Source organism: Cyrtonyx montezumae, unplaced genomic scaffold, assembly GCF_038088225.1.
Source record: "Cyrtonyx montezumae isolate F1298 unplaced genomic scaffold, pur_monq_1.0 scaffold_18, whole genome shotgun sequence".
NCBI lineage: Eukaryota > Metazoa > Chordata > Aves > Galliformes > Odontophoridae > Cyrtonyx > Cyrtonyx montezumae.
In genome coordinates, this window is record NW_027071914.1 from 1256796 (window position 1) to 1399051 (window position 142256).

General features: G+C 50.1%; 3 protein-coding genes and 8 pseudogenes across 3 annotated transcripts; all 11 read left to right on the forward strand.

Annotated features, from left to right (window-relative positions):
• Positions 1-11564: 11564 nt before the first annotated feature.
• LOC136047656 (protocadherin beta-15-like) lies at positions 11565-15101 on the forward strand (annotated as a pseudogene).
• Positions 15102-24350: 9249 nt separating this feature from the next.
• LOC136047747 (protocadherin beta-15-like) lies at positions 24351-27175 on the forward strand (annotated as a pseudogene).
• A 12066-nt stretch (positions 27176-39241) lies between these two features.
• On the forward strand, positions 39242-86617 carry LOC136047748 (protocadherin beta-15-like). The gene is made up of 3 exons (XM_065735042.1): positions 39242-42010; positions 43257-43342; positions 86187-86617. The coding sequence occupies exons 1-3, from the start codon at positions 39242-39244 to the stop codon at positions 86218-86220; spliced, it is 2889 nt and encodes a 962-aa protein (XP_065591114.1). The 3' UTR covers positions 86221-86617.
• LOC136047657 (protocadherin beta-15-like) lies at positions 54710-58191 on the forward strand (annotated as a pseudogene).
• On the forward strand, positions 67470-72267 carry LOC136047366 (protocadherin beta-15-like; annotated as a pseudogene).
• Positions 82033-86194, forward strand: LOC136047367 (protocadherin beta-15-like; annotated as a pseudogene).
• A 9051-nt stretch (positions 86618-95668) lies between the features above and the next one.
• On the forward strand, positions 95669-99242 carry LOC136047658 (protocadherin beta-15-like; annotated as a pseudogene).
• A 10858-nt stretch (positions 99243-110100) lies between these two features.
• On the forward strand, positions 110101-113813 carry LOC136047371 (protocadherin beta-15-like; annotated as a pseudogene).
• A 6941-nt stretch (positions 113814-120754) lies between these two features.
• Positions 120755-125035, forward strand: LOC136047372 (protocadherin beta-15-like; annotated as a pseudogene).
• A 6655-nt stretch (positions 125036-131690) lies between these two features.
• Positions 131691-134265, forward strand: LOC136047659 (protocadherin beta-15-like). Its single transcript, XM_065734951.1, has one exon. The coding sequence runs from the start codon at positions 131706-131708 to the stop codon at positions 134136-134138; it is 2433 nt and encodes an 810-aa protein (XP_065591023.1). The 5' UTR covers positions 131691-131705; the 3' UTR covers positions 134139-134265.
• Positions 134266-139151: 4886 nt separating this feature from the next.
• Positions 139152-141599, forward strand: LOC136047660 (protocadherin beta-15-like). The gene has a single exon (XM_065734952.1). The coding sequence runs from the start codon at positions 139167-139169 to the stop codon at positions 141597-141599; it is 2433 nt and encodes an 810-aa protein (XP_065591024.1). The 5' UTR covers positions 139152-139166.
• Positions 141600-142256: the final 657 nt, after the last annotated feature.

Genomic DNA, 142256 nt, shown 5'->3' on the forward strand with positions numbered 1-142256 from the left:
TCTTTTATGTCGTCAAGTGGACTCTGTAATAATGTTTAAATTTTCTGTCATCTCTTCAATTCCAGCTATTAATCAAATCTGAGTATAGCAGTCAAAGGAATTTCTTAATAACAAGTAGATGCTGCTTTCTTAGAAATGGCCTACACTGTTGCAGTGCACATTTGACCAGGAGTTCCCTGCTTCTGCATGCTGTAAAGAGTGCTCTTTGAGAACTGTATTCCTTTGTGTTTTGTTTCATTTTATTTTCTTGCCTAGCATAAAGTCTAAATGAAATGTTCTAGATCATTTCAAGGTTATCCTGTATGAGGCAGAAGAGCGTTCAAAGCAATGTGATATTTTCTGTCACTCATATACGTCCATGAGTTGAATGCCTGATGACACAAACCAATAAAATCTACTGGGAAATCTGAAAGAATATGCATTTCAATGTAAGGGCAGCATGTAAAGATACCATTCCAGCTAGGAGCACCATTAAGGATCACTATTCTTGCTGTAGCCTTCTTCTGATGCTGAAGGACTACATCACCCTGTGAACTGAGGGGACTCAGTGAGGGTGTCTGCAGAAGCTCTGTCAGCTTGGATCTGCTGCTGGATGTAATGGCACTGTGGATGAGGTTACAGTAAAGGCAGATTACAAATTCACCTACAAATTCACCGGGAACGGCCGGTGGAGGTGGGGACGTGGTGTGGGAGGTAGTGATGCAGAGAGCCTGGGAGTGACCGGCCCGAGTGCTTTTCAGTGCTGTAGGGAGTATCCGAGAGGCCATGGGTGTGGTGGCGGAGGGGTCCCTTGGGCGGGACAAGAGGGCGGAGTCCGTCCTGGAGCCGCCGCTGGGTTCACGGCTTCTCCCCGTGTGCGGGCTACCCGCGCCTCTGCCTCTGGCTCTGTGCCCGGAGGTGTTGCTGAGGATGACATCCGTGGTGTCCTCCCGAGTGTTGCGGCTGAAGCGTGGGCAGAAGCGAAGGGGGAGGGCGGATGGGTAAGCCACACAGTGGGACCTGCCCCCGCGCTCTACAGAACCCATTGGGGCCGGGCTGCAAGCTGCCTGATCCCGGAGATTGCAGCTGTCGTGTTGTTTCTGCAGAGCAGTAGGGTCAGCTAAGTTGATATCACCTTAGTGTTTTTGTCCCCTCCATTACTGTCTGAATTCCCACATCCATTGCTCAGTTCTTACCATTTGATTGTTAGAAACGGTCTAAGTCAAGAATTTCGGGTTAGGCAAAGGTCTCAGTGATGAAAGGTCTCAGAAATGAATCAACGTTATTCATTATTGTGATAATGGTCACACACCCCCTCCTGACAAGGGAGAAATTGCACAACTTGTCAATGAAATCCATTCCGTTATATACCCTGGGTCCGACGCAGGTAAACCTGTCCTGGAACTCTTTGGCTGTGCATCTCAGGCTTACAATCTTCAGACACGGTTGCTACATTATATTCCCGTACAATGTCTGTTACCAATCCCCCCCATATTCAGATGAGTTCTGTACGTTTTACAATGGTAGGAGGACAATATGTTCCCTAATTATTCTCCAGTCCTGTCCTGTAGCACTCTTTCACCTAACCTATCTAATTACCTTTCCTTAATGCCCACGCCAATTTTACGTAGGTCAGAATGCTGCAGTCTCATTTTTACTGTTTGGCAACTTACCCATGCTACATACTGAAGTGCTGGGAATTTCCAGTGCAAAAACTTATTATACTTCTCACAGCATTAAAACATGTAATTTGGTAGTTACGAAAGTATTTGGGGTTCGTTCCTGCTCCGTGTTTCATAATAAAAATAATTTTTTGAGGTCTTAATAGTTCTATAAGGCTCTCAATAGGGATTTAACGTTGTCTTGATCTGGTCAGAATGCTAAGTCCCTGCCCTCCTCTTTCTGTGAGTCTGTTTAGGGAATAGTTGTCTCACAGTCGCATTGTTTCAGATGTCCCTTCTCAGTTTCTCACTGATACAAGCTTCCCATTACTTCCCCAGTGTCAGCCCTCCACTCTGTTCTTTCTAGGGCCCAGCTCCCCACTCTGAAGACAAGGCTCGCAGGGCAGCAGAGGAAAGGGCCACTTTGGATCAAAATCCCTGGCTCAGCCATCAGTAAGGGAGGAGAAGGAGAAGCAGTCCTCATGGGCTGATATATTCATAGGTAAATGAAAGACTGAATATGTATCAAATTAGTGAGAGAGTGGTGCAAGAGTTTTCTGTGAGAGGAAGAATTCATACCTCTTAAACAATACTTTATCCATGACTTCATTCTGAAAGCTAGTTCACTTGGGAGCTGGGTGTATGCCGGCAACACTGAGATTTGATATCTGATTGTGATAGTGCTCATGCTCATAAGTATTCAGTGAAAAATGGGAAAAAATATGCTAACCTTCAACATAATATTTTCACAGATCAGCTTTTATGCGTTGATTGTTGTTGTCAGGTGGGCTCTCTACTAATGTCATCTATTCCTTGCCAGGCTGTGTATCTGTTAATCAAAGCTGAATGTAGGCAGGAATGGTACTCTTCACAGTCACACAGAAGCAGACTACCATAGAAGTGTCTCATGTTCACACAGAGCATATTACACCAGGAGTTCTCTAATTCTGCATGCTGCGAAGAGAGCTCTTTCAGTATTTTATTCTTTTTGTTGTGTTCTCATTCTTAGTGTAAAGTCTAAATGAGAGGTTCTAGTGTATTTCAGGAAAACCAAGAATAAATCTGTTAGGGACATTCAAAGCAATGTGATATTCCTGATATTTTACATTGCCCATGTATTTCCATGAGTTGAATGCCTTGTGACAAAACCCAATAAAATCTACTGAGAAATTTGAATGAGTCTGTGCTTCAGTGTGAGGGCAGCATCTTTTGATATGCAGCAATGCCATTCTAGCTCAGCAGTCTGTTAAGGATCACTGTTCACTTTCTACCCTTGTGTTTCTGAAGTTGACGGGCTACATCTCCCATGAAGTGAGGACAGTCAGAGCAGGAAGTGTCTGTGGAAGCTCTTCTCAGCCTGGATCTGTTCCTAACTGTAGTGGTACCATAGATGATGTTACAGTAAGGTATGGTTACAGGTTCACCTTGGGAAATTCAGCAGCAGAGGTTAGAACAAAATTAAATAGATAGCAATCATCACTGCTATTTCATTCATGGAAAGAGCGAGGAGCCATATTCCCATCCTAATCTACTGATGTAGTTTTCCTATAGCTGGCTTTTATTCCAAATTTCTGTGTTGCTGATGGTCGTGGTTTCATGTGCAATAAGGCTGGTTTTCTTTCCGGTGCCTCCTATGGTGCCATGTTTTGCCTGTATGAGGAAAACATTGAGAACGCAGTGATGTTTGAGTTGTTGCTGTGCAGTGCTGCACAGAGCCAGGGACACTTCAGCTTTCTGTGCTTTCCTGTCAATTAGAGGGTCAAAGGTGCACATGAAGCTGAAGAAGACAGACCCAGGACAGCTACCCAAAACTGGCCAAAGGGATTCTCAATATCGTATGACAACATGCAAAGCTATGCAGCTGGGGCAGTTGGCTGGAACTGGGGGAAGCCACTGTGCAGGGACTGGGTATTGCTCAGCTGGCGGTGAGCAATTGCGATGTTCATCTCTTGTTTTCTATGTGTCTATTTCTCCATTCATTATTGTCAGGACTTTTCCCTTCCTTTTTCTTGCCATTATTAATAGTTTTTATCTTCATCCACAAGTTCCACTTTCTTTAAATTCGTCTCAGTCTGTCCCCCATCACACAGGGAGTGGGCAATGTAGGAATGGCCATGCTGTGCTGAGCTGCTGCCAGGTTATAGCACAGCATTGCTTTGTGATGCCCAGCATGGGACCCAAAGTGTTGAGATAACTACAGATTTAAGGAGATTGTTGCAAAACACCATTGATATCAGTGTTAATGTAGTTGAATGGTTTGTGACCACACTGTACATTTAAAAAATATTTTTGAAATCTTTTGATGGCATTTCTCAGAACTGCTTACTTTATCTCCTTGCTTACTCTAGGTCTTCTCAGTTTTGCTCTTTGCCATCTTTGGCGGATGGGGTAAGATGATAGTTTTGCTTTTAAGGGTGACACTAACTTATGATAAGATAAAGATGCTGCTCAGAAGACTCAGGTGTAGTTTGTACTCCAGAGTGACATCATGTTTCTTCTAAGAAAACCATTTGTCATGTTTTTGTATTTTTTGTTGTATTGTGGATATTCCACATCATGACAACGTGTGATGTATTGGGAATTGAAGTGGTAATGCTTCAGCTCTGTGATGCTTTGTATTTTACGTGTTTCCACTGAGAGGGAAAGATAAAAACTTTCTGCAGTCACGGGACCGCCTCTCTTCCCTTCAGGATTAAGCTTGGTAGTGGGTGTTTGTTGCAGCCGTCTGCCTTCAGTGTTAGTGGAAGGCCTTCGGTTTATTGGATACTCTCTCTCTCTTGCACATTTTATTTTATTCATTAGCTTCAATTCCAATGAAATTGTATTATATTGTGTTATTTTTGCTTTTTGATATCTAATTTAGTAAATTAGCTTTTCTCCTCAGATCATTGCCAATGTTTTGTTCCGAGGCCCATCTCCCTTCTCTTTTTTCACTTCCCCCTTCCCCTTCCCCAGGGTGTGGGCCCGTGGGTCCCCTGCCTCAGTACTCATGGTACCGGGTCAAACTGTCCCACAAACTGTTGACACCAACTCAGAAATTATAATGAATTACACTTTGTGTCCTTATCGATCCATAATATGGGAGCATGAACAGGCCATGTTTTCCACAATTTCCTCCCGCTCTTTTTCTCCTTCACCTACCCCTTCTTCTCTAGGTTAGGTGCAATACCTCTTGATAATGTTTTTAATATCCTTGGGATGTTCAAATCAGCATGATTCTACTGCTGTGTTTCCTGAATATGTTTTTGGTATTGTCTAGGTCTAACCAAATCTTTATTCCTACAGCCCAGAGATTAGCGCTGACACAGGAATTTCTGAATGTCAGGCTGTGTGGGGAGGATATCATCAGGCCCCTACAAGAGCGGGCACCCTCACTGCTTCAGAACTTTACCCCAGAGCAAGGGCAGGATCCAGAGAACCTGAGAAAATGTTAACAGCAGATATGCCATCACTCTGGCAGTTGTAGAGAGACAGAAATGACTGCGATGTGCTGCGGCCTGGCCTATGCCTACTGCACCCTGATCAACTCTATTCAGCACTCTGAAGGGGAAGGTGTTTCCAACTCTGATGACAATGTGACAAGGCCTGTGGCAGCTGCAACTTCTGTGATTGGCCCTGCAGTTTCTTCAGCCCACACTACCGTTCCTGTGATTGTGCTGAGCCCTGTGACAGTTTCTGAGGTGGCTCCAAGCCCTGTCTATGTTCTCTGTGGCTACTCCAACTACCATGACAACTACCATGGCAACTACCTGTACTTACTGCAGCCCCCACTACATGCACTAGAGTTTCTCCAGCTCCTCCATCACAGCCTGTGGTTGCTTCACATCCCGTGGCAGGCCCTGTAGTTTCACCAGGCCTGAAACGAGGCCATGGAATCATTCCATTGCTTGTTCTGAGCTATGCTGTTTCTTCAACTCCCATGATAAGCCTTGTGCTTGCTCAAACCCATGCAACAGGCCCTGATTTTTTCCTCTTTTCTTGAAACAGGCTCTTTGTTTTTTGCCATTCTCGTTAAATGCCATATGGCTTCACCAAATCTCACAGATGCTCTGTGATTTCTTCAACTCTTGAGACGAGCCCTGTGGTTTTTCCAACCCACTGAACACACTTTGTCATTGCTCCAAGTCCCATGACAAGCGCTACAGTTGCTCCAAATCCTGCATGAGGTCTTGAATTTTTCCCAACCTTCAAAACAGGTTCTGCGGTATCTCCAGTCCTTGTACCAGCCCTTCTATCTAAACCAGGGAACCATCTGTTTCAGTATCAGATGCTCCGATATATAAGATGTCATGAACTATAAAGGACAGAATAACCACGTGACTCCTGAACATACACCTGCATGTAGTAGAGTATGGAATCATTGATAGCAATTTGCTGAAGTCACTGAGATGTCAAATCATTCAGTGTGCAACATTCAGAACCATGCAGCTCTCTGTCATTTTTGCATGGCAGAACTGAAGAGATGCATTCCCAATGTTGTTTACTGGAGCACTTGGTCCATGAGTAAATTTTACGAGAAATTTCTGTGTCACTGGTATCAGTAGTAATTTGAGAGATGGTCACAGTCCCAAGTGGATGGATGGATGGATGAATAGATTGCATACATGGACAGAAGGAAGAGAGGAAGGATGGGAAAATTAGAAAATTGAATTAATCTCTGATACTATTGAACCCATTCTCTATACTATTTAGCTTACTCTGCCCTTGTGAGGCCTCACTGGAATATTGTGTCCTCAGTACAAAAAGGACCCCTGGAAAGAGTCCAGGTGAGGGCTACAAAGATGATAAAGGGCCTGGAGCACCTCTCCTACGATGAAAGGCTGAGAAGCCTGAGTCTGTTTAGCTTGAGAAGACTCATATGGGATCTGGTCAATGTCTGTAAGTAACTAAGGTGCAGGAGGCAAAGGGATGAGGCCAGAATATTTTCAGCATAGTTCAGCAATAGGACAAGAGAAAATAGCCTCAAATTGAAGCACAGGAAGTTCTGCAGAGATGTAAGAACTTCCTCACAGTACTGGTGATCAAGCACTGGAACAGGCTGCTCAGAGGGGTTGTGGAGTCTCCTCTGCAGACCTGCTTGAACACCTACCCCTGCAACCTGGTCTAGGGAGCTGCTTTGGCAGTGGGGGTTGAACTCGATGATCTCCATAGGTCCCTTCCAGATCCTACAGTTCTGTGATTCTGGGTGATTTTTTCATGCATCCAAGCCAAAGTAGTGTAAGAGGAAATCATAACAATGGCTTCTTCTGTGTGAAGCTTGGGGCCTGCTTTTGCAGTACTGAGAAGAGGCACCGTTATTTATACTTCAAAACGTTCTGTGAATTCCTTTGGATTGATGCTTATGGGATTGGGAGCAGGGGTAGTGTTCTCCACCCCCAAAGTTATTTGAAAGGAATTAGGGGAGGAATCTTCAGGAAGGTAACAGAAGCGCAAAGCCCATCTGGATTTCCATTACCCCAATGTAGGTAACCTGAGAAATCAAGAGCTAGAAACTGCAAACTTAAGAATTTGAAAACCATCATCTATTTATTTTCAAGGAAATGTGATGAGAAGAATCACGTAACTGGATCACTGTAATGAAGAGCCATGAGCTGTTTATAAGAGTTAGGCAGGGAAGAATGGACAAGGGTCTTTTCTACCAGGAGGAATTAGGAAATTACAGATCCATGAGCAATGTGTCTGTGCTGGGGCGATGACCGACTAGTTTCTCCTGGAAGCTGTGTTAAGACACAGGGAAGACAAAGAGGTGATCTGACACAGCTAGTCTTGCTTGACCGAGGCCTGATCATGACTGACCCTTCTCTCCATGGTGATGTAACAGCATCATTGGACAAAGGAGGAGTAATTGATGTCATCCACATGGACATATGCAGGTTATTTGACATGATCCCTCAGAATATCTTTTTCTGCAAGTTGGAGACGTATGTATTTATATTGTGGACTACACAGTGGATAAGTAATTTTTTGGATGGTCACAGCCATAGGATTGTGGTCAAGAGTTCTATGTCCAAGGGGAGCCAGTGATGAGTGGCATTACCCAGGCAGCTATGCTGGGACCAGTGCTCTTCTAAATCCTTAGCAATGCATCAAGGCAGTGGGATCAAATTCACCCACAGCGTGTTTGCTCATAATACAGTAGAAGGAAGGGATGCTGTCTAAATGGACCTGGACAAGCTTGCAAAGTTGGCAGGCCTATGTGAACTGACTGAGGTTCAACAAGTTTAAGTGCAAGGTGTTGCACTTGGGTCAGGTCATTCCCAGTTTGAATGACGTCTGTGAGAAGAATTGTCTGAGAGCAGCCTTGTCAGAAAGGAGTTGGAGATTCTGGTGGACAAGGAGCTTGACACAAGCTATACATGAGTGCACACTTGCAGCCCTGATGGCCAAACATATCCTAGACTCAGTCAAAAGGTGGACTTAGAACTGTTCAAGACACTTGCAAGCAGAGCCTCTTGGAATTTGTTGTTGAAGGGTAAAGGGGTTCAGGAAAGCTGGTCACTGCTAAAGAGGGAAGTCTTAGAGGTGCAGTAGCAAGTCATCCCCGAGCTGCAAGATGAGCAGTCAGGGAAGGAGACCCGCATGAATGAACAGGGAGATTTTCCTGAGTATCCCGGAGGAAAAAAGAATTGTCCTCCTTTGTAAGAAAAGACAGACAACTCAAGGAGAGTACAAAGAAATTGTTAGGATGTGCAGGGAGAAAAGTAAGGAAAACTCAGCTTGAACTCAACCTGTCCATTGATGAAAGGGGTAACAGAAAGATTTTACAAATTCTTTAACAGTACAAGGAGGGCCAAGGAGGTTCCCTATCCTTTACTGGATATGTTGGGGAATGTGATCACTGTGAATAAGGAATATGCTGAGGTTCTCAGTTCCTTCTTTATATCTGTCTTTAAAAGTCAGAGCTGTTATCCTTGGGGTACCCTATCCTTTGACCTGGAAATCTAAGATGGGTAGGAAGAAGAAGCCTACTACGATTCAGGTAGAAAATGTTAGAGACCTACTATTTCATCTGTTAGAGACATGTACTACTTCCCCATGTCAATGGGGCTGGATGGGATCCACCCAAAGGTGCTGAGATAGCTCGCAGAGGTGATAACCAAATTATTTCCCATTATGTACCAGCATTTTTGGTCCATTGGAGAGATCCCAGCTGATTGGTAGCTGGACGATGTGACTCCCACCTACAAGAAGATTTGTAAGGATGATCCAGGGAACTAGAGGCCTCTCAGACAGATCTTGGTGCCAGGGATGGTTTTGAAGTAGAAATGCAGGTCCTGCTTGACCAACATCAACTCCTTCTATGAACAAGTGACCCAGCAGGTGGATGAGGGAAAGACTGTGAATGTAGCATACCTTGACTTCAGCACCGCCTTTAACACTGTTTTTCACAGTATTCTCCTGCAGAAGCTGACAGCTTGTGGCTCAGACAAATACAGTATTTGCTGAGTAAGCAATTGGCTGGATGGGATTGATGATCAGAGTGAGTGTGAATAGTGTTACAACCAGCTGATGACCGGTCATGAGAGGTGTTCTTCAGGAGCCAGTATTGGGGCCTGTCCTGTTCAATATCTTTACAGATGATCTGGATGAGGGCATTGTGTGTGCCCTCAATAAGTTTGCAGATGACACCAAATTGGCAGGAAGTGTAGACCTGCCTCAGGGTAAGAAGGCCCTAAACTAAGATCAGAAGAGGCTGGATAGCTATGTTGATGCCAGTGGGATGAAGTTCAACAAGACCATGTTCTGGGTCTTGCACTTTGGCCACAACAACTCCAGGTAATGCTACAGGCTTGAAACAGTGGCTGGGACACTGTGTAGAGGAAGTGAACTGGGGGTATTGAACAGGAGACAGCAGTGTGCCCAGGTGGCCAAGAAAGCCAATGGCATCCCGTCCTGTGTCAGAAATAGGGCAGCAAGCAAGAGCAGGGAAATAATTGTTCATCCTAACACAGCCCTGGTGAGGCCACACTTTGAGTTCTTGTTCAGTTTTGCCCCGCTCACTACAAGAAAGACCTCAAAACAATGGAGCATGTTCAGAAAAGGACAGTGAAGCTGGTGAGGGTTCTGGATCACTAGTGTTATGAGGAGCAGCTGAGGGAGTTGGGATTGTATATTCTGGCAAAAGGAGGCTCAGACCTTATCGCTCTTTGCAGCTACCGGAAGGGAGGTTGTGATGAGGTGGGAGTTGGCCTCTTCTCCCATGTAAATAGCAGTAGGACTAGAGGGAATGGCCTCAGGCTGTACCTGGTGAAATTCACAATGGACAGTATGAAATATGTCTTCTCCAAGTGAGTGTGGAATTCACTACCCAATTAGGTGGTAGTCACCATCCCTGAAGGTGTTCAAGAGAGCATTATATCTCATACTGACAGACATGGTTTAGTGGGAACTATTGGTGATAAGTGGGTGGTTGGACTGGATCATCTTAGAGGTCTTTTCCAACCTTGGTGATTTTATGATCTAAGATCATGGAACAGATCATCCTGTAAGCAAAGATCACATGCAATACGAGTAACTAATCCAAGTCAACACGCAGGGTTTCACCAAGGACAGATAATGTCTGAGCAGTCTATTGGCCTTCTATGAAGGAAGGAATGTATGAGCAATCTAGTGGCCTTCTATGAAGGAAGGACAGCATCAGTTGAGAAAAGAACAGCAGATGATGTTCATACTTGGACTTTTGCTAGGTCTTTGACACAGTTCCTCAATGCATACTTTCCTCCAAGTAGAAGGACTATGGGCAGACTACTCAGTAGATAATAAATTGATTGTATGGTCACAGCCAGAGGGTTGTGCTCAAGAGCTTGATATCCAAGTGGAGACCAGTCACAAATGATTTCCCCAAGGAGTATGTCTTGGAAGGAGAGCATCTTTATCAATGACTCAGATAGTGAATCATTTCACGCTCTCCTTACCTCCCCTTCCCTCTGCTGCATTCACATGAGATCCCACTTGGAGTAATGCATCCAGGCCTGCGGTGAACAGCACAGATATGGAGCTGTTGGAGCAGATGCAGAGGAGGCCACAAAAATTATCAGAAAGCTGGAGCACCTCTCCTATGACCAAATGCTGAGGCAGCTGGAATAGTTGACCCAGAGAAGAGAAGGCTCTGGAGAGACTTCGTTGCTGCTTTCCAGTTCTAAAAGGGATCTAGTAAAGGAGTGACCCTTTCCAAAGCCTGATAATGATTGTTCAAGGGGGTGAGTGTTATTAACGAGGGGAGATTAAAGTTTAGGTGACAGGATTGTTTTTACTTAGACAATGATGAAGCAATGCAACAGGCTTCCACAAGAATTTGGAGATGGCCCGTCCTTGGAGTCATTTATGGACAATTTTTGTATGGTCCTAGGCAGAATGGTTGCAGGCAATCCTGACTCTGCAGAGGAGTCAGAAAGTGATGAAATTTAAGTTCCATAGATGACAGAAACGAGTGGCAATTAAAGATATTTCTGCCAGTACACAAAGAAAGATGCATTTCACACAGAAAATCATCAGAGAGCTGTGTTCTGCACACTGTGTGTGGGCAGTAAGCAAATTATTTTTACCATTCCCTGTAAGTAGTATTGCACCACAACTCCTATTCAATAATGCTATGCGTCTTCCTTATGAATTATGATTTGCAGACTAAAAATGTGAGAAAATGAGGAAAATGCAACTATGCACATAAAAGGAAACGACATAAAACTTGAAAACTTTGAAACAGGACGAAGGAAAAGAGTTCGTGGAGGAGACCCGGGAAGCGATACCCAGAGCATCAGTGCGTGTGAGGGCAGTATTCCTGCAGCCAAACTTGGCGAGGGTTTGCATTTCACTTTTAGGCTCGTGTGTGCGGGAGGAGAGGAGATTCGAAGAGCAAAGTTCAACTCGGCAGAGCTGCTCGGAAGGCGAAGAAGGAGCTGTTCCCGGTTTGGACGCTGGGTGGGGATGTTGTCCAAGGAGCGGCAGCTGCCTGCGCCCGCAGCGCGCTTTCAGCTACAGACGCCCAGAAGAGCCTTGCGAGCCGCTCGGGAAGGGCGGCTGTGGGGGCACGGAGTCGGGCGCTCGGAGTCTTTGTAGCCGAGCTGATCGGGCCGCGGTCTCGGGGCCGCCGAGCGAGGCAGAGAGCCATGGAGGTTCCTCGGAAAGGCCGGCTGCGGCAGAGAGGGACGGCGAGCGGGAGCCGGAGCGGCGGCGGCAGCGGCGGCGGCGGCGGCGGAGAGAGGCGAGTGCTCTTGTGGCTCGTGTGCGTTTTCGTGTGTGAGAGCGGCGCCGAAACGCTGCGCTATTCTGTGGCGGAGGAAATGGCCAGGGACTCGGTGGTGGGCAACGTGGCCCAGGACCTGGGGCTTTCTCCGAGCCAGCTCGCGGCTCGCAAGGCGCGCGTTGTGTCCGAGGGGAGCGAGCAGCGTTTCCGCCTCGATCCGCGCAGCGGCGTCCTGACGCTCACGGAGACTCTGGACCGAGAGCGCATCTGTCCGCACAGCGAGAGCTGCACGCTCTTCTTTCAGCTTTTCCTGGAGAATCCGGTGCAGCTGATCCGCGCGGAGGTGGATGTTGGGGACGTGAATGACAACTCCCCCGTATTCCCACAGAAGGAGATGGTTTTGGAGATCCTTGAAACAGCATCTCTAAGGTCTCGTTTCCATCTTGAAAGCGCGCAGGACAAGGACGTGGGCCTGAACAGTGTGCAGAATTACAGCCTCTCGCCGAACTCGTATTTCTCCCTAAATCAAGAAAAAGTGAAAGATGGATACAGATACGCGGAGCTCGTCCTGCAGAGGCAGCTGGATCGTGAGGAGCAGCAGGAGCTGCGTTTGGTGCTGACAGCCACGGACGGGGGCTCGCCGCCCAGGTCGGGCACGGCTGAGGTGCGTGTCGTGGTGCTGGATGCCAACGACAACATGCCGGTGTTCTCGCGGGAGGTGTACGAGGTGCGCGTGGCCGAGAACAGCCCCCCGGGGCAGCTGCTGGTGCGGGTCACGGCCGCGGATCCCGACGACGGCTCCTACGGCAAAGTGCGATACACTTTCACTGCGGAAGGCTCTCATGACCTCTTCGATCTGGACCCTGACATCGGGGACATAAGGGTTACTGGCAACCTGGACTATGAGGAAATGAAAACCCATAAATTGGTGGTGAGAGCAACGGACGGTGGGGGTCTGTCAGCGCACTGCAAGGTGCACGTGGAGGTGCTGGACGTGAATGACAACGCGCCCGAGATCACGCTGAGCTCCGTGAGCGCGTCCGTCCCCGAGGACGCGCCGCCCCGCACCGTGGTGGCCGTGTTGAGCGTGCGGGACCGCGACTCGGGCGACAACGGGCGGACGGAGTGCGCCGTCGCCGGCGACGTGCCGTTCATCCTGACGGCCGCGTTCGCCGAGCACTACGAGCTGCGCACGAGCGCGGCCCTGGACAGGGAGACGACGGCGGAGTACAACGTGAGCGTGGTGGCGACGGACTGGGGCAGGGTGCGGCTGAGCGCTCGCGAAAGCGTGTTGGTGCGGATCGGCGACGTGAACGACAACGCGCCGCGCTTCACGCAGGCGCTGTACAGCATGTGGGTGAGCGAGAACGACGCGGCGTCGGTGCGGATCGGCAGCGTGAAGGCGACGGACTTGGACGCGGGCGCGAACGGGCGCGTGAGGTACGCGCTGTTGCGGGAGGAGGGCGAGGAGCGGCCCGCCGTGTCGGTGGACGCCGAGAGCGGGGCCGTGTCCGTGGTGCGGGCGCTGGACTACGAGGAGGTGCGCGCCGTGGAGGTGACGGTGTCGGCCGCCGACGGGGGCTCGCCGCCGCGGAGCGCCACGGCGCTGCTGCGGGTGCTGGTGCGGGACGAGAACGACAACGCGCCCGTGGTGCTGCACCCGCCGTCCGACGGCAGCGCGGCGCTGGGCGAGCTGGTGCCGCGGCGGGCGCGGGCGGGCTACCTGGTGGCCAAGGTGGTGGCGGTGGACGCGGACGCGGGGCAGAACGCGTGGCTGTGCTACGAGCTGGCCAAGGCGACGGAGCCGGGGCTGTTCCGCGTGGGGCTGCACAGCGGCGAGGTGCGCACGGCGCGGGCCGTGGGCGAGCGCGACGCGGCCCGGCACAGGCTGGTGGTGCTGGTGCGGGACCGCGGGCGGCCGCCGCGCTCCGCCAGCGCCACCCTCGCCGTCGCCCTGGCCGACGGCTTCTCCGAAGGCCACCTGCGGGCGAGCGAAGAGGCGCCGGCCGCCGAGCCCGACGGGCGGCTCACCCTGTACCTCAGCGTCTGCTTGGCCTGCGTGTCCGCGCTCTTCGTGGCCAGCGCGGCGGCCGCCGTGGCCGCCAAGGTGCGGCGGGCCCGGCGGGGCGAGCCGGGGACCTTGCCCACCTTCCCGCAGTCCGCCGCCGACAGCGGCGCCGGCTCCCTGTCCCGCAGCTACGTCTACGACGTCCGCCTCGCCGCCGGCACCGTGGACAGCGAGTTTCGCTTCCTCGGCCCGCTCTTCCCCTGCTTCCCCGCCGGGCTGCCGCAGGGCGCGGCCGACCAGCGGAGCTCGCTCTGCTCGGCCGGCCTCGGACAACAAGAAGGCGACTGGGCTGCGCAGGTGAGGAGCTGCGCGGGACCGGGGGAGCACGGGGGTAACGGCCGGGGGGTGTGGGGACGTGGTGTGGGAGCTAGGGATGCAGTGAGTTCGGAGGGCTTGGCCCGAGTGCTTTGCGGTGCTGCAGGGAGTATCCGAGAGGCCGTGAGGTGTGGTGCTGGAGTGGCCCCCGGTGCGGAAAAGGAAGGCAGAGGTGGTTCCGGAGTCGCCGCCTCTGCGTCTCGCTCCGTGCCCAGAAGAGACGTCCACGGTCTCAACCCGAGGGGTACAGTTGGTACGTGGGCAGATGCGAAGCTGGAGGGCAGATGGGTAAGGCACACAGCGGGTCCTGCCCCCGCGCTCTATAGTAATCAAAGAGGGTGGGGCAACGAAGTCCCCTCTATTACTGTCCGAATCCCCACATCCATTGCCCTCTTGATACCATTGGCATTAGAACGTAATTTGATTGTTATGAAACTGTTTGTTATTCTTCCCTGCTCCATGTTCCATGATGATTATGATTTTCTTGAGTGCTTTAATAAGACTGTAAAACTCGCTATAGGGATTGAACGTTGTCTTGATCAGGTCAGAGAGCGATGTCCCCATCCTATTCTTTCTGTGAATCCGTTCAGGGAATAGTTGTCTCACAGTCACATTTTTTCATATGTCCCTTCTCAGTTTCTTATTGACAGCTACTTCCTGTTAATGCCCCTACGTTAGCCCTCCACTCTGTTCTTTGCAGGGCCCAGCTCCCCTCTCTGAAGGCACAGCTCCAAGAGCAGCAGAGGAAAAGACCACTTTGGATCAAAGCCCCTGGCTCAGCCATCAGTAAGGGAGGAGAAGGAGAAGGATCTCTGTCCTCATAGGTCGATATCTTCAAAGGGAAATGAAAGATTGAACATGTATAAAAAAAAGTGAGAGGGTGGTGCAAGAGTTTTCTGTGAGAGGAAGGATTCATACCTCTTAAACAGTACTTTATCCATGACTTCATTCTGAAAGCTAGTTCACTTGGGAGCTGGGTGTATGCCGGCAACACTGAGATTTGATATCTGATCGTGATAGTGCTATTACTCCTAAGTATTCAGTGAAGAATGGGAAAAAATATGCTAACCTTCAACATAATATTTTCACAAATGAGCTTTTATGCATTGATTGTTGTTGTCAGGTGGGCTCTCTACTAATGTCACCTATTCCTTGCCAGGCTGTGTATCTGTTAATCTAAACTGAATGTTTCCAGGAATGGTACTCTTCACAGTCACACAGAAGCAGACTACCATAGAAGTGTCTCATGTTCACACAGAGCATATTACACCAGGAGTTCCCTGACTCTGCATGCTGTGAAGAGTGCTCATTCAGTATTTTATTCTTCTTCTTGTGTTCTCTTTCTTAGTGCAAAGTCTAAATGCAGGGTTCTAGTGTATTTCAGGAACACCAAGAATAAATCTGTTAGGGACATTCAAAGCAATGTGATATTCCTGATATTTTACGTTGCCCATGTATTTCCATGAGTTGAATGCCTTGTGACAAAACCCAATAAAATCTACTGAGAAATTTGAATGAATCTGTGCTTCAGTGTGAGGGCAGCATCTTTTGATGTGCAGCAATACCATTCTAGCTCAGCAGTCTGTTAAGGATCGCTGTTCACTTTCTACCCTTGTGTTTCTGAAGTTGACGGGCTACATCTCCCATGAAGTGAGGGCAGTCAGAGCAGGAAGGGTCTGTGGAAGCTCTTCTCAGCCTGGATCTGTTCCTAACTGTAGTGGTACAATAGATGATGTTACAGTAAGATATGGTTGCAGATTCACCTTGGGAAATTCAGCAGCAGAGGTTAAAACAAAATTAAATAGATAGCAATCATCACTGCTATTCTTTCATGGAAAGAATGAGGAGCCATATTCCCATCCTAATCTACTGATGTAGTTTTCCTATAGCTGGCTTTTATTCCAAATTTCTGTGTTGCTGATGGTCGTGGTTTCTTGTGCAATAGGACTGGTTTCCTTTCTGGTGCCTCATATGGTGCCGTGTTTTGCCTTCTGGAGGAAAACTTTATTGAGCTGTGATGTTTGAGTCGTTGCTGTGCAGTTCTGCACCGAGCCGGGGACACATCAGCTTTTTGTGCTGTCCTGTCAGTTAGAGTGTCTGGGTGCACATGAAGCTGAAGGGGACAGACCCAGGACAGCTACCCTAAACTGACCAAAGGGATACTCAATGTCATATGAGAACATGCAAAGCGATGCAGCTGGGGCAGTTGGCTGGAATTGGTTGCAGCCACTGCTCAGGGACTGGGCATTGCTCAGCTGGCGGTGAGCAATTGCGATGTTCATCTCTTGTTTTCTATGTATCTATTTCTCCATTCCTTATTGTCAGGACTGTTACTTTTCCTTTCATTTATCTTGTCTTAATGAATATCTTTCATCTAATCCCACAAGATACACTTTCTTTTAATTCTTCTCCGTCCATCCCCAGTCACACTGGGAGTGGGCAGTGTAGGAATGGCCATGCTGTGCTGAGCTGCTGCCAGGTGTGCCAGCACAGCAGTGTTTTGTGATGCCCAGCATGGGACCCAAAGTGTTGAGATAACTACAGATTTAAGGAGATTGTTGCAAAACACCATTGATATCAGTGTTAATATAGTTGAATGGTATGTGACCACACTGTACATTTTAAAAATATTTTTGAAATCTTTTGGTGGCATTTCTCAGAACTGCTTACTTTATCTCCTTGCTTACTCTAGGTCTTCTCAGTTTTGCTCTTTGCCATCTCTGGCGGTTTCTTCTAAGAAAACCATTTGTCATGTTCTTGTATTTTTTGTTGTATTGTGGATATTCCACATCATGACAACATGTGATGTGTTGGGAATCAAAGTGGTAATGCTTCAGCTCTGTGGTGCTTTGTATTTTACGTGTTTCCACTGAGAGGGAAAGATAAAAACTTTCTGCAGTCACGGGACCGCCTCTCTTCCCGTCAGGATTGAGCTTGGTAGTGGGTGTTTGCTGCAGCCGTCTGCCTTCAGTGTTAGTGGAAGGCCTTCGGTTTATTGGACACTCTCTCTCTCTTGCACATTTTATTTTATTCATTAGCTTCAATTCCAATTAAATTGTATTACATTGTATTTTTGCTTTTTGATATCTAATTTATTAAATTAGCTTTTCTCCTCAGATCATTGCCGATGTTTTGTTCTGAGGCCCATCTCCCTTCTCTTTTTTCACTTCCCCCTTCCCCTTCCCCAGGGTGTGGGCCCGTGGGTCCCCTGCCTCAATACTCATGGTACTGGGTCAAACTGTCCCACAAACTGTTGACACCAACTCAGAAATTATAATGAATTACACTTTGTGTCCTTATCGATCCATAATATGGGAGCATGAACAGGCCATGTTTTCCACCATTTCCTCCCGCTCCTTTTCTCCTTCACCTACCCCTTCTTCTCTAGGTTGGGTGCAATAGCTCTCGATAATGTTAAATATCCTCGGTATGTTCAAACCAGCATGATTCTACTGCTGTGTTTCCTGAATATGTTTTTGGTATTGTCTAGGTCTAACCAAATCTTTATTCCTACAGCCCAGAGATTAGCGCTGACACAGGAATTTCTGAATGTCAGGCTGTGTGGGGAGGATATCATTAGGCCCCTACAAGAGCAGGCACCCTCACTGCTTCAGAACTTTACCCCAGAACAAGGGCAGGATCCAGAGAACCTGCAGATATGCCATCACTCTGGCAGTTGTAGAGACGGAAATGACTGCGATGTGCTGCGGCCTGGCCTATGCCTACTGCACCCTGATCAACTCTATTCAGTACGCTCAAGGGGAAGGTGTTACCAACTCTGATGACAATGTGACAAGGCCTGTGGCGGCTGCAACTTCTGTGATTGGCCCTGCAGTTTCTTCAGCCCACACTACCGTTCCTGTGATTGTGCTAAGCCCTGTGACAGTTTCTGAAGTGGATCCAAGCCCTGTCTGTGTGCTCTGTGGCTGCTCCAACTACCATGGCAACTACCATGGCAACTACCTGTACTTACTGCAGCCCCCACTACATGCACTAGAGTTTCTCCAGCTCCTCCATCACAGCCTGTGGTTGCTTCACATCCTGTGGCAGGCCCTGTAGTTTCACCAGGCCTGAAGAGAGGCCATGGAATCATTCCATTGCTTGTTCTGAGCTATGCTGTTTCTTCAACTCCCATGAGAGGCCTTGTGCTTCCTCAAACCCATGCAATAGGCCCTGTGTTTGTCTCATTTCTTGAAACAGGCTCTTTGTTTTTTGCCATTCTCGTTAAATGCCATATGGCTTCACCAAATCTCACAGATGCTCTGTGATTTCTTCAACTCTTGAGACGAGCCCTGTGGTTTTTCCAACCCACGGAACACACTTTGTCATTGCTCCAAGTCCCATGACAAGCGCTACAGTTGCTCCAACTCCTGCATGAGGTCTTGAATTTTTCCCAACCTTCAAAACAGGCTCTGTGGTATCTCCAGTCCTTGTACCAGCTCTTCTATCCAAACCAGGGAACCATCTGTTTCAGTATTAGATGCTCCGATATATAAGATGTCATGAACTATAAAGGACAGAATAACCACGTGACTCCTGAACATATAGCTGCATGTAGTAGAGTATGGAATCATTGATAGCAATTTGCAGAAGTCACTGAGATGTCAAATTATTCAATGTGCAATATTCAGAGCCATGCAGCTCTCTGTCATTTTTGCATGGCAGAACTGAAGAGATGCGTTCCCAATTTTGTTTACTGAAGCACTTGGTCCATGAGTAAATTTTACGAGAAATTTCTGTGTCACTGGTATCAGGAGTAATTTGAGAGATGGTCACAGTCCCAAGTGGATGGATGGATGGATGAATAGATTGCATACATGGACAGAAGGAAGAGAGGAAGGATGGGAAAATTAGAAAATTGAATTAATCTCTGATACTATTGAACCCATTCTCTATACTATTTAGCTTACTCTGCCCTTGTGAGGCCTCACTGGAATATTGTGTCCTCAGTACAAAAAGGACTCCTGGAAAGAGTCCAGGTGAGGGCTACAAAGATGATAAAGGGCCTGGAGCACCTCTCCTACGATGAAAGGCTGAGAAGCCTGAGTCTGTTTAGCTTGAGAAGACTCATATGGGATCTGGTCAATGTCTGTAAGTATCTAAGGTGCAGGAGGCAAAGGGATGAGGCCAGAATATTTTCAGCATAGTTCAGCAATAGGACAAGAGAAAATAGCCTCAAATTGAAGCACAGGAAGTTCTGCAGAGATGTAAGAACTTCCTCACAGTACTGGTGATCAAGCACTGGAACAGGCTGCTCAGAGGGGTTGTGGAGTCTCCTCTGCAGACCTGCTTGAACACCTACCCCTGCAACCTGGTCTAGGGAGCTGCTTTGGCAGCGGGGGTTGAACTCGATGATCTCCATAGGTCCCTTCCAGATCCTACAGTTCTGTGATTCTGGGTGATTTTTTCATGCATCCAAGCCAAAGTAGTGTAAGAGGAAATCATAACAATGGCTTCTTCTGTGTGAAGCTTGGAGCTTGCTTTTGCAATACTGAGAATAAGCTCCCTTATTTATACTTCAAAACATCCCGTGAATTCATATCCATTGGATAGACACTGGAGAGATTTTGAGCAGGGGTAGTGCTCTATTCCCTCAAAGTTATTTGAAAGGAATTAGCGGAGGAATCTCCAGGAAGGTAACTCAGCTCAAAGACCATCTGCAATTTCTCTGCCCCAGTGAAGATATCATGGGAAAACAGGAAGAGCTGGAAACCACAAATTCAAAACTTAGCAAACTATCATCATCATTGTCATGGAAATGTGATGAGAAGAATCACATAACTGGATGACTATAACCAAGAGCCATGAGCTGTTTGTAAGAGTTAGGCAGGGAAGGATGGACAAGGGGGTTGTTTACCAGGAAGAATTAGGAAATTACAGATCCATGCACAGTGTGTCTGTGCTGGGGCGATGACCGACCAAATTCCTCTGGAAGCTGTGTTAAGACACAGGGAAGATGAAGAGGTGATCTGACACAGCCAGCTTTGCTTCACTGAGGCCAGATCATGACTGACCCTTCTCTCCATGGTGATGTAACAGCATCATTGGACAAAGGAAGAGTAAGTGATGTCATCCACATGGATATGTGCAAGGCATTTGACATGATCCCACAGAATATCTTTACCTGCAAGCTGGAGATGTATGAATTTGAATTGTGGGCTACGGAGTGGATAAGGAATTGTTTGGATGGTCACAGCCATAGGATTGTGGTCAAGAGTTCTATGTCCAAGGGGAGCCAGTGAAGAGTGGCATCCCCCAAGCAGCTATGCTGGGACCAGCACTCCTCAAAATCCCTAGCAATGCATCTAGACAGTGGGATCAATTTCACACACAGCGTGTTTGCTTGCAGTGTTAGAAGGATGGGATGCTGTCGAAATGGACTTGGAAAAACTTGAAAAGTGGACAGGCCTGTGTGAACTGACTGAGATTCAACAAGTTGAAGTGCAAGGTGTTGCACTTGGGTCAGGTCATTCCCAGTTTGAATGACGTCTGTGAGAAGAATTGTCTGAGAGCAACCTTGTCAGAAAGGAGTTGGAGTTTCTGGTGGACAAGAAGCTTGACACAAGCCATACTTATAAGTGCACACTTGCAGCCCTGAAGGCCAAACATATCCTGGACTCAGTCAAAAGGCGGACTTAGAATTGTTCAAGATACTTGCAAGGAGAGCCTCCTGGGATTTGTTGCTGAAGCGTAAAGGGGCCCAAGAAGGCTGGCCACTACTCAAGAAGGAAGTATGAAATGTGCAGGAGCAGGCCATCCTCATGCTGCAAGATGAGCTGTCAGGGAAGAAGGCCAGCATGGACGAACAGGGAGCTTTTCCTGCGGCTCCAAGGGAAAAAGAGAATTGTCCTCCTAAGGAAGAAAGGATGGACAATGCAGGGAGAGTACAAAGAAGTAGTTAGGTTGTGTAGGGAGAAAATTAAGGAAAATCCAGCTTCAACTCAACCTGTCCATTGATGTAAGTGGTAACAGAAAGATTTTACAAATCCATTAACAGTACAAGCAGGGCTTAGGAGAATCTTTGTCCTTTACTGGATGTGTTGGGGAATGTGATCACTGCGAATAAGGAAAAGGCTGAGGTTCTCAGTGCCTTCTTTAGGTTTGTCTTTTAAAGTCAGAGCAGTTATACTTGGGGTATTCTACCCCCTGTCCTGGATATCTGAGTTGGGGAGCAACGGAATATACCTATGGCAATTCTGGTGGAAAAAGTTATAGACCTACTGTTTCATCTGTTAGAGACATGTACTACTTCCCCATGTCAATGGGGCTGGATGGGATCCACCCAAGGGTGCTGAGGGAGCTGGTGGAGGCGATAGCCAAATCAGTTGCCAACACATACCAGCGTTTTTGCTCAATTGGAGAGATCCCAGTGGATTGGAAGCTAGATGGTGTGGCTACCATCTACAAGAAGATCTAGAAGTATGATCCAGGGAACTAGAGACCTATCAGCCTGACCTTGGTGCCAGGGAAGTTTCTGGAGTAGACAGGGAGGTCCTGCTTGACCAACATGAACTCCTTCTATGATCAAGTGACCCAGGAGGTGGATGAGGGAAAGACTGTTGAGGTAGATCACCTTGACTTCAGCACCGCCTTTAACACCGTCTCTTACAGTATTCTTTTGCAGAAGTTGTCAGCCTGTGGCTCAGACAAATACAGTCTTTGCTGAGTAAGGAACTGGATGGATGGCAAGACACTGAAAGAGGTTGTGAATGCGGTTATAACCAGCTGATGACCGGTCATGAGAGGTGTTCTTCAGGAGCCAGTATTGGGGCCTGTCCTGTTCAATATCTTTACAGATGATCTGGATGAGGGCAATGAGTGCACCCTCAATAAGTCTGCAGATGACACCAAATTGGCAGGAAGTGTAGATCTGCCTCAGTTTAAGAAGGACCTAAACTAAGATCAGAAGAGGCTGGATAGCTATGCTGATGCCAGTGGGATGAAGTTCAACAAGTCCATGTTCTGGGTCTTGCACATTGACCACAACAACTCCAGGTAATGCTACAGGCTTGGAACAGAGTTGCTGGGACACTGTGTAGAGGAAGCGAACTGGGGGTATTGAACAGGAGACAGCAGTGTGCCCAGGTGGCCAAGAAAGCCAATGGCATCCCGTCCTGTGTCAGAAATAGGGCAGCAAGCAAGAGCAGGGAAATAATTGTTCATCCTAACACAGCCCTGGTGAGGCCACACTTTGAGTTCTTGTTCAGTTTTGCCCCGCCCACTACAAGAAAGACATCAAAACAATGGAGCATGTTCAGAAAAGGACAGTGAAGCTGTTGAGGGATCTAGATCATTAGTCTTACGAGGACCAGATGTGGGAGATGGGATTGTTTATTCTGGAGAAAAGGAGGCCCAGACCTTATCGTTCTTTGCAGCTACCGGAAAGGGAGGTTGTGATGACGTGAGAGTTGGCCTCTTCTCCCATGTAAATAGCAGTAGGACTAGAGGGAATGGCCTCAGGTTGCACCTGGTGAAATTCACAATGGACAGTATGAAATATGTCTTCTCCAAGTGAGTGTGGAATTCACTACCCAATTAGGTGGTAGTCATCATCCCTGAAGGTGTTCAAGAAACCATTATATGTCATACTGAGAGACACAGTTTAGTGGGAGCTATTGGTGATAAGTGGGTGGTTGGACTGGATCATCTTAGAGGTCTTTTCCACCCTTGGTGATTCTATGATTCTAAGATCATGGAACAGATCATCCTGAAAGCAAGAATCACATGCGATATGAGGAATTGAACTAAGTCTGCCAGCAGGGCTTCACCAAGAATAGATCATATCTGACCAGTCTTGTGGCCTCCTATGAAGGAGAAAGGAATAGCAGATGATGCTGATACTTGGACATTGGCAAGTTCTTTGACACAGTCCCACATTACTCACTTTCCTCTTAGTGGTAGGGGTATGGATTTGAAGGGCAGACTTCTCAGTGGATAATAAATTAGTTGGATGGTCACAGCCAGAGGGTTGTGCTCAAGAGATTGATATCCAGGTGGAGATCCATCACAGGTGATTTCCCCCAGGGGTATGTCTTGGAAGGAGTGCTTTTAACCATCTTTATCAATGACATAGACTGTGAGAATCATTTCACACTCCCATTCCCTCCCCTCCCCTCTGCTGCATTCACATGAGATCCCACTTGGAGTAATTCATCCAGGCCTGTGGTGAACAGCACAGATATGGAGCTGTTGGAGCAGATGCAGAGGAGGCCACAAAAATTATCAGAAAGCTGGAGCACCTCTCCTATGACCAAATGCTGAGGTAGCAGGAATTGTCTATACAGAGAAGAGAAGGTTCTGGAGAGACATCATTGCAGCTTTCCATTTCTGTAAGGGATCTAGTAGAAAAGATGAGAGTGACTCTTTCTTTCCAAAGTGATAGTTTCAGTTTCAAAGTGATTTCCAAAGGTAGTGATAGTTCAAGGGGGTGAGTTTTGTTAGTGAGGGGAGATTAAAGTTTAGGTGACAAGATTTTTTTTGTTTAGGCAATGGTGAAGTAATGCAACAGGCTTCCACAAGAAGTTACAGATGCCTCATCCTTGGAGGCATTTATGGACAATTTTTGTATGGTCCAACGCAGAATGGTTGTAGGCAATCTTGACACTGCAGAGGAGACAGAAACAGATGGCACTGAAGTTTCATAGATGATAGAACTGGATGGCTTTTTAAAGATATTTCAGCCAGTACACAAAGAGATGCATTTCACACAGAAAATCATCATAGCGCCGTGTTCTGCACTCTGTTTGTGGGCAGTAAGCAAATTACTTTTGCAATTCCCTGTAAACAGTCTGACACCAGAACTCCTATTCCATACTGCTATGCGTCTGTCTTCTGAATTATGCTTTGCTGAACGAAAATGAGAGAAAAGGAAGATAATGCAACAATACCCAAAAGGAAATGACAGAAAACTTGGCCAATTCGGCAAAGCATGGATTAAAATAGTTCACGATGTAGATCCGGGAAGCGATACTAAAGCAGCACTGCGTGTGAGAGCGCTAATCCTGCTGCCAAACTTGGCGGGGATTTGCATTTCACTTTTAGGCTCGTGTGTGCAGGAGAGGAAATTCGAAGAGGAAAGTTCAACTCGGCAGAGCTGCTCGGAAGGCGAAGAAGGAGCTGTTCCCGGTTTGGACGCTGGGTGGGGATGTTGTCCAAGGAGCGGCAGCTGCCTGCGCCCGCAGCGCGCTTTCAGCTACAGACGCCCAGAAGAGCCTTGCGAGCCGCTCGGGAAGGGCGGCTGTGGGGGCACGGAGCCGGGCGCTCGGAGTCTTTGTAGCCGAGCTGCTCGGGCCGCGGTCTCGGGGCGGCCGAGCGAGGCTGCGAGCCATGGAGGCTGCTCGGAAAGGCCGGCTGCGGCGGAGAGGGACGGCGAGCGGTAGCCGGAGCGGAGGCGGCGGCGGCGGCGGCGGCGGCGGCGGCGAGAGGCGAGTGCTCTTGTGGCTCGTGTGCGTTTTCGTGTGTGAGAGCGGCGCCGAAACGCTGCGCTATTCTGTGGCGGAGGAAATGACCAGGGACTCGGTGGTGGGCAACGTGGCCCAGGACCTGGGGCTTTCTCCGAGCCAGCTCGCGGCTCGCAAGGCGCGCGTTGTGTCCGAGGGGAGCGAGCAGCGTTTCCGCCTCGATCCGCGCAGCGGCGTCCTGACGCTCACGGAGACGCTGGACCGAGAGCGCATCTGTCCGCACAGCGAGAGCTGCACGCTCATCTTTCAGCTTTTCTTGGAGAACCCTGTGCAGCTGATCCGCGCGGAGGTGGAAGTTTGGGACGTGAATGACAACTCCCCCGTGTTCCCGCAGAAGGAGATGTTTTTGGAGACATCGGAAACGGCAGCTCTCGGGTCTCGCTTCCTCCTGGAAAGAGCAAGGGATAAAGACATGGGGATTAACGGCGTGCAGAATTACAGCCTCTCGCCGAACGCTTATTTTTCCATAGCTGAAACTAGAGAATACGGAGCCAAATATGCGGAGTTAGTCCTACAGAGGAAGCTGGACCGCGAAGAGCAGCAGGAGCTACGTTTGGTGTTGACGGCCACGGACGGGGGCTCTCCGCCCAGGTCGGGCACGGCTGAGGTGCGTGTCGTGGTGCTGGATGCCAACGACAACATGCCGGTGTTCTCGCGGGAGGTGTACGAGGTGCGCGTGGCCGAGAACAGCCCCCCGGGGCAGCTGCTGGTGCGGGTCACGGCCGCGGATCCTGACGACGGCTCCTACGGCAAAGTGAGATACGCCTTCACTGAGATAACAGACGACTCCACCCAACTCTTCGACCTGGATGCTGCGACCGGGGAGATTCGAGTATCGGGTATGCTGGATTTTGAAGAAGCGAAAGCCCACAAACTGATGGTGAGAGCCACGGATGGTGGAGGTTTGTCTGCACACAGCAGTGTGGTCGTGGAGGTGCTGGACGTGAACGACAACGCGCCCGAGATCACGCTGAGCTTCGTGAGCGCGTCCGTCCCCGAGGACGCGCCGCCCCGCACCGTGGTGGCCGTGTTGAGCGTGCGGGACCGCGACTCGGGCGACAACGGGCGGACGGAGTGCGCCGTCGCCGGCGACGTGCCGTTCATCCTGACGGCCGCGTTCGCCGAGCACTACGAGCTGCGCACGAGCGCGGCCCTGGACAGGGAGACGACGGCGGAGTACAACGTGAGCGTGGTGGCGACGGACTGGGGCAGGGTGCGGCTGAGCGCTCGCGAAAGCGTGTTGGTGCGGATCGGCGACGTGAACGACAACGCGCCGCGCTTCACGCAGGCGCTGTACAGCATGTGGGTGAGCGAGAACGACGCGGCGTCGGTGCGGATCGGCAGCGTGAAGGCGACGGACTTGGACGCGGGCGCGAACGGGCGCGTGAGGTACGCGCTGTTGCGGGAGGAGGGCGAGGAGCGGCCCGCCGTGTCGGTGGACGCCGAGAGCGGGGCCGTGTCCGTGGTGCGGGCGCTGGACTACGAGGAGGTGCGCGCCGTGGAGGTGACGGTGTCGGCCGCCGACGGGGGCTCGCCGCCGCGGAGCGCCACGGCGCTGCTGCGGGTGCTGGTGCGGGACGAGAACGACAACGCGCCCGTGGTGCTGCACCCGCCGTCCGACGGCAGCGCGGCGCTGGGCGAGCTGGTGCCGCGGCGGGCGCGGGCGGGCTACCTGGTGGCCAAGGTGGTGGCGGTGGACGCGGACGCGGGGCAGAACGCGTGGCTGTGCTACGAGCTGGCCAAGGCGACGGAGCCGGGGCTGTTCCGCGTGGGGCTGCACAGCGGCGAGGTGCGCACGGCGCGGGCCGTGGGCGAGCGCGACGCGGCCCGGCACAGGCTGGTGGTGCTGGTGCGGGACCGCGGGCGGCCGCCGCGCTCCGCCAGCGCCACCCTCGCCGTCGCCCTGGCCGACGGCTTCTCCGAAGGCCACCTGCGGGCGAGCGAAGAGGCGCCGGCCGCCGAGCCCGACGGGCGGCTCACCCTGTACCTCAGCGTCTGCTTGGCCTGCGTGTCCGCGCTCTTCGTGGCCAGCGCGGCGGCCGCCGTGGCCGCCAAGGTGCGGCGGGCCCGGCGGGGCGAGCCGGGGACCTTGCCCACCTTCCCGCAGTCCGCCGCCGACAGCGGCGCCGGCTCCCTGTCCCGCAGCTACGTCTACGACGTCCGCCTCGCCGCCGGCACCGTGGACAGCGAGTTTCGCTTCCTCGGCCCTCTCTTCCCCTGCTTCCCCGCCGGGCTGCCGCAGGGCGCTGCCGACCAGCGGAGCTCGCTCTGCTCGGCCGGCCTCGGACAACAAGAAGGCGACTGGGCTGCGCAGGTGAGGAGCTGCGCGGAACCGGGGGAGCACGGGCGGAGCGCCCTCGGGGGTATTGGGGGGGATGGTTTGGGAGGGAGTTGGGGAGGGATCGCGTCTGAGCACGGCTGCGGGGCGGCAGTGATTATCCGAGAGGCTGTGGGGGAGGTAGGGGACGAGTCCCCGTACCGGGGGTGGAGCTCTGAAGTGTGGGTGTGAGGACGTGCTGTTGGAGGTATGTATGAAATTAGATGGGGAGGGATCGGCTCGAGTGCTTTGCGCAGCAGCGGGGAGAACCCGAGAGGCAATGGGGCTGGTGGCGTAGGGATTCCCGGAGACGGACGAGAGGATGGAGTGAATCTGCTGAATCGCTGCTGGGGTTCTGGGGTGCTCGCCGGGTGCGGGTTGCCTGCGCCTTAGCGTTTTGCTCCATGTCTGGAGTAGTTTCCGCGGGTGAATCCTGCGGTGTCCCCCCGAGGAGCACAGCTGGAGTGTGGGCAGATGTGAAGCAGGAGCGCATATGGGTAAGGCATACAGGGAGTTCTGTCTCCACGCTCTACAGCATCCTTTGGAGTGGAGCAGCAAGCTCCCAGCTTCGAGAATGGTCAGCTATCATATTGCTTCTGCAGAGCACGAAGGAAAGTGTAGTTGATATCACCTCAATATCTGTGTTCCATCCATTACTGTCCGAATTCCCACATCCATTGCCCAGTTCTTACCATTGGCATTAGATTGGCAGGTGAGGAGCTGCGCGGAACCGAGGGAGCACGGGGGGAACGTCCGGGGGGTGTGGGGACGGGGTGTGGGAGGTAGTGATGCAGGGAGCCTGGGAGTGATAGGCCCGAGTGCTTTGCGGGGTTGCAGGGAGTATCCGAGTGGCCGTGGGTGTGGTGGCGTTGTGTTCCCTTGGGCGGGACAAGAGGGCGGAATTGGTCCCGTATCCGCCGCTGGGTTCACAGCTTCTCCCCGGGTGCGTGCTGCCCGTCTTCTGCCTCTGGCTCTGGGTCCGGAGGTGTTGCTGCGGGTGATATCCGTGGTGTCCTCCCGAGGATTGCGGCTGGAGCGTGGGCAGATGCGAAAGGGGAGGACAGATGGGTAAGGCACACAGCAGTTCCTGCCCCAGCCTGTCCTGCCCTCTATATAACCCACTGGGATGCGGCATCATGGTCATTATTCCTCTAGGCATCAGCAATAGTTCCTTTTGTTCCTGCACAGCCTTAGTTTCTGCAGGGCTGATATCACCTCTGTGTTTGTGTTCCTTCTCTGCAGGGCTGATATCACCTCTGTGTTTGTGTTCCTTCTATTACTGTCCAAATTCCCACATCCATTGCCCACTTCATTCCGTTGGCTTTAAACATGTAATTTAGTTGTTACAAAAGTGTTTGGGTTTCTTCCCTGCTCCCTGATTCAGGATGATAATATTTGAGGGCTTAATATGTCTATAAATCTCACTATAGGGTTTTAACTTTGTGTTGTTTAGATTAGACATTTATGTCCTTGCCCTGCTCTTTCTTTGTCTCTACATTTTGAGGAGTGGTGTCCCAGTCACATTCATTCTAGATGAGCCTTGTCAGCTTCTCATTGGCACCTACTTCCCATTACAGCCCCAGTGTCTGCCCCCCACATTGTTCTTTGCAGGGCCCAGCTCCCTTCTCTGACGCGGCAGAGGAAAAGACCACTTTGGATCAAAGCCCCTGGTTCAGCAGTCAGTAAGGGCGGGGAAGGAGAAACATCTCTGTCCTCATGGGCTGACATCTTCGAAGGGAAATGAAAGGGAGAATGAACATGCACCTGAAATATGCCCAGGGAAGTGGAAATCTTCTGTGTGTGAATGGAGGGACAGTCCTCTGAAGCAGTATTTTATTCTTGTAGTCATTTTGAAAGTCTGATGCATTTGCAGGTTGTTGCATGCTAGGGACACTCAGATGCGATATTTAATTGTGATAATGCTATTGCTCCTATGTGTTAAGTGGAAAATGGAAAACGAAAAGATTCTGATCTTCTAGTTAACATTTTTGCTCGTCAGCTTTTGTGCATCCCTTGTTGTTGTCAAGTGGTCACTGTAAGAGTGTAATTTATTCCATGCCAGGCTGTGTAGCTGTTAATCAAAGTTAAATGTTGACAACAGGAGTATTGTTTAATACCACTGAGAAGCTAGCTGCCATGGAGATGGCTGACAGTGCACATTCATCCAGGAGTTCCCTATTTCTGCATGATGTAAAGAGGGCTCATTCAGAATTGTATTCCTGTTTGTTTTGTTGCATTTTCTTTCCCAACACAAAGTGGAAAGGAATGGTTTAAAGTAATGGTTTAAAGGAATGGTCTAAAGGAATTTCAAGAAATGTGCTATTTATCCTTTCTCACATATTTCGAAGAGCTGTAATGCCTGGTGACAGGTATTCATAAAATTTGCTTGGAAATCAAATAGAATATGAACTTCAGTGAGTTAAGAGGTGCATTAAGGATCACTGTTGTTGTTCCCTCCTTCTACAGCTGAAGCTGAAGGATAACATGTGAAGGCAATCACTGTGGGAAGTGTCTGGGGAAAATGTTCTCAGCCCAAATTTATTCCCTGCCATAGTGTTGCCAGCAATCAGGTTACAATAAAACAAGTGGACGGGTCCACCTTCCTCTGTCTGAGGTCCCAGGGGTGAATCAGGAGCAGTGGTAGGAGCACAAGGAAACAGATAGCAGCTGGTACTGTCACTGTTGTGTGGCATGAATGAGGAGCTGCATTCCCAACTGTATGTGCCAGTGGTGGCCTACACCTGAGTTTTGTAACAAGTTTCTGTGTTGCTCATTGTCCTGTATTCCTCTGGAAATGAGCTTGTTTCATTGTAATGGCTGGTATGATGGTTTGTTTTCCCATGAAGAGGAAAAGCACGTTTAGAACAGTGACGATTTAGTCATTGATGAGCAGTGCTGCACAGGGCCAGGTACATTTCAGCTTCTTGTAGTGTCCTGTGACTGAATGGGCTGGTGGTGCACAAGCAGGTTGGAGGGGGCAGAGCCATGGTAGCTGCCCTACACTGTCCAAAGAGGTATTGTCATCCACGTAACATCAGCCAGAGCTATGAAAGTGGGGAGATGTCAGGGGTGGGTGTCAGCTGCTGCTCGTGAATTGGCTGGGCATGTCAGCAGGTGCTGAGGAATTGCACTGTGCATCTCTTGTTCTCTTTTTCTCTTTCTCTCTCTCGTCTCTATCTCAGCCTCTGTATTTCTTGTATGTATCTCACTGTCTCAATTTCTCCCACTATCGGTTTCTCAATATTTCTCCCTCTATCTGGAACTCTGTATCAGTACCTCAACCCTCACCTGTTTTTATTTTGTCTCAGGAGTTCTACTTTGGTTTTGTTTTCTCACTCTCCCTCATCCCACTGGAAGACTATGGTGCCTAATGCATACATGGTGCTGAGCTGCTGCCAGGTTAAACAACAACAGTTCCTGTTGGAATCTAATTTGCTGCCCAAAGGGCTGACATAACCACAGATCTTATCAGAGTGCATTACAAAAGAACTGTTATGTGAGTTATAGTAGTTGAGTAGCCTCGAGCAAAAACTTAGATTTTTAGTAATTTTCATAAGCCTTTCAGAGTCAGAGTGTTTTCTAAGAACTATTTTATTTCACACTTTACTTGCTCTATATATTCCTTGCTGTGCTGTTTACCATCTCTGAGGGATGGAAGAAGATAACAGTTCTGCTTTTAGCAGTAACACTGGGTTATGATATATTAGAGATACTGCTCAGGAGAGTCAGCTGGTGTTTGTAATCCACAGTGTCAACATCTTTGTACTTAGGGAACCATCTGTAAGAAACTATCAATAATTAGACATTTTCCTTCGTGTCCTTTGGGAGCCAGACTACGGGAGCCTGAACGGGCCATGTTTTCCACCACTTCCTCACTCTCCCTTTCTCCTTCACCTACCCCTTTTTCTCTTGGTTAGTTTCTCCTGACAATGTGAAATATCCTTGATATGTTCGAACCAGCATGATCCTACTGCTGTGTCTCCTGAACACGTTTCTGGTATTGTCTTTGATAATACAGCCCTGAGATCTGCCCTGACAGTAATTTCTGAGTGTCAGGCTGTGTGGGAGGATATCAGCTGACCCCTACGAGATTGGGCACCCTCGGTATTTTGGAACTGCACCCCATAAAAAGTGTGGGATCCAGAGAATCTGACAAAATATTTGCAACAGATATGCCATCACTCTTGAAGTTGTAGAGAGGCATCAATTAGTGCAACACTGTCATGGTTTTACCATTTTTGTTACTGGTATTCTACATCATAACAAAATGGCATGCATTGGGAGTTAAAAAGTTAAAGCTCCAGCTCCGTGGGTCATCCATAGTTCTGGGTGTAGCTGTCTCAGAAGAGAATAAGAACTGCGTACCCCAGAGGACTTTGTGTTGCTTTGCATTTTTTCCGTTTTCCGCTCAGAAGAAAAGATTAAAACTATTTCCGTGTCACAAGAGGCAGGCTCTTCCTTTTCAAATTGACCCAGCATCGGGTACTCACTAGCCATCTCACCTTCAGTGTTTAGTGTAAAACATTTGTTGTTGTTGTTTTTTTTGGACACACACTCTCATTTTATTTGATTTATTAGCTTCAATTCCAATTATATTGTATTATATTGTGTAGTTTTGCATTTTGATATCTTAGTTAGTAAATTAGCTTTCCACCCCAGATCGTTCCTGTTGGCTTTTCTTTAGGCCAGTCTCCCTTTTCCGTTTCCCCTTCTTTTTCCCAGAGCATGGGTCCATGGGTCCCTTGCCCCACTCATCATGGAACCGAGCCGAACCAGCCCATAAACAGCTGAGAAAAGTGCTGGGGCCTGGCCTATGCCTACTGCACCCTGATCAGTGCTATTCAGCACACTCGAGGGAAGAGAAGTTCTCCAACTCTGATGACAATGTGACAGGCCCTGTGGCTGCTGCAGCTTCTGTGATAGGCCCTGCAGTTTCTTCAGCCCTCATTGCAGTTCCTATGGTTGCTTTGAGGCCTGTGACAGTTACCGTGGTGGGTCAAGCCCTGTTACATGTTCTGTGGCTGTTCCAACTACCATATCAGTTCTGTACTTACTGCAAACTATGCTATGGTCACTCCAAGTCTTATATTCTCGCCCGTGGTTGCTTCACATTCTGTGGCAGGCCCTGTAATTTCACCAGGTCTCACTACAGTCCATGTAAATGCTCCGTATCTAGTGACAAGTGCTGCTATTTTTTCAACTGCCGTGAGAGGCCTTGCAGTTGCTCCAACCCATGCAACAGGCCCTGCAGTTTCCCAATCTCTTGATACTATCTCTGTGTTTGCTGCAACTCTATATGCCCTATGGTTTCACCAACCCCCACAGAGGGACTATAGCTCTTCAAACTAATTTGACAGATGTGAGGTTCCACCTTCCCCTGCAATTGGCCCTGTAGATGCTCCAACCCATTCAACACACTTTGTGGTTGCTCCAAATCCCACAGAAAGCCCTACAAATGCTCCAACTCCTGCAGCAGGCCTTGAAGGTGTTCCAATCTTCAAGACAGACTCTGCTCTTTCTGTTCAGAGAAGGGCAACAAAACTGGTGAGGGATCTGGAGCACAAGTCTTATGAGGAGTGGCTGAGGGAGCTGGGATTGTTTAGTCTGGAGAAAAGGAGGCTCAGAGGAGACCTTATCGCACTCTACCACTTCCTGAAGGGGGGTTGTGGCAAGGAGGGGGTGGGCCACTTCTCCCTGATAAATAATGACAGGATGAGAGGGAATGGCCACAAGTTGCACCGGGGAAGATATAGATTAGACCTGAGGAAACATTTTTTTTCTGAAAGAGTGGTCAGGCACTGGAATGGCCTGCCTAGGGAGGTGGGTGAGGCACCATCCCTAGCGCTGTTCAAGAAGCATTTAGATGAGGTGCTAAGGGATTTGATTTAGTAGTTCAGTGGGTAGGGATGGTGATAGGAAGCTGGTTGGACTAGATGATCTTGTAGGTCCTTTCCAATCTAATGAACCTATGACTCCTGACTGTGCAGGAGCATTTATTCGAGTATGGAGTTGTTCATTACAAGTTGCAGAAAACACTGAAGAAGAGGAGTAATGGAGTCAGTGTGCAGAAATAAAGGCTATCCCGCTGGCTTTGGACATTGCTGAATGAGAAAAGTGGTGGGCGTTCTGACTCTACACTCACTCATGAATGATGGAAAATTCTCCCTGGGAGTGGCTACTACCACACAAGCAGAGAAACCAGTAGCACAGAGGTTATCCCCTCATGTTTGCTGCCCATTTTGAGAAGATGATTACAACATGATAGATGATCATCTGTCAGTGTTCCTGGTCAACTGCATAGGTCCCAGAGGACTGGAAGCTTGCCGATATGAGTCCAATCTACAAGAAGGGTAGTAAGGAAGATCAAGGGAACTGCAGGCCTGTCAGTCTGACCTCAGTGCCAGGAAAGGTTACAAAGCATGTGTTGAACACGTGGGGGATGAGGTCTAGCAAGCATGGGTTCATGAAAGGGAGGTCCTGCTTGACCAACCTGATCTCCTTCTATGATCAATTGACCCGCCTGGTGGATGAGGGAAAGATTGGATTCAGTCTACTTGGAGTTCAGCAAAGCCTGCAACACTGACTTCCACCGTACTGTCTAGCAGAAGCTGGCAGCTCTGTGGCTTGGACAGGTACACACAGCCGGGTAAAAAACTGGCTGGAGGGCTGGGCCTAGAGATTAGAGGTGAATGGAGTTACATGCAGCAGATGAGTGGTCATGAGTGGTATTCTGCAGGGGGCGGTTTTGGGGCCTGTTCTTTTCAATATCCTTAGTGATATCTGGATGAGGGCATTGGGTGCACTCTCAGTAAGTTTGAAGATGACACCAAGTTGGCAGGAAGTGTAGATCTACTAGACCATAGGCAGGCTCTACAGAGCACTCTGGTCAGGATGGATCACTGGTCAGAGACCAACTGGATGAAGTTCAACAAATCCAGCTACTGGGTCCTGTACTTTGGACACGACAAACTTGGACAGTGTTACAGACTTGGGGCAGAGTGGCTGAAAGTCTGTGTAGATGAAATGGACCTGGAGTATTGGTCAGTGCTTGGCTGAACATGACCTAGCAGTGTGTTCAGGTGTCCCAGAAAGTCAAAGGCATCCAGGCTTTTGTCAGAAATAGTGTTGCAAGCCGGTGTAGGGAGTGATTGACCCTATATACTCAGCCCTGGTGAGAACATAGCTTGATTGCTGTGTTCAGTTTTGGGTCTCTCACTACAGGAAAGACATTGAGAACCTGGAGTGTGTTTAGAATAGGACAGTAAAGCTGGTGATGGGTCTGAGGCACAAGTCTTATGCATAGCAGCTGAGAGAGCTGTGATTGTTTATTCAGGAGAAGAGGCTCAGGAGTGATCTTATCACTAGAGGTGATATGACCTCTATGCTAGAGCTCCCTTCCAACCCCTACAATTCTGTGATTCTGTGATCACTCTCTGTAACTACCTGAAGGGAGGCTCTGGTGAGGTGGGAGTCAGCCTCTTCTCTCAAGTATCTATCAGGAAGAGTAGAGGGAATGGGCTTTGGCTTTGAATCTGGGAAGATTCAAAGTGGACATTAGGAAACAATTCTCTGAGGGACTGATCAGGAACTGGAATTCACCAGGGAGGTGGTGGAATCAAAATCCCTGGCACTGTTCAAGAAATATACAGATATTATATTCAGGGATGTGGTTTAGTTGAACTGTTGCTGATGGGTGGATGGTTGGACTGGATGATTTTAGAGGCAATTCCTAGTCTTAGAGATTCTGTGATTCCATGAGAATTACATAATGTAAAATTCTCACATTCTCAGGAGCTGTGCCCCTGACTAACATCCAAACAATCAGCAGATGGATAAGCTGCAGGACTGAAATGGTTCAGGTAGCTGTGGGCAGGCAACATACAGGTGTGTTATTTACTGCCCAATGGGCCTGCTTTTCCTTTCACACAATTCTAGACCTGAAGGAGAAGAGCAACATGTCATTTGTGAACTGAGGGCAGTCAGAGTTGGAAGTGTCTTCAGAAGTTCTTCTCTGCCTGGATCTGTTCCCAGTTATACAAGCACCAAAGACAAAGTTGCAGTAAGCAAAGTTATGGGTCCACCCTCCTCTCCCTGAGGTGAGAATGGCCAGTCAAGAGCATAAGCAAATGGATCCCAGGTGTCACTCTCACTTTTGCATGACAGGAATGGGGAACTGCGTATAGCAGAAGAAAACAATGATAGTATCTTCTAACAGGATACAAGCACAATGAAACAATAACAGGTATAAAAAAAAAGAAGGAAAATTATCTCATTCTCTTAACGAGAGGTGACAACTCAAAAGGATTCCAGCCTCTGTCCAGAGAGATGCCACTCCCTCATCTGTTGACCATTAAATGAGGTGTGGAGATGTGGATCCAGGCTCCACTCCTTTCAGTCACTGAGATACACCTTGTGCTCAAGAATTGGTTCAGTCTGTGACCTGGCAATTCCACTGCAAGCTGCATTCCCAACTTTGTCGACTGAAGCTCTCGGCCCATGGCTGCTCGTAGTAGAAATGTTGTTGTTCCTGATTACAACTGTAATTTCAGAGATAGTAATTATTACAAATAGATGGATGGATAGATGGATGCACTGCATGAAGGAAGACTTACGAAAGACTTCATTTTCTTGCTGACTTTCCCCTTAACTTGCTGCAGGTTAAAAATCAGTCAGCTCTCTGATTTGGTATTGCAGGCATGGTGGAGGAGCCATGAGACACATCTGAGCTTCATGCTGTGGGAGGCAGAACTGGTATTACCATGCTGACAGCTGGGGCTGTGCAAGGGCTGGTGCAGGCAGCCCCATGCCCTGTTGGAAAAGTAGATGCTCTGGGGTGGAAGTTTTGAAGGATGTTAGGTTCATAGGTTCATGGGTTCATAGGGTTTTGAGGAAATATTTTTTATCTGAAAGAGTGGTCAGGCACTGGAATGGCCTGCCTAGGGAGGTGGTTGAGGCGCCATCCCTAATGCTGTTCAAGAAGCGTTTAGATGAGGTGCTAAGGGATTTGATTTAGTAGTTCAGTGAGTAGGGATGGTGATAGGAGGATGGTTGGACTAGATGATCTTGTAGGTCCTTTCCAACCTAATGAACCTATGAAGGAGGGAAGGAGAGAAGAAAGGATAGAAAACGGAGTTTTTCCAGTGCTATTTTGCCTGTCATGCTTCTGAGACAAAAGAATGTAAGAGCAAAGCACTACAGTGGCTGCATCTGAGTGAAGCTGGGGGGCCTGCCTTTACACTAACAAGAAGAAACTCCTACAGCTGGTTAAGCTAGAGAACTACTCTGCGTTGCTTTTTCAAGTAGAGTCAATGAATTTGCAACGAGGGGACTACAAAACATCAAGAGAATTCATATCTTTTGGAATGATGCTGAAGGGATTGGAAGCACAGGTAGTGTTCTACTTCCCCAAAGTTGTTTATAAGGAGAGAGAACCTCTAAGAAAGTATCACAGCTTAAAACCCATCTTAGTTTCTTCTATTCTAATGCATACATCGTGGGAAATAAGCAGAAGCTGGAAGCCACAACTTTGAAAATTAGTGAACTATTACCTATTTGGTATCACAGAAATGTGGTGTGAAAATTTACTTACACAACTGGAGCACTGCAATCAAGAGCCACAGACTCTTTACAATAGTTAGGCAGGGAAGGATGGGCAAGAGTGTTACTGGCTAGGAAGGCTGGGGAAACTATAGAGCCTTGAGCTTCATGTCTGTGCTGGGGAAGATCCTCCCAGAAACCACTTTAAGACACATGCAAGAAAAGAAACTGATCTGAGACAGCCAGCATTGCTTCATCAATTGCAAGTTATGTCCAACCAATCTGGTGTAATTCTATGGTGGTGCAACAGCATCAGTGGACAAAGGAAAAGTAAATGATGTCATCCACATGGACATTGCAAGGCCTTTGACGTGTTCCCACACATCATCTTTACCTGTAAGTTTGAGGGGTATGGATCTGAAGGATGGACTGTTCAGTGGATGAGTAATTGAATTATTTGGATGGTCGCAGCAATAGGATTGTGGTTAAATGAGTTATGTTCAAGTAGAAACTGGTGATGAGTGGAGTCCCCTAGAGGTCTGTCCTGCGACCAGTGCTCTTCAACATCTCTCTCTATCAATGACTTACACAGTGGCATGAAATGCACCCTCAGAAAGTTTGCAGATGACACTGATCTGAGTGGCCCAGTTGATGCAATAGGTGCTAGGTTTGTTATCCTAAGGCCTTGGAGAAGCTTGAGAAGTGAGATGTGAATGAGATGATGTTCAACGTGTACATGTGATAGACTTGGACTTGGATCAGGCAGTGTCCAGGTTTGTGTACATTGTGGGAGAAGAGCTAACTGAGGGCATCCCTGTGGAGGACTCAGAGTTTCAGGTGCATGAAGAGCTTGACATGAGCCATAAATGCATGCTTGCAGACCAGATGACCAACTGTGTTGTGGTCTTCATCAAAAGAGTGGTGGCTAGCAGAGTGAGGGAGCTGACTGTCCCCCTCTGTTTCGCTCTGATGAGGACCTACCTGGAATGTTCTGTCAAGGTTTATGGCCACCAGCACTGACATGGAACAAATGGAGCAAAACCAGTGGAATCCATGAAGATGTAATGCTCTGCAATGAAGGAAAGCTGAGGCAGACTGACTTGTTCAGCCTAGAGAAGAACCACACTGTGGCTTTCCAATAGTTCTGACTTAGCTTACAAAAAGGAAGGAAATTGATTTTTTACATCCCTTCTATTCTGCACATGTCTATGACTCTGGAGGTCCTAAATGCTATTAAAAATACCACAGTAGGGTTCAGAGTGCCTAAACATGGACACATGTGAGTGCTAAGTCTCAGTGATCAGGCACTTCCCATGTGGGCTACATGTATCTTGCTGCAGAGGGATGCTCTCCTTGGCACCAGTCACACTCTTCTGGAGCCTACCACCAGAGGCTTTGGGAAGGAGCAGTGTAACACTATAACCATATAACCCTGACCAGTTCTGTACGAAAAGCCATAGTATGTGGGAGCATCTCTAGTTGTCTCAACACACTTGACCACTCACTGGTGGCACCATGGGGGCTGGTAGAGTCACCATCCCTGGAAGGCTGCAATAAAGGGATAGATTTGACATTGAGTGATATCATTTAGTGGACCTGTGGGGTGGGCTGATGTTGGACTTGGTGATCCTGGTGGTCCTTTCTCTCCCCTGCTCAGGATGCTTTTCTGAGGAGACCGTTGCTTCCAGACAAGGTTTAGGCAAGTGAATTACTGATGCCAAGGTTACAGCAATTCGCACAGCCTCTTCCATGTCCCAGGAGAAGTTCATCTCCATTTGGCAGGATCTTTTTGAAAAAGTGAGGTTTTGTTTGAGGAATTTCACCATTACCAGCTTTTCTAGAGCCATCACCTACAGAAGGAAGCTGAAATGAAATTACCCGTGTTGAGCAGTTTACCATATTTTGGCATGTCTGACCAACATAATATAATCCATATAGCAGATATGCTTTTTACTTAACCAGTTATTGATCCAAAGTTCCGTGTAGCTCCTTTTATCTCCATTCCTTAGCTACAGTACAACATGGAAAGTGCAGGAAATTAAAACACTTTATTACAAAAAAGCAAATTTGATAAGGTAAAAAAACACAGCAGAAGAAATACAGGCCACCTTGACATGCTTTCAGTATTTGGGTAATTTTGGAGGTAGATGGGTTGTTGTATTAGATTATCTTAGGGGGGTTTCCCAGCCTTGATGAGTCCTCCTGACTCTTCCCTTTCACGGTATCTTTTCAGGTACTCAAAAAATGTTGTATTTCCAAACTCTCTAAGAAGGGAGAATATGTTTGCCACGACAGGGAAGAAAGGTGTTCTTCACACAGGAAAGTGTTAGAGACCTAGGTACGTTGGGTTAGGTGTGATAGTTTGTAAACAAAAGAATATCAGCTTTCTGTTTTAGAACTACTGTTACTTTATTATAATGGCATGCTGGAATGATGGTGAAGCATTTCCTTACAGCACCTTTCCTTGTAACATCTCTGGCATCAGATTTCCTATTCAGTACTGGTGTGTGGCTGTGCTGCACCTCCAGTTAATTACCATTTGCAAAGGAAAAAGAAGAGAAAACGAGAAAAATGCGACTATGCACTCCAAAGGAAGTGACAAAACAGTTTACAAGTACCACACAGCACAAAGGAAAAGAGTTCTCGGTGGAGTTCCAGAAAATGATACCGAGAGAAACACTGTGTGTGCGGGCAGTATTCCTGCTGCCAAACTTGGCGAGGATGGACAGTGAGTTTTGGACTCGTGTGTGCAGGAGGAGAGGAGATTCGAACAGCAAAGTGCAGATCGGCAGAGCTTCACGGAAGGCGGAGAAGGAGGTGTTCCAGGTTTGGACGCTGGGTGGGGATGTTGTCCACGGAGCGGCAGCTGCCTGTGCCCGCAGCGCGCTTTCAGCCGCAGAGGCCCAGAAGAGCCGTGTGAGCCGCTCGGGAAGGGCGGCTGTGGGGCCACGGAGCCGGGAGCTAGGGGTCTTTGTGGCCGAGCTTCTCTGGCCGCGGTCGCCGAGCGGCAGCGCCGCGTCTCGGGGCCGCCGAGCGAGGCTGCGAGCCATGGAGGCTGATCGGAAAGGCCGGCTGCGGCGGAGAGGGACGGCGAGCGGGAGCCGGAGCGGCGGCGGCGGCGGCGGCGGCGGCGAGAGGCGAGTGCTCTTGTGGCTCGTGTGCGTTTTCGTGTGTGAGAGCGGCGCCGAAACGCTGCGCTATTCTGTGGCGGAGGAAATGGCCAGGGACTCGGTGGTGGGCAACGTGGCCCAGGACCTGGGGCTTTCTCCGAGCCAGCTCGCGGCTCGCAAGGCGCGCGTTGTGTCCGAGGGGAGCGAGCAGCGTTTCCGCCTCGATCCGAGCAGCGGCGTCCTGACGCTCACGGAGACGCTGGACCGAGAGCGCATCTGTCCGCACAGCGAGAGCTGCACGCTTATCTTTCAGCTTTTCTTGGAGAACCCCTTGCAGCTGATCCACGGGGAGGTGGATGTTCGGGACGTGAACGACAACTCGCCCGTGTTCCCTCAGAAGGAGGTGGTTTTGGAGATTTCCGAAACTGCATCCACCGGGTCACGGCTGCCCCTAGAAGTAGCTCGTGATATGGACGTGGGGCTGAACGGTGTGCAAAATTACACCCTCTCCCCAAACTCTCATTTTTCCCTAGCTCTTGAAAAAGGAAAAGGCGGTGCCAAATACCCGAAGCTCGTTCTGCAGAAGCAGTTGGACCGCGAAGAGCAGCGGGAGCTACGTTTGGTGCTGACGGCCACGGACGGAGGCTCTCCGCCCAGGTCGGGCACGGCTGAGGTGCGTGTCGTGGTGCTGGATGCCAACGACAACATGCCGGTGTTCTCGCGGGAGGTGTACGAGGTGCGCGTGGCCGAGAACAGCCCCCCGGGGCAGCTGCTGGTGCGGGTCACGGCCGCGGATCCCGACGACGGCTCCTACGGCAAAGTGCGATACGCCTTCACTCAGGAATCGCATACGTCACAAGAGCTATATAGTCTGAATGCAGAGACCGGAGAAATTCGTGTCTCTGGAAACCTGGACTTTGAGGAAGCAGAATTCTACGAAATTGAAGTGAAAGCAACGGACGGAGGTGGTCTCTATGCTTACTGCAAAGTGCACGTGGAAGTGCTGGACGTGAACGACAACGCGCCCGAGATCACGCTGAGCTCCGTGAGCGCGTCCGTCCCCGAGGACGCGCCGCCCCGCACCGTGGTGGCCGTGTTGAGCGTGCGGGACCGCGACTCGGGCGACAACGGGCGGACGGAGTGCGCCGTCGCCGGCGACGTGCCGTTCATCCTGACGGCCGCGTTCGCCGAGCACTACGAGCTGCGCACGAGCGCGGCCCTGGACAGGGAGACGACGGCGGAGTACAACGTGAGCGTGGTGGCGACGGACTGGGGCAGGGTGCGGCTGAGCGCTCGCGAAAGCGTGTTGGTGCGGATCGGCGACGTGAACGACAACGCGCCGCGCTTCACGCAGGCGCTGTACAGCATGTGGGTGAGCGAGAACGACGCGGCGTCGGTGCGGATCGGCAGCGTGAAGGCGACGGACTTGGACGCGGGCGCGAACGGGCGCGTGAGGTACGCGCTGTTGCGGGAGGAGGGCGAGGAGCGGCCCGCCGTGTCGGTGGACGCCGAGAGCGGGGCCGTGTCCGTGGTGCGGGCGCTGGACTACGAGGAGGTGCGCGCCGTGGAGGTGACGGTGTCGGCCGCCGACGGGGGCTCGCCGCCGCGGAGCGCCACGGCGCTGCTGCGGGTGCTGGTGCGGGACGAGAACGACAACGCGCCCGTGGTGCTGCACCCGCCGTCCGACGGCAGCGCGGCGCTGGGCGAGCTGGTGCCGCGGCGGGCGCGGGCGGGCTACCTGGTGGCCAAGGTGGTGGCGGTGGACGCGGACGCGGGGCAGAACGCGTGGCTGTGCTACGAGCTGGCCAAGGCGACGGAGCCGGGGCTGTTCCGCGTGGGGCTGCACAGCGGCGAGGTGCGCACGGCGCGGGCCGTGGGCGAGCGCGACGCGGCCCGGCACAGGCTGGTGGTGCTGGTGCGGGACCGCGGGCGGCCGCCGCGCTCCGCCAGCGCCACCCTCGCCGTCGCCCTGGCCGACGGCTTCTCCGAAGGCCACCTGCGGGCGAGCGAAGAGGCGCCGGCCGCCGAGCCCGACGGGCGGCTCACCCTGTACCTCAGCGTCTGCTTGGCCTGCGTGTCCGCGCTCTTCGTGGCCAGCGCGGCGGCCGCCGTGGCCGCCAAGGTGCGGCGGGCCCGGCGGGGCGAGCCGGGGACCTTGCCCACCTTCCCGCAGTCCGCCGCCGACAGCGGCGCCGGCTCCCTGTCCCGCAGCTACGTCTACGACGTCCGCCTCGCCGCCGGCACCGTGGACAGCGAGTTTCGCTTCCTCGGCCCTCTCTTCCCCTGCTTCCCCGCCGGGCTGCCGCAGGGCGCTGCCGACCAGCGGAGCTCGCTCTGCTCGGCCGGCCTCGGACAACAAGAAGGCGACTGGGCTGCGCAGGTGAGGAGCTGCGCGGGACCGGGGGAGCACGGGCGGAGCGCCCTCGGGGGTATTGGGGGGGATGCTTTGGGAGGGAGTTGGGAGGGATCGCGTCTGAGCACGGCTGCGGGGCGGCAGTGATTATCCGAGAGGCTGTGGGGGAGGTAGCGGACGAGTCCCCGTACCGGGGGTGGAGCTCGGAAGGGTGGGTGTGGGGACGTGCTGTTGGAGGTATGGATGCAATTAAATGGGGAGGGATCGGCTCGAGTGCTTTGTGCAGCAGCGAGGAGAACCCGAGAGGCCGTAGGTCTTGTGGCGTAGGGATTCCCGGAGACGGACGAGAGAATGGAATGAATCTGCTGAATCGCTGCTGGGGTTCTGGGGTGCTCGCTGGGTGCGGGCTGCCAGCGTTTTGCTCCATGTCTGGAGTAGGTGAGGAGCTGCGCGGAACTGGGGGAGGTGGGTACGTGCTGTGGGAGCTAGGGATGCAGAGAGTTCGGAGTGATCGGCCCGACTGCTTTGCGGGGCGACAGGGAGTATCCGAGAAACCGTGGGGGTGTGGTGGCGGAGGTGTCCCCGGGGCGGGAGAAAGCTCCGGAGTCGGTCCCGGAACCGCCGCTGGCTTCTGGGCTTCTCGGGTGCGGGTTACCCGCGTTACGCTCTGCCTCTGGCTCCGTGCTGGAGGATATTCTGCGGTTGACGTCCGTGATGTCACCCCGTCGGGTGCGGGTGGAGCGTGGGCAGATGCGAAGCTGGAGAGCGGATGGGTAAGGCACACAGTGCGTCCTGTCCCCGCACTCTATACTATCCAACTGATTGGTGTGGGTGGCGACACGAAGGCCACTGCAGCTATAAGCAATAGGTTCCATTTGTTCCTGCACCCTTAGTTTCTGCAGTACTGGTAACACCTCAGTGTTTGTTTCCCCTCTGTCCAAATTCCCATATCCATTGACCACTTCATTACATTGGCTTTAAAAGATGTAATACGTTTGTTACAAAAGTGTTTGGGTTTCTACCCTTCTCTGTGATCCAGGATGATAATTTTTGAGAGCTTAATAGGTTTATAAATCTCACTATAGGGTTTTAACATTTTCTTGTTTAGATCAGAGACATATATCCCCATCCTGCTCTTTCTTTGTCTCTATTTATTTATTTATTTTTGAATAATTTCCTATTCACATTGTTTTAGATGAGCCTTCTCAGCTTCTCATTGACACCTGCTTCCCATTACTTTCCCAGTGTCAGCTCTCCACTGTGTTCTTTGCAGGGCCCAGCTCCCCTCTCTGAAGCCAGGGCTCCCAGGGCAGCAGAGGAAAAGGCCACTTTGGATCAAAGCCCCTGGCTCAGCCATCAGTAAGGGAGGAGAAGGAGAAGCATCTCGGTCCTCATGGGCTGACATCTTTTAAGTGAAATGAAACAGAGACTGAGCACGCACCAAAGGAGTGACAGGGTGGTGCAAGTGTTTTCCTTGAAAGGGCACAGATACTTTTGTCTTATGCATGGGTCTATTCATGGAGATATTTTCTAGTTCTCTAAGTATTGAGGAGGGTGTTGCATGCCTGGAAACCCTTATGTTTTATGTATATTTGTGCTACTGCTATTTGCAAGGAAATAAGATATTTTTTGCTATTTTATCCTCTATCAGCTTTCATGCTTTCTTTTATGTCGTCAAGTGGACTCTGTAATAATGTTTAAATTTTCTGTCATCTCTTCAATTCCAGCTATTAATCAAATCTGAGTATAGCAGTCAAAGGAATTTCTTAATAACAAGTAGATGCTGCTTTCTTAGAAATGGCCTACACTGTTGCAGTGCACATTTGACCAGGAGTTCCCTGCTTCTGCATGCTGTAAAGAGTGCTCTTTGAGAACTGTATTCCTTTGTGTTTTGTTTCATTTTATTTTCTTGCCTAGCATAAAGTCTAAATGAAATGTTCTAGATCATTTCAAGGTTATCCTGTATGAGGCAGAAGAGCGTTCAAAGCAATGTGATATTTTCTGTCACTCATATACGTCCATGAGTTGAATGCCTGATGACACAAACCAATAAAATCTACTGGGAAATCTGAAAGAATATGCATTTAAATGTAAGGGCAGCATGTAAAGATACCATTCCATCTAGGAGCACCATTAAGGATCACTATTCTTGCTGTAGCCTTCTTCTGATGCTGAAGGACTACATCACCCTGTGAACTGAGGGGACTCAGTGAGGGTGTCTGCAGAAGCTCTGTCAGCTTGGATCTGCTGCTGGATGTAATGGCACTGTGGATGAGGTTACAGTAAAGGCAGATTACAAATTCACCTACAAATTCACCGGGAACGGCCGGTGGAGGTGGGGACGTGGTGTGGGAGGTAGTGATGCAGAGAGCCTGGGAGTGACCGGCCCGAGTGCTTTTCAGTGCTGTAGGGAGTATCCGAGAGGCCATGGGTGTGGTGGCGGGAGGGGTCCCTTGGGCGGGACAAGAGGGCGGAGTCCGTCCTGGAGCCGCCGCTGGGTTCACGGCTTCTCCCCGTGTGCGGGCTACCCGCGCCTCTGCCTCTGGCTCTGTGCCCGGAGGTGTTGCTGAGGATGACATCCGTGGTGTCCTCCCGAGTGTTGCGGCTGGAGCGTGGGCAGAAGCGAAGGGGGAGGGCGGATGGGTAAGCCACACAGTGGGACCTGCCCCCGCGCTCTACAGAACCCATTGGGGCCGGGCTGCAAGCTGCCTGATCCCGGAGATTGCAGCTGTCGTGTTGTTTCTGCAGAGCAGTAGGGTCAGCTAAGTTGATATCACCTTAGTGTTTTTGTCCCCTCCATTACTGTCTGAATTCCCACATCCATTGCTCAGTTCTTACCATTTGATTGTTAGAAACGGTCTAAGTCAAGAATTTCGGGTTAGGCAAAGGTCTCAGTGATAGCAACGTTATTCATTATTGTGATAATGGTCACACACCCCCTCCTGACAAGGGAGAAATTGCACAACTTGTCAATGAAATCCATTCCGTTATATACCCTGGGTCCGACGCAGGTAAACCTGTCCTGGAACTCTTTGGCTGTGCATCTCAGGCTTACAATCTTCAGACACGGTTGCTACATTATATTCCCATACAATGTCTGTTACCAATCCCCCCCATATTCAGATGAGTTCTGTACGTTTTACAATGGTAGGAGGACAATATGTTCCCTAATTATTCTCCAGTCCTGTCCTGTAGCACTCTTTCACCTAACCTATCTAATTACCTTTCCTTAATGCCCACGCCAATTTTACGTAGGTCAGAATGCTGCAGTCTCATTTTTACTGTTTGGCAACTTACCCATGCTACATACTGAAGTGCTGGGAATTTCCAGTGCAAAAACTTATTATACTTCTCACAGCATTAAAACATATAATTTGGTAGTTACGAAAGTATTTGGGGTTCGTTCCTGCTCCGTGTTTCATAATAAAAATAATTTATTGAGGTCTTAATAGTTCTATAAGGCTCTCAATAGGGATTTAACGTTGTCTTGATCTGGTCAGAATGCTAAGTCCCTGCCCTCCTCTTTCTGTGAGTCTGTTTAGGGAATAGTTGTCTCACAGTCGCATTGTTTCAGATGTCCCTTCTCAGTTTCTCACTGATACAAGCTTCCCATTACTTCCCCAGTGTCAGCCCTCCACTCTGTTCTTTCTAGGGCCCAGCTCCCCACTCTGAAGACAAGGCTCGCAGGGCAGCAGAGGAAAGGGCCACTTTGGATCAAAATCCCTGGCTCAGCCATCAGTAAGGGAGGAGAAGGAGAAGCAGTCCTCATGGGCTGATATATTCATAGGTAAATGAAAGACTGAATATGTATCAAATTAGTGAGAGGGTGGTGCAAGAGTTTTCTGTGAGAGGAAGGATTCATACCTCTTAAACAATACTTTATCCATGACTTAATTCTGAAAGCTAGTTCACTTGGGAGCTGGGTGTATGCCGGCAACACTGAGATTTGATATCTGATTGTGATAGTGCTCATGCTCATAAGTATTCAGTGAAAAATGGGAAAAAATATGCTAACCTTCAACATAATATTTTCACAAATGAGCTTTTATGCATTGATTTTTATTGTCAGGTGGGCTCTCAACTAATGTCATCTATTCCTTGCCAGGCTGTGTATCTGTTAATCAAAGCTGAATGTAGGCAGGAATGGTACTCTTCACAGTCACACAGAAGCAGACTACCATAGAAGTGTCTCATGTTCACACAGAGCATATTACACTAGGAGTTCCCTGACTCTGCATGCTGCGGAGAGCTCTTTCAGTATTGTATTCTTCTTGTTGTGTTCTCTTTCTTAGTGTAAAGTCTAAATGAGGGGTTTCAGTGTATTTCAGGAACATCAAAAATAAATCTTTTATGGACTTTCAAAGTGATGTGATATTTTACGTTGCCCATGTATTTCCATGAGTTGAATGCCTTGTGACAAAACCCAATAAAATCTACTGAGAAATTTGAATGAGTCTGTGCTTCAGTGTGAGGGCAGCATCTTTTGATGTGCAGCATTGCCATTCTAGCTCAGCAGTCTGTTGAGGATCGCTGTTCACTTTCTACCCTTGTGTTTCTGAAGTTGACGGGCTACATCTCCCATGAAGTGAGGACAGTCAGAGCAGGAAGGGTCTGTGGAAGCTCTTCTCAGCCTGGATCTGTTCCTAACTGTAGTGGTACCATAGATGATGTTACAGTAAGGTATGGTTACAGGTTCACCTTGGGAAATTCAGCAGCAGTGAGAACAAAATTAAACAGATAGCAATCATCGCTGCTATTCTTTCATGGAAAGAATGAGGAGCCATATTCCCATCCTAATCTACTGATGTAGTTTTCCTATAGCTGGCTTTTATTCCAAATTTCTGTGTTGCTGATGGTCGTGGTTTCTTGTGCAATAGGACTGGTTTTCTTTCTGGTGCCTCCTATGGTGCCATGTTTTGCCTTCTGGAGGAAAACTTTATTGAGCTGTGATGTTTGAGTCGTTGCTGTGCAGTTCTGCACCGAGCCGGCGACACATCAGCTTTCTGTGCTTTCCTGTCAGTTAGAGGGTCATGCATGCACATGAAACTGGAGGGGACAGACCCAGGACAGCTACCCTAAAATGGCCAGAGGGATACTTAATGTCATATGACAAACTGCAAAGCGATGCAGTTGTGCAGTTGGCTGGAACTGGGGGCAGCCACTGCACAGGGATTGGCTCAGCTGGCATTGAGCAATTGCGATGTTCATCTCTTTTTTTCTATGTATCTGTTTCCCCATTCATTATTATCAGGACTGTTACTTTTCCTTTCCTTTTTCTTGTCTTAATATTGAAATTTTTTTGTCTTCTATCACAAGTTCCACTTGCTATTTTTTTTTTCCATAAATCTGTCCCCCATCACTCAGGGTGTGGGCACTGTAGGAATGGCCATGTTGTGCTGAGCTGCTGCCAGGTAATATCACAGCAGTGTTTTGTGGTGCCCAGCATGGGACCCAAAGTGTTGAGATAAGCACAAATCTAAGGAGATTTTCACAAAATACAATTGATACAAGTGTTACTGTAGTTGAATGGTTTGTGACCACACTGTACTTTTTTTTTTTTTTAATTTTTGAAATCTTTTGGTGTTCTTTCTCAGAACTACTTAAAGTAAGTAGTTTATTTACTCAGAAATTTATTTTCTCAGAACTACTACTTAATCCTTGCTTGCACTATGTATTCTCTGTTTTGGTGTTTGCCATCTCTGGCGGATGAAGTAATATGATAGTTTTGCTTTTAAGGGTGACACCAACATATGATAAGATAAAGTTACTGCTCAGAAGACTCAGGCGTACTTTGTTCTCCATAGTGTCATCATCTTTGTACTAAGGAAACCATCTCCGAAATTATTATGAATTACAGATTGTGTTCTTATTGAACCAGACTATGGGAGCATGAACAGGCCATGTTCTCCACCATTTCCTCCCGCTCCTTTTCAACCTTCACATACCCCTTCTTCTCTAGGTTTGGTGGAATAGCTCTCGATAATGTTAAATATCCTTGGGATGTTCAAACCAGCATGATTCTACTGCTGGGTTTCCTGAATATGTTTTTGGTATTGTCTAGGTCTAACCAAATCTTTACTAAAACAGCCCAGAGATTAGCGCTGACACAGGAATTTCTGAATTTCAGGCTGCATGGGGAGGATATCATCAGGCCCCTACAAGAGCGGGCACCCTCACTGCTTCAGAACTTCATTCCAAAGCAAGGGCAGGATCCAGAGAATCTGAGAAAATGTTTGCAGCAGATATGCCATCACTCTGGCAGTTGTAGAGACGGAAATGACTGCAATGTGCTGCGGCCTGGCCTATGCCTACTGCACCCTGATCAACTCTATTCAGTACACTCAAGGGGAAGGGGTTACCAACTCTGATGACAATGTGACAAGGACTGTGGCGGCTGCAACTTCTGTGATTGGCCCTGCAGTTTCTTCAGCCCACACTACCGTTCCTGTGATTGTGCTAAGCCCTGTGACAGTTTCTGAAGTGGATCCAAGCCCTGTCTGTGTGCTCTGTGGCTGCTCCAACTGCCACTACAACTACCATGGCAACTACCTGTACTTACTGCAGCCCCCACTACATGCACTAGAGTTTCTCCAGCTCCTCCATCACAGCCTGTGGTTGCTTCACATCCTGTGGCAGGCCCTGTAGTTTCACCAGGCCTGAAGAGAGGCCATGGAATCATTCCATTGCTAGTTCTGAGCTATGCTGTTTCTTCAACTCCCATGAGAGGCCTTGTGCTTCCTCAAACCCATGCAACAGGCCCTGTGTTTGTCTCATTTCTTGAAACAGGCTCTTTGTTTTTTGCCATTCTCGTTAAATGCCATATGGCTTCACCAACCCTCACAAATGTTCTGTGATTGCTCCAACTCTTGTGACGAGCCCTGTGGTTTTTCCAACCCACTGAACACACTTTGTCATTGCTCCAAGTCCCATGACAAGCGCTACAGTTGCTCCATCTCCTGCATGAGGTCTTGAATTTTTCCCAACCTTCAAAACAGGCTCTGCGGTATCTCCAGTCCTTGTACCAGCTCTTCTATCCAAACCAGGGAACCATCTGTTTCAGTATTAGATGCTCCGATATATAAGATGTCATGAACTATAAAGGACAGAATAACCACGTGACTCCTGAACATACACCTGCATGTAGTAGAGTATGGAATCATTGATAGCAATTTGCTGAAGTCACTGAGATGTCAAATTATTCAATGTGCAATATTCAGAGCCATGCAGCTCTCTGTCATTTTTGCATGGCAGAACTGAAGAGATGCATTCCCAATTTTGTTTACTGGAGCACTTGGTCCATGAGTAAATTTTACGAGAAATTTCTGTGTCACTGGTATCAGGAGTAATTTGAGAGATGGTCACAGTCTCAAATGGATGGATGGATGAATGAATACATTGCATACATGGACAGAAGGAAGAGAGGAAGGATGGGAAAAATAGAAAATTGAATTAATCTCTGATACTATTGAACCCATTCTCTATACTATTTAGCTTACTCTGCCCTTGTGAGGCCTCACTGGAATATTGTCTCCTCAGTACAAAAAGAACTCCTGGAAGGAGTCCAGGTGAGGGCTACAAAGATGATAAAGGGCCTGGAGCACCTCTCCTACGATGAAAGGCTGAGAAGCCTGAGTCTGTTTAGCTTGAGAAGACTCATATGGGATCTGGTCAATGTCTGTAAGTATCTAAGGTGCAGGAGGCAAAGGGATGAGGCCAGAATATTTTCAGCATAGTTCAGCAATAGGACAAGAGAAAATAGCCTCAAACTGAAGCACACAAAGTTCTGCACAGATGTAAGGACATCCTCACAGTACTGGTGATCAAGCACTGGAACAGGCTGCTCAGAGGGGTTGTGGAGTCTCCTCTGCAGACCTGCTTGAACACCTACCCCTGCAACCTGGTCTAGGGAGCTGCTTTGGCAGCGGGGGTTGAACTCGATGATCTCCATAGGTCCCTTCCAGATCCTACAGTTCAGTGATTCTGGGTGATTTTTTCATGCATCCAAGCCAAAGTAGTGTAAGAGGAAATCATAACAATGGCTTCTTCTGTGTGAAGCTTGGGGCTTGCTTTTGCAATACTGAGAATAAGCTCCCTTATTTATACTTCAAAACATCCTGTGAATTCATATCCATTGGATAGACACTGGAGAGATTTTGAGCAGGGGTAGTGCTCTATTCCCTCAAAGTTATTTGAAAGGAATTAGCGGAGGAATCTCCAGGAAGGTAACTCAGCTCAAAGACCATCTGCAATTCCTCTGCCCCAGTGAAGATATCATGGGAAAACAGTAAGAGCTGGAAACCACAAATTCAAAACTTAGCAAACTATCATCATCATTGTCATGGAAATGTGATGAGAAGAATCACATAACTGGATGACTATAACCAAGAGCCATGAGCTGTTTGTAAGAGTTAGGCAGGGAAGGATGGACAAGTGTGTTGTTTACCAGGAAGAATTAGGAAATTGCAGATCCATGCACTGTGTGTCTGTGCTGGGGCGATGACCGACCAAATTCCTCTGGAAGCTGTGTTAAGACACAGGGAAGATGAAGAGGTGATCTGACACAGCCAGCTTTGCTTCACTGAGGCCAGATCATGACTGACCCTTCTCTCCATGGTGATGTAACAGCATCATTGAACAAAGGAAGAGTAATTGATGTCATCCACATGGACATGTGCAGGTCATTTGACATGATCCCACAGAATATCTTTTTCTGCAAGTTGGAGACATATGTATTTATATTGTGGACTACACAGTGGATAAGTAATTTTTTGGATGGTCACAGCCATAGGATTGTGGTCAAGAGTTCTATGTCCAAGGGGAGCCAGTGATGAGTGGCATCACCCAGGCAGCTATGCTGGGACCAGTGCTCTTCTAAATCCTTATCAGTGCATCAAGGCAGTGGGATCAAATTCACCCACAGCGTGTTTGTTCATAATACAGTAGAAGGAAGGGATGCTGTCTAAATGGACCTGGACAAGCTTGCAAAGTTGGCAGGCCTATGTGAACTGACTGAGGTTCAACAAGTTGAAGTGCAAGGTGTTGCACTTGGGTCAGGTCATTCCCAGTTTGAATGACGTCTGTGAGAAGAATTGTCTGAGAGCAGCCTTGTCAGAAAGGAGTTGGAGATTCTGGTGGACAAGGAGCTTGACACAAGCTATACATGAGTGCACACTTGCAGCCCTGATGGCCAAACATATCCTAGACTCAGTCAAAAGGTGGACTTAGAACTGTTCAAGACACTTGCAAGCAGAGCCTCTTGGAATTTGTTGTTGAAGGGTAAAGGGGTTCAGGAAGGCTGGTCACTGCTAAAGAGGGAAGTCTTAGAGGTGCAGTAGCAGGTCATCCCCGAGCTGCAAGATGAGCAGTCAGGGAAGGAGACCCGCATGGATGAACAGGGAGCTTTTCCTGAGTATCCTGGAGGAAAAAAGAATTGTCCTCATTTGTAAGAAAAGACAGACATCTCAAGGAGAGTACAAAGAAATTGTTAGGATGTGCAGGGAGAAAAGTAAGGAAAACTCAGCTTGAACTCAACCTGTCCATTGATGAAAGGGGTAACAGAAAGATTTTACAAATTCTTTAACAGTACAAGGAGGGCCAAGGAGGTTCCCTATCCTTTACTGGATATGTTGGGGAATGTGATCACTGTGAATAAGGAATATGCTGAGGTTCTCAGTTCCTTCTTTATATCTGTATTTAAAAGTCAGAGCTGTTATCCTCGGGGTACCCTATCCTTTGACCTGGAAATCTAAGATGGGTAGGAAGAAGAAGCCTACTACGATTCAGGTAGAATATGTTAGAGACCTACTATTTCATCTGTTAGAGACATGTGCTACTTCCCCATGTCAATGGGGCTGGATGGGATCCACCCAAAGGTGCTGAGAGAGCTCGCAGAGGTGATAACCAAATTATTTCCCATTATGTACCAGTATTTTTGGTCCATTGGAGAGATCCCAGCTGATTGGTAGCTGGACGATGTGACTCCCACCTACAAGAAGATTTGTAAGGATGATCCAGGGAACTAGAGGCCTCTCAGACAGATCTTGGTGCCAGGGATGGTTTTGAAGTAGAAATGCAGGTCCTGCTTGACCAACATCAACTCCTTCTATGAACAAGTGACCCAGCAGGTGGATGAGGGAAAGACTGTGAATGTAGCATACCTTGACTTCAGCACCGCCTTTAACACTGTTTTTCACAGTATTCTCCTGCAGAAGCTGACAGCTTGTGGCTCAGACAAATACAGTATTTGCTGAGTAAGCAATTGGCTGGATGGGAGTGATGATCAGAGTGAGTGTGAATAGTGTTAGAACCAGCTGATGACCGGTCATGAGAGTTATTCTCCAGGAGACAGTGCTGGGGCCTGTCCTGTTCAATATCTTTACAGATGATCTGGATGAGGGCATTGTGTGTGCCCTCAATAAGTTTGCAGATGACACCAATTTGACAGGAAGTGTAGACCTGCCTCAGGGTAAGAAGGCCCTAAACTAAGATCAGAAGAGGCTGGATAGCTATGCTGATGCCAGTGGGATGAAGTTCAACAAGACCATGTTCTGGGTCTTGCACTTTGGCCACAACAACTCCAGGTAATGCTACAGGCTTGAAACAGAGTGGCTGGGACACTGTGTAGAGGAAGTGAACTGGGGGTATTGAACAGGAGACAGCAGTGTGCCCAGGTGGCCAAGAAAGCCAATGGCATCCTGTCCTGTGTCAGAAATAGGGCAGCAAGCAAGAGCAGGGAACTAATTGTTCATCCTAACACAGCCCTGGTGAGGCCACACTTTGAGTTCTTGTTCAGTTTTGCCCCGCCCACTACAAGAAAGACATCAAAACAATGGAGCATGTTCAGAAAAGGACAGTGAAGCTGGTGAGGGTTCTGGATCACTAGTGTTACGAGGAGCAGCTGAGGGAGTTGGGATTGTATATTCTGGCAAAAGGAGGCTCAGACCTTATCGCTCTTTGCAACTACCGGAAGGGAGGTTGTGATGAGGTGGGAGTTGGCCTCTTCTCCCATGTAAATAGCAGTAGGACTAGAGGGAATGGCCTCAGGCTGTACCTGGTGAAATTCACAATGGACAGTATGAAATATGTCTTCTCCAAGTGAGTGTGGAATTCACTACCCAATTAGGTGGTAGTCATCATCCCTGAAGGTGTTCAAGAGAGCATTATATCTCATATTGACAGACATGGTTTAGTGGGAACTATTGGTGATAAGTGGGTGGTTGGACTGGATCATCTTAGAGGTCTTTTCCAACCTTGGTGATTTTATGATTCTAAGATCATGGAACAGATCATCCTGTAAGCAAAGATCACATGCAATACGAGTAACTAATCCAAGTCAACACGCAGGGTTTCACCAAGGACAGATAATGTCTGAGCAGTCTATTGGCCTTCTATGAAGGAAGGAATGTATGAGCAATCTAGTGGCCTTCTATGAAGGAAGGACAGCATCAGTTGAGAAAAGAACAGCAGATGATGTTCATACTTGGACTTTTGCTAGGTCTTTGACACAGTTCCTCAATGCATACTTTCCTCCAAGTAGAAGGACTATGGGCAGACTACTCAGTAGATAATAAATTGATTGTATGGTCACAGCCAGAGGGTTGTGTTCAAGAGCTTGATATCCAAGTGGAGACCAGTCACAAATGATTTCCCCAAGGAGTATGTCTTGGAAGGAGAGCATCTTTATCAATGACTCAGATAGTGAATCATTTCACGCTCTCCTTCCCTCCCCTTCCCTCTGCTGCATTCACATGAGATCCCACTTGGAGTAATGCATCCAGGCCTGCGGTGAACAGCAAGGATATGGAGCTGCTGGAGTGGATGCAGAGGAGGCCACAAAAATTATCAGAAAGCTGGAGCACCTCTCCTATGACCAAATGCTGAGGCAGCTGGAATAGTTGACCCAGAGAAGAGAAGGCTCTGGAGAGACTTCGTTGCTGCTTTCCAGTTCTAAAAGGGATCTAGTAAAGGAGTGACCCTTTCCAAAGCCTGATAATGATTGTTCAAGGGGGTGAGTGTTATTAACGAGGGGAGATTAAAGTTTAGGTGACAGGATTGTTTTTACTTAGACAATGGTGAAGCAATGCAACGGGCTTCCACAAGAATTTGGAGATGGCCCGTCCTTGGAGTCATTTATGGACAATTTTTGTATGGTCCTAGGCAGAATGGTTGCAGGCAATCCTGACTCTGCAGAGGAGTCAGAAAGTGATGAAATTTAAGTTCCATAGATGACAGAAACGAGTGGCAATTAAAGATATTTCTGCCAGTACACAAAGAAAGATGCATTTCACACAGAAAATCATCAGAGAGCTGTGTTCTGCACACTGTGTGTGGGCAGTAAGCAAATTATTTTTACCATTCCCTGTAAGTAGTATGGCACCGGAACTCCTATTCAATACTGCTATGCGTCCTTATGAATTATGATTTGCAGACTAAAAATGAGAGAAAATGAGGAAAATGCAACTATGCACACAAAAGGAAACGACAGAAAACTTGAAAACTTCGAAACAGGACGAAGGAAAAAGAGTTCGTGGAGGAGACCCGGGAAGCGATACCCAGAGCATCAGTGCGTGTGAGGGCAGTATTCCTGCTGCCAAACTTGGCGAGGGTTTGCATTTCACTTTTAGGCTCGTGTGTGCAGGAGAGGAAATTCGAAGAGCAAAGTTCAACTCGGCAGAGCTGCTCGGAAGGCGAAGAAGGAGCTGTTCCCGGTTTGGACGCTGGGTGGGGATGTTGTCCAAGGAGCGGCAGCTGCCTGTGCCCGCAGCGCGCTTTCAGCCGCAGAGGCCCAGAAGAGCCTTGCGAGCCGCTCGGGAAGGACGGCTGTGGGGGCACGGAGTCGGGCGCTCGGGGTCTTTGTGGCCGAGCTGCTCGGGCCGCGGTCTCGGGGCCGCCGAGCGGGGCTGCGAGCCATGGAGGCTGCTCGGAAAGGCCGTCTGCGGCGGAGAGGAACGGCGAGCGGGAGCGGGAGCGGCGGCGGCAGCGGCGGCGGCGGAGAGAGGCGAGTGCTCTTGTGGCTCGTGTGCGTTTTCGTGTGTGAGAGCGGCGCCGAAACGCTGCGCTATTCTGTGGCGGAGGAAATGGCCAGGGACTCGGTGGTGGGCAACGTGGCCCAGGACCTGGGGCTTTCTCCGAGCCAGCTCGCGGCTCGCAAGGCGCGCGTTGTGTCCGAGGGGAGCGAGCAGCGTTTCCGCCTCGATCCGAGCAGCGGCGTCCTGACGCTCACGGAGACGCTGGACCGAGAGCGCATCTGTCCGCACAGCGAGAGCTGCACGCTCTTCTTTCAGCTTTTCCTGGAGAACCCGGTGCAGCTGATCCGCGCGGAGGTGAACGTTCGGGACGTGAATGACAACTCCCCCATATTCCCACAGAAGGAGATGGTTTTGGAGATTATCGAAACAGCATCCCTAAGGTCTCGTTTCCATCTTGAAAGCGCGCAGGACAAGGACGTGGGCCTGAACAGTGTGCAGAATTACAGCCTCTCGCCGAACTCGTATTTCTCCCTAAATCAAGAAAAAGTGAAAGATGGATACAGATACGCGGAGCTCGTCCTGCAGAGGCAGCTGGACCGCGAGGAGCAGCGGGAGCTGCGTTTGGTGCTGACGGCAACGGACGGAGGCTCGCCGCCCAGGTCGGGCACGGCTGAGGTGCGTGTCGTGGTGCTGGATGCCAACGACAACATGCCGGTGTTCTCGCGGGAGGTGTACGAGGTGCGCGTGGCCGAGAACAGCCCCCCGGGGCAGCTGCTGGTGCGGGTCTCGGCCGCGGATCCCGACGACGGCTCCTACGGCAAAGTGCGATACACTTTCACTGTGGAAGGCTCTCATGACCTCTTCAATCTGGACCCTGACATCGGGGACATAAGGGTTACTGGCAACCTGGACTATGAGGAAATAAAAACCCATAAATTGGTGGTGAGAGCAACGGACGGTGGGGGTCTGTCTGCTCACTGCAAAGTGCACGTGGAGGTGCTGGACGTGAACGACAACGCGCCCGAGATCACGCTGAGCTCCGTGAGCGCGTCCGTCCCCGAGGACGCGCCGCCCCGCACCGTGGTGGCCGTGTTGAGCGTGCGGGACCGCGACTCGGGCGACAACGGGAGGACGGAGTGCGCCGTCGCCGGCGACGTGCCGTTCATCCTGACGGCCGCGTTCGCCGAGCACTACGAGCTGCGCACGAGCGCGGCCCTGGACAGGGAGACGACGGCGGAGTACAACGTGAGCGTGGTGGCGACGGACTGGGGCAGGGTGCGGCTGAGCGCTCGCGAAAGCGTGTTGGTGCGGATCGGCGACGTGAACGACAACGCGCCGCGCTTCACGCAGGCGCTGTACAGCATGTGGGTGAGCGAGAACGACGCGGCGTCGGTGCGGATCGGCAGCGTGAAGGCGACGGACTTGGACGCGGGCGCGAACGGGCGCGTGAGGTACGCGCTGTTGCGGGAGGAGGGCGAGGAGCGGCCCGCCGTGTCGGTGGACGCCGAGAGCGGGGCCGTGTCCGTGGTGCGGGCGCTGGACTACGAGGAGGTGCGCGCCGTGGAGGTGACGGTGTCGGCCGCCGACGGGGGCTCGCCGCCGCGGAGCGCCACGGCGCTGCTGCGGGTGCTGGTGCGGGACGAGAACGACAACGCGCCCGTGGTGCTGCACCCGCCGTCCGACGGCAGCGCGGCGCTGGGCGAGCTGGTGCCGCGGCGGGCGCGGGCGGGCTACCTGGTGGCCAAGGTGGTGGCGGTGGACGCGGACGCGGGGCAGAACGCGTGGCTGTGCTACGAGCTGGCCAAGGCGACGGAGCCGGGGCTGTTCCGCGTGGGGCTGCACAGCGGCGAGGTGCGCACGGCGCGGGCCGTGGGCGAGCGCGACGCGGCCCGGCACAGGCTGGTGGTGCTGGTGCGGGACCGCGGGCGGCCGCCGCGCTCCGCCAGCGCCACCCTCGCCGTCGCCCTGGCCGACGGCTTCTCCGAAGGCCACCTGCGGGCGAGCGAAGAGGCGCCGGCCGCCGAGCCCGACGGGCGGCTCACCCTGTACCTCAGCGTCTGCTTGGCCTGCGTGTCCGCGCTCTTCGTGGCCAGCGCGGCGGCCGCCGTGGCCGCCAAGGTGCGGCGGGCCCGGCGGGGCGAGCCGGGGACCTTGCCCACCTTCCCGCAGTCCGCCGCCGACAGCGGCGCCGGCTCCCTGTCCCGCAGCTACGTCTACGACGTCCGCCTCGCCGCCGGCACCGTGGACAGCGAGTTTCGCTTCCTCGGCCCGCTCTTCCCCTGCTTCCCCGCCGGGCTGCCGCAGGGCGCTGCCGACCAGCGAAGCTCGCTCTGCTCGGCCGGCCTCGGACAACAAGAAGGCGACTGGGCTGCGCAGGTGAGGAGCTGCGCGGGACCGGGTGAGCACGGGGGTAACGGCCGGCGGGTGTGGGGACGTGGTGTGGGAGCTAGGGATGCAGAGAGTTCGGAGGGCTTGGCCCGAGTGCTTTGCGGTGCTGCAGGGAGTATCCGAGAGGCCGTGAGGTGTGGTGCTGGAGTGGCCCCCGGTGCGGAAAAAGAAGGCAGAGGTGGTTCCGGAGTCGCCGCCTCTGCGTCTCGCTCCGTGCCCGGAAGAGCCGTCCACGGTCTCAACCCGAGGGGTACAGTTGGTACGTGGGCAGATGCGAAGCTGGAGGGCAGATGGGTAAGGCACACAGCGGGTCCTGCCCCCGCGCTCTATAGTAATCCAAGAGGGTGGGGCAACGAAGTCCCCTCTATTACTGTCCGAATCCCCACATCCATTGCCCTCTTGATACCATTGGCATAAGAACGTAATTTGATTGTTATGAAACTGTTTGTTATTCTTCCCTGCTCCATGTTCCATGATGATTATGATTTTCTTGAGTGCTTTAATAAGACTGTAAAACTCGCTATAGGGATTGAACGTTGTCTTGATCAGGTCAGAGAGCGATGTCCCCATCCTGTTCTTTCTGTGAATCCGTTCAGGGAATAGTTGTCTTACAGTCAGATTTTTTCATATGTCCCTTCTCAGTTTCTTATTGACAGCTACTTCCTGTTAGTGCCCCTACGTTAGCCCTCCACTCTGTTCTTTGCAGGGCCCAGCTCCCCTCTCTGAAGGCACAGCTCCAAGAGCAGCAGAGGAAAAGACCACTTTGGATCAAAGCCCCTGGCTCAGCCATCAGTAAGGGAGGAGAAGGAGAAGGATCTCTGTCCTCATAGGTCGATATCTTCAAAGGGAAATGAAAGATTGAACATGTATAAAAAAAAGTGAGAGGGTGGTGCAAGAGTTTTCTGTGAGAGGAAGGATTCATACCTCTTAAACAGTACTTTATCCATGACTTCATTCTGAAAGCTAGTTCACTTGGGAGCTGGGTGTATGCCGGCAACACTGAGATTTGATATCTGATTGTGATAGTGCTCATGCTCGTAAGTATTCAGTGAAAAATGGGAAAAAATATGCTAACCTTCAACATAATATTTTCACAAATGAGCTTTTATGCATTGATTGTTGTTGTCAGGTGGTCCCTCTAATATTGTGGTCTATTCTGTGTCAGGCTGTGTAGCTGTTAATCAAAGCTGAATGTAGGCAGGAATGGTACTCTTCACAGTCACACAGAAGCAGACTACCATAGAAGTGTCTCATGTTCACACAGAGCATATTACACTAGGAGTTCCCTGACTCTGCATGCTGTGAAGAGTGCTCATTCAGTATTTTATTCTTTTTGTTGTGTTCTCATTCTTAGTGCAAAGTCTAAATGAAGGGTTCTAGTGTATTTCAGGAACACCAAGAATAAATCTGTTAGGGACATTCAAAGCAATGTGATATTCCTGATATTTTATGTTGCCCATGTATTTCCATGAGTTGAATGCCTTGTGACAAAACCCAATAAAATCTACTGAGAAATTTGAATGAGTCTGTGCTTCAGTGTGAGGGCAGCATCTTTTGATGTGCAGCAATACCATTCTAGCTCAGCAGTCTGTTAAGGATCACTGTTCACTTTCTACCCTTGTGTTTCTGAAGTTGACGGGCTACATCTCCCATGAAGTGAGGACAGTCAGAGCAGGAAGGGTCTGTGGAAGCTCTTCTCAGCCTGGATCTGTTCCTAACTGTAGTGGTACCATAGATGATGTTACAGTAAGGTATGGTTACAGGTTCACCTTCGGAAATTCAGCAGCAGAGGTTAGAACAAAATTAAACAGATAGCAATCATCACTGCTATTCTTTCATGGAAAGAATGAGGAGCCATATTCCCATCCTAATCTACTGATGTAGTTTTCCTATAGCTGGCTTTTATTCCAAATTTCTGTGTTGCTGATGGTCGTGGTTTCTTGTGCAATAGGACTGGTTTTCTTTCTGGTGCCTCATATGGTGCCGTGTTTTGCCTTCTGGAGGAAAACTTTATTGAGCTGTGATGTTTGAGTCGTTGCTGTGCAGTTCTGCACCGAGCCGGGGACACATCAGCTTTTTGTGCTGTCCTGTCAGTTAGAGGGTCATGCATGCACATGAAGCTGAAGGGGACAGACCCAGGACAGCTACCCAAAACTGACCAAAGGGATACTCAATGTCATATGAGAACATGCAAAGCGATGCAGCTGGGGCAGTTGGCTGGAATTGGTTGCAGCCACTGTGCAGGGACTGGGCATTGCTCAGCTGGCGGTGAGCAATTGCGATGTTCATCTCTTGTTTTCTATGTATCTATTTCTCCATTCCTTATTGTCAGGACTGTTACTTTTCCTTTCATTTATCTTGTCTTAATGAATATCTTTCATCTAATTCCACAAGATACACTTTCTTTTAATTCTTCTCTGTCCATCCCCAGTCTCACAGGGAGTGGGCAGTGTTGGAATGGCCATGCTGTGCTGAGCTGCTGCCAGGTGTGCCAGCACAGCAGTGTTTTGTGGTGCCCAGCATGGGACCCAAAGTGTTGAGATAACTACAGATTTAAGGAGATTGTTGCAAAACACCATTGATATCAGTGTTAATGTAGTTGAATGGTATGTGACCACACTGTACATTTTAAAAATATTTTTGAAATCTTTTGGTGGCATTTCTCAGAACTACTTACTTTATCTCCTTGCTTACTCTAGGTCTTCTCAGTTTTGCTCTTTGCCATCTCTGGCGGTTTCTTCTAAGAAAACCATTTGTCATGTTCTTGTATTTTTTGTTGTATTGTGGATATTCCACATCATGACAACATGTGATGTGTTGGGAATCGAAGTGGTAATGCTTCAGCTCTGTGATGCTTTGTATTTTACGTGTTTCCACTGAGAGGGAAAGATAAAAACTTTCTGCAGTCACGGGACCACCTCTCTTCCCGTCAGGATTGAGCTTGACAGTGGGTGTTTGTTGCAGCCGTCTGCCTTCAGTGTTAGTGGAAGGCCTTCGGTTTATTGGACACTCTCTCTCTCTTGCACATTTTATTTTATTCATTAGCTTCAATTCCAATTAAATTGTATTACATTGTATTTTTGCTTTTTGATATCTAATTTAGTAAATTAGCTTTTCTCCTCAGATCATTGCCGATGTTTTGTTCCGAGGCCCATCTCCCTTCTCTTTTTTCACTTCCCCCTTCCCCTTCCCCAGGGTGTGGGCCCGTGGGTCCCCTGCCTCAATACTCATGGTACTGGGTCAAACTGTCCCACAAACTGTTGACACCAACTCAGAAATTATAATGAATTACACTTTGTGTCCTTATCGATCCATAATATGGGAGCATGAACAGGCCATGTTTTCCACCATTTCCTCCCGCTCCTTTTCTCCTTCACCTACCCCTTCTTCTCTAGGTTAGGTGCAATAGCTCTCGATAATGTTAAATATCCTTGGGATGTTCAAACCAGCATGATTCTACTGCTGTGTTTCCTGAATATGTTTTTGGTATTGTCTAGGTCTAACCAAATCTTTATTCCTACAGCCCAGAGATTAGCGCTGACACAGGAATTTCTGAATGTCAGGCTGTGTGGGGAGGATATCATCAGGCCCCTACAAGAGCAAGCACCCTCACTGCTTCAGAACTTTACCCCAGAACAAGGGCAGGATCCAGAGAACCTGCAGATATGCCATCACTCTGGCAGTTGTAGAGACAGAAATGACTGCAATGTGCTGCGGCCTGGCCTATGCCTACTGCACCCTGATCAACTCTATTCAGTACACTCAAGGGGAAGGGGTTACCAACTCTGATGACAATGTGACAAGGACTGTGGCGGCTGCAACTTCTGTGATTGGCCCTGCAGTTTCTTCAGCCCACACTACCGTTCCTGTGATTGTGCTAAGCCCTGTGACAGTTTCTGAAGTGGATCCAAGCCCTGTCTGTGTGCTCTGTGGCTGCTCCAACTGCCACTACAACTACCATGGCAACTACCTGTACTTACTGCAGCCCCCACTACATGCACTAGAGTTTCTCCAGCTCCTCCATCACAGCCTGTGGTTGCTTCACATCCTGTGGCAGGCCCTGTAGTTTCACCAGGCCTGAAGAGAGGCCATGGAATCATTCCATTGCTAGTTCTGAGCTATGCTGTTTCTTCAACTCCCATGAGAGGCCTTGTGCTTCCTCAAACCCATGCAACAGGCCCTGTGTTTGTCTCATTTCTTGAAACAGGCTCTTTGTTTTTGCCATTTTCGTTAAATGCCATATGGCTTCACCAACCCTCACAAATGTTCTGTGAGTGCTCCAACTCTTGTGACGAGCCCTGTGATTTTTCCAACCCACTGAACACACTTTGTCATTGCTCCAAGTCCCATGACAAGCGCTACAGTTGCTCCATCTCCTGCATGAGGTCTTGAATTTTTCCCAACCTTCAAAACAGGCTCTGTGGTATCTCCAGTCCTTGTACCAGCTCTTCTATCCAAACCAGGGAACCATCTGTTTCAGTATTAGATGCTCCGATATATAAGATGTCATGAACTATAAAGGACAGAATAACCACGTGACTCCTGAACATACACCTGCATGTAGTAGAGTATGGAATCATTGATAGCAATTTGCTGAAGTCACTGAGATGTCAAATTATTCAATGTGCAATATTCAGAGCCATGCAGCTCTCTGTCATTTTTGCATGGCAGAACTGAAGAGATGCGTTCCCAATTTTGTTTACTGGAGCACTTGGTCCATGAGTAAATTTTACGAGAAATTTCTGTGTCACTGGTATCAGGAGTAATTTGAGAGATGGTCACAGTCCCAAGTGGATGGATGGATGGATGAATAGATTGCATACATGGACAGAAGGAAGAGAGGAAGGATGGGAAAAATAGAAAATTGAATTAATCTCTGATACTATTGAACCCATTCTCTATACTATTTAGCTTACTCTGCCCTTGTGAGGCCTCACTGGAATATTGTGTCCTCAGTACAAAAAGGACTCCTGGAAAGAGTCCAGGTGAGGGCTACAAAGATGATAAAGGGCCTGGAGCACCTCTCCTATGATGAAAGGCTGAGAAGCCTGAGTCTGTTTAGCTTGAGAAGACTCATATGGGATCTGGTCAATGTCTGTAAGTATCTAAGGTGCAGGAGGCAAAGGGATGAGGCCAGAATATTTTCAGCATAGTTCAGCAATAGGACAAGAGAAAATAGCCTCAAACTGAAGCACAGGAAGTTCTGCAGAGATGTAAGAACTTCCTCACAGTACTGGTGATCAAGCACTGGAACAGGCTGCTCAGAGGGGTTGTGGAGTCTCCTCTGCAGACCAGCTTGAACACCTACCCCTGCAACCTGGTCTAGGGAGCTGCTTTGGCAGCGGGGGTTGAACTCGATGTTCTCCATAGGTCCCTTCCAGATCCTACAGTTCTGTGATTCTGGGTGATTTTTTCATGCATCCAAGCCAAAGTAGTGTAAGAGGAGAGCACATCAGTGACTTCTTCTGAATGATGTTCGGGGCCTGCTTTTGCAATACTGAGAATAAGCTCCCTTATTTATACTTCAAAACATCCTGTGAATTCATATCCATTGGATAGACACTGGAGAGATTTTGAGCAGGGGTAGTGCTCTATTCCCTCAAAGTTATTTGAAAGGAATTAGCGGAGGAATCTCCAGGAAGGTAACTCAGCTCAAAGACCATCTGCAATTCCTCTGCCCCAGTGAAGATGTCATGGGAAAACAGGAAGAGCTGGAAACCACATATTCAAAACTTAGCAAACTATCATCATCATTGTCATGGAAATGTGATGAGAAGAATCACATAACTGGATGACTATAACCAAGAGCCATGAGCTGTTTGTAAGAGTTAGGCAGGGAAGGATGGACAAGTGTGTTGTTTACCAGGAAGAATTAGGAAATTGCAGATCCATGCACTGTGTGTCTGTGCTGGGGCGATGACCGACCAAATTCCTCTGGAAGCTGTGTTAAGACACAGGGAAGATGAAGAGGTGATCTGACACAGCCAGCTTTGCTTCACTGAGGCCAGATCATGACTGACCCTTCTCTCCATGGTGATGTAACAGCATCATTGAACAAAGGAAGAGTAAGTGATGTCATCCACATGGACATGTGCAAGGCATTTGACATGATCCCACAGAATATCTTTACCTGCAAGCTGGAGATGTATGTATTTGAATTGTGGGCTACGCAGTGGATAAGGAATTGTTTGGATGGTTACAGCCATAGGATTGTGGTCAAGAGTTCTATGTCCAAGGGGAGCCAGTGAAGAGTGGCATCCCCCAAGCAGCTATGCTGGGACCAGCGCTCCTCAAAATCCCTAGCAATGCACCTAGGCAGTGGGATCAATTTCACCCACAGCGTGTTTGCTTGCAGTGTTAGAAGGATGGGATGCTGTCGAAATGGACTTGGAAAAACTTGAAAAGTGGACAGGCCTATGTGAACTGACTGAGATTCAACAAGTTGAAGTGCAAGGTGTTGCACTTGGGTCAGGTCATTCCCAGTTTGAATGACGTCTGTGAGAAGAATTGTCTGAGAGCAACCTTGTCAGAAAGGAGTTGGAGTTTCTGGTGGACAAGGAGCTTGACACAAGCCATACTTATAAGTGCACACTTGCAGCCCTGATGGTCAAACATATCCTGGACTCAGTCAAAAGGCGGACTTAGAATTGTTCAAGACACTTGCAAGGAGAGCCTCCTGGGATTTGTTGCTGAAGCGTAAAGGGGCCCAAGAAGGCTGGCCACTACTCAAGAAGGAAGTATGAAATGTGCAGGAGCAGGCCATCCCCATGCTGCAAGATGAGCTGTCAGGGAAGAAGGCCAGCATGGATGAACAGGGAGCTTTTCCTGAGGCTCCAAGGGAAAAGATAATTGTCCATCTGAGGAAGAAGAGATGGACAACACAGGGAGAGTACAAAGAAATTGTTAGGTTGTGTAGGGAGAAAATTAAGGAAAACTCAGCTTGAACTCAACCTATCCATTTATGTATATGGTAACAAAGAGATTTTACAAATCCATTAACAGTACAAGCAGGGCTTAGGAGAATCTCTGTCCTTTACTGGATGTGTCGGGGAATGTGATCACTGTGAATAAGGAAAAGGCTGAGGTTCTCAGTGCCTTCCTTAGGTTTGTCTTTTAAAGTCAGAGCAGTTATACTTGGGGTATTCTACCCCCTGTCCTGGATATCTGAGTTGGGGAGCAGTGGAATATACCTATGGCAATTCTGGTGGAAAAAGTTATAGACCTACCATTTCATCTGTTAGAGACATGTACTACTTCCCCATGTCAATGGGGCTGGATGGGATCCACCCAAGGGTGCTGAGGGATCTGGCGGAGGCGATAGCCAAATCAGTTGCCAACACATACCAGCGTTTTTGCTCAATTGGAGAGATCCCAGTGGATTGGAAGCTAGATGGTGTGGCTACCATCTACAAGAAGATCTAGAAGTATGATCCAGGGAACTAGAGACCTATCAGGCTTCTCTTGGTGCCAGGGAAGTTTCTGGAGTAGACAGGGAGGTCCTGCTTGACCAACATGAACTCCTTCTATGATCAAGTGACACAGGAGGTGGATGAGGGAAAGACTGTTGAGGTAGATCACCTTGACTTCAGCACCGCCTTTAACACCGTCTCTTACAGTATTCTTTTGCAGAAGTTGTCAGCCTGTGGCTCAGACAAATACAGTCTTTGCTGAGTAAGGAACTGGATGGATGGCAAGACACTGAAAGAGGTTGTGAATGCGGTTATAACCAGCTGATGACCGGTCATGAGAGGTGTTCTTCAGGAGCCAGTATTGGGGCCTGTCCTGTTCAATATCTTTACAGATGACCTGGATGAGGGCAATGAGTGCACCCTCAATAAGTCTGCAAATGACACCAAATTGGCAGGAAGTGTAGACCTGCCTCAGGGTAAGAAGGCCCTAAACTAAGATCAGAAGAGGCTGGATAGCTATGCTGATGCCAGTGGGATGAAGTTCAACAAGTCCATGTTCTGGGTCTTGCACATTGACCACAACAACTCCAGGTAATGCTACAGGCTTGGAACAGAGTTGCTGGGACACTGTGTAGAGGAAGTGAACTGGGGGTATTGAACAGGAGACAGCAGTGTGCCCAGGTGGCCAAGAAAGCCAATGGCATCCTGTCCTGTGTCTGAAATAGTGCAGCCAGCAGGAGCAAGGAACTAATCATCCCTCTGAACACAGTCCTGGTGAGGCCACACTTTTGAGTTCTTGTTCAGTTTCAGCCCCCTCACTACAAGAAAGACATCGAGACAATGGAGCATGTTCAGAAAAGGACAGTGAAGCTGTTGAGGGATCCAGATCATTAGTGTTACGAGGACCAGATGTGGGAGATGGGATTGTTTATTCTGGAGAAAAGGAGGCCCAGACCTTATCGTTCTTTGCAGCTACCGGAAAGGAGGTTGTGATGAGGTGAGAGTTGGCCTCTTCTCCCATGTAAATAGCAGTAGGACTAGAGGGAATGGCCTCACGCTGTACCTGGTGAAATTCACAATGGACAGTATGAAATATGTCTTCTCCAAGTGAGTTCTCCAATTAGGTGGTAGTCATCATCCCTGAAGGTGTTCAAGAAACCATTATATGTCATACTGAGAGACACAGTTTAGTGGGAGCTATTGGTGATAAGTGGGTGGTTGGACTGGATCATCTTTGAGGTCTTTTCCACCCTTGGTGATTCTATGATTCTAAGATCATGGAACAGATCATCCTGAAAGCAAGAATCACATGCAATATGAGGAACTGAACTAAGTCTGCCAGCAGGGCTTCACCAAGAATAGATCATATCTGACCAGTCTTGTGGCCTCCTATGAAGGAGAAAGGAATAGCAGATGATGCTGATACTTGGACATTGGCAAGTTCTTTGACACAGTCCCACATTACTCACTTTCCTCTTAGTGGTAGGGGTATGGATTTGAAGGGCAGACTTCTCAGTGGATAATAAATTAGTTGGATGGTCACAGCCAGAGGGTTGTGCTCAAGAGATTGATATCCAGGTGGAGACCAGTCACAGGTGATTTCCCCCAGGGGTATGTCTTGGAAGGAATGCTTTTTACAATCTTTATCAAAGACATAGACTGTGAGAATAATTTCACACTCCCATTCCCTCCCCTCCCCTCTGCTGCATTCACATGAGATCCCACTTGGAGTAATGCATCCAGGCCTGCGGTGAACAGCACAGATATGGAGCTGTTGGAGCAGATGCAGAGGAGGCCACAAAAATTATCAGAAAGCTGGAGCACCTCTCCTATGACCAAATGCTGAGGAAGCAGGAATTGTTTATCCAGAGAAGAGAAGGTTCTGGAGAGACATCATTGCAGCTTTTCATTTCTGAAAGGAATCTAGTAGAAAAGATGAGAGTGACTCTTTCCATAGTGATAGTTTCAGTTTCAAAGTGATTTCCAAAGGTAGTGATAGTTCAAGGGGGTGAGTTTTGTTAGTGAGGGGAGATTAAAGTTTAGGTGACAGGATTTTTTTTATTTAGGCAACGGTGAAGTAATGCAACAGGCTTCCACAAGAAGTTATAGATGCCTCATCCTTGGAGGCATTTATGGACAATTTTTGTATGGTCCAACACAGAATGGTTGCAGGCAATCTTGACACTGCAGAGGAGACAGAAACAGATGGCACTGAAGTTACATAGATGATAGAACTGGGTGGCTTTTTAAAGATATTTCAGCCAGTACACAAAGAGATGCATTTCACACAGAAAATCATCATAGCGCTGTGTTCTGCACTCTGTTTGTGGGCAGTAAGCAAATTACTTTTACCATTCCCTGTAAATAGTCTGAAACCAGAACTCCTATACAATACTGCTATGCATTTGTCTTATGAATTATGCGTTGCTGATCGAAAATGAGAGAAAAGGAAGACAATGCAAAAATACTCAAAAGTTAATGACAGAAAACTTGGCCAATTCGACATAGCACGGAGGAAAAGAGTTAACGATGGAGACTCGGGAAGCGATACTAAAGCAGCACTGCGTGTGAGAGCGGTAATGCTGGTGCCAAACTTTGCGGGGATTTGCATTTCCCTTTTAGTCTCGTGCAAGAGAGGAGATTGGAAGAGCAAAGTTCAACTCGGCAGCGCTACTCGGAAGGCGGAGAAGGAGCTGTTCCAGGTTTGGACGCTGGGTGGGGATGTTGTCCACGGAGCGGCAGCTGCCTGTGCCCGCAGCGCGCTTTCAGCCGCAGGCGCCCAGAAGAGCCTTGCGAGCCGCTCGGGAAGGACGGCTGTGGGGGCACGGAGTCGGGCGCTCGGGGTCTTTGTGGCCGAGCTGCTCGGGCCGCGGTCGCCGAGCGAGGCGCCGCGTCTCGGAGCCGCCGACCGAGGCTGCGAGCCATGGAGGCTGCTCGGAAAGGCCGGCTGCGGCGGAGAGGGACGGCGAGCGGGAGCCGGAGCGGCGGCGGCGGCGGCGGCGAGAGGCGAGTGCTCTTGTGGCTCGTGTGCGTTTTCGTGTGTGAGAGCGGCGCCGAAACGCTGCGCTATTCTGTGGCGGAGGAAATGGCCAGGGACTCGGTGGTGGGCAACGTGGCCCAGGACCTGGGGCTTTCTCCGAGCCAGCTCGCGGCTCGCAAGGCGCGCGTTGTGTCCGAGGGGAGCGAGCAGCGTTTCCGCCTCGATCCGAGCAGCGGCGTCCTGACGCTCACGGAGACGCTGGACCGAGAGCGCATCTGTCCGCACAGCGAGAGCTGCACGCTCTTCTTTCAGCTTCTCTTGGAGAGCCCGGTGCAGCTGATCCACGGGGAGGTGGACGTTCGGGACGTGAACGACAATTCCCCCGTTTTCCCCAAGAAAGAAATGTTTTTGGAGATTCTTGAAACAGCATCCACAGGATCACGGCTCCCTCTCGAAACTGCCCGGGACAGTGACATGGGGACCAACGGTTTACAGAATTACAGCCTCTCGCCAAACTCCCATTTCTCTCTAGCTCTAAGAACTGGGAAAGATGGATCCAAATACGCGGAGCTCGTTCTGCAGAGGCAGCTGGACCGCGAGGAGCAGCGGGAGCTGCGTTTGGTGTTGACGGCCACGGACGGAGGCTCGCCGCCCAGGTCGGGCACGGCTGAGGTGCGTGTCGTGGTGCTCGATGCCAACGACAACATGCCGGTGTTCTCGCGGGAGGTGTACGAGGTGCGCGTGGCCGAGAACAGCCCCCCGGGGCAGCTGCTGGTGCGGGTCACGGCTGCGGATCCTGACGACGGCTCCTACGGCAAAGTGCGATACGCCTTCACACAGACTTCGGAACGTGCTCGTCAGTTCTTTGATCTGAACGCTGAGACTGGTGAGATTCGTCTCTCCGGAAATCTGGACTTTGAGGAAGTGAAATCCCATAAATTGGTGGTGAGAGCAACGGACGGCGGGGGTCTGTCTGCTCACTGCAAAGTGCACGTGGAGGTACTGGACGTGAATGACAACGCGCCCGAGATCACGCTGAGCTCCGTGAGCGCGTCCGTCCCCGAGGACGCGCCGCCCCGCACCGTGGTGGCCGTGTTGAGAGTGCGGGACCGCGACTCGGGCGACAACGGGCGGACGGAGTGCGCCGTCGCCGGCGACGTGCCGTTCATCCTGACGGCCGCGTTCGCCGAGCACTACGAGCTGCGCACGAGCGCGGCCCTGGACAGGGAGACGACGGCGGAGTACAACGTGAGCGTGGTGGCGACGGACTGGGGCAGGGTGCGGCTGAGCGCTCGCGAAAGCGTGTTGGTGCGGATCGGCGACGTGAACGACAACGCGCCGCGCTTCACGCAGGCGCTGTACAGCATGTGGGTGAGCGAGAACGACGCGGCGTCGGTGCGGATCGGCAGCGTGAAGGCGACGGACTTGGACGCGGGCGCGAACGGGCGCGTGAGGTACGCGCTGTTGCGGGAGGAGGGCGAGGAGCGGCCCGCCGTGTCGGTGGACGCCGAGAGCGGGGCCGTGTCCGTGGTGCGGGCGCTGGACTACGAGGAGGTGCGCGCCGTGGAGGTGACGGTGTCGGCCGCCGACGGGGGCTCGCCGCCGCGGAGCGCCACGGCGCTGCTGCGGGTGCTGGTGCGGGACGAGAACGACAACGCGCCCGTGGTGCTGCACCCGCCGTCCGACGGCAGCGCGGCGCTGGGCGAGCTGGTGCCGCGGCGGGCGCGGGCGGGCTACCTGGTGGCCAAGGTGGTGGCGGTGGACGCGGACGCGGGGCAGAACGCGTGGCTGTGCTACGAGCTGGCCAAGGCGACGGAGCCGGGGCTGTTCCGCGTGGGGCTGCACAGCGGCGAGGTGCGCACGGCGCGGGCCGTGGGCGAGCGCGACGCGGCCCGGCACAGGCTGGTGGTGCTGGTGCGGGACCGCGGGCGGCCGCCGCGCTCCGCCAGCGCCACCCTCGCCGTCGCCCTGGCCGACGGCTTCTCCGAAGGCCACCTGCGGGCGAGCGAAGAGGCGCCGGCCGCCGAGCCCGACGGGCGGCTCACCCTGTACCTCAGCGTCTGCTTGGCCTGCGTGTCCGCGCTCTTCGTGGCCAGCGCGGCGGCCGCCGTGGCCGCCAAGGTGCGGCGGGCCCGGCGGGGCGAGCCGGGGACCTTGCCCACCTTCCCGCAGTCCGCCGCCGACAGCGGCGCCGGCTCCCTGTCCCGCAGCTACGTCTACGACGTCCGCCTCGCCGCCGGCACCGTGGACAGCGAGTTCCGCTTCCTCGGCCCGCTCTTCCCCTGCTTCCCCGCCGGGCTGCCGCAGGGCGCGCCCGACCAGCGGAGCTCGCTCTGCTCGGCCGGCCTCGGACAACAAGAAGGCGACTGGGCTGGGCAGGTGAGGAGCTGCGCGGGACCGGGGGAGCACGGGCGGAGCGCCCTCGGGGGGAATTGGGGGGGATGTTTTGGGAGGGATTTGGGGAGGGATCGCGTCTGAGCACGGCTGCGGGGCGGCAGTGATTATCCGAGAGGCTGTGGGGGAGGTAGCGGACGAGTCCCCGTACCGGGGGTGGAGCTCGGAAGGGTGGGTGTGGGGACGTGCTGTTGGAGGTATGCATGCAATTAGATGGGGAGGGATCGGCTCGAGTGCTTTGCGCAGCAGCGGGGAGAACCCGAGAGGCAATGGGGCTGGTGGCGTAGGGATTCCCGGAGACGGACGAGAGGATGGAGTCGGTCCCTGAATCGCTGCTGGGGTGCTCGGGTGCTCGCCGGGTGCGGGCTGCCTGCGCCTCAGCGTTTTGCTCCATGTCTGGAGTAGTTTCCGCGGGTGAAGCCTGCGGTGTCCCCCCGAGGAGCACAGCTGGAGTGTGGGCAGATATGAAGCAGGAGTGCATATGGGTAAGGCATACAGGGAGTTCTGTCCCCACGCTCTACAGCATCCTTTGGGGTGGAGCAGCAAGCTCCTAGCTTCCGGAATGGTCAGCTATCATATTTTTTCTGCAGAGCACGAAGGAAAGTGTAATTGATATCACCTCAATATCTGTGTTCCATCCATTACTGTCCGAATTCCCACATCCATTGCCCAGTTCATACCATTGGCATTAGATTGGCAGGTGAGGAGCTGCGCGGAACCGAGGGAGCACGGGGGGAACGACCGGGGGGTGTGGGGACGGGGTGTGGGAGGTAGTGATGCAGGGAGCCTGGGAGTGATAGGCCCGAGTGCTTTGCGGGGTTGCAGGGAGTATCCGAGTGGCCGTGGGTGTGGTGGCGTTGTGTTCCCTTGGGCGGGACAAGAGGGCGGAATTGGTCCCGTATCCGCCGCTGGGTTCACAGCTTCTCCCCGGGTGCGTGCTGCCCGTCTTCTGCCTCTGGCTCTGTGTCCGGAGGTGTTGCTGCGGGTGACATCCGTGGTGTCCTCCCGAGGATTGCGGCTGGAGCGTGGGCAGATGCGAAAGGGGAGGACAGATGGGTAAGGCACACAGCGGTTCCTGCCCCAGCCTGTCCTGCCCTCTATATAACCTACTGGGATGCGGCATCATTATTCCTCTAGGCATCAGCAATAGTTCCTTTTGTTCCTGCACAGTCTTAGTTTCTGCAGGGCTGATATAACCTCTGTGTTTGTGTTCCTTCTCTGCAGGGCTGATATCACCTCTGTGTTTGTGTTCCTTCTATTACTGTCCAAATTCCCACATCCATTGCCCACTTCATTCCATTGGCTTTAAACATGTAATTTGGTTGTTACAAAAGTGTTTGGGTTTCTTCCCTGCTCCCTGATTCAGGATGATAATATTTGAGGGCTTAATATGTCTATAAATCTCACTATAGGGTTTTAACTTTGTGTTGTTTAGATTAGACATTTATGTCCTTGCCCTGCTCTTTCTTTGTCTCTACATTTTGAGGAGTGGTGTCCCAGTCACATTCATTCTAGATGAGCCTTGTCAGCTTCTCATTGGCACCTACTTCCCATTACAGCCCCAGTGTCTGCCCCCCACATTGTTCTTTGCAGGGCCCAGCTCCCTTCTCTGACGGCGCGGTTCCCAGGGCAGCAGATTAAAAGACCACTTTGGATCAAAGCCCCTGGTTCAGCAGTCAGTAAGGGCGGGGAAGGAGAAACATCTCTGTCCTCACGGGCTGACATCTTCGAAGGGAAATGAAAGGGAGAATGAACATGCACCTGAAATATACCAGGGAAGTGGAAATCTTCTGTGTGTGAATGGAGGGACAGTCCTCTGAAGCAGTATTTTATTCTTGTAGTCATTTTGAAAGTCTGATGCATTTGCAGGTTGTTGCATGCTAGGGACACTCAGATGCGATATTTAATTGTGATAATGCTATTGCTCCTATGTGTTAAGTGGAAAATGGAAAACGAAAAGATTCTGATCTTCTAGTTAACATTTTTGCTCGTCAGCTTTTGTGCATCCCTTGTTGTTGTCAAGTGGTCACTGTAAGAGTGTAATTTATTCCATGCCAGGCTGTGTAGCTGTTAATCAAAGTTAAATGTTGACAACAGGAGTATTGTTTAATACCACTGAGAAGCTAGCTGCCATGGAGATGGCTGACAGTGCACATTCATCCAGGAGTTCCCTATTTCTGCATGATGTAAAGAGGGCTCATTCAGAATTGTATTCCTGTTTGTTTTGTTGCATTTTCTTTCCCAACACAAAGTGGAAAGGAATGGTTTAAAGTAATGGTTTAAAGGAATGGTCTAAAGGAATTTCAAGAAATGTGCTATTTATCCTTTCTCACATATTTCGAAGAGCTGTAATGCCTGGTGACAGGTATTCATAAAATTTGCTTGGAAATCAAATAGAATATGAGCTTCAGTGAGTTAAGAGGTGCATTAAGGATCACTGTTGTTGTTCCCTCCTTCTACAGCTGAAGCTGAAGGATAACATGTGAAGGCAATCACTGTGGGAAGTGTCTGGGGAAAATGTTCTCAGCCCAAATTTATTCCCTGCCATAGTGTTGCCAGCAATCAGGTTACAATAAAACAAGTGGACGGGTCCACCTTCCTCTGTCTGAGGTCCCAGGGGTGAATCAGGAGCAGTGGTAGGAGCACAAGGAAACAGATAGCAGGTGGTACTGTCACTGTTGTGTGGCATGAATGAGGAGCTGCATTCCCAACTGTATGTGCCAGTGGTGGCCTACACCTGGGTTTTGTAACAAGTTTCTGTGTTGCTCATTGTCCTGTATTCCTCTGGAAATGAGCTTGTTTCATTGTAATGGCTGGTATGATGGTTTGTTTTCCCTTGAGGAGGAAAAGCACGTTTAGAACAGTGATGATTTAGTCATTGATGAGCAGTGCTGCACAGGGCCAGGTACATTTCAGCTTCTTGTAGTGTCCTGTGACTGAATGGGCTGGTGGTGCACAAGCAGGTTGGAGGGGGCAGAGCCATGGTAGCTGCCCTACACTGTCCAAAGAGGTATTGTCATCCACGTAACATCAGCCAGAGCTATGAAAGTGGGGAGATGTCAGGGGTGGGTGTCAGCTGCTGCTCGTGAATTGGCTGGGCATGTCAGCAGGTGCTGAGGAATTGCACTGTGCATCTCTTGTTCTCTTTTTCTCTTTCTCTCTCTCGTCTCTATCTCAGCCTCCGTATTTCTTGTATGTATCTCACTGTCTCAATTTCTCCCACTATCGGTTTCTCAATATTTCTCCCTCTATCTGGAACTCTGTATCAGTACTTCAACCCTCACCTATTTTTATTTTGTCTCAGGAGTTCTACTTTGGTTTTGTTTTCTCACTCTCCCTCATCCCACTGGAAGACTGTGGTGCCTAATGCATACATGGTGCTGAGCTGCTGCCAGGTTAAACAACAGTTCCTGTTGGAATCTAATTTGCTGCCCAAAGGGCTGACATAACCACAGATCTTATCAGAGTGCATTACAAAAGAACTGTTATGTGAGTTATAGTAGTTGAGTAGCCTCAAGCAAAAACTTAGATTTTTAGTAATTTTCATAAGCCTTTCAGAGTCAGAGTGTTTTCTAAGAACTATTTTATTTCACACTTTACTTGCTCTATATATTCCTTGCTGTGCTGTTTACCATCTCTGAGGGATGGAAGAAGATAACAGTTCTGCTTTTAGCAGTAACACTGGGTTATGATATGTTAAAGATACTGCTCAGGAGAGTCAGCTGGTGTTTGTAATCCACAGTGTCAACATCTTTGTACTTAGGGAACCATCTGTAAGAAACTATCAATAATTAGACATTTTCCTTCGTGTCCTTTGGGAGCCAGACTACGGGAGCCTGAACGGGCCATGTTTTCCACCACTTCCTCACTCTCCCTTTCTCCTTCACCTACCCCTTTTTCTCTTGGTTAGTTTCTCCTGACAATGTGAAATATCCTTGATATGTTCAAACCAGCATGATCCTACTGCTGTGTCTCCTGAACACGTTTCTGGTATTGTCTTTGATAATACAGCCCTGAGATCTGCCCTGACACAGTAATTTCTGAGTGTCAGGCTGTGTGGGAGGATATCAGCTGACCCCTACGAGATTGGGCACCCTCGGTATTTTGGAACTGCACCCCATAAAAAGTGTGGGATCCAGAGAATCTGACAAAATATTTGCAGCAGATATGCCATCACTCTTGAAGTTGTAGAGAGACATCAATTAGTGCAACACTGTCATGGTTTTACCATTTTTGTTACTGGTATTCTACATCATAACAAAATGGCATGCATTGGGAGTTAAAAAGTTAAAGCTCCAGCTCCGTGGGTCATCCATAGTTCTGGGTGTAGCTGTCTCAGAAGAGAATAAGAACTGTGTACCCCAGAGGACTTTGTGTTGCTTTGCATTTTTTTCCGTTTTCCGCTCAGAAGAAAAGATTAAAACTATTTCCGTGTCACAAGAGACAGGCTCTTCCTTTTTGAATTGACCCAGCATCGGGTACTCACTAGCCATCTCACCTTCAGTGTTTAGTGTAAAACATTTGTTGTTGTTGTTTGTTTTGGTTTTTTTTGGACACACACTCTCATTTTATTTGATTTATTAGCTTCAATTCCAATTATATTGTATTATATTGTGTAGTTTTGCATTTTGATATCTTAGTTAGTAAATTAGCTTTCCTCCCCAGATCGTTCCTGTTGGCTTTTCTTTAGGCCAGTCTCCCTTTTCCGTTTCCCCTTCTTTTTCCCAGAGCATGGGTCCATGGGTCCCCTGCCCCACTCATCATGGAACCGAGCCGAACCAGCCCATAAACAGCTGAGAAAAGTGCTGGGGCCTGGCCTATGCCTACTGCACCCTGATCAGTGCTATTCAGCACACTCGAGGGAAGAGAAGTTCTCCAACTCTGATGACAATGTGACAGGCCCTGTGGCTGCTGCAGCTTCTGTGATAGGCCCTGCAGTTTCTTCAGCCCTCATTGCAGTTCCTATGGTTGCTTTGAGGCCTGTGACAGTTGCCGTGGTGGGTCAAGCCCTGTTACATGTTCTGTGGCTGTTCCAACTACCGTATCAGTTCTGTACTTACTGCAAACTATGCTATGGTCACTCCAAGTCTTATATTCTCGCCCGTGGTTGCTTCACATTCTGTGGCAGGCCCTGTAATTTCACCAGGTCTCACTACAGTCCATGTAAATGCTCCGTATCTAGTGACAAGTGCTGCTATTTTTTCAACTGCCGTGAGAGGCCTTGCAGCTGCTCCAACCCATGCAACAGGCCCTGCAGTTTCCCAATCTCTTGATACTATCTCTGTGTTTGCTGCAACTCTATATGCCCTATGGTTTCACCAACCCCCACAGAGGGACTATAGCTCTTCAAACTAATTTGACAGATGTGAGGTTCCACCTTCCCCTGCAATTGGCCCTGTAGATGCTCCAACCCATTCAACACACTTTGTGGTTGCTCCAAATCCCACAGAAAGCCCTACAAATGTTCCAACTCCTGCAGCAGGCCTTTAAGGTGTTCCAATCTTCAAGACAGGCTCTGCTCTTTCTGTTCAGAGAAGGGCAACAAAACTGGTGAGGGATCTGGAGCACAAGTCTTATGAGGAGCGGCTGAGGGAGCTGGGATTGTTTAGTCTGGAGAAAAGGAGGCTCAGAGGAGACCTTATCGTACTCTACCACTTCCTGAAGGGGGGTTGTGGCAAGGAGGGGGTGGGCCTCTTGTCCCTGATAAATAATGACAGGATGAGAGGGAATGGCCACAAGTTGCGCCGGGGAAGATATAGATTAGACCTGAGGAAACATTTTTTTTCTGAAAGAGTGGTCAGGCACTGGAATGGCCTGCCTACGGAGGTGGGTGAGGCACCATCCCTAGCGCTGTTCAAGAAGCATTTAGATGAGGTGCTAAGGGATTTGATTTAGTAGTTCAGTGGGTAGGGATGGTGATAGGAAGATGGTTGGACTAGATGATCTTGTAGGTCCTTTCCAATCTAATGAACCTATGACTCCTGACTGTGCAGGAGCATTTATTCGAGTATGGAGTTGTTCATTACAAGTTGCAGAAAACACTGAAGAAGAGGAGTAATGGAGTCAGTGTGCAGAAATAAAGGCTATCCCGCTGGCTTTGGACATTGCTGAATGAGAAAAGTGGTGGGCGTTCTGACTCTACACTCACTCATGAATGATGGAAAATTCTCCCTGGGAGTGGCTACTACCACACAAGCAGATAAACCAGTAGCACAGAGGTTATCCCCTCATGTTTGCTGCCCATTTTGAGAAGATGATTACAACATGATAGATGATCATCTGTCAGTGTTCCTGGTCAACTGCATAGGTCCCAGAGGACTGGAGGCTTGCCGATATGAGTCCAATCTACAAGAAGGGTAGTAAGGAGGATCAAGGGAACTGCGGGCCTGTTAGACTGACAAAGGTGCCAGGAAAGGTTACAAAGCATGTGTTGAACACATGGGGGATTAGGTCTAGCAAGCATGGGTTCATGAAAGGGAGGTCCTGCTTGACCAACCTGATCTCCTTCTATGATCAATTGACCCGCCTGGTGGATGAGGGAAAGACTGGATTCAGTCTACTTGGAGTTCAGCAAAGCCTGCAACACTGACTTCCACCATACTGTTTAGCAGAAGCTGGCAGCTCTGTGGCTTGGACAGGTACACACTTAGCCGGGTAAAAAACTGGCTGGAGGGCTGGGCCTAGAGATTAGAGGTGAATGGAGTTACATGCAGCAGATGAGTGGTCATGAGTGGTATTCTGCAGGGGGTGGTTTTGGGGCCTGTTCTTTTCAATATCCTTAGTGATATCTGGATGAGGGCATTAGGTACACTCTCAGTAAGTTTGCAGATGACACCAAGTTGGCAGGAAGTGTAGATCTACTAGGCCATAGGCAGGCTCTACAGAGCACTCTGGTCAGGATGGATCACTGGTCAGAGACCAACTGGATGAAGTTCAACAAATCCAGCTACTGGGTCCTGTACTTTGGACACGACAAACTTGGACAGTGTTACAGACTTGGGGCAGAGTGGCTGAAAGTCTGTGTAGATGAAATGGACCTGGGGTATTGGTCAGTGCTTGGCTGAACATGACCTAGCAGTGTGTCCAAGTGTCCCAGAAAGTCAAAGGCATCCAGGCTTTTGTCAGAAATAGTGTTGCAAGCCGGTGTAGGGAGTGATTGACCCTATATACTCAGCCCTGGTGAGAACATAGCTTGATTGCTGTGTTCAGTTTTGGGTATCTCACTACAGGAAAGACATTGAGAACCTGGAGTGTGTTTAGAATAGGACAGTAAAGCTGGTGATGGGTCTGAGGCACAAGTCTTATGCATAGCAGCTGAGAGAGCTGTGATTGTTTATTCAGGAGAAGAGGCTCAGGAGTGATCTTATCACTAGAGGTGATATGACCTCTATGCTAGAGCTCCCTTCCAACCCCTACAATTCTGTGATTCTGTGATCACTCTCTGTAACTACCTGAAGGGAGGCTCTGGTGAGGTGGGAGTCAGCCTCTTCTCTCAAGTATCTATCAGGAAGAGTAGAGGGAATGGGCTTTGGCTTTGAATCTGGGAAGATTCAAAGTGGACATTAGGAAATACATCTCTGAGAGAGTGATCAGGCACTGGAATGCACTGCCCAAGGAGGTGGTGGAGTCACCGTCCCTGGAGGTGTTCAAGAAATATTTAGGTGTACTGAGGGACATGGTTTAGTGGAACTGTTGCTGATAGGTGGATGGCTGGACTGGTTGATTTTAGAGGCCATTTCTAACCTTAGAGATTCTATGATTCCGTGACAAGTACATAATGTAAGATACTCACATTCTCAAGAGCTGTGCCACTGGCTAACATCCAAACAATCAGCAGATGGATAAGCTGCTGGAGTGAAGTAGTTCAGGTTGTTGTGGATGGGCAACAATTAGATGTGTTATTTACTGCCCAATGGGCCTGTTTTTCCTTTCACACAATTCTAGACCTGAAGGAGAAGAGCAACATGTCATTTGTGAACTGAGGGCAGTCAGAGTTGGAAGTGTCTTCAGAAGCTCTTCTCTGCCTGGATCTGTTCCCAGTTATACAAGCACCAAAGATAAAATTGCAGTAAGCAAAGTTATGGGTTCACCCTCCTCTCCTTGAGGTGAGAATGGCCAGTCAAGAGCATAAACAAATGGATCCCAGGTGTCACTTTCACTTTTGCATGATATGACTGGGGAGCTGTGTATGGTGAAGTGAGGCACTGACAGTGTCTTCTAACAGGATACAAGCACAGTGGAGCAATAACAGGTAAAAAAAAGGAGAATTATTTCACTTTCTTAATGACTTGTGACAACTCAAAAAGATTGCGGTCTCTATCCAGAGAGATTCCAGTCCCTCATCTATTAACCATTAAATGAGGTTGTGGAGATGTGGATCCAGGCTCCACTCCTTCCAGACACTGAGACAAATTTGCTTGCAAATGAGCTCCCTGGCTTAGCCACACCTTTTCACTTGGTGCTCAAGAATTGGTTCTGGTCTGTCAGTTCCACTGCAAGCTACATTCCCAAGTATGTTGACTGAGCTCATGGCCTATGGTTACTTGTAGTAGAAATGTTGGTGTTGCTAATTACAACTGAGAGATGGTAACTATCCCAAATGTATGGATGGGTGAATGGATGGATGGATGAATTGTATGAATAGATGAATGGATGTGATGGATGGATGGATGAATGCATGCATTGCATGGAGGGATACAGTGGATGGGTGGATATGTGTACTGAATGTATGAATTGATGTATTCATTGGATGGGTGGAAGGAAAGAAGGAAGGAAGAATAGAGAACTGAGTGAGTTTCTGATGCTATTTTGCCTATCATGCTTCTGCGACAAAGGAATGTAAGAGCAAAGCACTACAGTGGCTGCATCTGTGGGAACCTGGAGGGCTGCCTTTGCAATAACAAGAAGAACCTCCCATAGCTGGTAAAGCTGGAGAAATACTCTGCACTGCTTCTTCAACTAGAGTCAGTGAATTTGCAATGAGGGGACTACAAAACATTAAGATAATTCATATCCCTTGCAATGACGTTGAAGGAATTGGGAGCACAAGAGGTATTTTAGTACTTCAGAATAGTTTGTAAGGAATTAGGGAGAGAATCTATTGTAGAAGGTATCATAGCTTAAAGCCCATGTGAATTTCCTCAATCCTAATGCATTCATCATTGGAAATAAGTAGGAGCTGGAAGCCACGACTCTGAAAATTAGAGAACTATTATATATTTGTTACCGCACAAATGTTTTGAGAAGGTTCACTCACACAACTGGAGCACTGAAATCATGAGAAAAAAGCAGTTAATGGGAGTTAGGCAGGGAAGGATGGGTGAGAGTGTTACCTGGGTATACAACAGACCCATGAGCACTGCTTCACCAATTGCAAGTTATGTCCAACCATTCTGGTGTAATTCTATGGTAGTGTCATTGGACAGAAGAAGAGCAGGTGATGTCATCCACTTGGACTTGCGCAAGGCCTTTGACATGGTCCACACAACATCCTTATCTGTAAGTTGGAGAGGTATGGATCTGAAGGATGCGCTGCTCAGTGGATAAGCTGAATCGAATTGTTTGGATGGTCACAACTATAGATTGTGTCAAGAGCATTATGTCCAAGTGGAAACTGGTGATGAGTGGTGTCCCCTAGAGTTCTGTCCTGGGGTCAGTGCTCTTCAACATCTCTATCAATGACCTACGCAGTGGCATGAAATGCACCCTCAGCAAGTTTGCAGATGACAATGATTTCAGTGGCACAGTTGATGCAATAAATGGTAGGGATGCGCTATCCAAAGGACCTGGAGAAGCTTGAGAAGTGAGACCACATGAATGAAATGATTTTCAACATGTGCATGTAATGTACTTGGACTTGGGTCAGGTAGTGCCCATTCTGGGAGAAGAGCTAACTGAGATCAGCACTGTGGAGAAGGACACAGAGTTTCAGGTGCACGAAGATCTTGACATGAGCCATAAATATATTCTTGCAGCCCAGATGACCAACTGTGCTGTGGTCTTCATTGAAAGAGAGGTGGCTAGCAGGGTGAGGGAGGTGATTGTCGCCGTCTGTTTTAGTCTGATGAGGACCTACCTGGAATGTGTCCATGTTTCTGGCCACCAGCACTGACATGGAATGATTTGATAAAAACCAGTGGAAACTTGAAGATCAGAAGGTTGGAGCACCTCTGCAATGAAGGAAAGCTGAGGCAGACTGACTTGTTCAGCCTAGAGAAGAACCACATTGTGGCTTTCCAATAGTTCAGTGAGCTTACAAACAGGAGGGAGTCTGACTTTTTACATCCCTTCCCTTCTGCAGATGTCTGGGGGACACAACTGTTGTAAAAAGACCACAGTAGGGTTCAGAGTGCATGGACACGTGAGTGCTAAGTCTGAGTGATCAGGGACTTCCCATGTGGGCCACATGTATCTTGCTGCAGAGGGATGCTCTCCTTGGCACCAGTCACACTCTTCTGGAGCCTACAGACAGAAGCTCTGGGAAGGAACTGTGTAACACTATAACCATATAACTCTGACCTCATTCTCTACAGAAAGCCACAGTATAAGAGAGCATCTCTAGTTGTCTTAACACACTTGACCACTCACTGGTGGCACCATGGGGGTTGGTAGAGTCACCATCCCTGGAAGGCTGCAATAAAGGGATAGATTTGACATTGAGTGATATCATTTAGTGGACCTGTGGGGTGGGCTGATGTTGGACTTGATGATCCTGGTGGTCCTTTCTCCCTTGCTCAGGATGTTTTTCTGAGGAGACCGTTGCTTCCAAAGGAGTTTTGGGCAAATGACTTACTGATGCCAGGGTTGCAGCGAAGTGCGCAACCCCTTCCACATCCCAGGAAATGTTCATCTCCATTTGTCAAGATCTCTTTGAAAAAGTGAGGTTTTGTTTGAGGAATTTCACCATTACCAGCTTTTCTAGAGCCATCACCTACAGAAGGAAGCTGAAATGAAATTACCCGTGTTGAGCAGTTTACCATATTTTGGCATGTCTGACCAACATAATATAATCCATATAGCAGATATGCTGTTTACTTAACCAGTTATCGATCTGAAGTTCCTTGTAGCTCCTTTTATCTCCATTCCTTAGCTAGAGTAAAACATGGAAAGTGCAGGAAATTAAAAAATTTTATTACACAAAATAATTTGTGGTAAGAAACCACATCAGAAGAATTACAAGCCACCTTGCCATGCTTAAATATTTCTGCAGTAATGAAGGTATATGGGTGGTTGGACTAGATTATCTTGGAGGGGTTTTCCAGTCTTGATGAGTCCTCATGTTTCTTCTCTTCCATGGTATCTTTTCAGTTATTCAGAAAACTTTGTATTTCCAAATTCTCTAAGCAGGGAGAATGTTTACCACAAAAGGGAAGAAAGGAACCTTTCAATCAGGAGAGCATTTGAGACGTGTGCTTTGGGTGAATTCTGATATTGACTGTAAAAAAAAATCAGCATTCTGTTTTAGAACAGAATTATTAACTCTTCATGATGGCATGCTGGAGTGATGGCAAAACATTTCCTTTCAGCATCTTTGCCTGAAAAATCTCTGGCACCATATTTCCTATTCAGTACTTGTGTGTGGATATGCTGCCCCTCCAGTGAATTACCATTTACTAGTTAAAAGATGAGAAAATGAGCAAATGCGACTATGCACCCAACAGTAAGTGACAGAACAATTAGCCAATTCCACACAGCAAGGAGGAGAAGAGCTCGAGGTGGAGTTACAGGAAACGATACACAGAGAAGCACTGCGTGTGCAGGCAGTAATCCTGCTGCCAAAGGCGGCGAGGTTGGACAGTGCGTTTTGGGCTCGTGTGTGCAGGAGGAGGGGTGATTCGAACAGCAAAATTCATCTCGGCAGCGCTGCTCGGAAGGCGAAGGAGCTGTTCCAGGTTTGTACGCTGGGTGGGGATGTTGTCCAAGGAGCGGCAGCTGCCTGTGCCCGCAGCGCGCTTTCAGCCGCAGACGCCCAGAAGAGCCTTGCGAGCCGCTCGGGAAGGACGGCTGTGGGGGCACGGAGTCGGGCGCTCGGAGTCTTTGTAGCCGAGCTGCTCGGGCCGCGGTCTCGGGGCCGCCGAGTGAGGCTGCGAGCCATGGAGGCTGCTCGGAAAGACCGTCTGCGGAGGAGAGGGACGGCGAGCGGGAGCCGGAGCGGCGGCGGCGGCGGCGGCGGCGAGAGGCGAGTGCTCTTGTGGCTCGTGTGCGTTTGTGTGTGTGAGAGCGGCGCCGAAACGCTGCGCTATTCTGTGGCGGAGGAAACGGCCAGGGACTCGGTGGTGGGCAACGTGGCCCAGGACCTGGGGCTTTCTCCGAGCCAGCTCGCGGCTCGCAAGGCGCGCGTTGTGTCCGAGGGGAGCGAGCAGCGTTTCCGCCTCGATCCGAGCAGCGGAGTCCTGACGCTCACGGAGACGCTGGACCGAGAGCGCATCTGTCCGCACAGCGAGAGCTGCACGCTCTTCTTTCAGCTTTACCTGGAGAACCCTGTGCAGCTGATCCGCGCGGAGGTGGACGTTCGAGACGTGAACGACAACTCCCCCGAGTTCGCCAAAAAGGAAATGGTTTTGGAGATTATCGAAACAGCGTCATCCGGATCTCGGTTCCCTCTAGAAACGGCCCGGGATAAAGACGTGGGTGTAAACGGCTTGCAGAATTACAGCCTCTTGCCGAACGCGCATTTTTCCCTAGCACTCGTAAAAGGGAAAGATGGAGACAAAAATGTGGAGCTTGTCCTAGAGAAGCAGCTGGATCGTGAGGAGCAGCGGGAGCTGCGTTTGGTGCTGACGGCCACAGACGGAGGCTCGCCGCCCAGGTCGGGCACGGCTGAGGTGCGTGTCGTGGTGCTGGATGCCAACGACAACATGCCGGTGTTTTCACGGGAGGTGTACGAGGTGCGCGTGGCAGAGAACAGCCCCCCGGGGCAGCTGCTGGTGCGGGTCACGGCCGCGGATCCCGACGACGGCTCCTACGGCAAAGTGCGATACGCCTTCACGCAGACTTCAGAAGAATCCCGACAACTTTTCGATCTGAACGCTGAAACCGGGGAGATTTGTGTGTCAGGAAACCTGGATTTTGAGGAAGCCAAGATTCACAAACTGGTGGTGAGGGCAACGGACGGTGGGGGTATGTCCGCGCACTGCAAAGTGCACGTGGAGGTGCTGGACGTGAACGACAACGCGCCCGAGATCACGCTGAGCTCCGTGAGCGCGTCCGTCCCCGAGGACGCGCCGCCCCGCACCGTGGTGGCCGTGTTGAGCGTGCGGGACCGCGACTCGGGCGACAACGGGAGGACGGAGTGCGCCGTCGCCGGCGACGTGCCGTTCATCCTGACGGCCGCGTTCGCCGAGCACTACGAGCTGCGCACGAGCGCGGCCCTGGACAGGGAGACGACGGCGGAGTACAACGTGAGCGTGGTGGCGACGGACTGGGGCAGGGTGCGGCTGAGCGCTCGCGAAAGCGTGTTGGTGCGGATCGGCGACGTGAACGACAACGCGCCGCGCTTCACGCAGGCGCTGTACAGCATGTGGGTGAGCGAGAACGACGCGGCGTCGGTGCGGATCGGCAGCGTGAAGGCGACGGACTTGGACGCGGGCGCGAACGGGCGCGTGAGGTACGCGCTGTTGCGGGAGGAGGGCGAGGAGCGGCCCGCCGTGTCGGTGGACGCCGAGAGCGGGGCCGTGTCCGTGGTGCGGGCGCTGGACTACGAGGAGGTGCGCGCCGTGGAGGTGACGGTGTCGGCCGCCGACGGGGGCTCGCCGCCGCGGAGCGCCACGGCGCTGCTGCGGGTGCTGGTGCGGGACGAGAACGACAACGCGCCCGTGGTGCTGCACCCGCCGTCCGACGGCAGCGCGGCGCTGGGCGAGCTGGTGCCGCGGCGGGCGCGGGCGGGCTACCTGGTGGCCAAGGTGGTGGCGGTGGACGCGGACGCGGGGCAGAACGCGTGGCTGTGCTACGAGCTGGCCAAGGCGACGGAGCCGGGGCTGTTCCGCGTGGGGCTGCACAGCGGCGAGGTGCGCACGGCGCGGGCCGTGGGCGAGCGCGACGCGGCCCGGCACAGGCTGGTGGTGCTGGTGCGGGACCGCGGGCGGCCGCCGCGCTCCGCCAGCGCCACCCTCGCCGTCGCCCTGGCCGACGGCTTCTCCGAAGGCCACCTGCGGGCGAGCGAAGAGGCGCCGGCCGCCGAGCCCGACGGGCGGCTCACCCTGTACCTCAGCGTCTGCTTGGCCTGCGTGTCCGCGCTCTTCGTGGCCAGCGCGGCGGCCGCCGTGGCCGCCAAGGTGCGGCGGGCCCGGCGGGGCGAGCCGGGGACCTTGCCCACCTTCCCGCAGTCCGCCGCCGACAGCGGCGCCGGCTCCCTGTCCCGCAGCTACGTCTACGACGTCCGCCTCGCCGCCGGCACCGTGGACAGCGAGTTCCGCTTCCTCGGCCCGCTCTTCCCCTGCTTCCCCGCCGGGCTGCCGCAGGGCGCGCCCGACCAGCGGAGCTCGCTCTGCTCGGCCGGCCTCGGACAACAAGAAGGCGACTGGGCTGCGCAGGTGAGGAGCTGCGCGGGACCGGGGGAGCACGGGGGTAACGGTCGGGGGGTGTGGGGAAGTGGTGTGGGAGCTAGGGATGCAGAGAGTTCGGAGGGCTTGGCCCGAGTGCTTTGCGGTGCTGCAGGGAGTATCCGAGAGGCCGTGGGATGTGGTGCTGGAGTGGCCCCCGGGGCGGAAAAAGAAAGCAGAGGCGGTCCCGGTGTCGCCGACTCTGCGTCTCGCTCCGTGCCCGGAAGAGCCGTCCACGGTGTCAACCCGAGGGGTACAGTTGGTGCGTGGGCAGATGCGAAGCTGGAGGGCAGATGGGTAAGGCACACAGCGGGTCCTGCCCCCGCGCTCTATAGTAATCCAAGAGGGTGGGGCAACGAAGTCCCCTCTATTACTGTCCGAATCCCCACATCCATTGCCCTCTTGATACCATTGGCATTAGAACGTAATTTGATTGTTATGAAACTGTTTGTTTTCTTCCCCGCTCCATGTTCCATGGAACGGAAGCGCCCTCGGGGGGAATTGAGGGAGATGGGTTGGGAGGGAGTTGGGGAGGGATCGCGTCTGAGCACGGCTGCGGGGCGGCAGCGATTATCCGAGAGGCTGTGGGGGAGGTAGCGGACGAGTCCCCGTACCGGGGGTGGAGCTCGGAAGGGTGGGTGTGGGGACGTGCTGTTGGAGGTATGCATGCAATTAGATGGGGAGGGATCGGCTCGAGTGCTTTGCGCAGCAGCGGGGAGAACCCGAGAGGCAGTGGCGTAGGGATTCCCGGAGACGGACGAGAGGATGGAGTCGGTCCCTGAATCGCTGCTGGGGTGCTCGGGTGCTCGCCGGGTGCGGGCTGCCTGCACCTCAGCGTTTTGCTCCATGTCTGGAGTAGTTTCCGCGGGTGAATCCTGCGGTGTCCCCCCGAGGGGCACGGCTGGAGTGTGGGCAGATATGAAGCAGGAGCGCGTACGGGTAAGGCATACAGGGAGTTCTGTCCCCGCTCCCTATAGCACTCTTTGGGGTGGAGCAGCAAGCTCCCAGCTTCGAGAATGGTGAGCTATCATATTGCTTCTGCAGAGCACGAAGGAAAGTGTAGTTGATATCACCTCAATATCTGTGTTCCATCCATTACTGTCCGAATTCCCACATCCATTGCCCAATTCATACCATTGGCATTAATTCCCATATTTTGGTCGTTTGGGAATTGGGATCCTTCCCTGCTCCCTGTTCCACTATGATTATGATATTTGAGGGCTTAATTTAGCTGTAAACTTCACTGTAGAGATTTAACGTTGCCTTGATCAGGTCAGAGAGCTATGTCCCTGCCCTTCTCTTTCTTTGATTCTGGGAAGGGAATAATTGTCTCACAGTCACATTGTTTCAGATGAGCCTCATCATCTTCTCATTGACACCTGCTTCCTGTTAATGTCCCAGTGTCAGCCCTCCACTCTGTTCTTTCCAGGGCCCAGCTCCCCTCACTGAAGGCAGAGCACCCAGAGCAACAGAGGAAAAGGCCACTTTGGATCAAAGCCCCTGGCTCAGACAACAGTAAGGGAGGAGAAGGAGAAGCATCCTGGTCCTCATGGGCTGATATCTTCAAAGAGAAATGAAAGACTGAATATGTATCAAATTAGTGAGAGGGTGGTGCAAGAGTTTTCTGTGAGAGGAAGGATTCATACCTCTTAAACAATACTTTATCCATGACTTTATTCTGAAAGCTAATTCACTTTGGAGCTGGGTGCATGCTGGGAACACTGAGATTTGATATCTGATTGTGATAGTGCTATTGCTCCTAAGTATTCAGTGAAGAATGGGGAAAAATATGCTAACCTTCAACATAATATTTTCACAGATCAGCTTTTATGCATTGATCGTTGTTGTCAGGTGGTCCCTCTAATATTGTGGTCTATTCAGTGTCAGGCCATGTAGCTGTTAATCAAAGCTGAATGTAGGCAGGAATGGTACTCTTCACAGTCACACAGAAGCAGACTACCATAGAAGTGTCTCATGTTCACACAGAGCATATTACACCAGGAGTTCTCTAATTCTGCATGCTGCGAAGAGAGCTCTTTCAGTATTTTATTCTTTTTGTTGTGTTCTCATTCTTAGTGTAAAGTCTAAATGAGGGGTTCTAGTGTATTTCAGGAAAACCAAGAATAAATCTGTTAGGGACATTCAAAGCAATGTGATATTCCTGATATTTTACATTGCCCATGTATTTCCATGAGTTGAATGCCTTGTGACAAAACCCAATAAAATCTACTGAGAAATTTGAATGAGTCTGTGCTTCAGTGTGAGGGCAGCATCTTTTGATGTGCAGCAATGCCATTCTAGCTCAGCAGTCTGTTAAGGATCTCTGTTCACTTTCTACCCTTGTGTTTCTGAAGTTGACGGGCTACATCTCCCATGAAGTGAGGACAGTCAGAGCAGGAAGGGTCTGTGGAAGCTCTTCTCAGCCTGGATCTGTTCCTAACTGTAGTGGTACCATAGATGATGTTACAGTAAGGTATGGTTACAGGTTCACCTTCGGAAATTCAGCAGCAGAGGTTAGAACAAAATTAAACAGATAGCAATCATCACTGCTATTTCATTCATGGAAAGAACGAGGAGCCATATTCCCATCCTAATCTACTGATGTAGTTTTCCTACTACTGGCTTTTATTCCAAATTTCTGTGTTGCTGATGGTCGTGGTTTCATGTGCAATAGGGCTGGTTTTCTTTCTGGTGCCCCCTATGGTGCCATGTTTTGCCTGTATGAGGAAAACATTGAGAACGCAGTGATGTTTGAGTTGTTGCTGTGCAGTGCTGCACAGAGCCAGGGACACTTCAGCTTTCTGTGCTTTCCTGTCAGTTAGAGGGTCAAGGGTGCACATGAAGCTGAAGAAGACAGACCCAGGACAGCTACCCAAAACTGGCCAAAGGGATTCTCAATATCGTATGACAACATGCAAAGCTATGCAGCTGGGGCAGTTGGCTGGAACTGGGGGCAGCCACTGTGCAGGGACTGGGTATTGCTCAGCTGGCGGTGAGCAATTGCGATGTTCATCTCTCGTTTTCTATGTATCTATTTCTCCATTCATTATTGTCAGGACTTTTCCTTTCCTTTTTCTTGCCATTATTAATAGTTTTTATCTTCATCCAAAAGTTCCACTTTCTTTAAATTTGTCTCAGTCTGTCCCCCATCACACAGGGTGTGAGCAATGTAGGAGTGGCCATGCTGTGCTGAGCTGCTGCCAGGTTATAGCACAGCAGTGTTTTGTGGTGCCCAGCATGGGGCCCAAAGAGTTGAGATAAGCACAAAACTAAGGAGATATTCCCAAAACGGAATTGTTATAAGTGTTACTGTAGTTCAATGGTTTGTGACCACACTGTACATTTTTTTTATAATTTTTGAAATCTTTTGGTGTCATTTCCCAGAACTACTTTCTTTAACTGCTTGCTTACTCTATGTATTCTCTGTTTTGGTGTTTGCCATCTCTGACGGAAGAAGTAATATGATAGTTTTGCTTTTAAGGGTAACACCAACATATGATAAGATAAAGCAGCTCAGATGATAAGATAAATGCAGCTCAGAAGACTCAGCTGTAGTTTGTACTCCATAGTTTCATCATCTTTGTACTAAGGAAACCATCTCAGAAATTATTATGAATTACAGTTTGTGTTCTTATTGAACCAGACTATGGGAGCATGAACAGGTCAGGTTTTCCACCATTTCCTCCCACTCCATTTCTCCTTCACCTACCCCTTCTTCTCTAGGTTAGGTGCAATAGCTCTCGATAATGTTTTTAATAATTTTGGTATGTTAAAACCAGCATGATTCTACTGCTGTGTTTCCTGAATATGTTTTTGGTATTGTCTAAGTTTAAAAAACTCTTTATTAATACAGCCCAGAGATTAGTGCTGACACAGGAATTTCTGAGTGTCAGGCTGTCTAGGGAGGATATCATCAGGCCCCTACAAGAGCGAGCACCCTCACTGCTTCAGAACTTCATTCCAGAGCAAAGGCAGGATCCAGAGAATCTGAGAAAATGTTTGCAGCATATATGCCATCACTCTGGCAGTTGTAGAGAGACAGAAATGTCTGCAATGTGCTGGGGCCTGGCCTATGCCTACTGCGCCCTGATCAACACTATACAGCACACACAAGGGGAAGGTGTTTCCAACTCTGATGACAATGTGACAAGGCCTGTGGCAGCTGTAACTTCTGTGATTGGCCCTGCGGTTTCTTCAGCCCTCACTAATTCCTCTGATGTTGCTGAGCCCTGTGCCAGTTTCTGAGGTGGATCCAAGCCCCGTCTATGTGCTCTGTGGTTGCTCCAACTACCGCGACAGGCCTGTGCTTACTGCAGCCCCCACTATGTGCCCTAGAGTCTCTCTAGATCCTCCATGTGCCTGTGGTTGCTTCACATTCCGTGGCAGGCCCTGTAGTTTCACCAGGCCTGAAGAGAGGCCATGGAATCATTCCATTGCTAGTTCTGAGCTATGCTGTTTCTTCAACTCCCATGAGAGGCCTTGTGTTTGCTCAAACCCATGCAACAGGCCCTGTGTTTGTCTCATCTCTTGAAACAGGCTCTTTGTTTTTTGCCATTCTCGTTAAATGCCATATGGCTTCACCAAATCTCACAGATGCTCTGTGATTTCTACAACTCTTGAGACAAGCCCCGTTGGTTTTCCAACCCACTGAACACACTTTGTCATTGCTCCAAGTCCCATGACAAGCGCTACAGTAGCTCCAAATCCTGCATGAGGTCTTGAATTTTTTCCAACCTTCAAAACAGGCTCTGTGGTATCTCCAGTCCTCGTACCAGCCCTTCTATCCAAACCAGGGAACCATCTGTTTCAGTATCAGTTGTTCCTATATATAAGATGCCATGACCTGTAAAAAAGACGATAACTGTGTGACTCCTGAACATATAGCTGCATGTAGTAGAGTATGGAATCATTGATACAATTTGCTGAAGTCACTGAGATGTCAAATTATTCAATGTGCAACATTCAGAGCTATGCAGCTATCATTTTTGCATGGCAGAACTGAAGAGATGCGTTCCCAATTTTGTTTACTGGAGCACTTGGTCCATGAGTAAATTTTACTAGAAATTTCTGTGTCACTGGTATCAGTAGTAATTTGAGAGATGGTCACAGTCCCAAATGGATGGATGGATGAATGAATACATTGCATACATGGACAGTTACAATACATTCCCCTCACTACAAGAAGGACATTGAGGCCCTGGAGCGTGTTCAGAGAAGGCCAACAAAACTGGTGAGGGGTCTGGAGCACAAGTCTTATGAGGAGCGGCTGAGGGAGCTGAGATTGTTTAGTCTGGAGAAGAGGAGGCACAGAGGAGACCTTATTGCACTCTACCACTTCCTGAAGGGGGGTTGTGGTGAGGAGGGTTTGGGCCTCTTCTCCCTGATAAATAATGACAGGACGAGAGAGAATGGCCAGAAGTTGCGCCGGGGAAGATATAGATTAGACCTGAGGAAACATTTTTTTTCTGAAAGAGTGGTCAGGCACTGGAATGGCCTGCCTAGGGAGGTGGGTGAGGCACCATCCCTAGCGCTGTTCAAGAAGCATTTAGATGAGGTGCTAAGGGATTTGATTTAGTAGTTCAGTGGGTAGGGATGGTGATAGGAAGATGGTTGGACTAGATGATCTTGTAGGTCCTTTCCAACCTTATGAACCTATGAACCTATGAACCTATGACAGAAGGAAGAGAGGAAGGATGGGAAAAATAGAAAATTGAATTAATCTCTGATACTCTTTAACCCATTCTCTATACTATTTAGCTTACTCTGCAATGGCAAGGCCTCACTGGAATATTGTCTCCTCAGTACAAAAAGAACTCCTGGAAAGAGTCCAGCTGAGGGCCACAAAGACTATAAAGGGCCTGGAGCACCTCTCCTGCGAGGAAAGGCTGAGAAGCCTGAATCTGTTTAGCTTGAGAAAAGAAGACTCATATGGGATCTGGTCAATGTCTGTAAGTATCTAAGGTGCAGGAGGCAAAGGGATGAGGCCAGAATCATTTCATCAGAGTGCAGCAATAGGACAAGAGAAAATAGCCTCAAACTGAAGCACACAAAGTTCTGCACAGATGTAAGGACATCCTCACAGTACTGGTGATCAAGCACTGGAACAGGCTGCTCAGAGAGGTTGTGGAGTCTCCTCTGCAGATCTGCATGAAAGCCTACCCCTGCTACCTGGTCTAGGGAGCTGCTTTGGTGGGGTGGTGGTTGGACTCGATGATCTCCATAGGTCCCTTCCAGCCCCTACAGTTCTGTGATTCTGGGTGATTATTTCATGCATCCAAGACAAAGTAGTGTAAGAGGCGAGCACAACATTGACTTCTTCTGAGTGAAGTTGGGGGTCTGCTTTTGCCGTACTGAGAGGAAGCTCCCTTATTTATACTTCAAAACATCCTGTGAATTCATATCATTTGGATAGACTCTGAAGGGATTGGGAGCAGGGGTAGTGTTCTATTCCCTCAAAGTTATTTGAAAGGAATTAGCGGAGGAATCTCCTGAAAGGTAATTCAGCTCAAAGACCATCTGTAATTCCTCTGCCCCAGTGAAGATGTCATGGGAAAACAGCAAGAGCTGGAAACCACAAATTCAAAACTTAGCAAACTATCATCATCATTGTCATGGAAATGTGATGAGAAGAATCACGTAACTGGATGACTATAACCAAGAGCCATGAGCTGTTTGTAAGAGTTAGGCAGGGAAGGATGGACAAGTGTGTTGTTTACCAGGAAGAATTAGGAAATTACAGATCCATGAGCAATGTGTCTGTGCTGGGGTGACGACCGACCAGATTCCCCTGGAAGCTGTGTTAAGACATAGGGAACACAAAGAGGTGATCTGACACAGCCAACATTTCTTCACTAAGGCCAGATCATGACTGACCCTTCTCTCTACGGTGATGTAACAGCATCATTGGACAAAGGAAGAGTAAGTGATGTCATTCACATGGACATGTGCAAGGCATTTGACATGATCCCTCATAATATCTTTTTTTGCAAGTTGAAGGCGTATGTATTTGTATTGTGGACTACTCAGTGGATAAGGAATTGTTTGGATGGTCACAGCCATAGGATTGTGGTCAAGAGTTCTATGTCCAAGGGGAGCCAGTGAAGAGTGGCATCCCCCAGGCAGCTATGTTGGGACCAGTGATCTTCAAAATCCTTATCAGTGCACCTAGGCAGTGGGATCAAATTCACCCACAATGAATTTGCTCATTTTTTAGAAATAGAAGAATGGGATGCTGTCCGAATGGACCTGGACAAGCTGGTAAAGAGGGTGGGCCTATGTGAACTGACTGAGGTTCAACAAGTTGAAGTGCAAGGTGTTGCACTTGGGTCAGGTCATTCCCAGTTTGAATGATGTCTGTGAGAAGAATCGTCTGATAGCAGCCTTGTCAGAAAGGAGTTGGAGTTTCTGGTGGACAAGGAGCTTGACACAAGCCATACATAGAAGTGCATGCTTGCAGCCCTGATGGCCAAACATATCCTGGACTCAGTCAAAAGGTGGACTTAGAACTGTTCAAGATACTTGCAAGGAGAGCCTCCTGGGATTTGTTGCTGAAGGGTAAAGGGGCCCAAGAAGGGTGGCCACTACTCAAGAAGGAAGTATGAAATGTGCAGGAGCAGGCCATCCCCATGCTGCAAGATGAGCTGTCAGGGAAGAAGGCCAGCATGGATGAACAGGGAGCTTTTCCTAAGGCTCCAAGGGAAAAAGAGAATTGTCCTCCTGAGGAAGAAGGGATGGACAATGCGGGGAGTGTACAAAGAAGTTGTTAGGTTGTGTAGGGAGAAAATTAAGGAAAGCCCAGCTTCAACTCAACCTGGCCATTGATGAAAGGGGTAACAGAAAGTTTTTACAAATTCTTTAACAGTACAAGGAGGGCTTAGGAGAATCTCTATCCTTTACTGGATGTGTTGGGGAATGTGATCACTGTGAATAAGGAAAAGGCTGAGGTTCTCAGTGCTTTCTTTAGGTCTGTCATTTAAAGTCAGAGCAGTTATACTTGGGGTATTCTACCCCCTGTCCTCGATATCTGAGTTGGGGAGCAGAAGAATATACCTATGGCAATTCTGGTGGAAAAAGTTATAGACCTACTGTTTCATCTGTTAGAGACATGTACTACTTCCCCATGTCAATGGGGCTGGATGGGATCAACCCAAGGGTGCTGAGGGAGCTGGCGGAGGCGATAGCCAAGTCAGTTGCCAACACATATCAGCGTTTTTGCTCAATTGGAGAGATCCCAGTGGATTGGAAGCTAGATGGTGTGGCTACCATCTACAAGAAGATCTATAAGAATGATCCAGGGAACTAGAGACCTCTCAGGCTTATCTTGGGGCCAGGGAAGTTTCTGGAGTAGACAGGGAGGTCCTGCTTGACCAACATGAACTCCTTCTATGATCAAGTGACCCAGCAGGTGGATGAGGGAAAGACTGTTGAGGTAGATCACCTTGACTTCAGCACCGCCTTTAACACCGTCTCTTACAGTATTCTTTTGCAGAAGCCGGCAGGCTGTGGCTCAGACAAATACAGTCTTTGCTGAGTAAGGAACTGGATGGAAGGCAAGACACTGAAAGAGGCTGTGAATGCGGTTACAACCAGCTGATGACCAGTCATGAGAGGTGTTCTTCAGGAGCCAGTATTGGGGCCTGTCCTGTTCAATATCTTTACTGATGATCTGCATGAGGGCAATGAGTGCACCCTCAATAAGTCTGCAGATGACACCAAATGGCAGGAAGTGTAGACCTGCCTCAGGGTAAGAAGGCCCTAAACTAAGATCAGAAGAGGCTGGATAACTATGCTGATGCCAGTGGGATGAAGTTCAACAAGTCCATGTTCTGGGTCTTGCACATTGGCCACAACAACTCAAGGCAATGCTACAGACTTGGGACAGAGTTGCTGGGACACTGTGTAGAGGAAGTGAACTGGGGGTATTGAACAGGAGACAGCAGTGTGCCCAGGTGGCCAAGAAAGCCAATGGCATCCTGTCCTGTGTCAGAAATAGAGCAGCCAGCAGGAGCAGGGAATTAATCGTCCCTCTGAACACAGCCCTGGTGAGGCCACACTTTTGAGTTCTTGTTCAGTATCGGCCCCCTCAGTACAAGAAAGACATCGAGACAATGAAGCATGTTCAGAAAAGTACAATGAAGTTGGTGAGGGGTCTGGATCATTAGTCTTACAAGGACCAGATGAGGGAGCTGGGATTGTTTATTCTGGAGAAAAGGAGGCCCAGACCTTATTGCTCTTTGCAGCTACCGGAAAGGAGGTTGTGATGAGGTGGGAGTTGGCCTCTTCTCCCATGTAAAAAGCAGTAGGACTAGAGGGAATGGCCTCAGGTTGCACCTGGTGAAATTCACAATGGACAGTATGAAATATGTCTTCTCCAATTGAGTGTGGAATTCACTACCCAATTAGGTGGTAGTCATCATCCCTGAAGGTGTTCAAGAAACCAATATATGTCATACTGAGAGACACAGTTTAGTGGGAACTATTGGTGATAGGTGGGTGGTTGGACTGGATCATCTTAGAGGTCTTTTCCACCCTTGGTGATTCTATGATTCTAAGATCATGGAACAGATCGTCCTGGAAGCAAGAATCACATGTGATATGAGGAACTGATCCAAGTCAGCCAGCAGAGCTTCACCAAGAATAGATCATGTCTGACCAGTCTTGTGGCCTCCTGTGAAGGAGAAAGGAATAGCAGATGATGCTGATACTTGGACATTGGCAAGTTCTTTGACACAGTCCCACATTACTCACTTTCCTCTAAGTGGAAGGTGTATGGATTTGAAGGGCAGACTTCTCAGTGGATAATAAATTGGTTGGATGATCACAGCCAGAGGGTTGTGCTCAAGAGATTGATATCCAGGTGGAGACCAGTCACAGGTGATTTCCCCCAGGGATATGTCTTGGAAGGAGTGCTTTTTACAATCTTTATCAATGACATAGACTGTGAGAATCATTTCACACTCCCATTCCCTCCCCTCCCCTCTGCTGTGTTGACATGAGATCCCACTTGGAGTAATGCATCCAGGCCTGTGGTGAACAGCACAGATATGGAGCTGTTGGAGCAGATGCAGAGGAGGCCACAAAAATTATCAGAAAGCTGGAGCACCTCTCCTATGACCAAATGCTGAGGAAGCAGGAAATGTTTATCCAGAGAAGAGAAGGTTCTGGAGAGACATCATTACAGCTTTTCATTTCTGAAAGGAATCTAGTAGAAAAGATGAGAGTGACTCTTTCTTTCCATAGTGATAGTTTCAGTTTCAAAGTGATTTCCAAAGGTAGTGATAGTTCAAGGGGGTGAGTTTTGTTAGTGAGGGGAGATTACAGTTTAGGTGACAGAATTTTTTTTATTTAGGCAATGGTGATGTAATGCAACAGGCTTCCACAAGAAGTTACAGATGCCTCATCCTTGGAGGCATTTATGGACAATTTTTTATGTTCCTACCCAGAATGGTTGTAGGCAATCTTGACACTGCAGAGGAGACAGAAACAGATGGCACTGAAGTTTCATAGATGATAGAACTGGGTGGCTTTTTAAAGATATTTCAGCCAGTACACAAAGAGATGCATTTCACACAGAAAATCATCATAGCGCTGTGTTCTGCACTCTGTTTGTGGGCAGTAAGCAAATTACTTTTGCCATTCCCTGTAAACAGTCTGACACCAGAACTCCTATTCCATACTGCTATGTGTCTGTCTTCTGAATTATGCTTTGCTGAACGAAAATGAGAGAAAAGGAAGATAATGCAACAATACCCAAAAGGAAATGACAGAAAACTTGGCCAATTCGGCACAGCATGGATTAAAATAGTTCACGATGTAGATCCGGGAAGCGATACCAGAGCAGCACTGCGTGTGAGAGCGCTAATCCTGCTGCCAAACTTGGCGGGGATTTGCATTTCACTTTTAGGCTCGTGTGTGCAGGAGAGGAAATTCGAAGAGGAAAGTTCAACTCGGCAGAGCTGCTCGGAAGGCGGATAAGGAGCTGTTCCAGGTTTGGACGCAGGGTGGGGATGTTGTCCAAGGAGCGGCAGCTGCCTGTGCCCGCAGCGCGCTTTCAGCCGCAGGCGCCCAGAAGAACCGTGCAAGACGCTGGGAAAGAGCGGCTGTGGGGGCACGGAGCCGGGCGCTCGGGGTCTTTGTGGCCGAGCTGCTCGGGCCGCGGTCTCGGGGCGGCCGAGCGAGGCTGCGAGCCATGGAGGCTGCTCGGAAAGGCCGTCTGCGGCGGAGAGGGACGGCGAGCGGGAGCCGGAGCGGCGGCGGCGGCGGCGGCGGCGGCGGCGGCGAGAGGCGAGTGCTCTTGTGGCTCGTGTGCGTTTTCGTGTGTGAGAGCGGCGCCGAAACGCTGCGCTATTCTGTGTCGGAGGAAATGGCCAGGGACTCGGTGGTGGGCAACGTGGCCCAGGACTTGGGGCTTTCTCCGAGCCAGCTCGCGGCTCGCAAGGCGCGCGTTGTGTCCGAGGGGAGCGAGCAGCGTTTCCGCCTCGATCCGCGCAGCGGCGTCCTGACGCTCACGGAGACGCTGGACCGAGAGCGCATCTGTCCGCACAGCGAGAGCTGCACGCTCTTCTTTCAGCTTTTCCTGGAGAACCCTGTGCAGCTGATCCGCGCGGAGGTGGAAGTTTGGGACGTGAATGACAACTCCCCTGTGTTCCCGCAGAAGGAGATGTTTTTGGAGACATCGGAAACGGCAGCTCTCGGGTCTCGCTTCCTCCTGGAAAGAGCAAGGGATAAGGACATGGGGATTAACGGCGTGCAGAATTACAGCCTCTCGCCGAACGCTTATTTTTCCATAGCTGAAACTAGAGAATACGGAGCCAAATATGCGGAGTTAGTCCTACAGAGGAAGCTGGACCGCGAAGAGCAGCAGGAGCTACGTTTGGTGTTGACGGCCACGGACGGGGGCTCTCCGCCCAGGTCGGGCACGGCTGAGGTGCGTGTCGTGGTGCTGGATGCCAACGACAACATGCCGGTGTTCTCGCGGGAGGTGTACGAGGTGCGCGTGGCCGAGAACAGCCCCCCGGGGCAGCTGCTGGTGCGGGTCTCGGCCGCGGATCCTGACGACGGCTCCTACGGCAAAGTGCGATACGCCTTCACTGAGATAACAGACGACTCCACCCAACTCTTCGACCTGGATGCTGCGACCGGGGAGATTCGAGTATCGGGTATGCTGGATTTTGAAGAAGCGAAAGCCCACAAACTGATGGTGAGAGCCACGGATGGTGGAGGTTTGTCTGCACACAGCAGTGTGGTCGTGGAGGTGCTGGACGTGAACGACAACGCGCCCGAGATCACGCTGAGCTCCGTGAGCGCGTCCGTCCCCGAGGACGCGCCGCCCCGCACCGTGGTGGCCGTGTTGAGCGTGCGGGACCGCGACTCGGGCGACAACGGGCGGACGGAGTGCGCCGTCGCCGGCGACGTGCCGTTCATCCTGACGGCCGCGTTCGCCGAGCACTACGAGCTGCGCACGAGCGCGGCCCTGGACAGGGAGACGACGGCGGAGTACAACGTGAGCGTGGTGGCGACGGACTGGGGCAGGGTGCGGCTGAGCGCTCGCGAAAGCGTGTTGGTGCGGATCGGCGACGTGAACGACAACGCGCCGCGCTTCACGCAGGCGCTGTACAGCATGTGGGTGAGCGAGAACGACGCGGCGTCGGTGCGGATCGGCAGCGTGAAGGCGACGGACTTGGACGCGGGCGCGAACGGGCGCGTGAGGTACGCGCTGTTGCGGGAGGAGGGCGAGGAGCGGCCCGCCGTGTCGGTGGACGCCGAGAGCGGGGCCGTGTCCGTGGTGCGGGCGCTGGACTACGAGGAGGTGCGCGCCGTGGAGGTGACGGTGTCGGCCGCCGACGGGGGCTCGCCGCCGCGGAGCGCCACGGCGCTGCTGCGGGTGCTGGTGCGGGACGAGAACGACAACGCGCCCGTGGTGCTGCACCCGCCGTCCGACGGCAGCGCGGCGCTGGGCGAGCTGGTGCCGCGGCGGGCGCGGGCGGGCTACCTGGTGGCCAAGGTGGTGGCGGTGGACGCGGACGCGGGGCAGAACGCGTGGCTGTGCTACGAGCTGGCCAAGGCGACGGAGCCGGGGCTGTTCCGCGTGGGGCTGCACAGCGGCGAGGTGCGCACGGCGCGGGCCGTGGGCGAGCGCGACGCGGCCCGGCACAGGCTGGTGGTGCTGGTGCGGGACCGCGGGCGGCCGCCGCGCTCCGCCAGCGCCACCCTCGCCGTCGCCCTGGCCGACGGCTTCTCCGAAGGCCACCTGCGGGCGAGCGAAGAGGCGCCGGCCGCCGAGCCCGACGGGCGGCTCACCCTGTACCTCAGCGTCTGCTTGGCCTGCGTGTCCGCGCTCTTCGTGGCCAGCGCGGCGGCCGCCGTGGCCGCCAAGGTGCGGCGGGCCCGGCGGGGCGAGCCGGGGACCTTGCCCACCTTCCCGCAGTCCGCCGCCGACAGCGGCGCCGGCTCCCTGTCCCGCAGCTACGTCTACGACGTCCGCCTCGCCGCCGGCACCGTGGACAGCGAGTTTCGCTTCCTCGGCCCTTTCTTCCCCTGCTTCCCCGCCGGGCTGCCGCAGGGCGCGCCCGACCAGCGGAGCTCGCTCTGCTCGGCCGGCCTCGGACAACAAGAAGGCGACTGGGCTGCGCAGGTGAGGAGCTGCGCGGAACCGGGGGAGCACGGGGGGTCGTTGACCGGGGGAGGTACCACTCCGACGTGGTGGAGAGAGGTGTGGATTGAGGGCGCCATTGAGGGCTTGGCCAGAGTGCCTGTGAGGGGCGGCAGGAAGCATCGGAGAGGCCGTGGGTGTGGTGGCAAAGGGGTCCCCGGAGCGGGATGTTAGGCTGGAGGCATTCCCGGAGGTGACGCTGAGTGCACAGCTGCTCCCTAGGTGCGGGTATCCCGCGCCTCTGCCTCTTGCTCCGGAGAAGCTGTTTTTTTCGTCCGTCGTATTCTCCCGAAGGGTGCGGTTGGTGCGTAGGCAGATGCGAAGCAGTAGTGGGCATGGGTAAAGGCACACAGTGGATCCTGCCCTCGCACTCTATACTTCCCATATGTGGGGGAATGGGGGGGAGGAATTAATAGCATTGCTCCTGCAGACATAAGCAATTGATTCCTGCAGAGTCTTGGTTTCTGCATTGCTGATATCACCTCAGTGTTTGTGTCTCTTCCATTACTGTCCAAATTCCCCCATCCTTTGGCCACTTCTTACCCTTGGCATTAAGACATGGAATTTGGTTGTTTGGAAAGTGGGGTTCTTTCCCGCTCCCTGTTCCAGGTTGACAATAATTTTTTGAATGCATAATACGGCTACAAGGCTCGCTATATGGGTTTATTGTCATCTTGTTTGGATCAGAGCTGTATGTCCCTGCCTTCCTCTTTCTTTGTCTCAATGTAGTGTGGAGCGGTGCCCTATTCACTTTGCTTCAAATGAGCCTTCTCAGCTTCTCATTGATAGCTGCTTCCTGTTAATGCCCCAGTGTCAGCCCTCTACTCTGTTCTTTGCAGGGCCCAGCTCCCCTCTCCGACGGCAGGGCTCCCAGGGCAGCAGAGGAAAAGGCCACTTTGGATCAAAGCCCCTGGCTCAGCCATCGGTAAGGGAGGGGAACGAGAAGCATCTCGGTCCTCATGGGCTCATATCTTCGAAGGGAAATGAAGGAGCAACTCTCTTCTGCCACTCCTCTCAAGCAGTATTTTATTCTTGTAGTCATTTTGAAAGTTTGATACAGTTGCATGATGTTGCATGCTAGGAACACTGAGATGCATTATCAAAATGTGATAATGCTATTGCTCCTATGTGTTAAGTGGAAAATGGAAAACAAAAAGATTCTGATCTTCTAGTTAACTTCTTTGCACATCAGCTTTAATGCATCCCTTGTTGTTGTCAAGTGGTCACTGTAGGAGTGTAATCTGTTCCATGCCTAGTCGTGTAGCTGTTAATCAATGCTGAATGTTGCCAGCAGAAGAATTGTTTAATACCACTGAGAAGCTGGCTGCCATGGAGATGGCTGACATTGACACAGTGCACATTCAACCAGGAGTTCCCGGCTTCTGCATTCTGTGAAGCCTGCTCATTCAGCACTGTATTCCTGTTTGTTTTGTTGCATTTTATTTCCCAACAAAATTCTAAAGGAATGATTCTAGAGCATTTCAAGGTTACTGAGTATTAGACAGTGGAGAATTCCAAGTAATGTGCTATTTCCTATTGCTCACATATTTCCAAGAGCTGTAATGCCTGGTGACAGAAACCAATAAAATCTGCTGAGAAATCAGATATAATATTAGCTTCAATCTTATGTGTTTGAGTTAAGTGGTGTATTAAGGATAAATGTTGCTCTTCCCTTGCTCTACAGCTGAAGCTGAAGGATAACGTGAGGGCAGTCACTGTGAGAAGTGTCTGGTGAAAATGTTCTCAGCACGGATTTATTCCCTGCCATAGTGTTGCCAGCAATCAGGTTACAATAAAACAAATGGATGGGTCCACCTTCCTCTGTCTGAGGTCTCAGGGATGAATCAGGAGCAGTGGTAGGAGCACAAGGAAACAGATAGCAGGTGGTACTGTCACTGTTGTGTGGCATGAATGAGGAGCTGCATTCCCAACTGTATGTGCCAGTGATGGCCTACAGTTGGGTTTTGTAACAAGTTTCTGTGTTGCTCATTCATAGGTTCATAGGTTCATAGGTTGGAAAGGACCTACAAGATCATCTAGTCCAATCATCCTCCTATCACCATCCCTACCCACTGAACTACTAAATCAAATCCCTTAGCACCTCATCTAAATGCTTCTTGAACAGCACTAGGGATGGTGCCTCAACCACCTCCCTAGGCAGGCCATTGTCCTGTATTCCTCTGGAAATGAGCTTGTTTCATTGTAATGGCTGGTATGATGGTTTGTTTTCCCTTGAGGAGGAAAAGCACGTTTAGAACAGTGATGATTTAGTCATTGATGAGCAGTGCTGCACAGGGCCAGGTACATTTCAGCTTCTTGTAGTGTCCTGTGACTGAATGGGCTGGTGGTGCACAAGCAGGTTGGAGGGGGCAGAGCCATGGTAGCTGCCCTACACTGTCCAAAGAGGTATTGTCATCCACGTAACATCAGCCAGAGCTATGAAAGTGGGGAGATGTCAGGGGTGGGTGTCAGCTGCTGCTCGTGAATTGGCTGGGCATGTCAGCAGGTGCTGAGGAATTGCACTGTGCATCTCTTGTTCTCTTTTTCTCTTTCTCTCTCTCGTCTCTATCTCAGCCTCCGTATTTCTTGTATGTATCTCACTGTCTCAATTTCTCCCACTATCGGTTTCTCAATATTTCTCCCTCTATCTGGAACTCTGTATCAGTACCTCAACCCTCACCTGTTTTTATTTTGTCTCAGGAGTTCTACTTTGGTTTTGTTTTCTCACTCTCCCTCATCCCACTGGAAGACTGTGGTGCCTAATGCATACATGGTGCTGAGCTGCTGCCAGGTTAAACAACAGTTCCTGTTGGAATCTAATTTGCTGCCCAAAGGGCTGACATAACCACAGATCTTATCAGAGTGCATTACAAAAGAACTGTTATGTGAGTTATAGTAGTTGAATAGCCTCAAGCAAAAACTTAGATTTTTAGTAATTTTCATAAGCCTTTCAGAGTAAGAGTGTTTTCTAAGAACTATTTTATTTCACACTTTACTTGCTCTATATATTCCTTGCTGTGCTGTTTACCATCTCTGAGGGATGGAAGAAGATAACAGTTCTGCTTTTAGCAATAACACTGGGTTATGATATGTTAAAGATACTGCTCAGGAGAGTCAGCTGGTGTTTGTAATCCACAGTGTCAACATCTTTGTACTTAGGGAACCATCTGTAAGAAACTATCAATAATTAGACATTTTCCTTCGTGTCCTTTGGGAGCCAGACTACGGGAGCCTGAACGGGCCATGTTTTCCACCACTTCCTCACTCTCCCTTTCTCCTTCACCTACCCCTTTTTCTCTTGGTTAGTTTCTCCTGACAATGTGAAATATCCTTGATATGTTCAAACCAGCATGATCCTACTGCTGTGTCTCCTGAACACGTTTCTGGTATTGTCTTTGATAATACAGCCCTGAGATCTGCCCTGACACAGTAATTTCTGAGTGTCAGGCTGTGTGGGAGGATATCAGCTGACCCCTACGAGATTGGGCACCCTCGGTATTTTGGAACTGCACCCCATAAAAAGTGTGGGAACCAGAGAATCTGACAAAATATTTGCAGCAGATATGCCATCACTCTTGAAGTTGTAGAGAGACATCAATTAGTGCAACACTGTCATGGTTTTACCATTTTTGTTACTGGTATTCTACATCATAACAAAATGGCATGCATTGGGAGTTAAAAAGTTAAAGCTCCAGCTCCGTGGGTCATCAATAGTTCTGGGTGTAGCTGTCTCAGAAGAGAATAAGAACTGCGTACCCCAGAGGACTTTGTGTTGCTTTGCATTTTTTTCCGTTTTCCGCTCAGAAGAAAAGATTAAAACTATTTCCGTGTCACAAGAGACAGGCTCTTCCTTTTTGAATTGACCCAGCATCGGGTACTCACTAGCCATCTCACCTTCAGTGTTTAGTGTAAAACATTTGTTGTTGTTGTTTGTTTTGGTTTTTTTTGGACACACACTCTCATTTTATTTGATTTATTAGCTTCAATTCCAATTATATTGTATTATATTGTGTAGTTTTGCATTTTGATATCTTAGTTAGTAAATTAGCTTTCCTCCCCAGATCGTTCCTGTTGGCTTTTCTTTAGGCCAGTCTCCCTTTTCCGTTTCCCCTTCTTTTTCCCAGAGCATGGGTCCATGGGTCCCCTGCCCCACTCATCATGGAACCGAGCCGAACCAGCCCATAAACAGCTGAGAAAAGTGCTGGGGCCTGGCCTATGCCTACTGCACCCTGATCAGTGCTATTCAGCACACTCGAGGGAAGAGAAGTTCTCCAACTCTGATGACAATGTGACAGGCCCTGTGGCTGCTGCAGCTTCTGTGATAGGCCCTGCAGTTTCTTCAGCCCTCATTGCAGTTCCTATGGTTGCTTTGAGGCCTGTGACAGTTGCCGTGGTGGGTCAAGCCCTGTTACATGTTCTGTGGCTGTTCCAACTACCGTATCAGTTCTGTACTTACTGCAAACTATGCTATGGTCACTCCAAGTCTTATATTCTCGCCCGTGGTTGCTTCACATTCTGTGGCAGGCCCTGTAATTTCACCAGGTCTCACTACAGTCCATGTAAATGCTCCGTATCTAGTGACAAGTGCTGCTATTTTTTCAACTGCCGTGAGAGGCCTTGCAGTTGCTCCAACCCATGCAACAGGCCCTGCAGTTTCCCAATCTCTTGATACTATCTCTGTGTTTGCTGCAACTCTATATGCCCTATGGTTTCACCAACCCCCACAGAGGGACTATAGCTCTTCAAACTAATTTGACAGATGTGAGGTTCCACCTTCCCCTGCAATTGGCCCTGTAGATGCTACAACCCATTCAACACACTTTGTGGTTGCTCCAAATCCCACAGAAAGCCCTACAAATGCTCCAACTCCTGCAGCAGGCCTTGAAGGTGTTCCAATCTTCAAGACAGACTCTGCTCTTTCTGTTCAGAGAAGGGCAACAAAACTGGTGAGGGATCTGGAGCACAAGTCTCATGAGGAGCGGCTGAGGGAGCTGGGATTGTTTAGTCTGGAGAAAAGGAGGCTCAGAGGAGACCTTATCGCACTCTACCACTTCCTGAAGGGGGGTTGTGGCAAGGAGGGGGTGGGCCACTTCTCCCTGATAAATAATGACAGGATGAGAGGGAATGGCCACAAGTTGCACCGGGGAAGATATAGATTAGACCTGAGGAAACATTTTTTTTCTGAAAGAGTGGTCAGGCACTTGAATGGCCTGCCTAGGGAGATGGTTGAGGCACCATCCCTAGCGCTGTTCAAGAAGCATTTAGATGAGGTGCTAAGGGATTTGATTTAGTAGTTCAGTGGGTAGGGATGGTGATAGGAAGACGGTTGGACTAGATGATCTTGTAGGTCCTTTCCAATCTAATGAACCTATGACTCCTGACTGTGCAGGAGCATTTATTCGAGTATGGAGTTGTTCATTACAAGTTGCAGAAAACACTGAAGAAGAGGAGTAATGGAGTCAGTGTGCAGAAATAAAGGCTATCCTGCTGGCTTTGGACATTGCTGAATGAGAAAAGTGGTGGGCGTTCTGACTCTACACTCACTCATGAATGATGGAAAATTCTCCCTGGGAGTGGCTACTACCACACAAGCAGAGAAACCAGTAGCACAGAGGTTATCCCCTCATGTTTGCTGCCCATTTTGAGAAGATGATTACAACATGATAGATGATCATCTGTCAGTGTTCCTGGTCAACTGCATAGGTCCCAGAGGACTGGAAGCTTGCCGATATGAGTCCAATCTACAAGAAGGGTAGTAAGGAGGATCAAGGGAACTGCGGGCCTGTTAGACTGACAAAGGTGCCAGGAAAGGTTACAAAGCATGTGTTGAACACGTGGGGGATTAGGTCTAGCAAGCATGGGTTCATGAAAGGGAGGTCCTGCTTGACCAACCTGATCTCCTTCTATGATCAATTGACCCGCCTGGTGGATGAGGGAAAGACTGGATTCAGTCTACTTGGAGTTCAGCAAAGCCTGCAACACTGACTTCCACCGTACTGTCTAGCAGAAGCTGGCAGCTCTGTGGCTTGGACAGGTACACACTTAGCCGGGTAAAAAACTGGCTGGAGGGCTGGGCCTAGAGATTAGAGGTGAATGGAGTTACATGCAGCAGATGAGTGGTCATGAGTGGTATTCTGCAGGGGGCGGTTTTGGGGCCTGTTCTTTTCAATATCCTTAGTGATATCTGGATGAGGGCATTGGGTGCACTCTCAGTAAGTTTGCAGATGACACCAAGTTGGCAGGAAGTGTAGATCTACTAGGCCATAGGCAGGCTCTACAGAGCACTCTGGTCAGGATGGATCACTGGTCAGAGACCAACTGGATGAAGTTCAACAAATCCAGCTACTGGGTCCTGTACTTTGGACACGACAAACTTGGACAGTGTTACAGACTTGGGGCAGAGTGGCTGAAAGTCTGTGTAGATGAAATGGACCTGGGGTATTGGTCAGTGCTTGGCTGAACATGACCTAGCAGTGTGTTCAGGTGTCCCAGAAAGTCAAAGGCATCCAGGCTTTTGTCAGAAATAGTGTTGCAAGCCAGTGTAGGGAGTGATTGACCCTATATACTCAGCCCTGGTGAGAACATAGCTTGATTGCTGTGTTCAGTTTTGGGTCTCTCACTACAGGAAAGACATTGAGAACCTGGAGTGTGTTTAGAATAGGACAGTAAAGCTGGTGATGGGTCTGAGGCACAAGTCTTATGAGTATCAGCTGAAGGAGCTGAGATAGTTTATTCAGGAGAAGAAGAGGCTCAGGAGTAATCTTATCACTAGAGGTGATATGACCTCTATGCTAGAGCTCCCTTCCAACCCCTACAATTCTGTGATTCTATGATCACTGTCTGTAACTACCTGAGGGAGGCTCTGGTGAGGTGGGAGTCAGCCTCTTCTCTCAAGTATCTATCAGGAAGAGTAGAGGGAATGGCTTTGGCTTTGAATCTGGGAAGATTCAAAGTGGACATTAGGAAACAATTCTCTGAGGGACTGATCAGGAACTGGAATTCACCAGGGAGGTGGTGGAATCAAAATCCCTGGCACTGTTCAAGAAATATACAGATATTATATTCAGGGATGTGGTTTAGTTGAACTGTTGCTGATGGGTGGATGGTTGGACTGGATGATTTTAGAGGCAATTCCTAGTCTTAGAGATTCTGTGATTCCATGAGAATTACATAATGTAAAATTCTCACATTCTCAGGAGCTGTGCCCCTGACTAACATCCAAACAATCAGCAGATGGATAAGCTGCAGGACTGAAATGGTTCAGGTAGCTGTGGGCAGGCAACATACAGGTGTGTTATTTACTGCCCAATGGGCCTGCTTTTCCTTTCACACAATTCTAGACTTGAAGGAGAAGAGCAACATGTCATTTGTGAACTAAGGGCAGTCAGAGTTGGAAGTGTCTTCAGAAGTTCTTCTCTGCCTGGATCTGTTCCCAGTTATACAAGCACCAAAGACAAAGTTGCAGTAAGCAAAGTTATGGGTCCACCCTCCTCTCCCTGAGGTGAGAATGGCCAGTCAAGAGCATAAGCAAATGGATCCCAGGTGTCACTCTCACTTTTGCATGACAGGAATGGGGAACTGCGTATAGCAGAAGAAAACAATGATAGTATCTTCTAACAGGATACAAGCACAATGAAACAATAACAGGTATAAAAAAAAAGAAGGAAAATTATCTCATTCTCTTAACGAGAGGTGACAACTCAAAAGGATTCCAGCCTCTGTCCAGAGAGATGCCACTCCCTCATCTGTTGACCATTAAATGAGGTGTGGAGATGTGGATCCAGGCTCCACTCCTTTCAGTCACTGAGATACACCTTGTGCTCAAGAATTGGTTCAGTCTGTGACCTGGCAATTCCACTGCAAGCTGCATTCCCAACTTTGTCGACTGAAGCTCTCGGCCCATGGCTGCTCGTAGTAGAAATGTTGTTGTTCCTGATTACAACTGTAATTTCAGAGATAGTAATTATTACAAATAGATGGATGGATAGATGGATGCACTGCATGAAGGAAGACTTACGAAAGACTTCATTTTCTTGCTGACTTTCCCCTTAACTTGCTGCAGGTTAAAAATCAGTCAGCTCTCTGATTTGGTATTGCAGGCATGGTGGAGGAGCCATGAGACACATCTGAGCTTCGTGCTGTGGGAGGCAGAACTGGTATTACCATGCTGACAGCTGGGGCTGTGCAAGGGCTGGTGCAGGCAGCCCCATGCCCTGTTGGAAAAGTAGCTGCTCTGGGGTGGAAGTTTTGAAGGATGTTAGGTTCATAGGTTCATGGGTTCATAGGGTTTTGAGGAAACATTTTTTCTCTGAAAGAGTGATCAGGCACTGGAATGGCCTGCCTAGGGAGGTGGTTGAGGCGCCATCCCTAATGCTGTTCAAGAAGCGTTTAGATGAGGTGCTAAGGGATTTGATTTAGTAGTTCAGTGAGTAGGGATGGTGATAGGAGGATGGTTGGACTAGATGATCTTGTAGGTCCTTTCCAACCTAATGAACCTATGAAGGAGGGAAGGAGAGAAGAAAGGATAGAAAACGGAGTTTTTCCAGTGCTATTTTGCCTGTCATGCTTCTGAGACAAAAGAATGTAAGAGCAAAGCACTACAGTGGCTGCATCTGAGTGAAGCTGGGGGGCCTGCCTTTACACTAACAAGAAGAAACTCCTACAGCTGGTTAAGCTAGAGAACTACTCTGCGTTGCTTTTTCAAGTAGAGTCAATGAATTTGCAACGAGGGGACTACAAAACATCAAGAGAATTCATATCTTTTGGAATGATGCTGAAGGGATTGGAAGCACAGGTAGTGTTCTACTTCCCCAAAGTTGTTTATAAGGAGAGAGAACCTCTAAGAAAGTATCACAGCTTAAAACCCATCTTAGTTTCTTCTATTCTAATGCATACATCATGGGAAATAAGCAGAAGCTGGAAGCCACAACTTTGAAAATTAGTGAACTATTACCTATTTGGTATCACAGAAATGTGGTGTGAAAATTTACTTACACAACTGGAGCACTGCAATCAAGAGCCACAGACTCTTTACAATAGTTAGGCAGGGAAGGATGGGCAAGAGTGTTACTGGCTAGGAAGGCTGGGGAAACTATAGAGCCTTGAGCTTCATGTCTGTGCTGGGGAAGATCCTCCCAGAAACCACTTTAAGACACATGCAAGAAAAGAAACTGATCTGAGACAGCCAGCATTGCTTCATCAATTGCAAGTTATGTCCAACCAATCTGGTGTAATTCTATGGTGGTGCAACAGCATCAGTGGACAAAGGAAAAGTAAATGATGTCATCCACATGGACATTGCAAGGCCTTTGACGTGTTCCCACACATCATCTTTACCTGTAAGTTTGAGGGGTATGGATCTGAAGGATGGACTGTTCAGTGGATGAGTAATTGAATTATTTGGATGGTCGCAGCAATAGGATTGTGGTTAAATGAGTTATGTTCAAGTAGAAACTGGTGATGAGTGGAGTCCCCTAGAGGTCTGTCCTGCGACCAGTGCTCTTCAACATCTCTCTCTATCAATGACTTACACAGTGGCATGAAATGCACCCTCAGAAAGTTTGCAGATGACACTGATCTGAGTGGCCCAGTTGATGCAATAGGTGCTAGGTTTGTTATCCTAAGGCCTTGGAGAAGCTTGAGAAGTGAGATGTGAATGAGATGATGTTCAACGTGTACATGTGATAGACTTGGACTAGGATCAGGCAGTGTCCAGGTTTGTGTACATTGTGGGAGAAGAGCTAACTGAGGGCATCCCTGTGGAGGACTCAGAGTTTCAGGTGCATGAAGAGCTTGACATGAGCCATAAATGCATGCTTGCAGACCAGATGACCAACTGTGTTGTGGTCTTCATCAAAAGAGTGGTGGCTAGCAGAGTGAGGGAGCTGACTGTCCCCCTCTGTTTCGCTCTGATGAGGACCTACCTGGAATGTTCTGTCAAGGTTTATGGCCACCAGCACTGACATGGAACAAATGGAGCAAAACCAGTGGAATCCATGAAGATGTAATGCTCTGCAATGAAGGAAAGCTGAGGCAGACTGACTTGTTCAGCCTAGAGAAGAACCACACTGTGGCTTTCCAATAGTTCTGACTTAGCTTACAAAAAGGAAGGAAATTGATTTTTTACATCCCTTCTATTCTGCACATGTCTATGACTCTGGAGGTCCTAAATGCTGTTAAAAATACCACAGTAGGGTTCAGAGTGCCTAAACATGGACACATGTGAGTGCTAAGTCTCAGTGATCAGGCACTTCCCATGTGGGCTACATGTATCTTGCTGCAGAGGGATGCTCTCCTTGGCACCAGTCACACTCTTCTGGAGCCTACCACCAGAGGCTTTGGGAAGGAGCAGTGTAACACTATAACCATATAACCCTGACCAGTTCTGTACGAAAAGCCATAGTATGTGGGAGCATCTCTAGTTGTCTCAACACACTTGACCACTCACTGGTGGCACCATGGGGGCTGGTAGAGTCACCATCCCTGGAAGGCTGCAATAAAGGGATAGATTTGACATTGAGTGATATCATTTAGTGGACCTGTGGGGTGGGCTGATGTTGGACTTGGTGATCCTGGTGGTCCTTTCTCTCCCCTGCTCAGGATGCTTTTCTGAGGAGACCGTTGCTTCCAGACAAGGTTTAGGCAAGTGAATTACTGATGCCAAGGTTACAGCAATTCGCACAGCCTCTTCCATGTCCCAGGAGAAGTTCATCTCCATTTGGCAGGATCTTTTTGAAAAAGTGAGGTTTTGTTTGAGGAATTTCACCATTACCAGCTTTTCTAGAGCCATCACCTACAGAAGGAAGCTGAAATGAAATTACCCGTGTTGAGCAGTTTACCATATTTTGGCATGTCTGACCAACATAATATAATCCATATAGCAGATATGCTTTTTACTTAACCAGTTATTGATCCAAAGTTCCGTGTAGCTCCTTTTATCTCCATTCCTTAGCTACAGTACAACATGGAAAGTGCAGGAAATTAAAACACTTTATTACAAAAAAGCAAATTTGATAAGGTAAAAAAACACAGCAGAAGAAATACAGGCCACCTTGACATGCTTTCAGTATTTGGGTAATTTTGGAGGTAGATGGGTTGTTGTATTAGATTATCTTAGGGGGGTTTCCCAGCCTTGATGAGTCCTCCTGACTCTTCCCTTTCACGGTATCTTTTCAGGTACTCAAAAAATGTTGTATTTCCAAACTCTCTAAGAAGGGAGAATATGTTTGCCACGACAGGGAAGAAAGGTGTTCTTCACACAGGAAAGTGTTAGAGACCTAGGTACGTTGGGTTAGGTGTGATAGTTTGTAAACAAAAGAATATCAGCTTTCTGTTTTAGAACTACTGTAACTTTATTATAATGGCATGCTGGAATGATGGTGAAGCATTTCCTTACAGCACCTTTCCTTGTAACATCTCTGGCATCAGATTTCCTATTCAGTACTGGTGTGTGGCTGTGCTGCACCTCCAGTTAATTACCATTTGCAAAGGAAAAAGAAGAGAAAATGAGAAAAATGCGACTATGCACTCCAAAGGAAGTGACAAAACAGTTTACAAGTACCACACAGCACAAAGGAAAAGAGTTCTCGGTGGAGTTCCAGAAAATGATACCGAGAGAAACACTGTGTGTGCGGGCAGTATTCCTGCTGCCAAACTTGGCGAGGATGGACAGTGAGTTTTGGACTCGTGTGTGCAGGAGGAGAGGAGATTCGAACAGCAAAGTGCAGATCGGCAGAGCTTCACGGAAGGCGGAGAAGGAGGTGTTCCAGGTTTGGACGCTGGGTGGAGATGTTGTCCACGGAGCGGCAGCTGCCTGTGCCCGCAGCGCGCTTTCAGCCGCAGGCGCCCAGAAGAGCCGTGCGAGCCGCTCGGGAAGGGCGGCTGTGGGGACACGGAGTCAGGCGCTCGGGGTCTTTGTGGCCGAGCTGCTCGGGCCGCGGTCGCCGAGAGGCAGCGCCGCGTCTCGGAGCCGCCGAGCGAGGCTGCGAGCCATGGAGGCTGCTCGGAAAGGCCGGCTGCGGCGGAGAGGGACGGCGAGAGGGAGCCGGAGCGGCGGCGGCGGCGGCGAGAGGCGAGTGCTCTTGTGGCTCGTGTGCGTTTTCGTGTGTGAGAGCGGCGCCGAAACGCTGCGCTATTCTGTGGCGGAGGAAATGGCCAGGGACTCGGTGGTGGGCAACGTGGCCCAGGACCTGGGGCTTTCTCTGAGCCAGCTCGCGGCTCGCAAGGCGCGCGTTGTGTCCGAGGGGAGCGAGCAGCGTTTCCGCCTCGATCCGAGCAGCGGCGTCCTGACGCTCACGGAGACGCTGGACCGAGAGCGCATCTGTCCGCACAGCGAGAGCTGCACGCTCATCTTTCAGCTTTTCTTGGAGAACCCCTTGCAGCTGATCCACGGGGAGGTGGATGTTCGGGACGTGAACGACAACTCGCCCGTGTTCCCTCAGAAGGAGGTGGTTTTGGAGATACCCGAAACTGCATCCACCGGGTCACGGCTGCCCCTAGAAGTAGCTCGTGATATGGACGTGGGGCTGAACGGTGTGCAAAATTACACCCTCTCCCCAAACTCTCATTTTTCCCTAGCTCTTGAAAAAGGAAAAGGCGGTGCCAAATACCTGAAGCTCGTTCTGCAGAGGCAGCTGGACCGCGAAGAGCAGCGGGAGCTACGTTTGGTGCTGACGGCCACGGACGGGGGCTCTCCGCCCAGGTCGGGCACGGCTGAGGTGCGGGTCGTGGTGCTGGATGCCAACGACAACATGCCGGTGTTCTCGCGGGAGGTGTACGAGGTGCGCGTGGCCGAGAACAGCCCCCCGGGGCAGCTGCTGGTGCGGGTCACGGCCGCGGATCCCGACGACGGCTCCTACGGCAAAGTGCGATACGCCTTCACTCAGGAATCGCATGCGTCACAAGAGCTATATAGTCTGAATGCAGAGACCGGAGAAATTCGTGTCTCTGGAAACCTGGACATTGAGGAAGCAGAATTCTATGAAATTGAAGTGAAAGCAACGGACGGAGGTGGTCTCTATGCTTACTGCAAAGTGCACGTGGAAGTGCTGGACGTGAACGACAACGCGCCCGAGATCACGCTGAGCTCCGTGAGCGCGTCCGTCCCCGAGGACGCGCCGCCCCGCACCGTGGTGGCTCTGTTGAGCGTGCGGGACCGCGACTCGGGCGACAACGGGCGGACGGAGTGCGCCGTCGCCGGCGACGTGCCGTTCATCCTGACGGCCGCGTTCGCCGAGCACTACGAGCTGCGCACGAGCGCGGCCCTGGACAGGGAGACGACGGCGGAGTACAACGTGAGCGTGGTGGCGACGGACTGGGGCAGGGTGCGGCTGAGCGCTCGCGAAAGCGTGTTGGTGCGGATCGGCGACGTGAACGACAACGCGCCGCGCTTCACGCAGGCGCTGTACAGCATGTGGGTGAGCGAGAACGACGCGGCGTCGGTGCGGATCGGCAGCGTGAAGGCGACGGACTTGGACGCGGGCGCGAACGGGCGCGTGAGGTACGCGCTGTTGCGGGAGGAGGGCGAGGAGCGGCCCGCCGTGTCGGTGGACGCCGAGAGCGGGGCCGTGTCCGTGGTGCGGGCGCTGGACTACGAGGAGGTGCGCGCCGTGGAGGTGACGGTGTCGGCCGCCGACGGGGGCTCGCCGCCGCGGAGCGCCACGGCGCTGCTGCGGGTGCTGGTGCGGGACGAGAACGACAACGCGCCCGTGGTGCTGCACCCGCCGTCCGACGGCAGCGCGGCGCTGGGCGAGCTGGTGCCGCGGCGGGCGCGGGCGGGCTACCTGGTGGCCAAGGTGGTGGCGGTGGACGCGGACGCGGGGCAGAACGCGTGGCTGTGCTACGAGCTGGCCAAGGCGACGGAGCCGGGGCTGTTCCGCGTGGGGCTGCACAGCGGCGAGGTGCGCACGGCGCGGGCCGTGGGCGAGCGCGACGCGGCCCGGCACAGGCTGGTGGTGCTGGTGCGGGACCGCGGGCGGCCGCCGCGCTCCGCCAGCGCCACCCTCGCCGTCGCCCTGGCCGACGGCTTCTCCGAAGGCCACCTGCGGGCGAGCGAAGAGGCGCCGGCCGCCGAGCCCGACGGGCGGCTCACCCTGTACCTCAGCGTCTGCTTGGCCTGCGTGTCCGCGCTCTTCGTGGCCAGCGCGGCGGCCGCCGTGGCCGCCAAGGTGCGGCGGGCCCGGCGGGGCGAGCCGGGGACCTTGCCCACCTTCCCGCAGTCCGCCGCCGACAGCGGCGCCGGCTCCCTGTCCCGCAGCTACGTCTACGACGTCCGCCTCGCCGCCGGCACCGTGGACAGCGAGTTTCGCTTCCTCGGCCCTCTCTTCCCCTGCTTCCCCGCCGGGCTGCCGCAGGGCGCGCCCGACCAGCGGAGCTCGCTCTGCTCGGCCGGCCTCGGACAACAAGAAGGCGACTGGGCTGCGCAGGTGAGGAGCTGCGCGGAACCGGGGGAGGTGGGTACGTGCTGTGTGAGCTAGGGATGCAGAGAGTTCGGAGTGATCGGCCCGACTGCTTTGCTGGGCGACAGGGAGTATCCGAGAAACCGTGGGGGTGTGGTGGCGGAGGTGTCCCCGGGGCGGGAGAAAGCTCCGGAGTCGGTCCCGGAACCGCCGCTGGCTTCTGGGCTTCTCCTCGGGTGCGGGTTACCCGCGTTATGCTCTGCCTCTGGCTCCGTGCTGGAGGATATTCTGCGGTTGACGTCCGTGATGTCACCCCGTCGGGTGCGGGTGGAGCGTGGGCAGATGCGAAGCTGGAGAGCGGATGGGTAAGGCACACAGCGCGTCCTGTCCCCGCACTCTATACTATCCAACTGATTGGTGTGGGTGGCGACACGAAGGCCACTGCAGCTATAAGCAATAGGTTCCATTTGTTCCTGCCGCCTTAGTTTCTGCAGGACTTGTAACACCTCAGTGTTTGTTTCCCCTCTGTCCAAATTCCCATATCCATTGACCACTTCATTACATTGGCTTTAAAAGATGTAATACGTTTGTTACAAAAGTGTTTGGGTTTCTACCCTTCTCTGTGATCCAGGATGATAATTTTTGAGAGCTTAATAGGTCTATAAATCTCACTATAGGGTTTTAACATTTTCTTGTTTAGATCGGAGACATATATCCCCATCCTGCTCTTTCTTTGTCTCTATTTTTTTTTTTTTTGTAATAGTTTCCTATTCACATTGTTTTAGATGAGCCTTCTCAGCTTCTCATTGACTCCTGCTTCCCATTACTTTCCCAGTGTCAGCTCTCCACTGTGTTCTTTGCAGGGCCCAGCTCCCCTCTCTGAAGCCAGGGCTCCCAGGGCAGCAGAGGAAAAGGCCACTTTGGATCAAAGCCCCTGGCTCAGCCATCAGTAAGGGAGGAGAAGGAGAAGCATCTTGGTCCTCATGGGCTGACATCTTTTAAGTGAAATGAAACAGAGACTGAGCATGCACCAAAGGAGTGACAGGGTGGTGCAAGTGTTTTCCTTGAAAGGGCACAGATACTCTTGTCTTATGCATGGGTCTATTCATGGAGATATTTTCTAGTTCTCTAAGTATTGAGGAGGATGTTGCATGCCTGGAAACCCTTATGTTTTGTGTATATTTGTGCTACTGCTATTTGCAAGGAAATAAGATATTTTTTGCTATTTTATCCTCTATCAGCTTTCATGCTTTCTTTTATGTCGTCAAGTGGACTCTGTAATAATGTTTAAATTTTCTGTCATCTCTTCAATTCCAGCTATTAATCAAATCTGAGTATAGCAGTCAAAGGAATTTCTTAATAACAAGTAGATGCTGCTTTCTTAGAAATGGCCTACACTGTTGCAGTGCACATTTGACCAGGAGTTCCCTGCTTCTTCATGCTATAAAGAGTGCTCTTTGAGAACTGTATTCCTTTGTGTTTTGTTTCATTTTATTTTCTTGCCTAGCATAAAGTCTAAATGAAATGTTCTAGATCATTTCAAGGTTATCCTGTATGAGGCAGAAGAGCGTTCAAAGCAATGTGATATTTTCTGTCACTCATATACGTCCATGAGTTGAATGCCTGATGACACAAACCAATAAAATCTACTGGGAAATCTGAAAGAATATGCATTTCAATGTAAGGGCAGCATGTAAAGATACCATTCCAGCTAGGAGCACCATTAAGGATCACTGTTCTTGCTGTAGCCTTCTTCTGATGCTGAAGGACTACATCACCCTGTGAACTGAGGGGACTCAGTGAGGGTGTCTGCAGAAGCTCTGTCAGCTTGGATCTGCTGCTGGGTATAGTGGGACTGTGGATGAGGCTACAGTGAAGGCAGGTTACAAATTCACCTGCCTCTCTTTTAAGTCCCAAGGGCCAACCAGGACAAGAGGTCAGAGCATAAGCAGATGGATACCAAGTGTCACTGATATTCTTGCATGGAAGGCCATATTCCCAGCTTTATCCACCAATGTACTTCGCCTACAGCTGGTTTTTCTTCAGATTTCTGTGTTGCTGATGGTCCTGTTTTCTGATTGAGTAAAAGCTGTTTTTCTTTATGGTGCCTAATGTGATGCTATGTTTTGCATTTAGCGGGAAAACAAGGTTGAGGATACAGTGATGTTTTAGTTGCTGAGCAGTGCTGCACAAAGAAAAGGATGATTAAACTTCTCATACTGTCCTGCGGGCAAATGGGCTGGTGGTGCACACGAAGCTGGGAAGGGACAGAACCAGGACCGCTGACCTAAAGTGGCCAAGGGAATACTTCATACTGTGTGACATCATGTAGATATATAGATCTGTGTGAGTTTGCTGATTTGGGGCTTGGCTGCTGTTTTGGGACTGGTGGGGCATCCTTTGGCAGGTGATGAGCAATTGCATTGTGCATCACTTGTTTTGAATGTATCCCTACCTCTATCTCTACCTCTCTTGATATCCATATACATTACTGTCATGACTATACTATTTCCCTTCCTTTTCTGTCTTAGTGAGAGGTTTCTACCTCAACCCACCAATTCTACTTTTTCTTTTTCTTACTTTTCTCCCCCATCCTAACATGAGAGGGGAGTGCATGAGTGCTGAGCTACTGCTGGGTTAAACCACAGCAGTGTTTTGTGGTGCCCAGTGTGGCACCTGAAAGTTTGGTGTAATAACTGATCTGACTGGACTGTTCTAAAACAGAATTGTTGTAAGTATTCTGTTAGCATAATTTCTGGCCACACTGTGTTTTGGAGTCCTTTCTCTAACTATTTTGTTTAGCACCTTTCATGCTAAGTGTGTTCCCTGTTGCGGTGTTTACTATTTCTAGGGGCTGGAATAAGGGTATCATTTTGCTGTTATGCGTAACACTAGTTTACAACATAATAAAGTTGCTGTTAGAGGACTCATCTGGCATTTGTATTCAGTATTTTCATCATCTTTGTGTTTTAGGAACCATCTCTTAGAAACTATTAATAATCACAGTTGTTACTTTCTCTCTTTGGGAAGCCAGACTCGGGGGGGAGGGGAGGGGGGGGGGGAGGGGAGGGGGGGGAAGGGGGATCATTTTCCTTGATTTCCTTGCCTTCCCTTTGTCCTTCACCTGCCCCTTCTCTTACAGGCTAGTTATAATAACTCTTGAGAATGTTATCTGTCACTGGGATGTTCCAACCAGCACAATGCTACTGCTATGTATCCTGAATATTTGCATTGCTTTTTCCGAGATTAAACAACTATTTAAGAGTACCACCCACAGATTTGCACTGAGATAGGATGGTTATGAGTGTCTGGGACTGTGGGAGTATATTAGCAAGCACACAGAAAACTGTGCCGCTCCAGTGCTTTGAAAATTTACTTCCTAATGAATGTGCCATCCAGGAAAACCGTCACTTTGGAGAAAGTATGTCATCATTCTGACCTTGATAGGCACCATTCACTGCAAAGTGCAGTGGCCAGCACAGCCAGGCAGCTGGGATCCCTTTCTAGGAAAGGAGGCATTGACAAAGAAGAAGGAAAAGGGATGTGAGAATTCACCCTTTTGAAGAAAATCATTTCAGCAGTGAAGGAAAGACCCCTTCAAAGAAGATGTGATATATCACTGAAATAAGTGGACCACTGTGGAGAAAGGTATTCAGTACAGTGGGAATTATTTGTGCTGGAGGTGACATACAGTACTGCCCCAGACAATAAATGGTTACCCTAAGACTGAGGTGATGTTAAGTTCACGCTCTGTATGTAGAGGAACTCTGCAGGAGGTAGATGACTATTGGCTGGCCAGCATTGGCAGTATAAAGAAATTTCTCGTCTGCACTGGCCCTCCATTTTAGTCTTCAAGGGCCAACATCCTCACAGGCAAAGGAGAGGAAGCAAACATGCACCAAGAAATGACTTCTCTGTGGAAGGGCAATGGCACTCTCCTCTTAAGCAGAACTTTATTCAGATATGTCTTCCAAAACTGGGATAAGGATAGAAAAGAAGAACTCTGTTGCATGCTGTTCATACTGAGATTTGTCATCTGATCGTGGTAGTGCTATTGCTCTGGAGTGCTGAGGGAGATATAAAAAAAGTAGCCAATCTTCAAGATAATTTTTTCCTACATCACCTTTTCTGTATTCTTTTTCTCAAGAAGAGAGCTCCTAAATTGTGTTACAGTTTTATATTCTGTTCAGTGCCAGGCCATGCAGTTATTAATCAAAGCTAAATGAATCTTTGTGATCTTTGAGCAGTGCAGTTCTGTTTGTTTATTTATTCTTCCATATTGTAATGTTGGAAAGACTGTTTATGAACATCTCAGGTTTCTCATGTATCAGATAGCAGATATTTAAATGCACTGCTTGCGTTTATACAGTAAAGTAGGTTACAGCATTTACAATAAGGCACTGTAGAATATAGGAAATCAATATACTATGTGGTGCTGTTGATTTTTTTTATTATTATTTTCATTGATCAGTACTGAAATACAATCCAATGATTCATGGAATCATTGAATCATTAAGGTTGGGAATGATGTCTAACATATCAAGTGCAACCACCACCCTATGCCCACTAAACCATGTGCCACATCCACACATTTCTTTAACACCTCCAGGGATGGCGACTCCACCACCACCCTGGGCCCCTTGTTCCAATGCTTGACCACTCAGAGAAGAAATTTTTTTGTAACATCCAACCTGAACCTCCTATGGTGTGACTTAAGGTCATTACCTCTCATGTCACTGCTACCTGGGAATAAGAGTCTGACCTCTACCTTGCTACAAACTCCTTTCTGGGTGCTATAGGGAGCAAGGTCTCCCCTGAGCCTTCTCTTCTCCAGACTAAAGAATCCACACTGCCTTAGCTGCTCCTCATAAGACTTGTGCTCCAGACCCTTCCCAGCTTCATTTCCCTTCTCTGGACAAGCTCCGGGGTCTCTGTCTTTCTTGAAGTGAGGGGTCCAACACTCAAGGTGTGGCCTCACCAGTTCCAAGTACAGGTGAGCAATCACGTCTCTACTCTTGCTGGCTACACTTTTTCTGATCAAAGACAGGGTGCTGTTGGCCTTCTTGGCCACCTGGGCACACTGCTCATTCATGTTCCATTGGCTGTCAACTATTGCCCCAGATGATCTTCCACTGTTCAGTTTTCTAGCCACTCTGCCCCAGATCTGTAGTGTTTTGTGGGGTTGTTGTGGGTGACAGTGTCTAAGGTTTTATGAAAACTTAGGTAGACTATGTTCACAGCCTTTCCCTCATCCAGTTGGCAGATTACATATTTTCAAAAGGAAAATTCTTGATTAAAAAATAAAACAGCAATAAAAGCTACTTGAAAATCTGAAAGAATGAAGGCTTCTGAGCACAGCATGTTCTGATGTGTGATGTTATTCTAGCCTGCGCTAGTGTATTCTAAGAATATCCTAGTTAAGGATCACTGTTCCTCTTATACTGCTTTACACTGGAAACTGAAGAACAACATCTCCCTTATAAAATGAGAGCAGTCAGAGTGGGAAGTGTCTGTGGAAGCTCTTTTCAGCCAGGATCTGATCTCTGTCATAGTGGTAGTGAAGAAGAGATTACAGCAAAGCAGAGTTACGAGTCCACCTTCCTCTCTCTGAGGTCTCATGGTGCAATGAGGACCAGTGACGAGGGCATAAACAAAGGGATCCCAGATGCCACTGTTATTTTTGAGTGCCATGAATGAAGAAGTCTCACTGCAAACTTTTTTTTTTTTATGTAGTTGGCCTATTGCTGGTTTTAAAAGATGTTTTGGCATTGCTGATATCAAATAGATCTCTTTTCAAATGGACATATCCCTGGACAGAATGAAGGAAGAAGGACAGAATGGAAAAGGAAACCAAACTAACCTGTTCTCAGATGTAATTCAGCTTTTTAGATACAATGATGCTTCCAGGAAGAAGTGATCTAAGAGGACAGCACAAAGAAGGTGAATCCATATGCAGTTTGGGCCTCATATTCACAATATCAAGGAAAACCTCCCATTCTTGCTAAAGCCTGAAGATTAATCTTTCCTTATTTTCAAGATGACTCACATGAGGCAGCAACATGGACACTACAAAACATCAGAAGAGTCTTGGGGAAGATGTTGAAGTGATCAGGAGAGCAAGAAGTGTCCTCCTGTGTTCTCCTGGATAGAGAACAGGACCTGGGAAGATGAAGAAGGATGGATCATGAGAATGACTGGCTGCATGGATGGTGCCATGCTTAGAGCATTGGGTTCTATGATCTCAGTTTTGCTCTTGAGAAGCTGTACAAGTTGAGATCAGATGGGATGCAACTGACCAGGTAGCACAAGAGTGTTCAGAGCAGCAAGCTCTCTGGGCTGATCACCAGGACTTTAAACTTGATTTGATGAGGGAACTGGGAGTACTTCCAAGTGACAGAGAAGACCAGAGAACACTGTCACTTTAAGAAGCAGCAGGGAAGAAACTCAGAATTATCCCAAAGGGATTAGAGGGCTTCTGCAAGAAGATAATAGAGCCAATAGCCACCTCTACACCAATGCATGTGGCATGGGGGGTGAGCAGGAGGAGTTGTAATTCATGGTGCAATCAGAAAATAATGGTCTCGTGGAAAGGTAGTAAGGTGAATCAGACATCTGGAACACTGCAATCAAAGGCTATAAGTTTTTAGATAAGATCAGTGGGGAAGAAGAGGTGGATGCACTGATCACTGTGTCAAGAAATGTGTAGACTGAAGAGCTGCCACTGATAAACAGTCACAATCAGTTGGAGAACCTGTGGGTAAAAATAGAGGACTGGGCCAATAAAGGACACCTGGTGGATGGATCTACCACAGGTTGTTTGATTGGAGGAGCCTGCTGACCAGGCCTTCTTGCTTCACCTACAAGAAGCATTGCTCTTGCAGGCTCTCATCCTGATGGGGGATTTCAGTCACTCATATGTCAACTGGAAAAGTAAGAGAGTGTGCTGTAAGCAATCCAGGGCACTTCTGGAGTGCACTAAGGACAACATTGAGGTCTGGATATTCAAAATAACAACCAGGAACCTCGAGTTTGTGATCATCAGGAACTGGGGCCTGGCAAAGAATAAATGCTGAATGCTGAACTTCAGGTGCACAAGAAGTTCTTTGCCTTACTCTTCCATGGCAATCAGGCTTCTTGTGCCTCTGGCATCTCTGAAGATGTACTCAGAGGCTGGGGGAGCAAAATACCTCTCACAATAATTGAAGAGCAAGTTCAAAACCACCTAATGTGAATGAATGTGTAAAATTCATGGTTGATGGGTGAAGTTCCAAGTGACTGGAAAAACAGAAGCATTCCTTCCATTTTTAAGAAAAATAGGAAGGACAATCAAGGGAAATATAGACTGTTGAGTCTCACCTTTGTGTCTGGGAAGATCATGGAACAGATCCTCCTGGAAGTAAGGATAAGACACATGAAATATGAGGAGCTGATCCAAGTCAGCCATCAGGGCTTCACCAAGGACAGATTATGTCTGAGCAATCTGATGGCTTTCTATGAAGGAATGACATCATCAGTGGGCAAAGGAAGAGCAGATGATGTTTTTTCACTTACTCATTTGCCAGGCATTTGGCACAGTCCCACATTACACACTTTTATCTAAGTTTAAGGAGTACAGATTTGAAGGGCAGATTATTCAGTAAATAATAAATAGGTTGGATGGTCACAGCCAGAGGGTTGTGCTCAAGAGCTTGATGTCCAGGTGTAGACTAGTGACCGTTGATACCCCGCAGGGGAAGAAAAGTACTGTTAGTAGTATACTTCAACATTTTTATCATGGACATAGATAATGAGCAAAATTTCAACATCCTCTACTCTCCCTTCCATTAACCCATCCCTCCACTAAGATTTTCCACCCGTCCATTCCCCTCCAGATCAGTACTGCGCGTGCGGGCAGTAATCCTGTTACCAAACCTGGCGAGGATATACATTTCACTTTTGGACTCGTGTGTGCAGGAGGAGAGGAGATTCGAACAGCAAAGTGCAGATCGGCAGCACTGCACGGAAGGCGGATAAGGAGCTGTTCCAGGTTTGGACGCTGGGTGGGGATGTTGTCCACGGAGCGGCAGCTGCCTGTGCCCGCAGCGCGCTTTCAGCCGCAGACGCCCAGAAGAGCCTTGCAAGCCGCTCGGGAAGGGCGGCTGTGGGGGCACGGAGTCGGACGCTCGGGGTCTTTGTGGCCGAGCTGCTCGGGCCGCGGTCGCCGAGAGGCAGCGCCGCGTCTCGGAGCCGCCGAGCGAGGCTGCGAGCCATGGAGGCTGCTCGGAAAGGCCGGCTGCGGCGGAGAGGGACGGCGAGCGGGAGTGGCGGCGGCGGCGGCGAGAGGCGAGTGCTCTTGTGGCTCGTGTGCGTTTTCGTGTGTGAGAGCGGCGCCGAAACGCTGCGCTATTCTGTGGCGGAGGAAATGGCCAGGGACTCGGTGGTGGGCAACGTGGCCCAGGACCTGGGGCTTTCTCCGAGCCAGCTCGCGGCTCGCAAGGCGCGCGTTGTGTCCGAGGGGAGCGAGCAGCGTTTCCGCCTCGATCCGCGCAGCGGCGTCCTGACGCTCACGGAGACGCTGGACCGAGAGCGCATCTGTCCGCACAGCGAGAGCTGCACGCTCTTCTTTCAGCTTTTCCTGGAGAACCCGGTGCAGCTGGTCCGCGGGGAGGTGAACGTTCGGGACGTGAATGACAACTCCCCCGAGTTCCGGAAAAGGGAGGTGGATTTAAAGATTCTCGAAACGGCAGCTCCCGGGACTCGTTTTCCCTTAGAAAAAGCCTGGGACAGGGACGTGGGTATTAACGGCTTGCAGAATTACAGCCTCTCTCTGAACTCCCATTTTTCCCTTGATCAGAGGACAGGGAAAGATGGATCCAAATATGTGCAGCTCGTCCTGCAGAGGCAGCTGGACCGCGAGGAGCAGCGGGAGCTGCGTTTGGTGCTGACAGCCACAGACGGGGGCTCGCCGCCCAGGTCGGGCACGGCTGAGGTGCGTGTCGTGGTGCTGGATGCCAACGACAACATGCCGGTGTTTTCACAGGAGGTGTACGAGGTGCGCGTGGCCGAGAACAGCCCCCCGGGGCAGCTGCTGGTGCGGGTCTCGGCCGCGGATCCCGACGACGGCTCCTATGGAGAAGTTCATTACGAGTTCACACAGACATCGACAAAGTCCCTCCAGCTCTTCTACCTGAACCATGAGACAGGTGAAATACAGATTTTAGGCAATCTCGACTTTGAGGAAGAGAAATCCCACGAGCTGGTGGTGAGAGCCACGGATGGAGGGGGTTTCTCCGCCCATTGCAAAGTGCACGTGGAGGTGCTGGACATGAACGACAACGCGCCCGAGATCACGCTGAGCTCCGTGAGCGCGTCCGTCCCCGAGGACGCGCCGCCCCGCACCGTGGTGGCCGTGTTGAGCGTGCGGGACCGCGACTCGGGCGACAACGGGCGGACGGAGTGCGCCGTCGCCGGCGACGTGCCGTTCATCCTGACGGCCGCGTTCGCCGAGCACTACGAGCTGCGCACGAGCGCGGCCCTGGACAGGGAGACGACGGCGGAGTACAACGTGAGCGTGGTGGCGACGGACTGGGGCAGGGTGCGGCTGAGCGCTCGCGAAAGCGTGTTGGTGCGGATCGGCGACGTGAACGACAACGCGCCGCGCTTCACGCAGGCGCTGTACAGCATGTGGGTGAGCGAGAACGACGCGGCGTCGGTGCGGATCGGCAGCGTGAAGGCGACGGACTTGGACGCGGGCGCGAACGGGCGCGTGAGGTACGCGCTGTTGCGGGAGGAGGGCGAGGAGCGGCCCGCCGTGTCGGTGGACGCCGAGAGCGGGGCCGTGTCCGTGGTGCGGGCGCTGGACTACGAGGAGGTGCGCGCCGTGGAGGTGACGGTGTCGGCCGCCGACGGGGGCTCGCCGCCGCGGAGCGCCACGGCGCTGCTGCGGGTGCTGGTGCGGGACGAGAACGACAACGCGCCCGTGGTGCTGCACCCGCCGTCCAACGGCAGCGCGGCGCTGGGCGAGCTGGTGCCGCGGCGGGCGCGGGCGGGCTACCTGGTGGCCAAGGTGGTGGCGGTGGACGCGGACGCGGGGCAGAACGCGTGGCTGTGCTACGAGCTGGCCAAGGCGACGGAGCCGGGGCTGTTCCGCGTGGGGCTGCACAGCGGCGAGGTGCGCACGGCGCGGGCCGTGGGCGAGCGCGACGCGGCCCGGCACAGGCTGGTGGTGCTGGTGCGGGACCGCGGGCGGCCGCCGCGCTCCGCCAGCGCCACCCTCGCCGTCGCCCTGGCCGACGGCTTCTCCGAAGGCCACCTGCGGGCGAGCGAAGAGGCGCCGGCCGCCGAGCCCGACGGGCGGCTCACCCTGTACCTCAGCGTCTGCTTGGCCTGCGTGTCCGCGCTCTTCGTGGCCAGCGCGGCGGCCGCCGTGGCCGCCAAGGTGCGGCGGGCCCGGCGGGGCGAGCCGGGGACCTTGCCCACCTTCCCGCAGTCCGCCGCCGACAGCGGCGCCGGCTCCCTGTCCCGCAGCTACGTCTACGACGTCCGCCTCGCCGCCGGCACCGTGGACAGCGAGTTTCGCTTCCTCGGCCCTCTCTTCCCCTGCTTCCCCGCCGGGCTGCCGCAGGGCGCGCCCGACCAGCGGAGCTCGCCCTGCTCGGCCGGCCTCGGACAGCAAGGCGACTGGGCTGCGCAGGTGAGGAGCTGCGCGGGACCGGGGGAGCACGGGCGGAGCGCCCTCGGGGGGAATTGAGGGAGATGGGTTGTGGAGGTTGATGGAGTTGAGGAGGGATCGCGTCTGAGCACGGCTGCGGGGCGGCAGTGATTATCCGAGAGGCTGTGGGGGAGGTAGCGGACGGGTCCCCGTACCGGGGGTGGAGCTCGGAAGGGTGGGTGTGGGGACGTGCTGTTGGAGGTATGTATGCAATTAGATGGGGAGGGATCGGCTCGAGTGCTTTGTGCAGCAGCGAGGAGAACCCGAGAGGCCGTGGGGCTTGTGGCGTAGGGATTCCCGGAGACGGACGAGAGAATGGAATGAATCTGCTGAATCGCTGCTGGGGTTCTGGGGTGCTCGCTGGGTGCGGGCTGCCAGCGTTTTGCTCCATGTCTGGAGTAGTTTCCGCGGGTGAAGCCTGCGGTGTCCCCCCGACGGATGTGGTTATTGCGTGGCAGATGTGAAGCAGGAGGGCAGATGGGTAAGGCACAATGCAAGCCTAGGGCAAAGGAGGTGAAGGCAACAACTCCAACCTCCTGCTGTCAGTAGCCCTGGGGTTGCAAATTCGCTTCATTTTCTTAGCGTGGAAATATTTGTGTACAGTTGTGCTGCCTGTGTCACATCGTTAATAGTGTACCACATTAGGACCGATTTTGCAACATTGAGATGAAAGCATATTTTCTACTTGCATTTAAGAATCCTGGCATCTATGTCAAGTTCTCCCCCTCCTCGATCTGTTAAATGTTTCCAGTCATGTTTTTCTGAAAAAAAAACATGACTGGTCCATATTGTAGGATGATTTGGGAATTTATGTTAATTCTCTGTATATCATTAATCTGCCTCCCCATCCTCCTCCTTTGAACCTGGATAGAGGTTTATCAGATAAGAGCTTTATCAGATGCACTAGTTTATGATGTGCCCTCTCATCTTCCTTCTGACACCTGACCCCAACATCCAGATGTCAGCCCTCCTCTCTGTTCTTTGCAGGGTCAAGCTCTTTTCTGTGAAGACACAGCTTCCAGGCCAGCAGAAGAAAATGTCAGTTTGGATTAAAGTCCTTGGCTCACTCATCAGTAATAGAGGAGAAGGAGAAGCATCTCAGTACTTATGGGCTTGTATTCTCACAGAGAAAGGAGTGCATCAAAAACAGTGTTCTATTTTAGAGCAGGGACACTCTCCTCTTAACTCATACTTTATTCAGACAGGTGTTTCGTAATTATTTAAGGATGGGGCAGGAGGACTGTGTTGCATACTGTTTACACTGAGATTTGGTCTTTCTGTCAAAACACTATTGTACTTGAGGGATATTAAGGGAAATGCAAAAAAGGAGCTGATCTTCAAGATAACTTTCTGCTGCATCAGCTTTCTTGCATTCTTTGTTGTTGTCAAGTGAATTCTGTACAAATGTTTAAATTTTCTGTAATCTACTCAATACATGCTGTCAATCAAAATTAAAGGATTCTTGCAAAGGAAGTCTTTACTAAGAAGCAGAATGTCCTACATTAGAAACAACTGACATTGCCACATTCTACCAGAAATTTACAAACTCTCCAAGCTGCTAAATGTGGTCTGTGAGTACTGTATTCTTGTGTTTGTGTTTGTTTTATTTTAATTTTGTTTCATTCATAATGAGAAGCTGAAATAAATGGTTATAGAGCATTTCTGAGTGCATATTTGTGGATAAAAAATCAGCTGGAAGGCCACAGCCAGAGGGTTGTTGCAAGTGACTCTACTTCCAGGTTGATGCCAGTGAAGAGAAGCGTTCCCAAGCATCTGCCTTGGGAGTGGTACTCCTTGATGTCATTATCAGTGGAATAGATGGTGGTACTGAGTGCACACTCCACAAGTTTGACACTGAGCTGTAGTTTATACAACAGAAGGAAGGGATGTCATCCAAAGGGTGACAAACTCAAATGTGGGCCTATAAAAACCTAATGAGGTTCAACAAAGACAAATGTAAGGTGTTACACTTGGGTCAGGACAATCTCAGATACATATGCAGGCTGGGAGAGGAACTTCTTGAGAGTAGCCATGCCAAGAAGGACTTAATGGGTCCCGTTAGATGGAAAACTTAACTTGAGCCACTAGTGTGTGCTTATAGCCCAGAGAGCTGTTGGTATACTGGGCTGCATCAACGGAGAAGCAGCCAGCAGAGTGAGGGAAATCGATGTACCCCTCTATTCTGCCCTTGGCCCCATCTGGTACTCTGACCTGGGACCCATCACAGCAAAGATGTGGAGCCTTTGGAGAGAGTCCAGAGGAGAGCCATCAGGATGATCAGAAAGCTGGAGCATCTCTGCCATAAAGATAGGATAAGGGAGTTGGACTTCAATTTGGAGAAGAGAAGGCTCTGGGAAGGCTTCATTGCAGGCTTACAGTATTTAAAGGGAGATTATAAACAGAATGGAAGATAGCGATAGAATATGAGAGCATGGCTTTAGACTAAAGGAGGAAATATGTAGATGAAATGTCAGAAGGAAGCTTTTCACTGAGAGGATGGTGAGGTGCTGGAACAGGCTGCCTAGAAAGGTTGTAGATGTACCATCCCTGGAGGTGTTCAAGGACAGGATGGATGGGGCACTGGGCAACCCAATCTACTCCTTGATCTAGTGGTTGGCAACCCTGCCCACTGCTGTGAAGTTAGAACTACGTGATCTTTGCAGTTCCTTCCATCCCAAGCCATTCTATGATAAATCAGAGAATTATAGGTATTATTTGTGCTTTTTCTGTAAAAAAGGATAAAACCTTTACAAAAACTTAAAGGCACTATAGGATATAGGAAGTCAAGAAGCATTCTATTCCCCTTTTATCAAATGGCACTGAAATATAAACTCATGTGATACTCCATGGTACTCACACATTTTCAAGAGTGAAATACCTAATTACAAAAAGGAATAGAAGCTACTTGGAAACCCCCCAGCTGAGTGTGTTTTCTCAAAGATTCCTTGTCACAGTCATCACCAAGGAAATATTCATTGCCTGAGGAGTATTGTGGAAATAAATTCATATTTTATGCAATGGATCAGAGGACCTTGGCAAGAGACTTTGCAGGAGGCAGAAGGCTTGTCTAAGTTGTGCTGAGGTTGGAGAGACAAGAGAGATGCTGCCCCGCACCCCTTTGTGAAGACTTCTGGCCTGAGAGGTGGTGAACCAGGTGGACAATCTCAGTCCATTCCAGAAACCATCCTGAAAACGACTACAGGGAACTACACAGCAATCACTGACATAACTCACAATGGACCAACTCACTCTGGATGTCAGACACTTCAAGCGGTATGCAGTATTTTTGTCTTAACAGTATTAAAATAACTTACTATGCATAGAGAATCCAAAATATTTTAGGGAGAAGTACTAGGAAATAGCAGGTAAACCTCATTAAAAGCAAAACCAAAAGCAAATAAAAGCGTTACTCATTTTTGTTACAGATCTGTTACAAATCTAACAGTTCTGTGTGTTTGTGCTGAGATCCCCCTGCCCTTCAGCGCGCTGTCAGCCTGGTGCCGCTGCTGAGCATAGATCTGCCCCCAGATCCACAACCCTATGTTCCTCCCGGTGAGGCTGCACAGCGAAGCAGCTCTGCTTGGGGATGGTGGGCTGCAGTAATGCCTCTGTCAGCTCACGGAGTGGGGAAAAGGTTAGCTGGGGGTAAGCAGGAATTAGACTCGATGTTCCTTAAGGGTCCCTTCCAACTCGGTATATTCTATGATTCTATGAAATAGAGAAGAGAAAGAGTGTGGAACCGCTCTCAGGGAGCATGGTGCCTGTGGTGCTGCTCCTCTGCTTTCAGAGAGGAGAGAAGACACCTCCTGGTACTCTGTACCTGAAGAAGCAGGGAGAAGTTCCTCTGTGGTGAATACTTTCAGCTGAGCCTGCACACTGGGGTACAAGAGCAGACGGATTGGGAGGAGCAGTGCTGACAGACCGAGCCCTGCCTGGTGCATCTCGAGATGCTGCTGGAGAGTCCACTGCTGTTTCCCAAGTTGAGGTAAGCCTCGCAGATATTAATGATCACGCTCCCTTGTTCTTAAATGAATAACTGATATAAAAAAAATATCCAGGAATGGCAATGCTGAAAGCTCTGTTTTATTTTTACTTTTTCTGGAAAGTTCTCAGGATCCAGATGTGGGGAAAACCAGTGTTCAGCATTACAGCACCGGCTTGAACCACTATTTCCATATCTACATCTGAAGGCACAGTAATGGCAGGAGGCACAACGAGCTGGTGTTGCACAGAGCTCTGGATTGGGAAGAGCAGAAGTGGTTTTCAGCATCATGGCTGTGGATGGTCAGTCTCTACCTTGCTCTGGCACAGTCTTAATCCACATGATAGTTTGGGATACAAATGAAAACATTCCAGCATTTACTCAGATCTCAATAGAGTCCAAGTATAAGAGAATAGCTCTAAGTGCTGGTCAAGTAAAGATTTAGACTCAAGAATGAATGGAGAAATGGCCTATTCCACAGCACAAAACTGAGAGGGTAATTGTTTTAATGTTAAAATAAATACGGAGATGAGGCAGAATAGACCCACAATGCCATTGGATTATGGAGAAACAAAGACCTATGAGATACACATCCAGGCCATGGACAGAGGAGGACTGTTCACACACTGCAAGGTAGATCTGTGAATGGAGGATGTGAATGACAATGCCCCTGAGGTGGCAATCACCTCCCAGACCAACACCCACTCCAAGGCTGCTCTGCTGAACATGGTGGTGATGATCTTAAGCATTCAGGACCAGGACTTGAGGCATAATAGCAGGACAAAAAGTGAGCTGCTGGATGAGCATTTCAGCACTTCAGCATTTCACTGGCAGGTTAAGGGTACATGTTGGTGACAATGGAAACACTGGACCAGGAGGAGGTGTCAAAGTACATGAGTATGGGCCGGAAACATGGGCTCTCCCACACTTATGGTATCGAACACCCTGCTGATGTAGCTCTTGGACATTAATAACAATGTGTAACCCTTCTCTCAGACTATTTTCACAAACATGCTAAACAATGACAAGTTTGTGGGGAAAAGCCTGAGACATTTCAATGCTATGAACATCAGTGTAGTTGAAAACACCCATGTGAGATACATACCAGAGCTGAAACCACCAGAGGCCACTGATGTAGATTCATAGATTCATAGATCCATTAGCTTGGAAAGGACCTACAAGATCATCTAGTCCAACCATCCTCCTATCATCATCCCTACCCACTGAACTACTAAATCAAATCCCTTAGCACCTCATCTAAATGCTTCTTGAACAGCGCTAGGGATGGCGCCTCAACCACCTCCCTAGGCAGGCCATCCCAGTGTCTGACCAAGCTTTCAGAGAAAAAAATGTTTCCTCAGGTCTAATCTAAATCTTCCCCGCTGCAACTTCTTCTAATCTAAATATTCCCCGGCGCCATTCCCTATTGTCCTGTCATTAGCTATCAGGGAGAAGAGGCCGATCCCCTCCTCACCACAACCCCCCTTCAGGAAGTGGTAGAGTGCAAGAAGGTCTCCTCTGAGCCTCCTTTTCTCCAGACTAAACAATCCCAGCTCCCTCAGCCGCTCCTCATAAGACTTGTGCTCCAGACCCTGCACCAGTTTTGTTGGCCTTCTCTGAACACGCTCCAGGGCCTCAATGTCCTTCTTGTTGTGAGGGGCCCAAAACTGAACACAGTACTCAAGGTGCGGCCGCACCAGAGCTGAGTACAGGGGGATGATCACCTCCCTGCTCCTGCTGGCTACACTATTTCTAATACAGGCCAGGATGCTGTTGGCCTTCTTGGCCACTTGGGCACACTGCTGGCTCATGTTAAGCTGAACATCAACCAACACCCCCAGGTCCTTTTCCTCTCTACATTCTTCAAGCCATTCTGCCCCAAGCCTATAGCATTGCATGGGGTTATTGTGGCCAAAATGCAGGACCCGGCACTTGGCCTTGTTGAACCTCATCCCATTGACCTCAGTCCATCTATTCAGCCTATCCAGATCCCTCTGAAGGGCCTCCCTACCCTCAGGAAGATTGACACATCCTCCCAACTTGGTGTCATCTGCAAACTTACTGAGGGTGCACTCGATCCCCTCGTCTAGGTTATCAGTAAAGATATTAAACAAGATGGGCCACAATACCAACTCCTGGGGGACACCACTCGTAACAGGATGCCAGCTGGACTTAACTCCATTAACCACTACCTGCTGGGCACTGCCCTCTAGCCAGGTCTCCATCCAGAGAAGAGTGAACCTGTCCACACCACGGGCTGCCAGTTTCCCCAGGAGAATACTGTGGGAGACCGTGTCAAAGGCCTTGCTGAAGTCCAGGTAGACTACATCAACAGCCTTTCCCTCATCTACCAGTCTGGTCACCCAGTCATAGAAGGAGATGAGGTTGGACAAGCACGACCTGTCCTTTGTAAACCTGTGCTGGCTGGGTCTGAAACCCTGGTTGCCATGCACGTGTTGCGTGACCTCCCTCAAGATCATCTGCTCCATAACTTTCCCTGATACCGAGGTCAGGCTGACAGGCCTGTAGTTCCCCGGGTCTTCCTTATGGCCTTTATTGTAGATGGGAGTCACATCGGCAAATCTCCAGTCTTCTGGGACCTCTCCAGATAACCAGGAATGCTGATAGATGGCAGAAAGTGGCTCGGCAATCACCTCTGTCAGCTTCCTCAGCACCCTTGGGTGGATCCCATCTGGCCCCATGGACTTGTGGCAGTTCAGATGGAGGAGCAGGTCTCTGACCGTCTCTGCTTGGATCACAGGGTGTACACCCCCTGCTCCATCCCAGACTTCCAGGTCAGGGTGAAAACTATCCTGTGGACAACTGCTCTGTCTATTAAAGACAGATGTGAAGAAGGCATTGAGAACCTCAGCCTTTACCTTATCCTCCATGGTTACATTCCCTGTCTCATCAAGTAAAGGAGAGAAATTTTCCTTAGTTTTTCTCTTGCTGTTAATATATTTGTAAAAGGATTTCCTGTTCTCCTTTACAGCAGTAGCCAGTCTAATTTCAAGCTGGGCTTTTGCATTTCTAACTTCCTGCCTGCAAATCTTGGCCAGTTCTCTGTAATGATGTGAGTCATTTCTTGTTGGTGGATGCCAAGAGTGGCACTGTATGGTTGTTGTGTCCTCTGGGCTATGAGGAGGCATGCAGCTTCAAGGTGACTGTGTGTGCTCCTGATAGAGACTTGCCACTGCTGAACATTTCAGTGCTGCAGTAATTGCTGGTGAGGGGAAAAAAATCACAAAATGCCCATTATGTTGCATTCACTGCCTGACAGAAGTGTAGCGATGGGCAAGCTAGTGCCGTGGCAGGTGTGGGTGGGGTATCTCTTGGTCAAAATGGAGGTGATGTAAAAGGATACACAGCAAAATGCATTGCTGCCCTAAGAACTGTTCTTCCTCAACTCCATCTTTACTATTTCAGGATCCAAGCACTTCATGAGACACATTTGCCCATTTTTAAACAGAGGCAATTTCATTAATGAGGACATGAATGGCATGGAACTCTGCAGCCTGGTTACCACTATGAAGTGTGCTTGATAAGTGGCTTGGGGTAGAGTGACTTTAGGTTCCTAGGGAATATCCTGTCAAGCACAACAAGCATAAGCAGACAGCGGCATGTGGGGCAGATGGAAGCCTAGATGGGAGAAGAGCAGACCCTGATGTTCCAGCTGCCTGCTGCCCTACTCAGGAAGCAGCAAATCCATGGGAATCTGGAGAGCATGCTCATATTTAGAACAAGCTATCAGCAGTTCGATTAACTGTCTACAGTGAACGATTATGACTAGATAAAGTTTCATTGTTACTTGTTAACATTTGCAGAAATAAGTCTTTGCATGATGAATTAACAAATCCCCTTAAAAAATACTGTCACGCCGTGTAAGATAACGTTGTATTAGAATTGTCATTCAACTGAATTGTTTGAAAGTCTGGCGCTGCGTTGTGCTGCGTGTTGTCTTCTTTTTTGCTTTGAAGAATGATGAAAGTGGCTGTAAGAGAGCGCGGGCAGGAGCGCATTCCGTGCCCGGAGCAGTCCCGGCGCTGGCCGCATGGTGGTGCTCGTGGCCGAGCAAGCGAGCGAGCGGCTGCGGGCGGGGAGAGGACGAGCTCTGAGAAGAGCGGCGCAGCCGGGAGTAGGCGAAAAACGGCAGAGAGCGGCGGAGGGCGGCGGAGTGCGGCTGTCTTTGTTCCTCGCTCACATCTCCGAACTCCGTGCAGCCGCGTCCGGGCCAGGGCGGACAGGTTTCGGACTCCGACCGCGCTCGGCGAGAGGCAGGAGGAGCGCACCAGACGGACGGACGGAGGGGGTCCGCCGCCACGCCATGGCGGCTGCAAGGCAAGTGCTGTGTCTGTGGGCTTTGCTGGGCGTGTCGCGCGTTCGCTGCGAGCCCATCCGCTACTCCGTGGCCGAGGAGAGCGAGAACGGCTCCGTGGTGGCCGACGTGGCGAAGGACGCGGGGCTGGCCCCGGCGCAGCTCTCGGCTCGCCGCGCGCGAATTGTCTCGCCGGCCGGCCGCCACCACTTTCGATTAGAGCGCGGCACCGGCCGCCTCGTTCTCGCCGAGCGGCTCGATCGGGAGCAGATGTGCGGAAGCTTACCCACCTGCACGCTCACCTTCGAGCTGCTGCTAGTAGATCCCCTGCAGATTGTCCCGATCGAGGTGTCGGTGGAGGACATCAACGACCACTCGCCGGTCTTCCCGGATGAGCGTGTGACTTTTAAGATTCCAGAAACCAGCGACCCGAGTTCACGTTTCCCAGTAGAGGCTGCTCAGGACCTGGACATTGGCAGCAATGACATTCAGACCTATGGCATCCATCCCGAGAACGAGTTCTTCACAGTCTCCTATCAGACTCGAAGTGAGAGTGACATGCATGTTGATCTTATTTTGCAACAGCCTCTGGACAGAGAAGAGCAGCCAGAGTTGGATTTCACTCTCCTGGCTATAGATGGGGGCACTCCACCCAGGAGCGGTTCCATCCAAATCCACATCCTTGTTCTGGATGTAAATGACAATGCTCCCACCTTCACACAGAAAGTGTATATTGGGCAGATTTTGGAAAATGCTCCAGAGGGCTCTGTAGTTCTCCGATTGGTAGCTCATGATGCGGATGTTGGAATAAATGGAGACATTACATATGATTTCCGCCAAGCAGGTATTCACAAGTACTCCGATTTTGCAGTTGACCCGAAGAGTGGTGAAATTCGAGTCATGAAATCTTTGGATTTCGAAACAACACAGAAATATGAATTCAGTGTGAGGGCGGTGGATGGTGGGGGCCTTTCATCCATGTGCAAGGTAGTGGTGGAAGTGGTGGATGTGAATGATAATGCACCAGAGGTGGTGGTTAGTTCCTTCAGCAGCCCCCTCCCCGAGAATGCAGGACCTGGAACAGTGGTTGCTGTTTTTGCAGTTAGAGACCAGGATTCTGGTATGAATGGCGATATTACATGTGCGCTGGAAGATCAGCTCTCTTTCTCCCTGAAATCAGTGTTTAAGAACTACTATGAGCTGGTGACTGTGAGCACACTGGACAGGGAAGAGAGAGCTCAGCACATCGTGGTTGTCACAGCAGCAGATGCAGGGTCTCCTCCTCTCACCTCCACACATACCTTCACTGTGGACATCTCCGACATCAATGACAACGCACCCATCTTCAACCAGACATCGTACACCATGTTTGTGCATGAGAACAACGTCCCCTCAATGCTAATTGGGGCCGTCAACGCAACGGATGCGGACACGGGACCCAACGCTAAGGTGAGCTATTCCCTGGTGCCAACCCATTCTGCAGAACAAGAGCCCTGCTCCTGTGTGTCTGTGAACTCTGAGAACGGCCATGTGTTTGTGCTGCGTCCGCTGGACTATGAGAAGCTGAAGCAGCTGGAAGTGGTGGTGAGTGCAGCAGACGCTGGGTCCCCTGCCCTCAGCAGCAATGTCACTGTGCGCCTTGTGGTGGTGGATGAGAACGACAACGCGCCGCTGGTGCTGCACCCGGCACAGGACAGCAGCCCTCCTTCCAGCGAGCTGGTGCCCGCCTGGACCAAAGTGGGGGACCTGGTGAGCAAAGTGGTGGCCGTGGACGCCGACTCGGGTCAGAACTCATGGCTTTCCTACGAACTGCTGAAGGCCACAGAGCCAGGGCTGTTTGCTGTGGGCGCCCAAAATGGGGAGGTTCGCCTGAGGAGGCCGTTGACAGACAGGGATGCTGTGAAGCAGAAGCTCGTTGTGCTGTTGCGGGACAATGGGCAGCCACCACTGTCGGCCACTGCAATGCTCAGTGTCCTCCTTCTCAACAGCTTGTGGGACTCTCAGCTGCCTCAGCAGAGCCCTGCTGCAGAGCATGAGGACAGCTCCCTCACCACCTATTTAATCGTGTCCTTGGTCTTTGTCTCACTCCTCTTCTTGGTGTCTGCGGCAGCCTTTGTTGCTTTCAAGGTGTGCAAGAGAAAGGATCTGAGTAGTGGGCACGTGCTTTACGACGCCAGCAACGTGCAGAGCTATGTGGCTGATGGGGTCACTGCCGGGACTGTGCCCCACACCTATTGCTACGAGCTCAGCCTCACCACGGGCTCGGGCAACAGCGAGTTCAAGTTCCTGAAGCCCATCCTCCCCAGCCTGCCAGCACAGCACTGCAGCACGGGGATGGGCAACAACGGTGCTGACCAGTTCCCACCTCTCCCTGACACCGTGGGGGATGCTGATTTTGAGAGCCCCGAGATGCAGCCTGGTGCACAATTTAACGGGTTTTAATGGGCACCGAGTCTACACTTACAGCGAATTCATGGCTTGTTTGGAATGGGATCTGGGCTTTGTTTGTGAATTCCCTTTCCCCGGATTAGATTTGCATTTATCATTTGCATCATGTTTCTCAACACTGATATGCCTTCCCTCTAATCCCCTGAATCTGCATCAACAACACAATGCAAATATAATGTGTGTGACATAAAGAGATGTTTGCCATCTGTTTTGTCTGCTTCTGAACAACTTCTGCAATGGTGTTGTACCCATGGTGCCCAGCTCATTTCTTCTGCCTTGTGCTGGGTGATCATTTGAGCTATTTCCACTGGTTGTCCTTACCCGTGTGGGGGATGAAGAGCTGCACAGGTTTAGAGTTCAATTTGTGGGGCTGTTTTCTGGGTATTCCTTCAATCAGCACTGAATCTGCACTGCTGCTGTATGCAAGGCTTGAGAAAGGAAGGGCTCCATGTGATAGCATTGGGCTCCATAATGAAGCTGCACTTACAATTGGCAGCATGCTGTCCCAGAATGCTCAGTGAGAAGGAAGGTTTCCATCCACATTCTCTTTGGACAGAAAGTAACAAGGAGAAATGTCCAAAGTGTTTCCAGCATGCTGTGGTTTCCAGGGTGCCCAGCTAAATGCTTCTCTCTATTGCTGGCAGAAGACACAAAACACCTAGCACTTTACCTTCAGCCGTTTACCACAGTGGTATATTAGTGCAGGCACAGTAGTGCCACACTCCTGGCAGTGCAGTGTAGTCCTCGTCCCATGTCTGCCGGGCTAAGAAGCTGTGATCCCAGTGTTCCCACGTGGTGCTACCATTGCACTTTTACATTGTTCTTTTACAGAGTGGTGCATTTGTGTTTCCGAGCTGTGTATTTTGCCTCCTGCTCCTCTCCTCTCCACATAGCTATGATCTTCACCACACAGATGCATTCTTTTGCAGATCTGCTGCCAATTGGGTCATTGCTGTGTCCAGCAGTCAGCAATACAACTGCAGTCGTGGTGCTGGGACACACCATAACACATTGCTGTCCAACCTTTTAAGTTGCCTGATCCATGCTGAGTGACTGGGAAATGTGTTTGACTGGAGCTACATACATTGCTCTGAACATAATGCCTCCTGCTTATTTCTATAGAAATTTTAACTTGTAAAAAACACACAATAACAGCGTTTGATGGGGCAGACTCATAGCTACAAAATTCTATTTATCAAAGTAATCTCCATTATGTGTCTGCATATTCACCAGATGTGAACAGAAGTCTGGATTAGTGCTCCTAATAAACTGCACCATCCGATGTGTCCCTTGGTTGACATTGCTAAAGTGCACCATCCACCACCTCACTGTGCTCACATACGCTTCTGCTCTCCAGAAACATTCAGGAAGCCTTGTTGAACACCAGTGGGGACATTTGTTTCTGCATGGAGTAGTTCATGGACACACAGTCTCTTCTTATGTTCTTTCATCTTAGATGCCATTTTGTAAGAGTGTACCGTGTACTGCCAACTGTCACACATTAAGAAAACACGTTGGGATATTGGTAGGAGGGTTCAACCTCCGCTGCCATACCACCACCATCTGCCTCAGCCTTCTTGGGCCACCACAATAATATGGGATGTGTTACTTTAAGAGCAGCCCCCATAGATATACATTATCATTAGTCAGTGAGTAACAAAACATATAAATATTTACTATTTTTATTTAAATGTTCAGTAAAAAGAGGAATAAAAACATGAATCTGGTGTGATATTTGACCTTCATTATGTGAAACTGATGTGTCAGGATGGTTTGGAGGTACTGATGTCAATTCTTAGTGTGGTCTCAATGTCTTTGACAGTGATTTTTGATGAAATGTTACTCTTTCTGTACTTTAAACTTGAAAATAATTATTCACCAATGAATATAATGCCGAAATTCAATGAGAGGAAGAGAATGTGGTGGTGAAGTTAAGAGAGATATTTCTCTGTGGTAAGATAGGGATTAGGAAAGTCTTCACCAGTCAGGGCTCTAGCTGCATGGCCCTTGCAGCAGAAGACAGAGATGAGAAGAGGAAGAAGGAAGATGTGCCTATAGTGAGTGCCGATCAGGTTTTTGAGCATCTGAAGACCCTGAAGCTGATGAGTGATGTTCCAGGGGTCAGTACTGGGTTTGGTGCTGTTTAACAACTTTGTGGGTGACATGAATGTTGGGATTCAGTGCACCATCAACAAATAGCAGATGTTCCCTGGCTGAGTGGAACAGCTGACATGCTAGAGGGAAGGCATGCCATCCATGGGGTCCTGGACGTGCATGAGAGGTGTGCCCATTTCAAAATCATGGATTTCAATCAAGACAAGAGTGAGATAATTCTTCTGATCAGGGCAGTCCAATGCTCAGATACAGGAAGGGCAGAGAATGGTTTGAGAGCAGCCCTGTGGATAAGGATTTGCAGATATTAGTTGATAAAGTACTCCACTTGAGCAGCAATGTGCCCTTGCGGATCAGAAGGCCAAAAGTATTCTTGGTTACATCTAGTGAAGTGAGACCAACAGTTTGAGGGAGGTGATTCTGCCCCTCTGCTCTGCGCCCATGAGACCTTACCTGGAGTACTGCATCCATTTCTGGGTTGTCCAAAAGAAGAAAGATCATGTTCAGAGGAGGGCCACAGAGATGATCAGAGAGAGGGCTGGAGCATCTCCCATTGGAGGACACTCTGAGAAGCATGGGGCTTTTCAGCCTGGTGAAGATCATTGTTCCGGGGGGAGGGGGGGGGGGGGGGGCTCGTAACAGCCTGCCTGGACCTGAAGAGACTACAGGAAAGCTGAGAAGAGGCTTCAATAGAACCTAGTAGTAACAGGATGAGGGGAAACGATCTTAGAATGGATGAGAGAAGATTTAGACTAGATATCAGGAAGAATGTTTTTTTCTGAGGATGGTGAGACAGTGGAACAGGTTGCCAGAGAGAATGTAGATGCCCACATGGATACATTCAAGGCCAGGCTGGGTGTGGCTTTGGGCAACCTTATCCAGAGGGAGGTATCAATGCCTATAGCAGGAGAATTGGAAGTAGATAATCATTAAGGTCCCTTCCAACACAAACCCTTCTGGGATTCTATGATCCTATGGAAATTTGGTAAAGAGACATGACCAAAGTTTTGAGTAGAATATCTGTTTGCAAATCTAGATGTTTATTTGGAGAATTTGCTGCTAATTAAATTATCTCAAATGGAAATGGAGTAGTAGACATAACTTCAGGAGTTTGTTTTTGCGAGTTTGAAACCTATTTTCAAATTTGTTTATGGGAAGTCAAAGCACAGCTGCATATTCTTTGTTGTTCAGAGCTCTGTGTTTAGTAAATGCATCACACTGCCTGCAGTTATTTTCTGTCTTTTTCCACATTCCTGGTTGGATGGTGTTTTCATATGGATATATCTGTTCCCTTCACGTGTACTCCACCCTACAGGGAATAAGGGTACATTGGAAAGAGGTAAATTTTGCCCAAGATATCCCAAATATACTGACGTAGTGTTATGTTGCAGTTGGAAACTGTACTGTTGTGAACCGGGATGACAAAGTGTGTTGAGATGATATGAAAAGCGCTTTGGAGTGCCATTCCTGTAATAAAAGAGTTGTTCTTGTTCTGAAAAACATTGTAGAGGTGTTTTTGGAGGGAAAGAACTGCAGAAGATGCAGAGTTTTTGAAAGACTTTTTCTTAGTTTTTTTCTTTCTGTCTTTTCTAAGGCTGTTTCTTATTCGATGGCTTTAAAAGAGGAAATATAAAGAATGCTTGCTCATCCCCATGTCCACGCCTGTGTGCTTCCTACAGCGCTTGGGATTGAATTTCGGGCTAATTTTGGCGGGTGCACAGATGTGGGTGGGGCGTGCTGCCAGCGACTCAAGGCGGGCGAGTAGGCGGTGATGTGGCGGGCGCTGTACGTTTGTGCGTTGTGTGAAGCCCTGTGTCGGCGGAGAGTGAGTGCTGCCTGTGCCGGCGGCGTGTCTTTGCGGGCGGCAGCGGGGCGTGCTGGTGGGTGGCCAGGCTGCCTGTCTGTCTATACAGTCTTTATTTGTGCTGACAGTGCTCTGGCAAATTCAAAGGAGTTGCCCTAATGCAACCAAAATTAAGCGTTCCCTTGTATCTGTGCTGGCAGGACGTGTCTTTTGCTTTGTCCAGCAGCAGGAGAAAGAGCATTACTCATTGTTTCCAGAAACAATGTAAAAGCATTACAATGTGTTCATTGTGTTCGGGTGATCTGTACCACAAGTTCATGAGTAACCTCACGAGATGACGTGTGCACGTAGAATGGAGAGAAAATTTACACAGCAGCTCTCATTGAGGTGTATTAAGTTTTATTTTGTCTTTATGACTTTCTTAACGGAGTGAAGTACCACTACACAAGAGCCGGTAGGGTATGTCTTTGGCTGCTTGAATTACTCCCAAGTTCTGCTAATTTTTATAGGTAGTGTGATTGATCATTATCTTATAAATTCCGATAAAAATTGTTTAATAAAAAGAAGAATGCACTGTCACGTCGCTTACGATAACATTGTGCTGTAAGTGCCCTGACACTGATTTGTTAAAAAGTCTCGGGCTGTGTTGCGCTGCATGTTGTCTTCCTTTTTTACTCTGAGTAACGATGAAAGTGACGGCGAGTTGGCGCGGGCAGGAGCGCATTCCGTGCCCGGAGCAGTCACGGCGCGGGCCGCATGGTGGTGCTCGTGGCCAAGGCGGCGCCGAGCAAACGAGCGAGTGGCTGCGGGCGGGGAGAGGCCGAGCTCTGAGAAGTGCAGCGCAGCCAGGAATAGGCGGAGAACGGCAGAGAGCGGCGGAGGGCGGAGAAGTGCGGCTGTCTGTGTTCCTCGCTCCCATCTCCCAACTCCGTGCTGTCCGTCCGGGCCAGGGCGGCCGCGCTCCGGACTCCGACCGTGCTCGGCGAGAGGCAGCGAGGGAGGCAGGCAGGGAGGCCGCCCGCCCGCCCCGCCGCGCTGCTGCCGGGCGCCGCTTCCCGCGGAGGAGCGCGCCAGACGGACGGACGGAGGGGGTCCGCCGCCACGCCATGGCGGCTGCAAGGCAAGTGCTGTGTCTGTGGGCTTTGCTGGGCGTGTCGCGCGTTCGCTGCGAGCCCATCCGCTACTCCGTGGCCGAAGAGGGCGAGAGCGGCTCCGTGGTGGCCGACGTGGCGGAGGACGCGGGGCTGGCCCCGGCGCAGCTCTCGGCTCGCCGCGCGCGAATCGTCTCGCCGGCCGGCCGCCACCACTTTCGATTAGAGCGCGGCACCGGCCGCCTCGTTCTCGCCGAGCGGCTCGATCGGGAGCAGATGTGCGGAAGCTTACCCACCTGCATGCTCACCTTCGAGCTGCTGCTAGTAGATCCCCTGCAGATTGTCCCGGTCGAGGTGTCGGTGGAGGACATCAACGACCACTCGCCGGTCTTCCCGGACGAACGTGTGACTTTTAAGATTCTGGAAACCAGCGACCCGAGTTCACGTTTCCCTTTGGATCTGGCTCAGGACCTGGACATTGGCAGCAATGACATTCAGACCTATGGCCTCCATCCTGAGAACAAGTATTTCAGTGTCTCCTACCAGTCTCACAGTGAAAGTGTTAATGTTCTGGAACTCATTTTGCAACAGCCTCTGGACAGAGAAGAGCAGCCAGAGATGGATTTCACTCTCATTGCTACAGATGGGGGCACTCCACCCAGGAGCGGTTCCACACAAATCCACATCATAGTTTTGGATGTAAATGACAATGCTCCCACCTTCACACAGAAAGTATATATTGGGCAGATTTTGGAAAATGCTCCAGAGGGCTCTGTGGTTCTCCGAGTGGTGGCCAGTGATGCTGACATAGGAATTAATGGTGATATTTTGTATCAGTTCAGCCAAGTGATTAGCCAGAGCCTCTCATCATTCATGATTGACCCCAGTAGTGGAGAACTCCGTGTTGTGAAGCCGTTGGATTTTGAGGTTGCACAAAAACATGAGCTAAGCGTGAGAGCAGTGGATGGTGGTGGACTTTCAGCACTCTGTAAGGTGTTGGTGGAGGTGGTGGATGTAAATGATAATGCACCAGAGGTGGTGGTCAGTTCCTTTAGCAGTCCCCTCCCTGAGAATGCAGGACCCGGAATAGTGGTTGCCCTCTTTTCCATCACTGACAAAGATTCTGGTGCCAATGGGGAGATCAGCTGTGCCCTTGAAGATCAGATCTCCTTCTCCCTCAGGACAGCCTTTAAGAATTACTACGAGCTGGTGACTGTGAGCACACTGGACAGGGAAGAGAGAGCTCAGCACATCGTGGTTGTCACAGCAGAAGATGCAGGGTCTCCTCCTCTCACCACCACACACACCTTCACCGTGGACATCTCTGACGTCAATGACAATGCACCCATCTTCAACCAGACATCGTACACCATGTTTGTGCATGAGAACAACGTCCCCTCAATGCTCATTGGGGCCGTCAATGCAACGGATGCGGACGTGGGACCCAACGCTAAGGTGAGCTATTCCCTGGTGCCAACCCATCCTGCAGAACAAGACCCCTGCTCCTGTGTGTCTGTGAACTCTGAAAACGGCCATGTGTTTGTGCTGCGTCCGCTGGACTATGAGAAGCTGAAGCAGCTGGAAGTGGTGGTGAGTGCAGCAGACGCTGGGTCCCCTGCCCTCAGCAGCAACGTCACCGTGCGCCTCGTGGTGGTGGACGAGAATGACAACGCGCCGCTGGTGCTGCACCCGGCACAGGACAGCAGCCCTCCTTCCAGCGAGCTGGTGCCCGCCTGGGCTGAAGTGGGGGACCTGGTGAGCAAAGTGGTGGCCGTGGACGCCGACTCGGGTCAGAACTCATGGCTTTCCTATGAGCTGCTGAAGGCCACAGAGCCAGGGCTGTTTGCTGTGGGTGCCCAAAGCGGGGAGGTTCGCCTGAGGAGGCCACTGACAGACAGGGATGCTGTGAAGCAGAAGCTTGTTGTGCTGGTGCGGGACAATGGGCAGCCACCACTGTCAGCCACTGCAGTGCTCAGCGTGCTCCTTCTCAATGGCCTGTGGGACTCTCAGCTGCCTCAGCAGAGCCCTGCTGCAGAGCATGAGGACAGCTCCCTCACCACCTATTTAATCGTGTCCTTGGTCTTTGTCTCACTCCTCTTCTTGGTGTCTGCGGTGGCCTTTGTTGTCTGCAAGTTGTGCAAGAGAAAGGATCTGAGTAGTGGGCACGTGCTTTACGACGCCAGCAACGTGCAGAGCTATGTTGCCGATGGGGTCACTGCCGGGACCATGCCACACACCTATTGCTACGAGCTCAGCCTCACCACAGGCTCGGGCAACAGCGAGTTCAAGTTCCTGAAGCCCATCCTCCCCAGCCTGCCAGCACAGCACTGCAGCACGGGGGTGGGCAACAACGGTGCTGACCAGTTCCCACCTCTCCCTGACACCGTGGGGGATGCTGATTTTGAGGGCCCCAGGATGCAGCCTGGTGCACAATTTAATGGGTTTTAATGGGCACTAAGTCTGCACACCTGACAGATCTGTGGCTTGTTTGGAATGGGATCTGGGCTTGGTCTGTGAACTCCCTTTCCCCCAGATTAGATTTGCATTTGTAATTTGCATCATGTTTCTCAAAAATTCTATGTGTTCCCTCTTCTCCCTTTAAACTGTCTGTTTCTGAACTACTTCTGCTGTAGAGTTAGTGCCAGAGTGCCCAGCTCATTTATTCTACTGTGTGCTGGGTGATCATTTGAGCTATTTCCACTGGTTGTCCTTACCTGTGTGGGGGATGCAGAGCTGCACAGCTGTGAGGCTCAGTGTGTGGTGTAGTTTTCTGGTTGTTTCTTTAATCTATGCTGAGTCTGAACTGCCACCGTGTGTGTGACTTGAGAAAGGAAGGGCTCTGTGTGATGGCATTGGGCTCCAGACTGAAGCTGCATTTGCAATTGGCAGCATGCTGTCCCAAAATGCTCAGTGAGAAGGAAGGTTTCCATCCACATTCTCTTTGGACAGAAAGTAACAAGGAAAAATGTCCAAAGTGTTTCCAGCGTGCTGTGGTTTCCTGGCTGCCCAGCTAAATGCTTCTCCCTGTTGCTGGCAGAAGACACAAGGCACCCAGACCTTCACATTTAGCTCTTTATCACAGTGGTATATATGAGCAGACCCAGA

What these genes read in the sequence shown, in the direction of transcription:
- LOC136047748 (XM_065735042.1), top strand. Translation starts at nt 39,242, where the DNA reads ATGGACAGTGAGTTTTGGACTCGTGTGTGCAGGAGGAGAGGAGATTCG. An exon ending in AAGGCGACTGGGCTGCGCAG is followed by an intron (nt 42,011 to 43,256) that starts GTGAGGAGCTGC and finishes TGTTCTTTGCAG; the next exon opens with GGCCCAGCTCCCCTCTCTGA. An exon ending in AGCCCCTGGCTCAGCCATCA is followed by an intron (nt 43,343 to 86,186) that starts GTAAGGGAGGAG and finishes ACAGTAAGGGAG; the next exon opens with GAGAAGGAGAAGCATCCTGG.
- LOC136047659 (XM_065734951.1), top strand. Translation starts at nt 131,706, where the DNA reads ATGGCGGCTGCAAGGCAAGTGCTGTGTCTGTGGGCTTTGCTGGGCGTG.
- LOC136047660 (XM_065734952.1), top strand. Translation starts at nt 139,167, where the DNA reads ATGGCGGCTGCAAGGCAAGTGCTGTGTCTGTGGGCTTTGCTGGGCGTG.